General features: G+C 47.3%; 3 protein-coding genes across 9 annotated transcripts in view; 2 read left to right on the top strand and 1 right to left on the bottom strand.

Annotated features, from left to right (window-relative positions):
* C4H2orf42 (chromosome 4 C2orf42 homolog) overlaps positions 1–7,344 on the bottom strand; it is an 18,774-nt gene extending 11,430 nt beyond the window's left edge. For both annotated transcript variants that reach the window (XM_078593280.1, XM_078593279.1), the window contains exons 1-4: positions 6,642–7,344; positions 3,828–4,170; positions 2,698–2,802; positions 1,660–1,755 (exon numbers count right to left, since the gene is read on the bottom strand). In XM_078593280.1, coding sequence (XP_078449406.1) covers positions 1,660–1,755; positions 2,698–2,802; positions 3,828–4,170; positions 6,642–7,226 — 1,129 coding nt within the window. In that variant the 5' untranslated portion in view covers positions 7,227–7,344. The remainder of the gene's footprint in view (positions 1–1,659; positions 1,756–2,697; positions 2,803–3,827; positions 4,171–6,641) is intronic.
* A 24,366-nt stretch (positions 7,345–31,710) lies between these two features.
* Positions 31,711–113,016, top strand: LOC144717705 (nucleolysin TIAR-like). 5 transcript variants are annotated; one of them, XM_078593275.1, is made up of 14 exons: positions 31,711–31,865; positions 47,273–47,369; positions 51,935–51,958; positions 53,483–53,581; positions 62,150–62,204; positions 64,068–64,100; positions 96,678–96,765; positions 103,298–103,373; positions 103,873–103,981; positions 105,113–105,205; positions 107,340–107,424; positions 108,559–108,682; positions 110,793–110,947; positions 112,318–113,016. In XM_078593275.1, the coding sequence occupies exons 1-14, from the start codon at positions 31,837–31,839 to the stop codon at positions 112,475–112,477; spliced, it is 1,227 nt and encodes a 408-aa protein (XP_078449401.1). In that variant the 5' UTR covers positions 31,711–31,836; the 3' UTR covers positions 112,478–113,016. The 5 variants fall into 5 exon arrangements, with proteins under 5 accessions (XP_078449401.1, XP_078449400.1, XP_078449403.1 ...); XM_078593274.1 differs by having other exon boundaries at positions 110,790–110,947; XM_078593277.1 differs by lacking the exon at positions 64,068–64,100.
* Positions 113,017–144,077: 31,061 nt separating this feature from the next.
* LOC144717704 (uncharacterized) overlaps positions 144,078–144,179 on the top strand; it is a 12,558-nt gene continuing 12,456 nt past the window's right edge. For both annotated transcript variants that reach the window (XM_078593272.1, XM_078593271.1), the window contains exon 1: positions 144,078–144,179. This exon is cut by the window's right edge and continues 313 nt beyond it. The gene's annotated coding sequence lies outside the window, so the exon portion shown is untranslated.

Raw genomic sequence — 144,179 nt, 5'->3', positions numbered from 1 at the left:
ATTAATAAAAGTAAAATAAAAATAAAATAATATAATACAATACATAAAGTACATAGAGCACATTAAACACCAATTTACGGATAATCACATACCGAAGCCCCGACAAATACACGATTAGAAATACGCGTATTTCGTGCACATACTGCATGGCTGCAAAACCACAAGCATGTGTCAAGTTGAGGTGATTCAGACTCGAACAAGTGCAGGACATAGGGCGGAACTCATCTCTCGTTTACAGCTGTGGAAACTCAACATTCCCACGGCACGAGTGTGAAACTACGTGTACATAACAGGAACAAAAACGCACAGACGTATGTACAAACACATACACACACATAGATATGACAGTAACAGCCCAGTTAGTACCTTAAACATATCTTATTTCCAGTTTAAAAATCCCAATTACAATGGATGTCAGGTTCATATATATATGTGATGCTATACAGCATAGGTGGGACAAAGTCATTGTTATGCAAGTCCAAGTCGAGTCGCAAGTCATCAAATTCATGACTCGAGTCTGACTCGAGTCCAAGTCACATGACTCGAGTCCACATCTCATAGGTGGGACAAAGTCATTGTTATGCAAGTCCAAGTCGAGTCGCAAGTCATCAAATTCATGACTCGAGTCTGACTCGAGTCCAAGTCACATGACTCGAGTCCACACCTCTGCTATACAGTGTCAATATGTTTGTTCACCTTAGCCTACAGTTATTCGCCGATAATGCCACGCGATATTCTCGTCGAGTTTGAAATGGAAAAATCTAGAAATGTCTTGGCTTAAAGTGTCTTAGCTTTGAAGTACCCCTTCAAACCCAGGAGAACAGCAGAGACATTGCAGCAGCAGTCATCTCTTTACCAAAGCTCTTATACCTTTGATCAATTTAAGAAAAAACGTGTTCCGTCTGACAGACCTGTCAACCCCTTATCAGTGCCCTATCTTATAACAGACCAATTCAGACCTTATTGGTCACGCCGTTGCCCTTATAAATCGCAACGTTCATCCTACAGACAAACACAAACATATAAACAGAAACATTGTTAGCCCGTATTGAAACGGCTGTAGGCCATATGGACCTGAAAACTCAATCTCCCTGTACAAGAATACAGGTAACAGCTCTGCTCTTATCAATTAAAACTGTGATGGTGCCGTTTGTTTTTGATGGCCATTTGATGTTTCGGTTCTTTGGGCCTGTACTCAGAAACTGTGTTCATAAAAAAAAAAACTTTAAGATTCAAAAAATATATTTTATTTTAGTTTTACCAGGCAAGGCCTACTGAGCTATGTAACTCTTTTTGAGAGTGACCTGGCCATTACAAATGACAGCTCAGCAAAGTGGCTTATCATCACGTGGACATTTATAGCAGACAAATACTCTAAAGTCTAAACGCGTGATGTTGATTCTCAGTGTGGAGGGAAACACCGGAGGACCCGGGGAAAAACTCCACTCGACGACGGAGAGAGAGAGACACGCAAACTCCAAATATACAGCAGCAGGCGTCAGTTGTCGGGATCGAACCCACGACCTCCTGTATCCCGGGCGAGATAGTTAACATCTCGCCACCGTGGTGCCCAGAGGTGGGAACCCCCCGAGCTCGGCCCGCCCCCCACCCTGCCACCAAGGCTGACGGCGACGTCAAGCCCTCCTGCGTGCGTTACACCTTGCCGGTTGCCACTGGGCGATCCGGGTCGCTTCTTGCCCCCTGGCGTCCTCTCCAGTGACCCTCTGTCCGGGTCCTGGCCCAGCTGCTGCCATGCTGACACAGAGGGAGGAAGGCAGAGAGAGAGAGAGAGGAAAGCGGCGGTGCGTTCGCACCCGGCATGGCGCCACCTCACGCGCCCCGCCAAGCACGAGGCGTCCACGCGCTATGACGACGTCAGTACCTACCTGCGGGCACTCGACGGAATTTTTCCCAAACGATTGTTGGATGGCCGTCAAAGGGCTTTTGTCAAAGTTTAATGTATTAGGTATAGCCCTGTGAGCCATGCGGCCCTTGAGTCGGGTGCAACCGCAACAAACTAAATATGAACACAGAACATCTTAATGCGACGACGTGAGCATAGTTGACCACGCTGGCCAGCGTGGGTGGTGGTTTAGGTTTCACTGACCACTGGTAGCAATGCGAGAATCAGCTGTATTGAACATTTGTTTTACAAACTACCAACATATAACAAACATACTAACAATTAGATGTTTTAAAAGACGAATTAACATAAAAACCACTATACCTGGATTGTTATAGACGATGAAAAAAGCATTTATTGTGATTAATAAATGAGAAAAACTCACACGTTTGCCAGTGTACATTCATGAGTGTTTACTCGCGTCTTCCGCTGCCTGCTAAGTGAGATCCTTTCGAATCCTCACGTACGAGAATTATAAGCCGGGCCAACAACAGCCTCACCCACGGTGAAAGCAAAGAGCGGCATCACTGCGGAGTTCGTTGCTGTGGCTGCAGTGGCTGCATGTGTCTTGCATCCCACTGGGACTTTTGCACACAGCGTTGGTGTACGGTGATTTTTTTCTGCAATATTTTGCCGTTTTTTCTTGGATTTTCTGTTTTCACTTAGTCACATATTCACTTTAAGATGTTTTCTTGTTCATGTTTTTGTTTTTTGTTTGTTGCGGTTGCACCCGATCCAAGAGCCGAATGGCTCACAGGGCTATACCTAATACATGAACTTGAACTTGAACTCACCGGCCTCTTCCTTCCGCCTCTTCTTGGCGCCTCGAACGGGGCACAGTTCGCTCGTGGGCGTCAGCACTTTCACGTTGCTGTCGCCCAGCTGCGTCTCAAACATGGCTGTGTAACAAACACAAAAGCAACAACAACCGCCGGTCGCCACGGATACGTAATAATTTCACTGGTCAACACACTTTTTCTGGCATAAGGTATTCCAACGGTTTTAATGTAATTTTGGGGTGCTGATTCCAAATCTGGCATCAGTTTTTGTCTATCACATCAGGTTTTTGAGATATCAAATATTGCATTTTCAAAAAAAACTGCAGAAGAAAAATATTAAATAAATGTGGATATCTACATAAAATTATATTATAAACACACTATCCTAAACATACAGCACCATATTTTAACACTAAAGCAGTTACTGACTCGCAACAACTTGTAATCATAAGTGACAGAGTTAATTTCAGGTAAAATCAATGAAAATGGGGTATGCCGATAGCATAAAAATGAGATGTGATAGAGCAAATCTGAGATCAGATTTGGAATCAGCACCCTGAAATTAGTCTAAAACAGCTGCAAAAGTCCAGGCCAAAAAAAACTTTTTTTTGTTGACCAGCTTCATCAGGCGATTTGCTAGAATTGTGAAGAAGTCTTCCTGGTTCAGTCTTAAATAGAGCAATGGTGATGTCATCACCGTGAGCCTATCAGGTGCGAAGACCAGAGGGGGGTTAATGTGGTAATATAAATTACAGTGGATCGTGTTAATTTGAGAATATGCAGTGCCTATTATCGGTTGGATTAGTAACAACATGCAGTGGATTACTTATCTGTTTAGTTTGCTGTGTTTTATACTGGAGACAAGACTTTTGGCTCGCAATCGAACAATGGTGGGCACAGCATCGCGTACTTTCAGATGCGCTTCTGTGGCCGTCTGGAACGCTCTTCCTTCCAATAGTATGAAGCCACTGGCAGCTATGCACTTTAAAATCATCTAGATTGAAAACGTATTTCTTTAGAGCTGCTTTTGTGTTTAGCTTGTTGTCCTTCCGCCGCAATTAACGCGGTTGGCTACGTACCCTGCGAAAGAAGTGCAACATACATACAGACGGTGGGGGGTGCGGGGGGAGGCCGCGGGCCCTTACGGTTGGCGCCGAGGTTGATGTATGCGTCAAGCTCCTGCGAGAGCTTGGGGTCGCTGGCGAAGGCACACACGCACGCGTAGAAGTGCACGCACAGCGCGCCGGGGTCGGTGCCCACCAGGCTGCGGCAGTGCCGCTTGCCCGGGCGGCACGCGCAGTGGAACCAGGGCTCGGGCGGACCCTTGGGGCGCGCGCGGGGGCTGAAGGTGCAGTGCAGCAGCCCCAGTGGGTGTCGAGGGCCCGGCTTGCACTTCACCACCATGGAGGAGCGCGTGACGCGCTGCACCAGCGGCCCCGCCGTCTCCGTGGCCAGGAGCCAGATGGCCTGCTTCACCTCGCTCGGCACCTGCGCACACGCGCACGCACGCGCAACCGAGTAAGCCGCCGCACGCACCTTTAATATCGCCGCCTTTCTTCATGGTGAAAAGAGGAATGGCCTTACCCATTCCAGCAATAATCTAGGAGATGTTAACCCTTGCCCGTTCCGAGACGTCTGCAAGTTGCATGGTGGGTGCTGTCCCGTTCACCGCCGAATCTCGGAGCGCGGAAGCGGGTCGGCGTTCATTTTACTTCGAGAGGCGTAGTCGCGCCGTTGTTTTTAAAGACACTGTACTCACCGCAGAGAACTGTAGCAACACGACCGCACTCTACGATAGCTGACACCAAACTGTGCCACACGCCCTCCCGCATGGCCTTTTAAGTCCGTAATCGGAATTTGGAATCAGAAGAAAAACCGATGATGTACGTGAACGTCATCACAATGGGGAAAGGGTTAAGATGGTCAAATACCAAATAAGACACCTATTGCAAGGCATCAAGTCTGCATTAACCCCACATGCTTATGGTAAAACATGCAAACAAACATTCCTTGCTAACATATGCCTTGTCCTTGAAACTGCGTGGCCTACATTAGAGACAGCCTCCTTTATGGCTGTATCTCACATTGAATGCTCAGACGTCCGCAGGGAAAATATTCACCGAAAATAAGACCACGGGCTATCAGCCAACGAGGCACTCCCACTGACAACGGACTCAACCCCCCCCCCCACGCACACGCGTCTGAAATCCCGCAGCCACTACTGGAACACAGTCCAAACCCTATGCACCAATGACAGCCCTACCTCTCAGTGGCGAAACTCCTGGTTGACTGCAAACGTCGCCAATCGCAAGGGACCTGGTAACTGACCCTGAGCGATGAGGTCCCAGGGTTCGACCTTCCATGGAAAACTTGGGACAACACCTCGACCGCCCGAGAACAGGGCCAGGGAAGAAGACGCTACCCACTTGCTCCACACAAGTGGAGCGTGAGGAGCGTCCCAAACTGCGACTGTGGCCACCACCCAAGTCGGAGGATGGCCCCAAGCACCGAACTCCTGGCCCTGAGAGATCCTTTCCCGGTGGCATCACGACCACTCACTCTGCCTCACCTCGACATCAAAGCTATAAACTGTTGCCCCAGCAATACGAAAAAGAAGACCGGTGTTAGACCAGAGAATGCCAAAAGGCGGACATCACAAAGGCAATATCAAAGCATTAAGGGCTCGGGGTTGAATAGTCTTGCAGATAATTTTCTAACTTTTTAGTTTCTTGCACAGATAAAGATTATTTATGTTAGTCGTGTTTATTTTTATACGTATACTGTATATTTCTCTATTACTGTGCGATGTTGTTATCTTTCACTGTTTCATTTTTCTTACCATTTTCATTGTTCTCTTGCCCCAAATTTTTTTCCGTTATCTTCTCATGTTTTGTTCCTTTATCTCTTTCCAGTTTTCTCAAAACATTTTTTTCTAATATCTGAAGTTTGTAGTTTGTAAATGTTGTGGTCACCGTCCAACTTTTTCTCTCAACCCCCATGTTTGCGACTCTCTCTGTGTTCACCCATTGGTGTGAACTGTGGCTATGGGTGGTCAGAGTGAGTGAGATGGATCGGCGGATGAGGGTTCATGAGTAGTGGAGGCTAGCACTGGTAATGAAACACGAAGAAAAATTAAACGTTGCATAAGTGTTTGTGCTGTTTAGGAATCGTTTAAATATTAATATTTAAACTGCAAATGTCAACAATGAAACGGCGCGGAATTAAGTATTTACTATTTGCGGGAAGTTATGAAAACAATTAAAAAACCTTTCAATGTTTAATCAATATTTACCAGTTATGGCTGCTTGCATTACATTGGATAATGAGGCATTCGCCATTATAAAACTCCACTGGAAACCACCGTTTCAAATACTTATGAAGTGGAATCATAAGCCGGGGAGTGAAAACCTTGGAGGGACTTGTTTATTATAACATCTCGACTGCAATCCTCAGCTCTGTACGAATTAATTTTCTTTTATTTACCGCATCCACCCTCTGAACTTGGTGAGACCTCATGGAGTGGAAAGTCAACTCTGTGAGTCGTTGTTCACTCTGCGAGAGATGAGGCTGAGACTACTGTACTGTATTAACTTGCAAACCTTGGGCTATGCAGATGGGGTAATTTTATGTCTGTCTCCTAAATTCTTAGTCGACTGATAATTGTAACCCTCAGCTGCGAGCGGTCAAAATTAAACACGTTAGGTTTTTTGGTAAAGCCATGAATAAATATATACGAGACCATCAAACTAATTACACTGACATACACCAGTTTTAAACTAAGACGGCGGTCAGATGTAAAACCCATCTGCTTTGTGGGATGCTCAGAGCTCCGAAAGACCGGGCAGCAGCTCCCCCTAAGCCACGCGTGCCCCTTCCCTCCGGCCAGACTTTTGACGGGCGGCGTGAGACCTCGTTCCGCGCGGCCCTTGCGTCACAATGCCGAGCGCGGGGCGCCAAACCTGCAGCGAGTTCAGCACCGAGTTCTTGAGCGAGAGCGGCACCGCCTGGTCCTGGCAGCTCTGCGCCGTCTGCACGTGCGTGCAGCGCGCCATTGCCGCCGCCCCCGCGTCTCCGCCACCGGCGTGCTGCAGGAGGATGCTGTCCGACGGCCGCTTCTGGCAGTGCGGCAGGTGGCAGCGGGGGACCCCCGCCACCACGGCGCCCAGCAAGAGGTCGTCGTGCACGGCCGACGGCGCGAACCCCGCGGCCTCCCCGGCCGCGCCGCACTCGTCGTCTGGCGCCGGCAGCTCCACGAAGCCACGCAGGTCGGGCCCCCGGTCGCGCGCGCGCACCGAGAACAGGGGGCCGTCGGCGGCGGCGGCGGCCCCGCCGGCCATCACGCGCACCGCGTCGGCGGCCTGGCGGCGCGAGCCGTCGCGGAAGACGGCGCCGCACGTCTTGTTCTTGCAGCTGAGGCCCCGCGTGCCGTTGAAGGTGCCGCACTTGGGGCAGCGCTTGACCCCGCGCAGCGTGGGGCGGCCCAGGTCCGAGAGGAAGGCGGCCGGCGCCGCCGCCACCGCCTTCAACTGCTCCACCACGTCCATGGGCGGCCCAACGCCGGCTGCCCCAACCACCGCCACGTGCCGGCCGGCCTACTCACAGACGCACGCCACCACACAGTCACGTCGCGAGGTCTCTCACTGCACAGCGGACGAGCAAACGTCCTTCATTTTTACCAGCAGTAAGTTCGCGGATGTTATATCTAGTTTTCAACAGGAGAACTGGATAATTGTCGTTTACTTCCAATTCAGATTTGGGTTTCATTTTATTTGGAATATAAACTATGACAATCCAATGCAATAATATATTCTTGAGGATGTTACAACACCTACCCAGATGTATATATGTTGAACTTATTTTTCACAGTACGTAGCCAACCGTGCTAATCGGAGGTGCGGGGAAGGACAACAACCTAAACACAAAAAGCAGTTCTAAAGGAATTAGTTGGCGACGTATGAGACTGTGCTTTCGGTAATTCCCCTGAAGCATTGGTGGACTGCTGTGAGATTAAGGACAATTAAATCAGTGGAAACTGGCTCAGTGGCGAGCACAATGACCGATGGGTTATATTATTAAAGCACCCTGTTGCGTTGTATAATGTTTCCAACAAATGAGAAAACGCATCCTATTGAGCTTTCACATTACTTTAATAAAGCAATCCAGTCATCCGTTTAACCAAAGTTCATGGCTCTAATGCGAGCCAATCTCAAAACAAGACATTTCGGCCAGTTTTGCGTTACCGTTACTTAATGATTAGAAACACCGATTAGCTAAATGCGTATTAATTGGCTGATAACATCAAAATATATATGTATAGGGGTTGGCAGACCTTAGGCAATTTTAAATTCAGTCCAAATTACTTGAAAAGACTTAAGAACTGACGAAACAGTCTGGAGAAGTGTAATAATTCAGTGAAGTTATCCAAGACTGTCAACTGAAATATCTTCCAACAAGTGAAACATACTGACCTTAAGGACAGGAAAATTAACAACTCATATAAGACCTTGTCACTTTAAAGATCACGAATTTACATCCTTCCTTTTCGTAAAAACGAACTACATTAAGTCGCAGATGTAAATGTGAAAATTGAACCGAGGCATGAATAGAAACCCAACCAACAGACTTGACCAGTGAGCGTGCACGGCCATAAGCAACAAACACCGTGTAATTTGACCCTTAGAATTAGTTGTGGGAACAGCTGCTCCAGTTGCATAAGTGGCTTCATGGGCCTAGCTCCCGTAGTCCACACTGGGACCGTACCCAAAGAATACACGCCGCATAATGTTTTGGCGTTCACAGGTGATGAAATACAATCACTCACGCATGGTCGCGACCACTCAATATAATTTAATATCAAGGTCTAATACGCTAAGTGAATACATTACAAAGCGATGCGACTTCTACATGTTTCACCAAAATCTGTCCCTTTGATTGCACTAAGACATATCCTACAGTTAGATGTCTTCCGGTTGCCAAACGAATAGATGATAAGGTCGCACTCCATTACACACAAAGTGCTTGCCACAAGTCAACCACAATACCTCGCTGATCTCGTCAAGGAGCATAAACCACCATCATGTGACCTCTGGTCATCCTCACAGCAGCAGCTTTTGGCTAACCATCGAACAAAGATGGTTACGCTTTTAGATGCGATTCTGCGACCGTCTGGAATGCTCTTCCTTCCGATATTAGGAAGCCACTGGGGCTACGCACACTTTTAAACCATCGATATTGAAACATTCTTTCTTGAGAACTGGCTTTTTCGGGTTAGTTTGTTTCCTTCCCCCGCACCTCCGATTAATGTGGTTGGCTACGTATGGTGCGAAAGAAGTTCAACATACATGTGTAAACTTCGTGGAACAGAGATGGTGGCTCTTCGGCTCTATCGCTCGTATATATTATTTTATGTTTTCCAATAACAAGGGCCAGCTTCTACTCAAGCGGTCGACAAACAGCCATGCGCTCGTTTATTTCACATATATTGCAACTGAGAAACTAATACTGACATTGTTTATATACAGTGAAAAAAAATCATGTATAACAGACGTCAGAGCCCATTAAGATGATTTTGCAAAAGGACCAGTAAAGCAGTATCCACATTGGGATTTGGAGATGGTACACAACAGACTACACTTGATTATTATTTAATCTTGCAGGATCTATCGCGAGTCACTTGGAATAGCACAGCACACTCTGGTAATTTGCTGGAGACATTTCAACCTGTAGAAATGAAACCACATATTCCGTGCATCCTGGACAAGTGCAAAGCCTGCTTACAAAATCTATCCATGTGTAGTGAGCGACTTCCGGGACACGTCGAGTAGAAGGCTTCTTGTTTATTAAGAGCACACGGGGCGATGTATTACATAATGCAGCTACACACAGGCGATCCTAACACATAGCCCATCTCCGACATACGCTACGCTAGCTGTCCGACTAGCGTAGCGACGGAGAGGGTCTTGCAGAAGAACAGCCACGTGGTCGGAGAGGAATAGATGACGATGAGCAGCGACACAGCCAGGACCCAGGTCACGCAACAGCACCCGAACTTCTGGTTCGACCCCCCTTATATGCACCCCGGCGTGGCCAAGCCCCGCCTCTGGCCACGCCCCCTTCCAGAACCTTCAAGCAGGTTCCCGGAGCCTCTGGACTAACTCCGCCTTTCACCTTTACCCCAGATATGCCCCCCTTATAATAAGGCGTTATGTAATACTCCCATAACCACAATTACCCCCACAAATGTCACCCTGTTATACATCACCCCCCCCCCCCCCCCGTGGTTAAAAGATAGCCATCCCGGCTAATAATAATAACGAAATGCACGTGAGGCAGGAGAAGAGTTCTGCCATAACTAGAATCAACGTAACAATATGTATTCTCAGGTTTTTTCGGTAAAGTCACGTAGGTAAAAACATTAAAATTAATGAAAGTAAAATAAAACAAAACAAAAATAAAATTCACGACGTTTCGGAGGCAACACAAGTCTCCGTCATCAGGTGGGACCGTCACAGCCGAATTAGCTGCATCAAGTGAAGCAATGATTCAAGATGTAATCCCTTATAAGCAAGTTGAAGGGAGGTGGAGAGGGGGGGGGGAGAGCTTATCAGGCTGTGGTAGCCAATGAATGGAAACGTATCGGGAGGGAGGAGGAGCGGTGATCAAAGACTGCACGCAGTGCTCAACACAATGAATGGAGACGTGTCGGGACGGAGGGCGAGCGGCGATCAAAGACTGCACGCAGTGCTCAACACAATGAATGGAGACGCGCCGGGACGGAGGGCGAGCGGTGATCAAAGACATCACGTAGTGCTCAACACAATGAATGGAAACGTGGCGAGCGGTGATCAAAGAACAATGAAGAGATTACTGTTAAACACTGTGGATGTTAACACTCGGTGAAGTAAATTAAAATAGTGCCTGTCAGATAAGATGGTCCAAAAAGTGTAATTAAGTCTTTTTTGCGTGGTTAATAACATCTTTCCAGTGATTACTGAGTTTGTACCCATCATCACGGTTGAAATTATGTCTGTGTTTGTATATTTGTATGGCTTCGTGTACAAACCTTTGATGGTAGCCCGGAGGTTTGCAGGTTCTCTGCAGGTTCTCTGCACACACACCAACCCACCCACCCCTCCAATGATCCAATTCAACCCTCCCACCCCACCTCCTCCTCCACATGGGTTCCACACAGCAGGAGGGGGCTTGGGTGTGCGTGCGTGCGAGTCTGTGACGTGTCTAGAGGTCGACCGAAATTGGTTTCGGTTTCGGCGCCGAAAGTTGGCAAATGGCCTCTTTCGGCATAGTTTCTGTTTCGGCCGAAACCAAAAAGTAAACTTTCGGTTTACTTTCAGTTTCAGCCGAAAGTAAATTTTTTACTTTCGGTTTCGACCGAAAGTAAATTTTTTTACTTTCGGTTTACTTTCGGGTTTCGGCTGAAAGTAATTTTTTTACTTTCGGTTTTGGCCGAAACCAGAAATTCAGTTTTGGTCGACCTCTAATTCGTAAGCTGTGGGCGGCACAATACAATCCTTCTGACGCACGCTCAAATGGCATCTCCCCCGGCTCGTCAGACACAACTGACACTGGCCGTACACAATTTGGAGATGAGGTGTCAGTCCGAGTAGGAATATAAGGCTTCAACCGCAACGGATGTACAAACCAACGGCGACAGCCAACTCATATACGCATGCACTGCAGTCGTTTGACTTCCATCACTTCCACAGGACCCTGCCATGGCCGATACATTTTAGGGGATGTTCCCACTTACGGGCAATGCAACCACGCTCGATCCCCCACAGCCCAATGCCACTCCTGATTCTTTTGCCCCGAATTTTGTTCGTTGGGCACCTGTGCTTTGGCGGTGTTTAATTTCGCCGCTTCTCGAGCTGCCGAGACACATTCGAAAGTAATTTCCAAAGGCGCAGGCAATTTAGATTTTCCCTTTTTCTCAGACAAACCCAATTAAATCTCCATGGGAGGTTAACTCTGCCTCCCGTACATGAGAAAAAAGGCGAAAATCCAGTGGAAGTGTGGGGAGCCGTTCTGTACGCGGCCAACACTCCTGGAATATGCAGATCCCAATCAATTTGGGCTGCACTGACTGCCTGACAGAGCATAGATGCCAGGGTTCTATGCAGCCGTTCTACCATCCTGTCCGTCTGGGGATGGTACGGGGATGTACGAATCTTTTTAGTGCCTAGCACATCGCAAAATTCTCGTAGCAGCTTAGAGGAAAAATTCCGCCGCTGATCCGTGAGAAGCAAGGTGTAAAACACTATCCCCCGGCGCGACCTCCTCGGCGGGCTCCACTCCCCCAAGCGCTGCTATGACAGCCGAGGGCATTGCCGCTGGAGGTTTACAACGACCCGTGCCCGACGCGCACGCACAACTATTGCCTTGAGGCAAGCGAGAAAACGCATCAGCGTTACAATGCCGAATTCCTTTACGGTACATCACTCGGAACGAGTACTCCTGGAGAATCTCCAGCCAACGCGAGAGCTCCCTGGAGGGCTGGTCTACTTTGAGGGAGTACTGAAGGGCTGCATGATCTGAGCAAACCACAAATTCCCTGCCGTAAAAATAAGGCCTATACTGTTGTATAAAAGTAGACCATGGCCAACAGTTCCCTACGGGTGACACAGTAACGCTGGTCAGTCGTAGACAAGACGCGGCTACCATACGCAACCACTTTTTCCACACCATTCTTAACCTGGGAAAGGACGAGACCTATACCCATGTCGCTAGCGTCTGTGTCAAGAACAAAGGGCAGGAATAAATCAGGGTAATCGAGTGGGGACGCATCAGCCAAGCGTTCACGAAGAGCCATAAATGCAGCCTCTTCCTCCGACCCCCACTTGAACCTCTGGTTCTTAGCCGTTAAGGCGTGTAGTGGTTTAGCCACTGTAGCAAATTGTGGCACAAATCTACGATAATACGACGCAAACATAACAAAACTTCGGACCTCCCCCACATATTTGGGGGTCGGCCAGTCCCGCACACACGCCATTTTCCTGGAGTCCATGGCTACCCCGTTCACGCTGACAATGTGGCCTAAGTATCGCATGGAGTTTTGCAGCAAATGACATTTAGCAGGCTTAAATATCAGATTAGCCGATCGCATCCGAACAAGAACAGCTCGCAGTCGCTGGAGGTGTTCTTCAAAAGTTCGGCTAAACACAATGATGTCATCTAAATAGATGAAGCAGGAGTCACTGCAGGCCAACCAAAACGAGTTCCATCAACCACTGAAAAGTGGCCGGTGCCGAGTGCAATCCCATCGGAAGGCAGTTATATTGGAAAAGTCCCTGGAGCGTACGGAACGCGGTTTTAGGTCTCGACGACTCATCAAGGGGAAGTTGCCAAAACCCTGTTAACAAGCCGAGAGTATAGAAAAAAACGCGCGCCAGACAATGCGTCCAGGAAATCGTCCATACGTGGGAGCGGGTATGCATCGGCCACCGAGATTTTGTTAAATTTCCGAAAGTCCACGCAAATTCTAAGACTGCTATCATGTTTCTTAACGAGCATAATGGGCGCTCCCCAAGGGCTGGTAGCGGACTCAGCCAATACGGGTTCTGACGAATAGGCCCGGCCTCTCCTGTATCAATGCGATGTTGCAACAGGGAGGTACGGCCAACATCGAACTTGTTTTTACTAAACACATCCGAAAACTCACGCAGCAGTGATCGTAAGTCCCCCTGCTATGCTGGAGACAATTGCGGGTTCTCATGACACAACACCTCCACCCAAGTATCGTCCTCTGCAACATTATTTTCCACTGCGCCAATAATCTCGTCGCCCGCAACACCATCACCTTTGTGAAACGCGGCTGTTGCATCAGCCAACACCGTCCCGACCTGAACCACAGCCGTCTCCGGGCCCGCATTGAGAACCTGCAAGAACGGCTCCTGGTTGAGGTGGACGACTGTCTGTGCGCCAACCAGCGCCAATTTCCGAGTCACCGCATTCGAGGGAGTCAACAAGACACCCGATTCAGGATTCACTACCTGTGACGGCTTGCGATAGCGCAGCGGCACCAACATCTGCGATCCTGGTGGGATTTGCACCGAGTCCTTGACAAGAGCCTGGACCATAACATTAGCAACCATACTCCTGTGTGGGGACCGCAAACAGTTTGCGGCCCAACAGCATCTCCACACAGCTTTGATCAATGAGGATCTTAAGGGGCATTTTCCTAAAAAAAATCGGTGCCCAGAAGGCAGGGCACCACTAGCATCCTCAAGATTAGCACCGGCCCAACAATTGCAATCTCGCCAATCTCAACGCGGGCCTCTATTTGCCTTATAATCCCCCTACTACCACCATTTGCCGCAACGTTCACTACCGGCCTAATAAACCGGTCCCTGATCGGTAACAGGTCAAAAATCACGTCGGAAATAATGGTAGTGGAAGCACCAGTATCAATTAACACCCACACCTCAATTCCTTAAATAGAACCCGACACTGCCGAGGCCCCTGCAGTGGCCGCAATGACCCGACGTGCTAACTTCCTCTACTGTGTCCCCGAGATAGGCCACCCCTGTGTAACTAAGCCTTGCTGCCCGGCGGCAACATGAGCGCGATGCGAGGTGGAGATGACTTCCGTAAGCCTAGGTGCATGAGTTTGGAATACAGCTGAGTGTCGGATGTGTCGCGAATCGCCTGTTGGGGTTGGGATGCAGCCGTCGATGGAGCCGGGGGCACCGGAGACGTCGTCGGGGCTTGACGCAGTCTCGGACATCCCCGCGTAAAATGCCCTGGCTGGCCGCAGCGGAAGCAGGTAAGTGCGGCCCTCCATAGCAGGCGATCCTCCTCCTCGCGCGGCCTCCAGTCCCGTGACTGCTGCGGCACCTCTCCCCATTTGCGACTCCACGTTGAGACCGCGGCTGCGACGTCCCCCTCCACCGGCAGGTCCACAGCAGGCTGAATCGCGACGTTCCGTGGTGACCACTCAACCGATTCGCCATCGCGGCCAGCGGCGCAAGTTCTCGTGGGCCTGCAGACATCGGGCGGCCCATCGGGACGTTTGCTCGTTCTCGTCAATGACTGGCAAAACGACCCCCATTTCACGTGCTTGTCTCAACATCCTTTCCATCACCAGAGAGTCGAGGGCCTTCGGGTCTACCGCGGGTTACGCCGCCTCTCCCAGTGCCAACAACGCGCTGCGGTAGGCGAGGGGTGTCTCGGCCTCCCCTCGCCTCCGCTGCAAAAACATCTTACGGGTGTCGGAAGGTGGTTCGTATACTTCGGACATCTCGGCGTATGCTCCTTGGAGTGTCATCTTATTCCAGGCGGGATTGGCCTGGAAAACAGCGAGGATGTCGTCAAACATTGTTGGCAGAGCTCTCAGCACCTCTTCCTTGGTCCAGTTCACTGACCGGTAAGCCACCTCGAAGCGCCAGATGAAGGCGCTCCAGTCGTCTCCTGCCGCGACGAATTCCCTGACAGGAGGCAGTCGGCGGGTTCGTTCAGTCCCTCTTCCAGCGTCGACAGCAGCAGGCGTCGCATCTGGCGAATCACGCCCATGTCCTAAAATGGCGGCCCCTGACCGCGCTTCTCCTGCGCTGCACATAATGGCGGCCTCTGGCCGCGTGGTCTCTGCGGCGCGCGTAATGGCGGCGGTTCCGCTCGCGGACGTTCCCGCCCGTGATTCGTTCTCCGGCGGTCGGTCTTCTCCCCCCGGGGAGGTCCGTGCAGTCAGCCCCGCCATTGTGATTGCCATCAGGAGCTCCACCATCTGCGAGACCGTCGCTCTCAGGAGCTCGCTCCGACACCATGGGCCATCCAATGTCGGGCTGCTGCCGCGGAAAATCTGTCGCCTGTCCCGCTGTCTCCAGCGCCGCCAATTCCCCCGCCGCAGCTTCGGTAACCGGGACCACAGTTCCCGGGGCTGTTAAGAGGTCCAGTGTCTCATCCTCGTCATCATCAGAAGAACCACCAGTGGGTTCTGCTTCTTTGGTACTTTGACATATTTTTATTTTCTTTTTATTCTTTATTCTGTCCTCCGATGAGAAAATAAAAAAAACATTTCCACCACTTCTGACTCCAAATGTAGTGTGCGACTTCCACGACACGTCGAGTAGAAGGCTTTTTGTTTATTAAGACCACACGGGGGCGATATATTACGTAACGCAGCTACACATAGGTAGCTACACATAGGCGATCCTAACACATAGCCCATCTCCGACATACGCTACGCTAGCTGTCCGATGAGCACAGCGATGGAGAGGGTCTTGCAGAAGAACAACCAAGTCGTCGGAGACGAAGAGATGACGACGAGCAGCGACGCAGCCAGGACCCAGGTCCCGCAACAGCACCCGAACCTCTGGTTCGACCCTCCTGATATGTGCCCCGGTGCGGCCAAGCCCCGCCTTTGGCCACGCCCCCTTCCAGAACCTTCGAGCAGGTTCCCAGAGCCTCTGGACTAACTCCGCTTTTCACCATTACCTCAGATACGCCCCCCTTATAATAAGGTGTTACGTAATACTCCCATGACCGCAATTAGCCATTCAGGCCGACAGATGTCATCCTGTCATTACACATGTTTAGCGCTCAAGATGCTTTGCTGGAGAAGTGAGCGCTAATCGAATCAGCGCGAAAATGTGTCATTACACCATTGTATATACATGGGGATGCATTGAAGACGGCGCTATTTCTTACATATTAGCAATAAATAAGGGCTTTGTTGGGGTATCGGTAATAGTTCTAGTAATTAACACAGACGGTAAACATTTTATAAATACATATATATTTTTAATCATAGAATCAGCCGTATGTGCTGTACGCACGAGTAGCGTTTCCCTGTATTCCTCCTACATGGCAGCGGTGGGAGACGAGGCTATGCGCAGTTGCTGCCGAGATGATTTAAACACTTGCGAGCGGCGTTACTGTAACAAATCGAATATGAAAACTTTGATCGCAACCACCAATCGCGATGATCGACTCGCGGGTGACTGGGGTGCTGATTGGCTCAGTGAGCGAGTCGCTCCCATTGGCTGAGCGAATTGTAAACGAGGACAGAGGTTGCGTGTCTTTGGCGCTGCCTTGGCTGCTATAAATGTCCACATGATGATAAGCCACTTCGCTGAGCTATCGTTTGTGGCCAGGTTGCTTCTGAAAACGAGCTTTGTAGCTCCGTGGGTCTTACCTGCTAAAATGAAAAAAAATTTGTTTTTCAAAGCAGTTTGCTAGTTTTTAATATTTTAAGTATTCAGAAACATGCGTTCAGAGAATTTGGCTGCTATACGTTTCCACATAATCCACTTCATTGAGCCATAATTTGTGATAGCCAGGTCACTTCTGAAAAAGACCTATATAACTCAGTGGGGCCTCACCTGGTAAAATAAAAATAGTGTTAGTGTTCTCACTCGTAAGCGAATTGTATATTTTTGGATATTCTTAATTTATTTTCGTTAAACTTTTCTCCATGAGAAAGAGCGCGATAACGAATCGGCGTTCTACGGGGTCGCGCTAATTGGGCTGTGTATTGTAACTTTAAAAGATGGCTTGGTGGTAATGAACGAGTAACTAGAATCCTCTACATTTCGAAGCTTGCTCCCCTCTTTTCTCTCCGCCTGATGAAGACTGCTTGTGTTGCGATCGAAACGTCGTGGGTTTTTTGCTTTAATTATTTTTAATTTATTTTTTATTTTATTTTACAAGTTTTATTTTTATTGTGATTTTTTTGCTTTTATTATTTTCAATGTATTATTTGTATTTTTTATTATTATAAAAAAAATTGGTTTCTATCTACGTGACTTTACCGAAAGAACCAAGAATATGAATTCCTGCAGTCACTAAAGTTTTAAGCCAAAATAAAATCCTCTACTTCGATTATCATTTTGCATGAGGGGTTCTGCGAGTGTCTCAACCACCGATGAAATCTCTGCTCATCGACGCTTCAGATATTGCCCACTTGGCCGACGCGGGCTGTGTTGTGCACTCATCTGGCCTTTCCGTTTATTCCAACATGGGGTGGGTGGACCCGTTTAACAAAACCGCAAGGAATATTAATAATACATGTAATAAGGCCCGAACGTTGGCTTGGTCCTCCCATCACGTATTTCACTTGACATTATACCGCGCACATAACGGATACAGCCTAGTGTCCGACCAAAAACTCCTAATTGTGGCCGTATTACTTTAGACAGCAGCGGGACAACAGGACAACTGCATACCCGCTTTTGTGTTTTAGTTTTTTGTCCTTCCCAGCGGGTTACGTACGGTGAGAAAAAAGTTCCACATACATACCAGTTTAATTCTTGTAAGGAATTATCGTGCAGTCGAGCCATCATCGACTCTACTGCTGCCTTGTACCTCGGGGGCTGTGGGCAAGCCGTGCCCAATTACCGTGGGGGTAGGTTGGCACCCTGCCTATGGGCGACTATAACCCAATTATAACATTTTCTGTTAATGATGAAAAACTCAGGAGACAGACAAGTGCATGCAGGCTTGCAAACTGGACCCACGGGCATGAGCGGATACATCTCTTGCTTCCAGGTGACAAGGCAGCAGTGGACAAAGCATGACCCTCAAGAGTCCCATCTCAGAAGCTCTGGTATGGCGTTCGATAGCCGGTTGCTTAAAACGCCTTGGGGGGACATTTTCCCTGAGTGTGTAGTGTAAATTCGTACAGTTTTGGGGGAGAAATTTTATCCAAAGTCCTGACCCGATGATCCCATTAAAATGGACAGGCAGGAGAGAGATCAAATGGAGGCACCGTGTGTGTAACCGTACACACTGCACACGCATGACCCCCAGGCACTGCTCGTGTGACTTCTGACCTTACGATAATAGGTTTTCCCCTTTTTTCTGGCAACAAAACAGGTGTTAAGATGTTAAAACACCAAACTGAAACCTTTAACAAGGAATCATGTCTGCATTAACCACAATACCTGTGGTCAGAATGCAAACAAAAACATACTCTGAAAATATATGCATTGTCCCTAAAAACTGATTGGTCCACACCAGAGACAGCTTTCTTTTGAGCCTTGTCTCAAACGGTGTTAGACCAGAGGACGCCAAAAAGCGTACAGCCCAAAGACAATGCACTATCAGAGTAATGAGGGCTCGGGGTGAGCATCTACATCATGGGACCTCCTTTGCCAGTACCAAAATATGAAAATAGGTTTTTCCCATTTTTTCTGACAACAAAACAGGTGTTAAGATGTTAAAACACCAAACTGAAACCTTTCACAAGGAATCATCTCTGCATTAACCACAATGCTTGTGCAGGTTGAGACCTGACAAGTGACACCGTGTCAACTGCGTTGATGTGTCGGTAGCTCGGTGCACGGTGACCCCAGATGACGCCGTCATTAGGTGACCCATTGACGGGGAACTCTGCCAGACCCGGCAGCGCGGGGGGGGGGGCAGCATCGACCACTGCTGTGGAGCGGCTCGGTTAGAGTTGCCGCGAGGAGGCGAAGGAAAACGACGAGCCCGGTGATAATGAACACACAGAGACACACGCACAGACACACACACAGACACACACACAGAAACACACAGACACACACACAGAGACACACACACAGAGACACACACACACACAGACACACAGACAGACACACGCGCACAGACACACACGCACAGACACACGCACAGACACACGCACAAAGACAAAGATCCCCCGTATAGCCTTAACAGACTGTAGGGGCAAGTGTTGTTAGCGAGCAGCACCTAAAAAGGCCGGTAAGGCACACGAGGGGGTGGGTGGCCAATATCACGCCCGGCCGCCTTTGTCTCCCCATTGGCGATGTTTACACATCGCACCAGGTACTCGTTTGAGGCTGAGTCTACCTAGGTGAGGCCCAGGACCGGTTCAGATAATCGTCGCTGGTGTTGGCCGTGAGCGGGAATCGAACCCGGATCGCCGGGTTCGTAGCGCAGCGTAGTGCTGACCGCTACACTACCGCTCCCCACATACACACAGAGACACACACACTGACACGCACAGACACACACACATACACACACAGACACGCACACATACACACAGACACGCACATACACACACAGACACACACACTGACATGCACATACACACACAGACACACACACTGACACACACATACACACACCGACACACACTGACACACACACTGACACACACAGACACACACAGACGCACACAGACACACACACAGACACACACACAGGACACAACAACCGCCATTCGCCACTAAGTGGCGGTGACGTCACCACGACGCTTGTGCCAGGCCATGTGCACCTTGAGGCCACGTGAAGTGTCGAACGCCCGCTGGCAGGAGGTCACGGGGCAGACCCAGGTGCCACGGGTCGACTGACCGAGATGACTGGCTGATGCACCACCTGTGCCCCCTACTGTACCAACTTGCTGTGCTTTAGCCACCCGGCGCTCCGCTCGTTGTTGTGAGCGTCGCTCCTCCGCCCTCCGTTGTTGTTGGAGGGCGACTGCCTCCAACTGCCCAGTAGCGTCCTTCATGAGCCTCCTCCACTGAGGCCGATCTTGACACCGCTGGTACCAGTCATCGGCAAGTCCACTCAGCTCCACGTTCTCATGTACCACATCACTCCATCTCTTCTCTAGCCCGTGCCGCGCCCGTTTAGCCCCCTCAATCCGGCCGAACAAAAGCTGTTTAGGCATGCGGTGGCTGGGCATGCGGGCTACATGACCCAGCCAACGCAGCCTTGCCTGCCGGAGGAGCTCACTGATGGGACTTTGCCCAGATCTTTCAAGGACTTGTGAGCTCCTCACACAATCCAGCCTGGTTAAACCCAGGATGGATCGTAGGCAGGCCAGCCTAAATGTTTCCAACCGGCGAAGATGCTCCACTAGGGGGGTCCACGTTTCGCAAGCGTAGAGAAGGGAGGGAATGACCGTGGCCGAGAAGACCTGAAGCTTCGTGCGGAGCGACAGACCAGGTAGCTTCCACACAGCGTTACGCAACCGATGAAAAGATATTGCCGCTCGACTGATTCGGAGTGAGACCTCTGCTGATAAACTGGAGCCGGTCATAAGCACACTGCCCAGGTATGGGAAACTCTCCACTCTCTCCACAACTGCCCCATCACCAATTGGGAGTTGTGGGGGTGGAGTGTCCGATGGTACAAAATACCCAGGCAGGTGCTTAGTTTTGGTGGGGCTGATGGTAAGGCCCCACCTCTTAGTGGCACGCTCCAGTCTCAGCAGCAGCGTCTCCAACTCCTCTTCTGAATGAGCAGCTATTACCAAATCATCGGCATACATAACGTGGTTGACCAATAGGGAGCCATCCCTTGATCGCACCCGGGCGTCGATCAGCCTCCCATTATATCTGTACCAAATGGAAATTCCCCCGGTACAGCTATTGAAGGCTTCACGAACTACGCAGTCGAAATAGATGTTAAATAATGTGGGAGCCAGAGGACATCCCTGTCGCACCCCAAGGTGTACAGGGAAAGGCTCCGACTCCCGGCCACGTAGTTTTACCCGGGCCCGCTCACCATCATGAAGGTCCTTAATGATCGTGAGCAGAGGGTCAGGGACTCTGAAAGCACGAAGAACAACCCAGAGCCCAGTCCTACTGATGGTATCATAGGCCTTGACCAGGTCAATAAAGCAGAGATGTAGGTCTTTTTGGAATTCCCTACACCTCTGCTGTAGCAGACGGACAGAAAATATGGCATCTGTGCAGGACCAACCTTTCCTGAAACCACATTGGGGCTCCGCAAGCCTCTCCTCAGCGTGCCTAGCAAGGCGATGTTGAATAATCCTTGCCAGGACCTTACCCGGCACACTGAGGAGTGAGATGCCCCTGTAGTTGTTACAGTCGGTACGGTCCCCCTTCTTAAAGAGGGGGACCACCAGGGCATCCTTCCAGTCCTGCGGAACCCGTCCAGTGGTCCAGACTGTTGTTATGATGTCATATAGGGCAGTCTGTGCACAAACGCCACCCTCCCTCAGCATTTCGCTTGGGAGATCATCTCTGCCCGGTGCCTTCCCTGGTCTCAGACTCCGGATCGCCCTCAGTACTTCCTCAACAGCTGGCACCTCAGCCAGCCACTCACAGGGGGTGACCTCTTCCAATATTTGAGGCACCGCAACCTCAGCAGGGTTATCCCCACTTTGTGCCATGATGTTTTCCTGGCTGAGAGATTTTCCCTCCCCCAGGACCTCACAGAAATGCTCAGCAAATCTGCAAACCTGTTCCTTATCTTCTTTTTTCTCTCTCTCTGACTACTTGTGCTCTCTGCCTGTGTCCTCTCTTTGGAATGTTCACACTTAAATTCTAACATAGCAATCTTTGAAATACGTAATCAACCAGGCTATGCGTTAATTGTGTGTTGACCGACCCTCTGTGTTGTATTACATTACATTTCGATATTTTACTAGGTTATTTAATTTTAGTGTGTCCTTCTCCTGATTTTCAGGCTTGCTTGCCGTGTCATCGCACTTGCAGCACCACGTTTTGTTGTCCACTCATTGATATGCTAATTTTTTCTCTAACCCCCCTCCCTCTCTCGGCGTCCGCACTCCTCCGTCTATTTAAGGCCACCCCACAGAGACGACCACCTCTCTCTGTTACCTGTGTTGCTCTCTCTATGTATCTTGGTGATATATGTCTGCTAATATGTCTGTCTATAGTTTTCTGGTTAGATTTTATGTCGCTATTTCATTATACCTGATGATGATTGCTTGTGTTGCAATCGAAACGTCGTATTCTATTATTTAATTTAATTTATTATTTTATCTTTAGACGTGACTTAACCGAAAGAAACAAATAATAACTGTTCCTGGGGGTCGGATATTGGATCACCGTTTTTTCCTCTAATGATGGAAATAGGTGTGGTGCTGCAGGTTACTTTTTTGATGGAGTTAAATAGTGATTTGTGATCGCGGGCCACTGAGGCAGACTCCATCTCCTCAGCAACCCGCGACCACCACCCATCCTTACAGCGCCTTACGGCTCTCCGAACCTCCGAGCGAAGGCTGCAGTAAACCTCCTCATTCTCTGACGTGGGATGCTGTAGGCGATGAGAGTGGGCCTGTCGCTTTTTCTCAATTAACCTGAACACCTCCTCTGTCAGCCAGGGTTTCTGGGGAGGTCTGGACCGCGTGCCCAAAGCAGCCATTGCAGCTGCATGAGTCACAGTCTTAAACCTCGCCCATTTACCCTCGACATCAGGTGGAGTGGGGGACGATGCCAACCCCAGCTGCAAGCGATGATGAAATTCTCGCTTGCAACTTTCATCAGCTAACTGAGACCAGGCCACTTTTGGTTGGAATGGGATCCTGGGTGTACACCCACCACCGGAGTGGAAGAATGGCAGGCGCATCTTACAGATGACTAGTCGATGGTCAGAGGGCAGATCAGCTCCATGGTAGGTCCTGGTGTCAAGGACATGGGCTCGCATCCGCTGGTCCGTCACTATGTAGTCCAGCAGATGTTCTTGCTTGGACCCGGCATGTATCCATGATGTTGTGTGGATGCACCGATGCTGGAAGAGCGTGTTGGTAATTACAAGCCCATGGGCTGCACAAGAATCTAGCAGAATCCTACCGTTATTATTGAGCTGATCTGGCCCATGCCTTCCAATCACTCCAGACCAGGTGTCAGCATCATGACCAACTCGGGCATTGAAGTCACCCAACAAGATGACTCTGTCCCGAGTGGCCACTTTAGCCAGCACCTGTGACAGGAGGTCATAGAAAGCGTCTGACTCATCGGCTTTGCCTGCATCCCTCCACGGATGTTCGTCTTCGGTGGGGGCATAAGTAACCACGACCACCATTCCTCGCCTCTGATTGATGGGAAGGCGAGCCCAAAGTATCCTGGGGCTTACAGGAACACACACACACAGACACACACACAGACACGCACATACACACACAGACACACACACTGACACACACAAACACTCAACGCGGACTCCGCCCACACCTCATTCCACCTCCTCCCCGCCCCTCGGGAACCGTGCGCGCGACTGCCCCCCCCCTTCCCACGCCCACCCCCCCACTTCAGACCCCCCCCCCCACTTCAGACCCCCCCCATCCCCGTACGCGCGCGCGCGACTTACGGCGCTGGGAGTCGCGGGGGCCGCGGCCTCGCGCAGCTGGCGGAGAGGTCGCCCCGCCCCTCAGCCCCACCCCCCACTCCCCGCCCCTCAGCCCCCACACCTCCCCCTTTCCGCGCCTCCCCCCCCCTCGCGCGCCCCCTTCCCCCGCCCGCGCGCGCGGCTTCGACTCCAGTGCGCGCGCGCACCGCTCACGTGACTCGAGCAGCCGGAAGCGGCGCGCGCGCGTTCGCGTGGGGCGAGAGGCGGAGGGGGGCGGTGGGGGGGGTGCCCCCAGTATGGCCCGCCCACTCGCGCGCGCGCGCTCTCTCATACCAAAGGGGGGGGGGGGGATGGGGGCGGGGGGGTGATGGGGGCGGTGGGGGGGGTGCCCCCAGTATCGCCCGCCCACTCGCGCGCGCTCTCATACCAAAGGGGGGGGGGGGGTGATGAGAGTCGCTCTCCACGTGATTCCCGGTCTCTCCACGTGGACACAGACTCAGAGTGTGGATTTATACCGGAGGAATCCGATGAGCTATAAAGCTCTTTTTATTTCACAGATGACCGGTCAGTCGGGGCGGGTCAGAACGTTACGACTCCAGTACCTCCCTGCCGCTCCGTGGTCACCATTGAAGCTGCCAAACGTCGTGGGTTTTGCCAGGACAAGGTCACAGTGGTCTCAGAGAGGCGGTCATTCCGGTGTCTTCCAGAAGCTTTTTGTGAAAATCTGGATTGTATCTCCAGATTCAAATGCTCATTTTATATGGCCAATGAAGAGCAACCATTATGCGTTCAGTTCTCTACCTGATTTAACCATTCAATGGCTTTTTCTGAGAGTTGGTGAATATCAGATACACCGCTTTCAATTTAATACTTGGGGCAGTGCGAAGTTATAATACAATCCATGGTTTGGTGTTAGTGGCTGCACTGGCACACTAAACTCTTGATGCTGGGAGGAGGGGGGGGCAACCTGGGGCCAACGTTAGAAAGAGCGAAGACATTTACTTGTGTGGGTGGGATTAGCGATTAAGTGGACGTGGCTATCCAAGGAGAAGTGGGGCTGGCAAAGTTAGGGGGAGGAACGTCCAGGTAGCCGTGTGTCTAGGTTGAGCCTCCCAGAAATTCTTCAAGTTATGGCCATGTTGTGAAAACACCAAACGCATAAGATCCATGGGTTTGATCTTCCACGAAGCTCATGGTCCACCCTAAACCGAATCCACTGCACAAACCATGGAAGACAGATACGGAACCCTGATGCACAAATGGAAAATTAAAAACTCTCCAGTGGCGTGCAACTGTGGTCATCCAGAACAGTATAAGAAAATAACGACGCAATGCTTGATCCACAAATACGAAGGAGACATCCCAGCGATGATACATTCCGCTGCTCCTGATGTGGTTGTCTCTGGGCTTGACCACCTGAATGTGAGATTGTAGATATTGCTCTGCATCTACATCAGCAGCCGTACGGAATAAATATGGACGTGTATAATGACGTTGGCATCTAAGCGGTCTTCTGCCTGTGCATTGCACAAATGAAACGGTGCAACGAATAAAAATACAAATCAAAATATGAATAAAAAAACAATGATAGTGTGACCTGCATTATTGTTGATGTAGTGGCGTAACACGCGCAGGGTTGCAAACAGCAGTTACATTGTGTAGGGGGTTGCAGACAGTGAGGTCAGCTAAGGATAAGCAGGCCTGGGTGACAGCAGACAGAGAGACGCCAGCAATTATGGAAAGAAGCAGTGATTGGCGGCTGCAAATGCAAACGCGGAGTCGGCGCCACGGAGGTGAGAGATAGTGGCGATAAGGGGGAGAACACATGCGTGAGGCTGGGGAGGACGCCGGCTTAATGAGGGCCATCTGAGGGCACTTAATGAGGAGGGGGATAAAAGAGGAACGTGTGAGGCTGAGGGGTTGAGTTGGTTGGAATGAAGACAAGAGTGAATTCAAGAGAAGTCCGAGACCCCGCTCTCCACACCTCGTCCACTCCAGCGGTGTTGGCTGATCCCCCGCTGGAGGCACGGGCGAGGTTGGAGGCGAGAGGGTGATAAGGCTAGCAGTAGAGAAGCTCGCAGAGTTTATAGTAAGCTAGCGGAGTGTATAGTGAGAGGCTGACAGTGGAGAAGCTGGCAGAGGGGAACAATAGCAGGCTAGCGGAGCAAGAGAGAGCAAGCGGAGCGTAGCAGACGAGCAGTAAAATAGGAGACGCGTGGTGTTGAACGCGAGGAGTTCTGTATGAATAAAGTGACACAGGAGAAAAGAAGAAGTTGTCCGTGTTAAATAACACCACTACATTTACATAAACATTCTGCAAGCGTATAATTACAGATTTTTAACCGACAATAGATTTCAGTGGTATTGAACGTACAAAAATAATGTTAGACAAAAATCACATCTGCCATTTAAAGTCACCAATAACATAGTGTTAAACATTGAGAGAACGTGCTAATGAAATTAAATTCCTTAAAAATGTTTTTTTATCAGATGGTCTGATTGGAAAGCGGCCCAGATTCAAAGAGTATGAGACCTCCTGGCAGATAATGGCTACATTGACACATTCCAATCTATTAGATCCAGATATAACCCCCCAAATTCTCAGTTTTATAAATACCTCCAGATTCGGGTTGTGATCACCAGAACCAGAGGAAGAGAACTGATAGCACCCCCTCATGCAGTAATAAAATGGCTCCAGTCAGATAAAGAGAGATACAAACTCTCTGAGGCGTACCGGCTTCTGCTCTCAGGGACAAATCGTGGACGACCTCTGACCCTAGCACTATGGGAGCAAATAGTGAATCGGCCAATCCCCAAAAAGACATGGACCCAGATTAGGAATTCCACCCCCCAAGGGGTCAGATCCCTCCCCCTAATACACGATTACAAACATGCGTTCTGGTCATGTCCGACTATTACTGAGTTGTATGAACATTTCATGGGGGTATTCAATAAGATTAACAATACATTGGGGATGTAAATGTATAGTGCTGGCCCGGGAGGGCCGTGGCGTGCGATGTACTTACGTCGCGGACAGCACCGTGTTGGTTGCTGTGTGAGGCAGGCTCTAGCATAGCACGGCGTGCGATGCACTGTCATCGCGTACACCCCATAGGTGGGTGTAATACCAGCCCTAGCGGGGTTTGGTGAGTGCTGGGATAGCGCGGGCACCACGCATGGCGTGTAGTGCGGGCTCCCACAAGGGGGAGCAGGAGAGTGTCAGCCCAGGGACAGGGTTGCCCCGGGCCATGGCACTCTGGTTGACCCCGTAGGCACTTAATCCGGAGTGTCCACAGAGAGGGCCCCAGGTGGGGGGGGGGGGGGCTAGGGGGTGATCACGTGTCCAGGGAGAGCTCTTGAGAGGGATCGAGAGGGAGCTAGAACGCTCGCAAAGGTGGGCGGGGCCAAGGGCGGAGCCGGCCCCGACCCAGGGGGATATAAGGTGGGTCCCTGAGAGGGACCGGGGTCGCTTCGTTCTACAAGCTGGAAGCTCTACATTCTACGTTCTATATCTGAAGAGGCACCAACACGTGGCCGGGAATTCGAGTGAGGGTCTGACCCTTTATAGCTGTAACGCCTATGTATACAGCTGTGTGGTCACCACCGTAGGCTGTATCTGGTAAAGGGGCAGTTACCCCTTTGTATATACGTGTGTTGCAAGAATAACGTCTGCGACTCAGGTGGACTCAGTATACATCTGTAAAAAGTAATGTGGAAACTACCCTATGGGGGGCTTAAGATAAGTGGCACTGACTCGAGAACAGAACATGTTGTTAAGGACTTTCAATATAGCAGCAACAAAACCCACATTGAGTACGTGGAAGAATCACGAACCCCCCCTCCCATCCTCAATGGCTGTATTCATTAGGCCAAATCTCAGCACTGGAGCATCTGAGCTATAAACTCAGAGACAAGGAAGAAGACGACAGCACGTACATGGGGTCCATTCCTAAACCTTAGACCAGTCTTAAATATCTGAGCCCAGAATGGCAATGACCTGGCCACCCACCCCCTCCCCCCAAAAAAATATCCCTTCCACCCCTCCCCCCGCCTGCTCTGATGAGTCCAGTGTGCCTGATACCGTCGATGCAACTGGTAATGTCAGGATGTTGCACTGTATGATGCGAGGGAGGATGTGGAATAAACGCTATGTTATTTAGCAAAAATATGTTTTCTGAAAAACTGACAGTGCATGACGCTGCAGTGTCCCATCGTTTCAAATGGGTGAATTCACCACCACGAACATGAACCGGAGGCCAAGCTTGAAGGCACAACAGTGCCACATTTAAAATATCACGAAACGTGAGGGAGCAGTCACTGCTATGAAAAAATATATCTCTGCCCCTCACTTGGCTCTCACGTCACAACATGCGCGCATCTAATGACGAGGCCTCTACGATGCGCCACTAACGAGTGCTGAGCGAGCGCGGTGTGGGCGTGTGTCAAGTTGAGAGGCTTGGAGCAAAAGACCCGGAGACATGCACAACGGCGTGGAGAGATGTGTGGAATAGGCAAAGCATACATAGAGCAGAAGGGATGCAGAGAGACACGGTGTGTGAGATGTTTGCAGCGAGGGAATCTGAGATAGACAATGCACACAGTTCTAACAATAACTGTTTTCGTCCCCTGATGAAGCTGAGGTCAAGGTTTTACTCTGATGTTTTTATTTTTTCAATTGGGTTTTTTAGATGGTTTTATAGGCTGCATCCTGGTTGGGGTGGTGCCGCACACACATCGGTTGACATGTCACGCACAGCTGGCTGGTTTGGCTTCCCTTCTTGCTGTGCATGCCACTACGATCATATATGTTAACCCAGTAATAGGCACAATGGTGTAGCCCTGGCGAGGCTGTTAGACAACAATTCACAAAACAGCAACAGCCTGTACAGCTGCCCAAAGGTAATACCCGGCCACCAGACTCTGAAATAATAACATACAATCTAGATTTGAAGTTTTCGTGACTGCAGGGATCCATACGCACGCGTCTCTGGAGCCGCAGGTTTGCCGAGCCCTGGCCGAGTACAAAAGTATAATGTGTTGGTGAACGAGCTTTGAGGTCCAATATATTAAAGACCGATTAAATCGTGGCGTTAATGACCGCGCACACGCGCGTTACTTGGAGCGGTAACGTGGGCCCGCGGTCGTAAGTTTTGCCACTCGTTGCAGGGGTTCCACGGTTTGAATCCGGTGGGCCGCACCGGTTAATAATGCAGGTACATTAACCATGCAATACTACGGCGCTGTCTTCTTCAGGGTGGACGTTCAAGGTCCCGTTGTCGTTTGACGAGAGCAAGCCGTTGTGCGCTGGTGTCATCCAAATGTTTATACTTGGCCGCACGTTACCCAATCGGGATTACACGTACTCTTAGGTTATTTCGGTAAAGTCACGTAGGTATAAAAGAAAATAAATTAAATCACGACGTTTCGGGCGCAACACAAGCGTCCGTAAGCAGGTGGACAACCACATAACATACAATAGCCAGACCCATCTTTTTGGATGCTGAGCTGAGAGCATCCGTCAACCCGGGATGACTCCAGCGTGGAATTATCATCCAATCCTGCAGATTCTTTCTTGTGCCTCCGTGTCTGAAGTCTGGTCCACCCTGAAGAGTACCATCGGAGAGCCCGAACCACGACCAGATGAATCTCATTTCCCACTGATGGCAGCTCCCTCTAATTCAATTACTGCATTTGGTCATTATTCACTCAGATTACTTCTGTTCAGGAGATTCAGTGAATACTTCCCCACAGGGCCCCAAATATCACAGTTACAACCCTCGTGTGGGCAGCTGCCATGATAAATCTGTAAGTCGTCCTGGGAAATTAAAACACCTGGTTTGTGTCAGTTACACAATAATACACCACTCACGAGGAAGCTCCAATGGGTATTTAGTCTACTCTTCCACGCTGACCACGTGTCGTAGAAGAGGTGTGCGTAGCCAGACTTTACTAATTTATTCTGCTGAGTGAACAGAGTTTTGGGGGATTTAAGAATATTTTCCCATTATTTAAACTGCTGCCCGGGGAGATGGAATCGAATCTGCACTTTGCATGTCTAGTGCGCTATTACACAACGCAAGCTCCCTTCGTTTCTTAGTTAAAAAATAAAATATTGTTTACTGCTAGGCATTTCTATATGTGCAGCAAACCAGTAACCAGGTTTTCCTGTTTTTTACTTTCAGTTACCAGAAATGTATATTTTTACATTGCTAATGAAGACAGTGTATTTTGTAATTATTGTATTGCATGTATGTGTACGAACAACCTTTAACTCGTGGCACACAACAGGAAGGGGAGTTGGGTCAAGAATGTAATGTATGGAAAAGAAAAAGGAATGGGAAAAGAAAGATACAAGGGAATGAATAATAAATAAGAGGAAAGGGATGGTAAAGGAATGGAAAAATTGAACCAAATGGTCGGGAAAGATGAGGCCCTTGGATTTTGTACGGAGCAGCATTTGTTTTCACAGGGGGCGGGGAGAGGGGAGGGATTGAAAGTGGGGGGTGGTCACATAGCAGTCACGTGATTCACGGAAGGCTTGAGCTCATTTAGACATGCAGTATAGATGTTCAACCATTTAGCATACGCTTCGATGCGTATTGACGTTCGAATCCCACATTATGACATTTAAAATGATGGAGATGAAGGTGTGGATGTCCTAGTCGAAAAGTACTTCTCAGCTATTCAAGCACAATTGTTAACCCTACTGGTAGGTTGTCGAGTTTGTAATTTTTTTAGCGCATAACGATTTTCAAAGGAAAAATTGCATCAAACGTAAATTTATAAAGCAGAACGATTCGGTTGAAAATCGGTACGTGGTCGACGCGTTTAAAATATGCGTCCTAAAGTGTTATGGCTGGCGTGCGACTCGAAATGGATAAAGCTTCTTCTGGCAGCTTGTCCCACTAAAGAACAAGCTGCCAAAAGCGGGTCCCCTCGGCTAAACAATAAACTTCTGAGACATTGCTCAAAGTTATGGGTGCAAATAAATATTGTAACGATATTATGTTATTGATTTGCATTGCCTCTTTAACTACAAAGCAGAAGTACCTGTCGGAATGCAAAACCCTTGAGGGAAAAGACAATAACTGCATTGCGCTCGTGCAGAATAGTTTGTTTTAACCCCCCCAGCCCACATGCGTTCAATATACACTGTAGCACAACAATTTGGGAGGGAGACGATCGGAGTGAATTCCAGTGGAGCCGTGTGAGAGAAGCGAGGGCAGTCTGCAATGTGGTGGCTTTGCAGTGCTTAATGTGCGAGGAAGGTCTTTGCCTGAAACGTCGTCCGTCTCCTTTTCTGGGAATTGTTGTTGACGCCCCATTTCCGAAACTCCCCTCCCTGACTATGCTCAAAGCGCTTTTGAGTTAAACGTCGTTGTATGATGACGTTCAATTCAGCCATTAAAAGGTCTCAAGCAACCGGTGAGGCGCTTTATGGGCCAGAATTCGATCAATAGGCTGGCGCGAATAGATAATCGATATTTGTTGACGGTGACAATCGCGTCGGACGGTGGGGAGTGAATGACGAAAATTTGGCCGGAAAACCACCACGTGGCCTGACCCATAAACAAACACGGACATGACACGTGGTTTGCGAGGGGGGGGGCAATGAGAGAGCCCCGCCCCCTTCCCCCGCGCTGCCACGACGTCATCCGGGCAGTGCAGCCGCGCGCTGCGCATGCGTGAAGTGACGGTGGTGGAGGCGATGGGAGGTGTGCGGTGCGATGACGTCAGAGGAAACGCGTGTAACAGGGCGGGGGGGGGGCGGAGCTGGCCACGTGTTGGCAGGTCGGGGATCACGTGGCGTGGAGGGCGGGGCTTTGTAGTGGGCGTGGTTTTGCAAGAGTCATGGGGGGGAAGAGGAGGGAGGGGGGATAACCAAAAGCGAGGGGAGGGGCTCCACGCCTCCCCCCGCTCCGCCATCTTTTACCCGAGCGCGCGCGCTCCCATTGTCTTCACCCGCAGCGCCAGCCCCGCCCCTACATCCACAACCCCGCCCCCTTTAGCCCCGCCCCCTCGTCCCTTCTACTCCCTCCAGCAGCCCCGCCCCTCGGCCTAGCGTCTCGCGCTCGCCCTGCCCCTCGCCTGAGCCCGGGACGCGGCGGAGAGAGACACGGCAGGCGTGGTGGGGCCATGGAGGACGACGGGCAGCCCAAGACGCTGTGAGTGGCGAGGCGGAGTGTGGATACGGCGAGGGGGTTAAGGGATGTAGGCGACGTGGAGAGGGACTGGCGAGGAGACGCGAGGGAGCTGGGGCGAGGCGAGGTGAGCCGAGGCCCAGGGCCTGGCTCACCGCGCAGGCCGGCCTGGCTAATGTTGCCATTGTTGTGTTCCTTTGTTGTCGTTTCCTCAGGAATTATCATTATTGTTACGTTTGTAGTCGCGAATGGAGTAGCGATGTTTAAAAAGAACGGGACGTGCCTCCTGCGCCGACGGCGACCGCGTGATTTTGTTGATTATTTTTGACGCGGGGCGCGAGCGCGCGGAAGCTCCCCTCCATTCCACAATCACGGGGGGGGGGGCATGGGCTGAGAGGGGATGGGATGGTGGTGTTCGGGAGATGTTGGGGTGTTTCAGGACGGGATATGTGTTTCCGTGAGGTGGTGGGATGATGTTTTGAGTGTGAGGATGGGATAGGTGTTTGCGCGAGGAGATGGAATGATGTTTTGAGTGTGAGGATGGGGATGGTGTTTGAGTATTGGGGGGGCGAGTGGTGTTCGCGAGAGAGGATGGAATTGTGTGAGTGGAAGGGTGGGATGTTGGTGATTGAGAGGATTGTGCTTAAGGATATGATTGTGGTGGTGGTGTTGAGAGGGGATTGGTTGGGTAATGTTTGAGTGAGAGGATCGATGGTGTTTTAAGTGGGAGGATGGAGTTTTGGGACTGGGATGGTGTCACCATATTCTTGCCTCGCATTCAGACCCAAATCTGGCAACAGAGACTTGATGGACCCTCACCTGCGTGTGGATGAAGTTGTGTGTGCCCCTGAGTGAGGAGTGCGTGTTGGAGAATTCCCACTTGGCCCACTACACATTGATATCGCTGCAGCACTTCATCTGCAACAATCAACTAAATATAAAGCCGTCCTGGGGTGTGTGGGCACCACCAATTGCAATAATTAGGCGTCTCAGCCAGCCTTCGAGCATGTCAGTGTTTACGAATAAAACAGCAAAATCTATCGTGACAGTCTCAATTTAAGAATCTCGCATTTAATCCGTACGAATTTACTTAGACACCATCCAGTACTGACGTGAGTGCCCTCCAGTTTCCCTGTGCATGTAATATTTCACGATCAATTTCGCCTCGTTATGGGCATCGCAATAAGTCAATTGATGTTTAATTTACAAAGCAAATGGCAAGGACACGTGGATTTTGCAGTGGCCAGTTGTTCCACTGCGTGTGTTGGGAGAGTGCGAGAGGACCGTGCTGCCATTGTGCTGCTAGACACGTCTGCATTTTCCAGCAGAATGGAACAAAATGCAATGAGTGTGTCTTTATACACTGCCTGAGGAGCATTTTAGTCATTTCCTTTAGCGAAGTGTTTCTCAAATTTATTTGTTTTATTGCATTGTGATTTCACCTAACTTTCAAGACCTCTAAATATCAGCACGTGTCAAAAATATATTTGAAATTAGGACGTGTCATGTGTACGTTTAAATTGCCATTGTATATGCGTAGTGTGGGGATGTTTAGATGCATGAATGAGAAGCGTCATTGTAGCAGTTTGACCCAGAGTGGCAGAGAGTGTAGTAATAACTACGGGGTGTTTAAGGAAGACTGCTGCTACTGTATGCCAGGCTCTTGTGAAAGTGACGTCTTCACCCCAGCTCGGCTGAGGGTGGTTCAGTCCAGCACAGCTTTTGCACTCTGCTGCCGTGTCTCTTGGAAAAGGGAGACTTCTTCATGAGCAAGAGGCACAGCACGGCCTTTAATGCAAGAAGTATGGGACTGCAGGCAAATGGGAGTTTCTGTGCTGACCCAGCAACATCGTTCACAAGCGATGTCTGTTGTGCACAGCATGTGTATTTTGGGCCCGCTTCAGAACATTGTGTTGCGTTGTGTGCAGCTCAACTGTTTTGAACTTGTTTTGCGCCAAGGTTGACCGACTTCAAAGAGGGGGGGGTCATAGCAGTGATAAGTGGTGGATCGGTGAATCTATGAATCGATACATCGGTACTAAGACGTACAGCAATGGCTAAAAGAGCATGTTCAAGGTTTAATGTTGTTTAGATTTTTTGGGTCGTGTAGTGTCGTGTCTGCCTCCCGTTCGGATATGCCTGGGTTATGGAAGTTCGTATATGGATTGTGTTATATGTTCGGGGTGGTGGGTTGATTGGTCACGCACTGCATTTTTATTAAAAGGATAGCAAATGCAAGTAACCATTTGCATGTCTCTTGGCTCAACTTGAATGGCATGTTTTTATATTTGTTAACTTATTAGCAGTCTTGTACACTGCCGATTAGTTAGCTTGCAAATATAAGCTCGTAGCCCAGCTGCCCAGCATTGAGCATTATTGGCAGGCCTGCATGGGCGTCTGATTGCCTGGCTTTCACATGCGGCTAATTGGCTATGAGTTTTGTATTTGTGCTTGATCCACATCATGCGTGTTAGGCCAGTGAAGGAATGCAGGGCCTGGACATACATGTCAAATTCAACCTGGCTTTGCTTTGCTCCTTAAGGTTTTCCTTTTCCACCAAAATGTCCGAAGGAGGGAATGGTTATTACAAGGATTTTAAAATGCTCACGCACTCTCCCAGTTGCTGCTCTTCACTTCCTCGTTCCCCGCACAGACTCGTCCATGCTGTGTTGGAGCAAGAGGAGACATCACGTATTTATGGCCAAACATAACTAGGCATAATTCACAGTCAGCTTTCTAACAAGTGCTGTAGCTTCTATAACATGCTTGCTGTTAATGCTGTAGACATTTAATACTACATTTTATTGCATCGATATTATTTTAAAGATAAATGGTGAAAACGTGGGTATTTCCATTAGTTTTCTCAGATTAAGGTGCGATCAACGCTAATGCAGCACAGTGATTAGAATATTAAGTGCCCAACTAGGCAATTACTGTAGACTGTTTGATCGCCGCGATGAGAATTCATATGGAAGCAGTAATCGCTACGAATGTTTGGTTAAAGGGCACGCTGTAGTGGTTATGTGAATTTAAATTTTTTATTTGATTTTCTGGTTGTGAAATATTTCCATTGCAGTCTGTAGTTGTCATGGTTTTCCAAAAGTTCTTTACTCCAGTGCAAGGTCTAAATCATTATTTTCTAGCTTTAAAATGTGAAATATTTCACTCGCTTGTTTTGTTGCATTTGTCGTCTAGAGGAAATGTGGTTCCTGACTTTTGTTAGCCAAAGCACACACCGTTATTTGAGACCAGTTGAGAGATTTGAGGACATGTGTAATTTTGTCAATAGCCAGGAGAACTTAAAGGACCCATAATTATTTTGCCCTACAATAAGATTCTGTTCAGCTTTGGGTTCTGCCACCAACACACAATGGTCCACTTGACTGAAGTTAGACAATCACAGTCAACAAGCATGTGTGGGAACTGTGCCCTGAACTGTGGGCACAGTGACCCATAGGTGTGTAACGATGGACCAATAAAAATTGATTACTTTAATTATGATACATGCATTGTATGTATGTTGAACTTCTTTCGCACTCTACGTAGCCAACCGTGGTCATTGGAGGTGTGGGGTAAGGACAACGAACTTAATATAAAAATGAATTTTTTTGTATATGAAAGTTGCATGCAAATGATTGACTAGTGTACATTTTTGCTGATGAAAAAAACACAAGACAATCGTAGATTACACAAATGGTAAGACAAAATATATGAGATGGACATTTCGAATGAGATGGTATATAACAAAAGCAACAGAATAAGCAAGATGTACAGAACAATGCAGAAGACAGTGTGTTTGCCATAGAATAGGTACAAGGGATATTCAAATAAATAAACTACAAACGGGATGGCACAATTGAGGCAAATGCAAATGAGGCAGATGAAGCATATGTGAATACTAGGGGTCGTCAGTTTAACACATAGAAGGCTTTCGTGACCAATATCCATAATACTGTATAGGTTTTTTTTGGGGTTAGATTGCGTAAATATAATGTGTCATTAAACCTGCCACCACCCGACACAGCCAATTAGTGAGGTTTGTCACGTAAACAGAACGTGCCAATTCGTTCCTAGTACAGCACACTGGTGTGTTGGTGAGAAAATATACAACATTTACAATCTGAGTACGACGTTTTGCCAGTAATTATAACTAGCATCTTCAGGTGAAGAGCCAAGATCTGGCTGTCTACCTGATTATGCTAGATGGCCGTCTCACTGATGATGCAGATGGTAAATGGTGTGGCTTTGCTCTCCACCGGTGTGCTGTACTAGTAACAAATTGGCTTGTTCTGTTTACGTGAAAAACCTTATTAATTGGTTGTCGGGTGGTGGCGGGTTTAACAAGCATTATATTTACGCGATTTAACCCAAAAACCTGTATTATGAATACTAGGGTTGCCGCGATACAGGAAAAGTCCAGCTCGTTGAACTTATTGCGGGGTGGGGCCCTAGTCCGGCTAGCCGTGATTTAAATAAAAATCTTAAGTAAAAACAAATACGCGCGTATGTGCCTTACATGTATGCTGTACATATGTACGATACAATATATGTTTATATGTAGTACGGTACATACATTTGTGTGTGTAGTCTACGTGTGTGTTAGTGTACAAATCAAAAAGTAAAAAGAACATGCGTTTATATTTGCTGTACAATCATTTGCATGGCAGTCTCTCACCACTAACATAATGCCATAAGTACATTTAATACACTTTAACTATTTGATACAATATAGACACCATAACGTGTTCTCGCGCATCATGCGTATTACCAATTATATTCCAAAGTATATGAAACTAAATTATTTAACCTGTTTTTTTCTTATTACCAGGTAAGACCCACTGAACTATTTAGATTATTTTCAGAAGCAACCCGGCCACAAATGATAGCCCAACGAAGTGGATCATGTGGAAATATATAGCAGCCAAATACTATTAAGAACAAGTTTATAAATGTATGTAAAATAATCTGTATTTTTTGTTATTTTTTTGCTCTTTCGTGTACATTTCAAATGGGGGGTTTTTAATAGCAGCACTGGTCAGGCCAAGCGCGAAATACGGCTAGCTCAGTGTCAGTTTATTTGGTATAGCCCTGTGAGCCATTCGGCTCTTGAATCGGGTGCAACCGCGACAAACAAAAACATGAACAAGAAAACATCTTCAAGTGACTACGTGACTATGTGCAAACAGAAAATCCAAGAAAAGACAGTAAAATATTGCAGAAAAAGCACCCAAAAATCTCAGTGGGATGCAAGTCAAACAACAAGCACAAGACAACTTAGATTAAGGCCATCAGTTTTAACTCCGTACTACAACAAACAAACATGGCCAAACCAAAACACTTTTCGAAATCACCAAAATAAAGCCATAAAAGCAATGTAACAGTGATCATAGGAACTGTGAGTCCACCCGGCTGCAGTTTTACTATCATCATGATATATCGTTACGATTTAAAATCCACGATTTTTGTATTGTTTTGCTAAATACCCCACTGTGAATAGTGTAAATTTTTTATATATATTGCTTTGTGACTTTGTGGAACCGCAGTATTAGTTTATCACTATCATGTGACTTATTTTTTAGAAAATAGGCAAATACCCGCCTTTTGTCATCTGGTTTAACACCGTTTTGAGACTAGGCTGTCTCTGGTGTGGACCAATCGGGTTCTAAAACAATGCATATATTATTATCAGAGTACGTTTTTTGTTTGCATTCTGACCACAAGTATTGTGGTTAATGCAGACATGATTCCTTGTAAAAGGTTTCAGTTTGGTGTTTTAACATCTTAACACCTGTTTTGTTGCCAGATAAAAGGGGAAAATTTATTCTCAGGCAATTCCCGTTAAATGAATGCTTTGTGAAACGCTTTATAGACAACGATGGCTTCGATTTAAAGCTTTCGTGACTGCAGGGATTCATCTTCTTGGTTCTTTCGGTAAAGTCACGTAGAAGGAAAATAATAAAATAATAAAAATAAAACATAATAAAATAATTCTCACGACGTTTCGGCCACAACGCAAGCAGCCGTCTTCAGGTGGAGAACAGGTCTGTCAAGTAGACAGTCTCTCTGTCTACTGTCAAGTAGACTCTGTCTACTTGACAGACTCTGTCTACTTGACAGACCTGTTCTCCACCTGAAGACGGCTGCTTGCGTTGTGGCCGAAATGTCGTGAGAATTATTTTATTATGTTTTATTGTTATTATTTTATTATTTTCCTTCTACGTGACTTTACCGAAAGAACCAAGAAGATGAACGATGGCTTGTTGGCTTCATGGCTTTTTTTGTCAGCATGTGTGATGGACGCATGTTGTCTCATCCGCTGTAAGATAATGGGTTTGTTATTGATTAATATGCTTTGTGTTGAACATTCAGTGCAATATAGTACCATGTTTAACAAATTATGAGTATTTAATGTGTAAGGTGGAATATATTAAATGTTTAATATTAAATAAAGCTTTCCTTAATTTATGATCAAATGTTTATTCACTACTCGCATAGATTATTCATGCGATATGACATATCTGAGCCTTATTGATTGTAAAGTTACAATGTTTTAGAAGAATTATGTTGAGTGAACTCCAATCAAAGAGCTTTTGAGTTTATTGTTATTCATACTTGAAATATATTAAAGCAAAACAACGAGAATTAATGTTAAATACCATTACCAAGTTAGGAAACCCGATATTTTGATCATATGAAAACTAATATTGTTTTCAGTGATACTGCAGCAAAGTCTAGATAATACGATTTCGACAGTAAAACTGAGATAATTCAAACAAAATAAAATACATTGCAAGCGACACAAACAATACAAATGAGATGATTCAAACAAAACACAAATAAAAAGTAAATTATTGACATTAATCATAACACCAAATTGTGACTGTTTATCAATACCCTGTGGAGGTGGTTAGTTTTTTCACGTCTTCTGCCCAAGTGGCAGGCTCGCTATCATCAAGCCTATCAAGTTGCCGAATGAGTCCATGCTTTTTCCCAACCGCAAAGCATTATTGCAGCTCTTGATGTTATGTGTTATCTGTTTGCTCAGATTCTAGAAATGCACTTAGAATAGTTATTGTATCCTCTTGTAATGTTTTGTTGATTGTATTACACAAATTATGCCTACTGGCAGTGTATCACACAATTCATACTGACTTGCAATTTGGGGACGAACAAGCCAGTCAAGCATTGTAAAATGCTCTTGGATTAGCGCCAGTGAAAGCCCAAACATACGTTTTTACCAGATTAGTCCGGCATTTTGGCCTTTTAAGCAAACCGCTGTGGATCACTGCCACAAAGAAAATATACGGTTCACAATCCACCCATGTGGTGAAGGCCTCCATTTTCTGAAATGGGGATGTAGTCGCGTTGATGATTTGAGCATGGAGCCACCGTGTACATGTACAGCCCTTTGTCAATCCTCTGTGGTCGAGGGCCTCCCCCACGTTGTGCGGGTTGTGGGGGTTATTTGACCAAATTCCACAATTCTTGCTGTCGCCTGATGAGTGGTTGTAATTACCGGAGAAACGTCCTACTCAAATTGTAAATGTTGTGGATTTACTCTCCAACACAACGGTGTGCAGAACTAGTAATTAATTGGCATGTTTTGTTTACTTGACGAACCTTGCAAATTGGGTGTGTCGGATGGTGGCGGGTTTAATGATACATTTACATGGATATAACCCTAAAAAAACTCTATCCAAATTTCTGGTCGGTGTGGGTTGGTCAAGGCAAGGGTATATAGGTACGGGTCCATAGAAGTATCGTGCAACAATTGATTTTACTGCACTGGAATTTGCTAGGGAGAACCACAACTGATTTTTCCAGTGCACATTTCATTATAATTACCTGAACTGGCTCCCAGTAACTGCCACATGTTTTTATATTTGAACTCGCCTTTTGCCCCTCCAAGGACGGGTGTATTTCAGTAAATAACAAACTTTCAAGCGAAAAGCAGACCGCGACGTGGTATTCATTGCATCAATTCGTGTGAAATTTGTAAGGGCGCGGTGACACAGACTTGCTACAGATTATAATCCCTTGTTCATCATGACGTCATTTTTATTTCTATGTCTCAATAGCGGTATGGAGATCTCGTGACGTGAGGGTTCTGCCTTTGTAGTGAGGGTTGCAAGTTGCCTTTAAGGGGTGGGGAGGAAGTGCCTCGCCCCCCCATGTGGAGTGACGTCACCCACTAATGAATCTTTTTTTTGTGGGGGGTGTCCATTTGGAAGACGTCACCTTTTAATGATTTTTAATGAGGGGGGGGGTGTTACATGTGGAGTGATGTCACCCAACCATGCTTATTAATGAGGCGGGGGGGGGTCCATGTGGAGGACGTCACCTGTTCATGAGTATTAATGAGGGGGGCTGGCCGACGTGGAGTAACGTAACGCGCGTGACACACAGACATTCTTGGCTCATAGTAGTCACTGAGGAATGCGTTTTTCTAGTGGCAAATGACAATAAAACAATGGTTTCATCATCAAGAGGATTAAAGCCTCCTTACATCAGTGAATCAGGTATGTTATGCTTCATTAATTACTGCTTAATATCAGACTGTACACTTAGAAATATTCCATCATACATAATATAATACTTGAAATTGGTGAACTGTACAGTTTGTGTAATGAATTGTCGGTATTTTGAAAGTTTCATATAGTCCTATTGAGGTATTGTATTAACACAATATAATTGTACTCTGAAAAATAGGTGGTGCTTTTGGACAAAACGAAAACTTAATTTCAACTTCATCAAAATTCAAACACCAGCTGTTTAACGCTTTTGCCAAATGTGCATAGCCAGTTTATAGAAATTGCTACAATTGTAGAGTCGAATGAGGGAAGTTGCTTACTAACATTAAAACAATTATAAAAATTGTAATACATTCTCATCTATTCACAAGTGGCAAAACTCTTTGCGTATGAGTTATGCAGTTCCCTTGATAGCTCAAACCGGATGCCATATTCATCACCTTTTAAACATTTGATTTGGCTGTCGTGATGATTTCTTTACACAGACTAGCTAGTGTGTCAGACGGCTCATGTGGCAGAAAACTCCATTGTTCACAGGCCTGATGGCATTCGATACGTAAATGTTTTGCGAGGATGGTTGTGATATTTGAATTGCTCCGACGGTGACTTGAGAGGGGTAATTCTTGCTGTCGACCATCAGAAGTCCCTCGGCAAGTCTCATGTTAAACCCCAAGCAAGCAAGCCTGGAGGCTGACAATGCTGGATGTGCTGATAAGAGTGGCAGGTGTGCAGGCCAATTGGCACCAAAAAGGTTTTGCGTGCGAGAAGGCCCTACCAGGGTGTAAACTGAGGAGGTGAATGTGAAAAAGTAAACACATGTACTGTGACAAAGAAACAATGGCGAGCCGCTTGTTGTGTCATCAAACGAAAATGTGTTTCACTTTCCCGAGTCGCCTTCATCGTTGGTAGAATTGTTCTTCAAATTCTTTAGTGAAAATTGTATTGTCATTCAAGAACCCAGAATTACAAAGTGGATTTTAAAAAAGAAAAAAAACCCCAGCAAATAACGTGTAACAAATTAGGGGTTGAAGAGGCGTCCGGGTTTGCTGCCCTACCGGGGTAGGGGTCACGAAGGGGGAGGGGGGTGGAACAATGTAACCAAACAGAACCAGAAGTAAAATAACATAAACGCGATGTCCAAGTTCGTCATTCTTGTTTTCTCCCAGGACTGCTTTCACACTGTGATAGCGCAAGGCTTTTACAAAAGCGTGATGTTTCGCAGATGAGTTGTCAGTTGTAGTTTATATCTATTCATGTTCATCTTTTGGGATTCGCTATTGAGATTAAACTCGTTTGTGAGCCAATGTTTTAAGCATAAATTTGTTATCTCCAGTGAGTTAAAATGAACGAACACGCACTTCCAAAATAGTCCACAACTGCTCTGGAGAACATCACCGTCTTGCTGTGATGACATGAGCTTGTCCTGGGGAATGTTCCCAGATGTTCTGATGCATGCTTGCCATGGTGCTGACTTAAATGCTTCAGGTCTAGTCAGTTGAGGTGAGCGAGGAATATGAACTGGATTGACTACGAGTCATTGCATTATGCCTTGTATGAGCGTTTATTAACCAGTATTCCAATACGATTGTGCAATGCTGTAGGGTGTAAAATTTTTTTAACTCGTCGCTGTTGCATGTATGCTATAGGGGGAGAATTTTGTACGAGGCATTTGTTTCCCTTGGCTCGGCTGCCACCAACACTGTGGTGCATCAGCTTTGGCCAGACTTGCATCACGTTGGTCAATTCAAAAACAAGGCAAGTGGACAGGCCGGTGCACCGAGGGGGAGGCTCTTCTCCCAATAAAAACAAATATATACAAACAAATACAGTAAAACCTTGGATTGCGAGCATAATTCGTTACGGAAACGTGTTTGTAATCCAAAGCACTCGTATATCAAAGCTTTCATATATCAGTTGTGATCACGTGACGCTCGGCAGACAAAGCGTATACTGTATGTACTACAGTACTCGTATTGCAAGACCTCGCTCGTTTATGAAATTAATATTTAAATTTAAAAAATTGCTTGTCTTGCAAAACACTCGCAGACCAAATTACTCGCAATCCAACGTTTTACTGTATATACAAATATATACCTCCCCTTGGACCTTGAAACCGCCTCGTGAACATTGAGTTCCTATCTTTTATAGATGTGGCAGGTAGTGTATACTCGTTGAAAAGTGTGGAGGAAAAGCAAAGGGGGGAGGTGCAGAGGTGGCACAAGACAGCGTCGTCATCACAAACCACCACCTGCTCATTAATATTAATGAGCACGTTGGCTCGTTACTAAAGGGGCGGAGCACAAGGCGGTGACGTCATTCGTGTTCATTGTAGAGGGGCTGTACATTTTTTGCTTTTAAGGCAGTGTTATCGACGAGCGTGAGGTTTTTTTTGCATGCTTGTGCACCACTCCCAACGCAGCACCAAATAATTCACTCCTGTGATGCTTCCGATTCAGTTATGATTATTGCACCAGCAGATGGAGTTTAACGATAACTGCCACTGCCTTATGCAGCGTCTGCTCCCTCCCCCCAACCCAATCCCCCTGCCTTCCCTGTACACTTTTCAATTAATGTACACTATCTGCTTCATCTACACAGCATAGGCCTCTCGATGTTATGTTAACAGCCCTGTCAATTCACTGCTGGATAAAGGTCTCTTGATATCATGTCAGAATCATAATAGTTATTTATACAGGAGGAATCCGATGAGCTATGATGCTCTTTTTCACAGATGTCCAGCACGTTTTTTCACAGATGTTGGTCATGGGGGCCTCTTTGACATGCTTCACCATGCTGGTCAGTGCGGGTTGGTGAACAATGGGAGCTCAAGGTGCTCTCTGATGTCGCATAGCTCTGACTGGAAGTTAACTAAGGTTGCAGGTTCATAGAGAGCAGTGTGCATGCCCCAGTGCTGCCTTGTACAATGAAGCAACACAAATACAGATGTTGTGAATGTGTACCGTCATTTTGGTAGTTCCAAGAAGAAGCCTCAGGATTTTGCTTGAGCTCAACATTACAGAAACGGAACTAGGCCTCGTATAGAAGCATTTTTGTTGTCGTAAAAACATTTAAAGAACGCTTTGAACCATTGAATATTTAGTAAAAAAAACCCAGAAATATACTTATGAGAATACAATTCCCGATGCCTTAATTGTCAGCTGAAATGGCATTGGGGCCTTATTGAGCACACTGCTAATTATCTTGTCAATGCTGTACAAAGTGCTGAAGCATTAAAATTATTATTTTAATGTTACGGACTGTCAGACACCCACTGTTATTATAATTGCTTTCCCCCCCATTCTGTGAACGAGCTTACAAGTAGGTTTTCATGACTGGGTTAATTTATGTATCCAACTCACTGCAGATCAAAAAAAAAATATGTGCACTATCGGTGATATTTAAGTGAAATTAAGTGTTTTTAAAATAATCAAAACATTGAATCTTTATCGATTCAAACCTTCCATAAATTTTGCTGTGGGATTTTTTTACCTCAATTGTTGAGAAAAATATCAACAAATTAATTAGCATCATACTTTGAAGCGGTGGCATGGGCCAGCCAGTAGCACGTTCACCGCTTGTGTCAAAGGTTCACAGTTCGAATCCAGTGGCCTCCCTGGTTATTACTGCGGGTGTATTAACAATAAAAATCGTCTGCTTCGCAGTGGACGTTGAAGATTTCTGTGATGTCATTTGCAAGAATAGAAAGGTCATTTTCTTGGTTCTTTCGGTAAAGTCACTTAGAAGGGAAGTAATAAAATAATAAAAATAAAACATAATAAAACAAAACAATATTATTTTTATTATTTTATTACTTCCCTTCTACGTGACTTTACCGAAAGAACCAAGAAGATGAATCCCTGCAGTCACGAAAGCTTTAAATAGAAAGGTCATTGTATGCCAGAGTTAGAAAAAATGCCAGCCAAATGACTCGATTGAAATTATTCGACTCTAACCATCGCCCCATACTGCGAAAACATGCTAGGACCTTCCTGTAAACGAGTCATGAGACACCGGTGAGGCTTTCCTCCAAACAAGCGTAGTGATAAGTATAATCGTTGCGTTAGTGTGTGGCTAACCAATATCATTGCACAGATACCTATTGCTTTATTTTTATTTCTCTTGAATGCACTAATTTGCTTATCCTGCCACCTGGGTCAGTTGGTTAAGTTTAAGCTAATTTTAAGTTAAATAACCAAACATTTGATACGAACGTGAATTATTTACAGTTGTATGTGTAGGTGGCTAATCTGTGCTGTGGATTAACCATGCCAGCCACACTTGCATTACCAAACACCTAACAAATGATGTAAGATATGTTAATATCAAGGTGCATATGCTTATATGGTGAAGCAGGTTAGTCATAGTCAATTCATTTAACTAAATGTTCAATTATGTTATAATAATGTTATGTTCAATGAATGCAAATACATTTTTATTTTGAGGTGATGTGATTGCCTAAATGTCTTTCCAAGCTGGACTTGGCTTAGAGCAGTCAGCTCGGTTGAACCTATTTTCATCTCTCAACTTCAATATATGTTGTAATCTAACAGTACATTATAATGTATGCAAATACATTAACTTATACGCATCACGCCACCTTTTTATGGCAGTCACCTGATGCTCGTTGCATGTACCAGCGAAATGTCCTACCAAATGATTAACTGTTATGGATTGCTCCGCAACATACATGCTGTGTTGAAGCAGTCAGGTTTCCCTCACTTTATGCGGGTTCGGTTTGTGCGGTTTTGCGTATCTATGGCTGACATTTCCACCTAATCCACCTAATCACGATATACGGTTTTAATTCGCTCGTATGCGGATATTGTGTGTACTGTGTGCACTACTCAGCAGGCAGCTGTCCCGTGCGGTTTTGCTTTGTGCGCCCCTTTTTGCGCCCTTTTCTTAGAACGCATCTCCCGCATAAAGCGAGGAAAACCTAGAGTACATTGGCACGTTTTTTCACGTGACGGCTTTATTTGGCTGTGTTGGGTGGAGGGGGGGGTGCATGACACACATTGGCATATTACGCACGTGATCTGACCCAAAAGTAAAAAAAAAATCTGTATCTTTGTAGTTTTCACGCCTTCCAATGTGGTCACGTGGATTTTTCTCCGGGTTCTCCATTTTTTCCCTCCACATTTAGAATCATGCCTTTAGAGTATTTGTCTGCAATACATTTTCACGTGATAAGCCACTTTGTTGAGCTATCGTTTGTGGGCAGGTCGCTTCTGAAAAAGAGCTACATAGCTCAGTAGGCCTTAGCTTGTAAAACTATTTTACTTGCTATGAAGCTATAAGTTGGCGTTATTGAAGGGCAGTGGTAACTAGGATATATCTGCTGTTTTCAAAATGCCTTAATAGCCCAGAGGTTGCCTCCCTCACTGGCAAGTCATTTTGCGCCGAGTCGAAGATTCCCCCTCATTGCTGCCCAGTTGTTTCTCTGGGGGTTTACCTGAAATGTTTGCTGCCTCTTGTAAAGCAGATGATGAAGACCTTTTGACTTGCAAGAGTATTCCATTATACGTACTGTGAATCCACTGCTGGATGAGGGAATCCCCACATCGTGCGGGTCACAGGGGTTGAGTACACTTCACCATGCATAGACGTGAGGGGCAATACCAACATGACAGTCCAAACGAGACAGACAATACAAATGAGACAACCTATACAAATAAGACAATACAAAATAGTACTTACTAGACAAACTAAAGAGAGACGCATTGCAAGCAATGCAAAGGGGATGAAACAAATGGTACAGAAACTCAAATGAGAATGAGACAATGCAAACAAGACAATCCAAATTAGACATACACATTACGTGCAAGTTACATAGTCCGCACAACTTGTTCATTACAAACGGGATGGCACAAATGCAACCAATAAAGAATGCTCTTTATTGAATCAAAATCGCAACCCCACATCGTGCGAGTTTATGAAATCGCTGGGGGTGAACTCATACGTGCTTGAGTGGTGCTTTGGCAAGCTACATGCCCATGAATGCAGCCCCTGTGCCTGGCCCTACCGAAGTGTTTGCCTGGCTGTGTGTGTGTCACCAGACATGCACAAGGCAGCATTATCTAACCAGCGGGATAGCACCTGCACTTGAGGTTTTGCTGTTGGATGCAGTAATTGTGCATTTGACATTTTCCAATGTATGCGGGAAATGTGTGTCCATATTTTGTGTCCATTGTAGTTGTTTGGCATTAAAATACTTTCATAGTTCTCTAACACCGTCATATAAACTGGCCTTGTCTAAGAAAAATGTCATGTACACTGGTTTTTCAACATTTGTCATGTAGAGAATAATTGCTAACGATGTTTTCTACGTGAAAATGTCCTCGTAAAACAGGTAAACACACCTTCCATGCCTTTATAGGCTGTAGGGGGCAACTGTGGCTCAGCAGTCTGCTCAGTCCAGCACGGTAAATAAGGGGCCCAGCGTGAGTTGTGTGCGAGGCCTCGGATTCTGTATCCATGGTCTCTCTACTTTGTGGAGAATAGTGGTGCAATGGTTTGTGTGCACTCTGCTCTATAATCCCAGCGACATGGGTTTGATTGCTGGACATGCACCTGTCCTTGTCTTAAGAACCCCCCCCCCCCATGTCATGGGGCAGCCAGGGCCAGTTCTCTTATCTCTCACCACTGATGTTAGCTGTGGTAGGGAATCGAACTCGAACATACCGATTCATTGCCAAGTGCCCCCAACTACTGTGCCTCTCCTGTCATCAAATCTACGTGAATGTTTGGTAAACTCACGTTTTTAGATTGTCATAGACCAAACATGAGAATGTTTCCACGCTTGAATTGTCCTATTTAATTGTTCGTGCCTTGGTGGTCCAGATGTGATGGTGGTGGTGGGGGGGGGGATTAAACCCGTGTTGTGCTCTGTGTCGGATGCAGGTACGTGGGGAATCTCTCCCGACAGGTGACGGAGGCTCTCATTTTGCAGCTGTTTGGTCAGATCGGCCCATGTAAAAGCTGCAAAATGATCACAGAGGTGAACCAACACTCTTACTGTTACTCACCAGTCTCACCGCTCACCACAGTCTCAGCCACTTGAGCGTGAATTGTTTCCGTGTATTTGCATCTTGATCTTACTTCCATAATAGAGGTTTTTGGGTTGGATCGCGTAAATATATAAATGTGTCGTTCAAACCTGCCACCACCCGACACAGTCAACTAGTAAGGGTTGTCACGTAAACAGAACGTGGCCAATTCGTCACTAGTACAGCACACCGGTGTTTTGGAGAGCCAAGCCACAACATTTACAATCTGAGTATGACGTTTCGCCAGTAATTACAACTAGCTTCATCTTACGGTTTGAGAACTCACCAGTCTATAATACACTTTTATACATCTTACACGTCCAATGTCACGGTCACACGAATATGAGAATAAGTAACCCACATTTTTCTCGCGTAACAATGCACAAGGCTTCTTTGAAAACCTTAATTTGATTAACTGACATGGAATACATAATAATTAACATTTGTAAGGGGCATTTCATCCGTAGATCCCAACGCCCCACCGTATATGGAAAGCAGGAAATTAACATAACCAGGGTAAATGGACAGAACTAGGGGGTGAAGGCCAATTTAAAGAGGTGAGACAGATTAGATTCATATAAACCGGCACAAAAGACGAAACGTAGAGCATATTGCCCATGATTTATGAATTATATAAAATGATAATGCATTTTTTAACTGTATATCTCACTTTTACTGCTTTGAAAATGCACAAATTAAAACCAATCCTTTATGGAACCTTCCACTCTGCATAGCCTCTTCACATTGGAGAAAGACTGAAACGTTACACTTTCGGTGTCTACACGTTGCCCGTCTAACTAAACGTTTGTGTACACCTCTACCATAGTGTGTGGTTTGATTCAATTGTTACATAATATACAATGTGTGTTCCTTGTATTTCTATAATTAATATGTTATACAGCAAATTGCATTAGATGCAAAGGAAAATCTGACAGAGTTCCATGACATCAAACTCTTTTTCCTTAAAAATGTAGTTTTATGTCAGGGTAGAGACATCACGTGGTACAGACGTGAATCATATTTATAGTAAACTTGAGAATCGATGTAATTCAATGGATTGTTACACCTCCACCCGCTGGCTTAGTGCCTAGGATGAAGCATTGGCTGCATGTGCCACTGCATTGTTTATTTTGAAGTAAAATTCATCCGAGTAAAAAAAGCCAATGGGAAATCAAGCTGTCTGAAACACGAACCACAAGAACCACAAAAAACAGATAATGGGAAATAATAGGAATGAGAAATTATAAAAATGGCACAACTCTGGAAATCCGCGAGGAAATGAGGGTATAATTCGCAGGCGACAAAAGGAGAGCGATTTCATATTAAAACAAAAAGATGCGAGCATCACACGAGTAAAAAAGATGTCGATGATTTTTGTGTTGTCACCTTCTGTCACTTGTTGTTCTGTGCCGGTATGTGACTTAAGTGTTGTTGTTCTGTGTGACTTAAGTGTGGTGTTCGAAAAACAAAAGTTCTTGCAAGGAGAAAACATGAAACTTGCATTAGAGCTGCTTCGTGTTTTGTTTTATTGGGCAGTTAAAGCGGTGTAGCATGTTGTCAGGATTCTCACATAGTTCAAATAAACATGAGTCACTTTTGTTTGTCACGACTGGTGATCAAACCGCTTTTAAGGGAGAGATTCACAGCTGAAATGAATGTTCAAAGAAACATTGCCATCCCAAAAAAACAAGAATCATGTAGCGATCACTGCTATAAACAATGTCAAAACCAGCACTTGTAATGGAGAGTCCACTGAGAGTAGGATAATTTTTTTTATTATCAAAAAACATCTGAAACCACAAAGTATGGTGAAGAATAGCAGATATATGAGAAGGCATTAAATTGCCAAACAAAAGATAACATGCACAGAACTTTGTAAAACCGTCAGGAAATGAATACTATAAATCAGAGAACACAACACAAGTTATTAAAAATGTAAACACAAATGCTTACATCAAAGCAGTAAAAAGAAGTTTGTGTTTTGTTAGTCTCACAAATGACAGCCATAAGAGACCCGAGATTGAACCGTGATGCATGACAGCGACAGAAACGTAAAACGAGTGGTGGAATTTTATGCAGGTCTCTTGCAAAATGAATTATCATCGACAGGTACCACGGAAAATGTTTTTGCTTGATGATGATGCTCCAGATGTAACGCCTGTATAAGTAACCACCACTGTCTTTTGTAGTATAACAAGTTATAGTTCCTGGACCGGTTCAAGGGTAAATAAGTCATTATTTGCATTGCATGGAGGGTTGCCAATTCCAGCCATTGTGTTTATTATTGCATTCATGTAAACGGATGCTTAGCGCATGTGCACCCATCTGCCATGGTTCAGTTGAAAAGGCTGCAAACGCCCCTCGAAATACATCATCCTCTTATCTGCGAGCTCGTTTCCCAGAAGAGTCATTGCTCATAGATCCACACGGATTCACAGGTAATGTAGAGTATTGATAGTGTAGTGTACTCCCCACTGTGGTAACAAAGCACATGCACTGCATTGCTGCTCCAACTTTTATATACAGTAAATCCCTGTTGCGGAAAACCCGACTTACGGAAATCTGACTTTATGGAAATGCTCCCATAAATCATGGAAAAAAATCTGTATGCGGAAATGTTTGCGTTAGGTAAGCGCAAATAATGCAGCGCGGTGAGGTTGTGGATGAATACCGTGGATAAAGTACATGTTCCATTCGTCTAATTATGGGTAGTGTTAGGATAGATATTCGATGAAAGAATCATAGGAAGTGCAGAGCATGTATTGCGAAACGATACAGGAAGCGATAGAAAACGGACGACGGTGCGATGCAGTACTGAGAGAATACGGTAGGGGAGGCACAACTATTTCGGATCGTTCTCGGGTACCTAACGCTTCCATAACCCGGGGACTGCCTGTGTATAACACAGTTCAGGGTGAGTTGTGATATATGCTTTACAGAACCTAAATGTGGAACAAAATATCACGGTTAAAAATCACATCACATCGCCTGGTGTTTCATTTGTTAAGAGGGGTGTGACTCAGCCTCATGTTGTCCAATGAGAGCGAGGAAGAACAATTTTCTTGAGTCCCTTGGCGCCGCGGTGGCGAGATGTTAACTCCCTGGTATGCGGGAGGTCGTGGGTTCGATCCCGACCCTGACGCCTGCATATTTGGAATTTACATGTTTTCCCTCAACCTTTGGAAACGTGTTTAGAGTTTGGCTGCTGTAAATTTCCATGTGATAAGCCACTTCGTTGAGTTATCATTTGTGGCCAGGTCGCTTCAGGAAAAATACTTTTTAGCTTAGCGGGCCTTACCTGGTAAAATAAAATATAGTTTATCTTGCTCGGGTCATGATAAATACAGCGACATTTTGTCCTGAGTATGGTGCCCAGACAAGGGTTAGAGCTCACGCGTCTGTATTCATGAGGAGGCTGCTCCCCAGCTTGATGTCACATCACTAATCCAAAATGACAGGCTCTCACCAGTGCGTGGAGCCTAAGGGACCCATGAGAGTATAAGAAGACATCATTGTAGTGCACTTACTCAATCGTAACACGCTGAATGTCAGTGCATTGCCCAATGTTCTTCGCTAGGGGGTGATACAGCATCACAATCTTAAGTTAAGCTTTCCAGTCGAATGAGGCTTGTGAAAATATTACTCGATTATGCAAGTTGTGAGTTCAAATGCTAGACGGGTGTCTACGCAACCCATCATAAGTCAGATGATAAAATGAGTGCCCTTGTGGGAATTCAACGGTAATTGCGATTGGAGAATTTAGTTCTTGCCATACGATAGTGCAAAGACGTTATAGAAAGCCAGACATTTTGGGGCAACTGCTGTAATTCCTGTACCCACAAACCGCCCTCCCTATACTCCATCCCTATTCACCATATGTTTAGCTACCCTAATTGTACCACTGATAACCGTTGTAAAGCACCTTGGATAAAAGGGCTATATATAAATATAAATAAAAACAGCAGTATATTTTCCTCGGGCTGATATTAAACGCAGCACTAATAGGTGCTCATTGCATTCTGAGAGAAAGTAGGCAAGGCCCAGGATGGGTTCAGATTCCAACTCCGAAAGGTAATTCATGGCCAGGAATCAATCATAGGGTTAGCATCATAGCAATGTTTTTGAACTGCAAAGACTACGAAAAATTGGCCATGTATGTTTTGCAGGTGCCTACATAATGCAGCCGGCATAAATGAAACTTAGCACTTACATTAATTCACCTTGCTCTGTCAACAATTATAAGCAAGGACTGCCGCTGTGCTCTTCCGTGTTCCCCACTGAGTTTCTTCACAGAAAAGGGGCTTAATTATGGTTCCTCTGGAATGCTTGTTTTTGTGTTTTTAAGTTGTAAAAAAATGTATCAAGAAAGGGTTGTAATTGTAAACACAAGTGTGGTGTTCAAAGTGTGCGATGGTATCCACCCCTCATGAGCAAGTGGCATCATTTGCACCATTGGTATGCGGCTGTATTTAATCACTGTTCTCTCTTTTTTGCATGCACTTGGACAACGTTCAAGGTAAAATCAAAGGAAAATAAATTAGTAAGTATTGGTTCTTTGTGTTACCCTTTTGTTGCCATCTTGCTTTCTCAAGTGCATCCATGTTACCACTCTGTAAACAATGATAAGATTACAAAGTTTCACCCACAAGCTGCACTCGGATATTTTTTAAGTGCTTGGCATAGGATTAGAACATGTTTTGTAAGCATTCCCCCCCCCCAATTATATTCCAATTAGGTGTGATGAGCTTCTTAACACGAGAATGAGCAATGCTCATTTGAAAGCAACAAACAGTGCACCACCCTGTGTCAGAGAAAACACCCCTGGAAGACCATGCCACAACTGCTTGTGATAGACCGCTTTGGCCACAGTTGTAGCAAAACTTGTCTATGCCCTGCAAATAGTGTTCTTCAGATCTCGATCCTAGCGATTATTTGTAAGTTTTAGAGCAGAAGTAAGTCAGATGAAGTGGAAAAAATTAACTTGATGTAATGGGATGTTTGCTTGGCCAGTGGTGACTGAGCTGAGACCATCTGCTCACCACACTTGAGACACCATTTTAATATCAGGTTGGCTGCATGGATTTGAACTCGCAGTGCCAGCTCAGTATTGTGGAGGGCGGCGGGTGGGGGGAGTTTGGCAGCTCTGAATGTGGTTATGTTGGTCAAGCACACACGTGTGGTGTTAAGTCCACAGTATGTGTGCCACCCTCCCACATGCCGGTGTGACGACTGCATAGCAGCTTTCCCGTCAGTTCTGAGCTCGAATGGCTTTGCCATGTGCATTGCGGGGGTACGGAGTGGCAGCAGGCAGGCGGATCAGTTGGGTGTGCCAATGCTCGTCCGTGCTCCCACCGGTGGCCAAAGCCATGCCTCCTTCAGCAGCAGTGCTGCTGGCTGTGTTGACTGGTAATTATGTAGACTGCGCTTTGCAGTTGGAAAAACAGTCATTAGCTTTTGGTTTATGTCAGAAAACACTTGGAAAGATGTGAATTTGCATCGTGAGTGTTAGTTACACAATGTAACACATTAAAAGATGCCAGTTAACCACATTTCAACAGTGCACATGCTCACAAATATGTTGAAAGCTGTATAACTGCACGCTGTATTTGCGAACGCTCGAGTAATTGCACAAATCTATATTAATGCAATGTGTAAAAATTGAGTTTTAGTCAACCAAGCAGATTTTTTTATTAATTGAAAGAATCTTATTTTGTGCTTTAAATGTGGCTGCATGTTAAACAGTTGATTTTTTTATGCATTTACCTATAGTTTTACATCTGTAGCACACCGTTTCCCTCGTTTAGCCATCTTCTTTACAGTGTCAATATGCACTTGTATGTATGTTGAACTTTTTTTGCACCGTACGTAGCCAACCATGCTAATTGGAGGTGCGGGAATGCAGAGATGCACTGGACTGTATCTCTGCATTCTGAGACCCGTGATGCCAAACGGAGCTGTTATGATGTGCGGCGGTGAGACCTGCGGCTGACCCGGGAGCTTGGCGAGGAGCTTCGAGCCTTGCCCTGTGCGCACGCGTGCCCCTTCCTGTGGTGTGCGAGTGTAGCAGGCGAGCAGTGACCCCTACTGCTTCGTGGAGTTCTACGAGCACAGGCACGCCGCGGCTGCACTCGCCGCCATGAACGGCCGTAAGATTCTCGGCAAGGTGAGCTCTTGAATAAACGGCTCTCTGTTGCCTCTTCTTTTTTCCCCACTTTACAACTGAGATTGACACCCAAGGCCATACCGAGCCAGCCGGGCACTGTTAAGGAGAGACACCAGGTTGTTTTTCCACCACAACGTGACCCATGCTGCTCCATGCTGCTGACTTCGCACTCATTGAACGTGTAACGTCAGTGGTTGTATTTCACAAGCATAAAAAAGAGAAGGGCATGGTGTGGCCTAAGAGACCTTGAGTTTGTGTGGAACAACAGACCAGGCAGCTTCCACACGACTGATTAAAAAAGAGTGCTAAAGCCACCCCATTACTCATAGAGTTGGGGTGGTGGAATTTTTGAGACAGCATGCAAGCGGATTTTGTGTTTTTATAGTGGTTTATACTCATGTCCCGCCGCTTCATAGCAAGCTCCAGGTTCAGCAACAGTCTCTTGACTTTTGCCCATGCACACATGGAGGGACCCCACACCACCCAGCCCAGCTTTTCAGAGCTCCTCATTCCGTAAAGGCCCATTAGTCTATCTCTTCTCTCCTTTTTCTCTCCTCTGCCTCGTTGTGCTTCTGTTGTGTCTTCCTCCTGTCTCTGGCTCTAGGTCTGTATTGGTCTCACTCTCTCCCCTTGTCTCTGTTGATGCTCCCTTGTGTGCTGCGGTGAGGGGGGTTGTGCTGCGTAGGTTTGTGTCTCCAGGCAACAGCTGGCTCACGCCGTCCCGCAAACGCACAGATTTTTGTTTACCATGATGGTTACATGGTTGCTGCAGCTCTTAAGTCCTAAAAAATCTCAACGTTATTATCCTGCTTCGGTTTATGTAGCAATATATATTCCGTGGGATCTTGAAATGTGAATCACCGCCAATTACTGACCGGATTCTAACCAAATATTTCGCGTACCCCTATTCAAACTTCACTCTCCTTAACATATTTGCTAACCGTAACCGTTTTCTTGAATTGCAAGTTAGAGCTATAATGGTATACCATTTTCATGCCATAATATATCTGAAAGAAGTTGTGCTGTCTGGCTCACGGTGGTGATGTCACCGCGCACCTCTGTGTGATAACGTCACGCGCATCCCACAGCTGACGTCACACCTCCAACCGACCCACCCCGGCCGTGTATCCCATGAAAATTCGTGGGCAGTGCTATTTAAAACATAAAAACGTTTATACATCGACAATAATAATTCCACACGACTGTCTGGATGAGCGTGTACATGAATTCAGAAGCGGCAAGTGTACACGGTTGAAAAGTGTCATTGTTGGGAACGCAAGTATATAACTAGAAGTTTCCTTGTCATACAAGCTGAAAAGGAGGCAGGGCCTGCTCGGCCACATCGCATCACATTACCCTCGCGTCTTCTGTGAACCAAATCCTGCCAATCACTTTGCTCCCATGCGTATTGATCACTTAGAAATGTACAAGCAATTGCCAGTGTGGCCAGGAGTATCAAAGAATAGTTTTATGAATCTACTGCATGTCTTTGGTAGAAGCAGTTTGTGTTGCGTAATCTTTTCATACACGGGCAACGAAATGACATTTAATCTCGGTGACATTTGGCCCATATCTTTAAGTATGTAATGGAGTTTCACATTGTGTTTTTCGGCAGCAGCTTTGAGAGAAAAATGATACGTTTCAATATTTCATTGGTGACCGTTCATCACTGATGGCTACATTTCTCCCTTTTAAGCTGGAGGAAGTCCTTTTGAATATTGTTGAGTTGCTATTTTTTTTCTGTGCTTTTGGCCTACACTTTGACCTTTTGATGTATGTATAACAGAGATGAAGGGAAAACAATTGTGATCACTCAGGTTGCCATGATCAAGTCTAGTGTGGCACGAGATTTGTTTTTACTATAATCTTTGCAAAATGTTTCAGCGTCTTAATTTTCATGCAAAATCCGTTTCCTTGTTTGTCACTTAAAAAAACACACACACACATCCTTTCAGCAACATGAATTACACAAACAGTGAGTTTATCTGCACATATGGGTATTGGCCAATTAGTTTTAGATTAATGAGCTCCAACTGCTCCGTAACAGATGCGGCGATGATTCGGCTCTGTCGGGTCACACGTGCATAAAATTTCAAGTATTGACTGTTGGGGGTGGGGGGAGGGGACATGCTCGGGATGTCTGCAGGCATTGAGGCCATTTAATCTCCCACATCCTTGGGTCAATTGAGCTGAGCTTGGCTTTCCTAGAAGACCCATCAAGCTTAGCCCAATATGTTTAATTAAACGTTTGGTTGACGGTACGTGGCTGAAGACCCTTTGACTTGCATTTTAACCTGGATTTGAGGTGACTGGACAAATGAGCAGTCATCTGCCCAACTGCAATGTCAAAGTCCCGAGTTGGCTGTAATAGTAATTTGAACCCATTCCATACAATATATACTCATTGAGAAACATTGATTTTTACACGTGTTATTCGACGTATGTATACTGAGCCTAAAATCATTATTCATCAATAAATCTCGATTTAAAGCTTTCGTGACTGCAGGGATTCATCTTCTTGGTTCTTTCGGTAAAGTCACGTAGAAGGGAAATAATAAAAATTAAACATAAAATAAAAATAAAATAAAAAGTAAAATAACAAAAATTAGGTGTTATTTTTATTATTTTATTATTTCCCTTCTACGTGACTTTACCGAAAGAACCAAGAACATCAATAAATCGTTGCATTGTTACACAATGAACAGCCATTGGTCTATCACCACAGTTTGTCAGGTTTCATTTGTTGAGACGGCAATCACGAGGCCAAACAATTTCCTCATTACCATGTTTACACAGGAATAGCTCATCGAGTTTCATTACTTTATTCAGCAGGGTCCTGCCAAGTTTCCACAGTAGGGGGGGCGGCGGCAATGATTGTTATTTATAATCCAAAACTTGAGTAATTTTCGGGTAATATTTCAAATTTGGATCGGGACACCCGCACACAATGGCCTAGCCTTGCGAACGACGTCTGCTATGAAGCTGCATTCAACCTGTGGACCTCTGCAAGAAGCGGTGAACGTGCGGCCACCAGGCCATGTCACTACACTGGGCATTGTACAAGTTTTGGACTCTTGACTTGAACTAGCTGCTTTTGTTGCATTACTGTTGTCGTATGTGAGAGGGTCTTATCAATGTTTATTCTATTTAGTTTAATTGATTCTCGCAAGCTCGTGTATAGGGGTTTTCTTACATCAATTATAAGACTTCCACCAGTGGTCACCAGTTTCTTGGATTCGTCCAGCAGTACAGGCTCTTTCAAGCAATATGAGTCGTGAAACAGAAATATACCACTCGGACACTCAGTACACTACAACCCTGAGTATTTAGTAGATCAAAGCATCAACTGGTGTCATAAACATGTCAACTTGCATCATTATTCTTCTACAGTATATATGGAAAATACGTGACCGACCGACGCAACCGTACGAACCGATATATGATGAAGAAAAATATGAATGTCTAGGTGTATAATCAGCTAACGTGTGAGCCCTCTAAAGTGTACTCCCATCTTTTTAGTGATGTGATTAAGTGATGTTATAATTTGAAAACATCTGTTACAAGGCAACCGCTAGATGCTCCCTCCATGAGCGAGCACCAATACCTCCTCCTCACAGGGTGAGGTTAAGGCAGCAGTCTCTCGGTCTCTCGCCACCCTTGGCTTGCAATAACTCAAACAGTCTGCAGCTGGCCATGCCTCCGCATGTACCGTCTCAAGGTTGCCAGCAAGGATGCAGTTCACTCCTTCAGTGTGTGCTACACTGGAGCCCTAATCGCTGATGAGACTCGCAGTCAACCGCTGGTCGTGCCCATGTTCACGTACGGCAGGTGCCCGTCACTCCAGCTGGCAGAGCCCCCTCATTGTCTCCGGTGTTGGGCACAAAGGTTTCTGCACTATCCTCAGAACTTTCACCTCTAAGGTGATAAGTCGGACAAGGTATGCCTTGTATCAGACTCACAAATCAAAGACTAATATAGTATGCACTTATGCAATACTTAACATGTGCCCACATATATGTGTTGCCCTCCTTAGTAGATATATCAAAACCAACCCAACAGCAACTACAGATGCAAACTCTATTATTTAGCCTTAACAAAATAGGGAATGCACTGGCATTAGAACAAAAACTTTTACTCTCTAACAGTATATGTAAAATATCGGAAAACCAGACGGTCCTCTACCAGTCTGTAAAAAGAAAGTCTGTGTACCTCACAACAGACCGAACAATATATCCAGAAACAATAATTATACCGGTAATATATCAGAACAGTTATCTTTTTACCAGTGGGTCCTCTTCGTGTAGTAGCCCCTGGGATTCATGCCCTTCGCATAGACTGACTTCGGAACGCTGAGTTCAGTATTAAATGGAAATTTCCAGTCTTGAAATCACGCCCCTTCTCATAAATATGAATAACCGTTAATGCAACCAGACCATGGGACGATATAGAATCTAAGTCTTTAGACTAGGAGTTCGGATGGTATATCCATGTATGGTGTATGCTGCTTTTTGCAAGGACCAACATTTCAACTAACTTATGTCGGACAAAGAGCCTATGTCCTGTGAAAGGTCTCAGGTGCGATATCACTTATATATTTCTGGGCAGGAGAATGAAAGCCTCCCTTCCTAGACCATAACTCTGCTGATAGGAATTAAGGTCCTGTTTTAATGAGCACAAACGCATAAAGAGCAACTTCAAGACACTTGTAATGAACTATTATCTATTTAACTCGTGGGAAGTACCCGGCGTTGCCCGGGGGAAAAATATATTTCAAAACTTTTCGTAAAAACATAACATACATACATACACAAATACGAAGCTATTGTGAAAGCCAGGCGTTCCGTTTGTCTGTCCATTTGTCTGTCAACAAAATTATAAGAGGCTTGCAGAAGTCCAAAAAGTTTTAGAAAGTGGGGGATAAATAGTTGACCTAAAAGTTTTGAAAATTGTCGACCCCCCCCCCCCCCGCAAAAAATATTTTTACCCCCACGTAGGCAAAAATACCTCCACACCCTACATACAGTAGAGTGAGTATTGTCTAGTGACTCCATAGGAGTATCTATTGACTCTATAGTAATATCTGCTGACTCTGTAGTTGTATCTACTGACTGTACAGTAGTATATACTGAGCCCAGTAGTAGCTACTGACTGTGTAGTATCTACTGGCCCTACAGTTGTATCTACCGACTGTATAGCAATGACTAACTTTATAGTATCTGCTGACTCTATAGTACTATCCACTGACTAAAGTAGTAACTACTAACTCTGTAACAGTATCTACTGACTCTATAGTAGTATCTGCTGACTATAGCAGTATCAGCTGACTTGATAGCAGTACCTACTGACTATAGTTGTTTCTATTGACTCTGCAGCAGAATATACTGACTAGTGGAATCTACTGACTAGTATTATCTACGGACTATAGTAATATCTACCGACTCTACGGGAGTATCTACCGACAATATTCTGCACGTCACCTTTTGTGTTGGTGTGGTGGCTTCAGCATTATGGGCTGCGATAGCCTCTTGTGCATGATTGATCGCAATTCCATTTCATACCAATTTTGCAATGCAGGGAATGTTAAACAGTGCATTCGTTGGATGCAGGACCCAGCAGTATTACATGTTTAAAAAATGTAATGCTTTCGACAAATAGTTTTACTTTTAAATGTAAGGAGTCTTAGACCAAAGTTGTATGCCTTGGTACCAGATATAATCTGCTTACAACCACACTTTATTGCCGTTTCAGAAACCGCTTGTACATCGATTACAGATTCGGATGTATTGATCCGGCTCAATTTTATTCTGGTTTTATCGGCCAACGGGGGATAGGGATTTTCATTATGCATAATTTCAATACATTTTCTCAGTCGTTCTGTCTGAACCTTCGTTATTTGTATTGATTCCAGTAGAAATGTCACATGGATGTTTTTTCGTCTATCTACCTGTTTGTGCTGACCTCCTGTGCTCAACCTTATTAGTTAATTGCTACTTGATATTGAGTTTGCCTTCACAAGCTCTGAATTGATTGTTGTTGGTGCTTAAATTGAACTCTTAATTCCTGATGCGATAAAGCTGCTAACCTTTACCATTAACCCGACTTGATAATAGAACGCACCGTCGGTAATGCAAACAGATCAGAAGTGTTTCACCATTACACCCAGCACTGGCCACCTATTGACATAAAATCTCACACGTATGTTGGTCTGCACGATCGTTGCTAAACGCCCAGATACTCCTTGCAAGATGATTATATGAAGATTCATGGAAAGGTCTGATCATTCAAAGACTTAATGCAGACTAGCTTTTCTACCCAGATTCGCCCGAGACTTGGATTGTCTTGGATTAATACACGACCTACGTGGAGGGTGGGGGGGGATGCGTGACGTCAGCAGGCGCACTGCGTGACGCTTCAGCATGCGGGTGACATCACAGATGTGACGTCACCGCTCACTTGCCATGCAAAATATATCCATTATTGCGCCCCCCCCCCCCCCAAAATACAAAAGTCTATTTTTAGACTTTTTGCATTGTTTACAGTCTGGAAGCTACTCACATGCCAATTTGCACGTTTGTTGCATGTCGGGAAGTATGCTAAACATTTCTAATTTCCCTTTTTTACATTTGATCTGTTCAATGTAAATTGCTCGAAGGTTCTGGGGATTATTGCTGTGGATTATTTATTTACAAGAACCAGTAATATCCATGCAAGTCTGAAACAAAACATTGAGGAGGAGATACGCATTTAATTGGTTTTTCGTATCAACAACACACTTAACTTGTGTTTAGTTTGTCGTCCTTCCCCCGCACCTCCAATGAGCACGGTTGGCTACGTACGGTGTGAAAGAAGTTCTACATACAACTAGATGAACTTAACTGTCAGATTTAATCGAAGCTTGCGCTTTTGATAGAAAAGACAACTGTAATCGGCCAATACTTTCCTACAGCTCGGCAATCTGCAAAACCCAAATAATTTAAGCACACATCTCCGATTCGCGCGGTTAGCCACATGCGGTGCGAAAGAAGTTTGACACATAAAGAAGGAGTGACAGTCGCACCTCTGGGGGCCATCGCCTGCAGAGCTATCGCACTCTGCTAAACGTCCTCTTAGCAGTGGCACTTAATTGCGCGAGATTCTATTCTATTTCGGATTCATATAGCCCCCTTTTCAGGGATGCCTGATACTTGACAGCACACGAATTGCTTTTGTAATTCTCCGCCAACCATGTTTGGGCATTGGCAGGAGTGGAAACCGTTCAGGCGTGGCACGCTTAATGAGCGAGATACATTCCGCAATAAAATCCTTGGGAATTGAAAAGTCGTTAAACGATTGTCGCTTTCCCATTGACTCCCATGTTAAAAGCTGAGATACGTTTCAGCCCCAAAAATCCCCACTCTGGAACAGATTTTTTAAGGTGAGAAATACAAATTATAATTATAAAATAAAGTAATTAAGCATCAAATGTAATACCACGTATTAAGAACGACAGTGCTTTGCAGGTGCCTGGGATTTATGTTATTTGAAGGGTAGGTGTTCGTGGGTGGAGGGAGCGGCAGAGGCCATGTAGGACCGCTGATTCAAATATTGCTCGTCACTGATGTTAGCTGTAGCTGGGAATTGAAGCAGGGTTTCTGAGTTAGTTTAACACGTAGGCTTTCGTGACCAATATCATCCATAATAGAGGTTTTTTTTGGGGTTAGATAGCTTAAATATATGAATGTGTCTTCAAACCCGTTGCATAGTTCATAGCCACAATGCTGGGTTGCGAAATGGAGCACTACTCCCTATCCTCGGCGTCTGCAATTAATTAGCACCGCCACCCACCCCTGGGCACTCCCCTCCCCAAACCTGCCCACCCATCCCTCCACCCTCCCCTCCACCCTCCCCTCAACCACCCCTCCTCGACCCATCCACCCACCCTTCCCCTCACCCACCCATTACAATGCTACCCCCCCCTCCCCCGCGACGGAACACGCAGACAGACGACACAACTGGTAAACGAACAGCTGCGTCCCACGCTCCCTGCCGCCATGGGACGCAGATTGAGAGGTTCCTGCTCGCTAAGTGAACATTTTGCTACTTTTGGGAACAAACTGGTATAAATTTCAATTGCTCGTTATTATGAATTATTGTTAAAAGAACGCTCGTTAAGCAACACACGCCTGAAAAAAAACTTGTACATTAGCTCCGCATTGAACTTGCACACTTTTGACCTTTGCAGCAGTTTATAATAATTAGTTATAATTTTCACCCATTGATAGTCCATTGCTGGATGAATGCTTCCCCATGTCACCATCAGTCATTGGGGTTGTTTGACTGTACTTCTCCATGCTGGTCAGTGAGGTCTGGTGAAGGCATGGGGAAGGCTAAGCCAACAACTGTCTTAGGGATCACTCGCAACTGACATCCATTTCCAAGAATGTAACTCGGGTTGCCAGGTTGAGAGCACAGTGCTCTAACCACTGCTCCACCACACTCGCAACTGAAAGTGTTCCCAAGTGCCTGAGCCTGTCCCCCACATTTGACCTGCATGTTTAATCCCAACGTTGTATTTTTTGTGCCTTACAGGAAGTGAAAGTGAATTGGGCCACAACACCCAGCAGCCTGAAGAAGGACACAAGCAGTGAGTGCATGTCATTACGTTCCCCCCCCTCCCCACACTGCACCACCGCCGCCTACTACACGGGGCCTGCTCGCCCGTAGAGCTGGCAGCCACAGCCAGACACAGGCCCCCCTCCCTGGCTTCTGCTCTGAGTTTAGAGAGAGAAAGAGAGACCAATGCTGCCATCTTGAGTGAGGTGTCGTCTTCCCTGTTGACCGGTGATAATAACTGCGTGTGTTGCACACAAACTCCTCTTGTCATGTTCGTTAAAGCCGCACGTTACTACCAAGGCCTTCGTATCAATCATAAAATAAAAACTAGATTGTTAAATGCAGTGTTCGCCCAACTGTTAGACTATTTTGAAGATGTATTGGACTGACCATGATGACTATCTAGTAATGTTATCACAATTTTATCATTAAACTAACTTCCATTTAATTTGGTAAAAAGACATTTTACTAAGCAAAGCCTCATTAGATGTTCTAGACTAACATTAGCCCTGCTCTGGTAGTGAGCCCAGTTCCATTTGCACATACCAATGAGGAAGCCAATTCCCTGAGAATACCCTCATGCAAAAATATCTTACTCTGCCTGGTCTCATCAGAATCCGTATTCTGATTCGCCATCTACAGGCACCTTGTTGCCCAGTAGGTGAGTATCCAATGTGCAGAATTCTTCTTCCATCTGTCAGTGGTCCACTAAGCCCCACTCCTATAAGTTTCTCAATTGCCGTTGCGCGCCAGTGCACCTGGCAAAATTTAATGTATCTAAGCTTATTTATGCAGAGTGCCTGCGGTATTGCATATGTTTAGACAAGGCTCTACCAACACTTAATTTACAATTGTTAAAATATGGAAGGCATTGACCATGAGTGGCACGTTGATTTTCATCTGCCTGTAGTCGGCGCACGCCTTATGGAAATAAATCAACAAGATGTCACATGTCTGCCATGCATATACCAAAGCCCAAAAAAAACCCCATACAATAATTTGGCTGAACATACCATCGTGGGTAGCAGTGGCTCCCTGTGTAGCTTGTGCACATGAATGGCAGGAATGGCCTTGGCACTTACGTGGGATGGGCCAGGATTAGCAGTTCCGCTCGTGCTAGCGGGTGCCTTAGTTGTTGGCTACCTCGCTTAAGGTGGCACCGTTAGGCTTGGCATTGGTGAGTCTCGTTGGGTGGCACTGCCTCTGTAATTGCTGCCAGTGGGGTGCTTGTGTCCCTGTTAGTAATGTCGCGCGGTTAAACATATCTTACGCAAAGCATTATTTTTTTCATTCACTTAATTTGCCCTTAAAACTATTGTTTATACATTTTTTTTAACGAATATCATTATAAATTAACATTTTTACTATACATGTTAAAATGTGTGTTACATATGCCGTATTTATATACCCAAGTACTTGTATGCATATATGCCTGTGCATCTGTTGGCACATATGTATATAAATACGTTAATGAATTGCATAGCACTGCTGCAAAAAAACACAATGCCGTCACTTTGTTCCCGTCTGATAAAGAATTCCCTCGGCGGCATCTCGGATGTCAATTCGCCCGATTGGCCACCTTTTGAGGCATGGGCGCACGAAACTTGATTGCCCGGTGATGTCCAGTGACCGCCCCCCCCCCCCCCCCCGAGTGCCCCACAGTGTAGAGCCAATTGTAATGGTCCCCTCATCGCTGTGTGTTTTTGCAGCGGCTGCTGCTGCTGCTAGCAGTGCAATCGGCGATGTGCGCGGCTACAGCTTTGTCCAGATTGTGTTGCGGTTGCGTCGCGCGGATTTAACAGTTTTAAGCGCGCCAAATTCATGGGAACGTGGCAGTGCTGGTTGTTTATCCTAGAGTTCCATAATAGTAAAGAGTTTCATCTTTTTAAAACAGGCCCATCTACCAACTTTGGAACACGCCAGTTAGGTAGGTACACCCTTAGTATTGCTCCATTTACATACTTTTGTATTTTTATTCTTAATGATATTGCCTATATTGTCAAGGCACCATTGAATTTTTTGTGTAAGTTTAATACAGTGTGTAATTTTTCATTGTACTTTTTATGTTTCACAAAAATGTGTTAAAGGACAAAAAATGTTTAAAAATTGCTGTCTTGTTAGGGAACATGGATATAAGCGAAATTGCACTGCTAACGCATTTTCCCCCCACAATATGATGCCAATTGATAATGTGTAAATGTGTTTTCCTCTACAAATTGAATATTTTTTTAAAAAATGTGAAATTGGAACGTAGTAGGCAGCTGCATAAGGCCACGCGCCTTCAACCTGTTGCAAAAGGTGAGCGGAACCTAATTTTATACTTTTTTTTATCAACGGACAGCAATGTTTTATTGACTTTCTCTGCTTCTCCTAATACTTGCCCCATCTACCCCCCTCCCCCCCTTTTGTCACCCTAACCATGGAGCTAGACTTAGACTAAGAAGGCCACGGTGTCTAAAGGCTTGCAACTGCGTACGCAGACCCAAGTGGCTTTCGTGTTTAGTTCAACGTGTTTATGCATCACGCACGTTGCTGGAGGATAACGGGGTGGGGTGTGCAGTGTGGTTGGCTGAATGAATTGTGCTTTAAAAATGGGACTGGAAGCAATTTAGAACTTTAGGCTGACCTTTGATGGTCTCTATGGATACAGAACAGAATTAGAGGACCACACGTTGGATGTAACAAAAATGTAATACTGTCAATTATGGTTTCGATACCTTGAAGCCGAAGTGCTGTTTCGCATGTACAATAGCGTTAAACAATTACGCGGGTCTTCCTGCTCAAACGAGCTTTGACGAGTGCCCATATCACCTGGTGGCTCTCAACCATTTCAATTACAGGAGACGCTCTTCAAATGACAAAACACTGTTGGATTAAACGGTACTTTCTACATGAAGTAAAACAAATCAGTGTGAAGAGCGAGGACATGGCAATGCTTATGATCAGCTGATGAACCTGGGTCAGTGGTGGAAATTCCACATTCCTGCAGTGGAGGACAGACTGTATATTCGGTGGATACTTTTGAAGTCCCGTTGAGTGTTAGATACTTACTCTTCAGAGATAATGCATGAAAACACAACGAGCACAATTTTCAATTACATTTGTATGTTTTTTGTTTAAATAACCGAACCTAGGGGTAGGAAACCTTTTCCTTTCCAAGGGTTGAATCGGACTTTAAAATCTATTTGGCGGCCCAGACATTGACGTCCAATAATAACGCAAAAAATAATGTGCGTGTTGACTGATTATAAAGTGACAGAAGTGACCGAGTGCGGCGCTAAAATTAGAAACTGTTGCCACGTAGAAAATATTTCCCTCAAGTTTCCGATGAGTGCAGCTAAGTTGCTTTCATTGATGGATGAACATTGTTTGCAGGGCATTTTGACGGGGTAGGCCTCATGATGTATGTATGTTGTATGTTTGTGGAACTTATTTCGCACCCTACGGAGCCAACTGTGCAGGACAGAGATGTCCCACCCCTGATTTAAACAAATTTTCGACTCCACTCGTACTATGCACAATGTATATTCACAAAAGTAAAAAAAAATATGTACAATATTTAACAATGGACATTTACAAATGTGGTACATAATACCTTGGCCACTGCCACGATAATGTGGAATTTCCACTTCAATGGATGCCCTGGAGTGGTTTTCTTTTGGTGTTTGATTCGGCCCATGTAGAAATTTCATATACACAGACATCCCACCATGGTGGACAAAATGAATATCATTTTGTGCCGAGTCCAGATTGGTTGTTCTATAGATGTCCTGGCCCTGCCATGGGCATGTACATTATCCACTTGGGGCCTATGGCTGCCAAAGGGGATCAGCATTGCTCATGAGAGCATGTAGAATCCTTCACTTTTGTTCAGGTTGGTGAACTGTGATCCGAGTTTAACACCTTACAATAGTGGCTAGTGATATATAAATCTGGTTCCCCTCCCGCCACCACCAACATACACTGACCAGCATGGTGAAGTTATGGTCAAACAATCCACAGAACTGTCATGGTGTAGGGAGGCCTTAATCCAACAAGTAGATTGACAAATGACTGTAAATGATAAGATAGTTTCTTAAAATAGTTTGATTTTTTTTTGTCCAATATTGAATTGACAGCAGGCTGTAAATTTATATTTTCACGGACATCTATCTGTCATTATACGACAACTCAATATACGTAATTTCGCGATAACGTAATTTGTAAGGTAGTAAATCAATTTGGTATACTTTATGTTAACTTAGCATTTACGGAATTTTAATTCTATAAATAAGATTTTTTATTTGGGAGGGAAAAAAAATCTAACAATGTCCTAACGTGCATTTCATGGCTTACGCTATTCACACTGTACCGGTTTCCCGCAATCTTGGTGCAGCCCCGAGCTTGGCGCGTTTTGCTTTCACCCCTTTGTGTTGACCACGCCTCATACTGTACTGTGCAGGATTTCATCCTTTTTCAACGTTCTTCAGTAAAAGTAAGTTCAAGATGTCTGGAAAGAGCGCCATTCAGTGCAAATGATAGCAGATGTGCAAACAAGAGACGGTGAAGCAATAATCTTAGATGAGTTCATAATCATCACCATCATCACCAGTCTCATCATCATCATCATCCGCACCTCCAGTTAGCATGGTTGGCTACGTACCGTGCGAAAGAAGTTCAACATACATAGTACTGCAGAGGATTTTTATTTTGCAACTTATTTTGAGTATAAAAATGTCCTGAAATATTATTTTTGTTAAATATGTTCTTTAAAAAGGTTTGCTGCATTCTTGATTGCAATTTTATTACGTCTTTGGGCCGAACTTTTGTCCGTTAGGAATGCATCTCCGATAAAATTATGGAAGTCAATGGGAAAATATACAGAATTTGGACGGACAGCCTTTGAGGAACGTATTTGTTCCATATATTGAGGGGTGCCCATATGATACGTTTCCATTACATTTTAGCACGCTATTACAAGTCTTACATAGAACAATTTATTCAACTATGATATGAAGCCGTTCGCTGTCATATTATTAACTATTTCGCAGAAATAGAACTTTATAACATAGATCATTATGTAAGTGATTAATGGGATTTAAAAAAAATAATAAATGAATAGACCGGCCCCATGTATCGTGTCTGGTGGGCTATGACATTGAATTTTACAAGATGGCAGCACAGCCGACAGACGGTAGCTTTACTTTTATGAGACAGGCAAGATTACAGCGTGTACTGGCGCAGTATAATATTAGCTCTGTAACACTCGGGCTGTCTCGTCTCAGAGTACAAAGCAAACCCGTAGCATTCTCGCATGTCACATGCAAACCAGATGTGCGGCATAGCGGAGTTTAGGTTTCGGAATTACGTCTGGCAATTGGTTCGCATTAGTTCACATTTGTACGGAGCTCTCGTAAGATGTTTGAAAGTGAAATTGCCACAATTGTGCATGTTAAAATGAGTAACGGATGCACCCATGACACATTGTGCTGCGGATAAATGCCACTGGCCCGAAACGTTGCCAATTATTTACTTTTCCTTTTAAGGGCGCAGGAAATGAGACTGGGACGTTTTTTTCCCTCACTTTATTGGATGAAAAAAATGACGCTGCAACACGGTTTGGTGGCGGCGGCGGAGTAGTCGACCGAGTGCACGCGTGCGGTTGGTTACTGCCCGGCGATCGTCTCCCCGCGTTTCATGCACAGCTCAGTAGTCCATGATGCTTGCACAATTATTTGTCCACGTTAATTCAGGCAGTCCCTTAAACAATGACTTAGTAAATGTTGCGGGCGCAGCCATTCAATGAATGGCCCGTAAGCCCATTGGCTGATGTTTTAATTGGCAGTGGTCCAAACTATAGTGGCTTCTTGTATGACTCCCTATTTTGCTCCCAGTGCCTGTTGTGAACATTTTGGAAGCCTGCCAAGTGCCTAGTTGTGTGTCTGTGTTTTTTTTATGCTTTGGGTTGAAGCTGCACTCGCTGATCATTGCAGTATTGTTCAGTGTAGTGCCATTTGCTTTGGCTTGGGAGGGATTGTTGTGTGGCCAATCAGGATTGCTGCCATTGCTCGAAAGCATTTGCAAGCGAGTTGTGTGGTCATATGTTGCCTTGCCTCTATTCCCAATGCAGGAATGTTCAATTCCTGGTGGGACAAATGTTTGCGCCTGCTGTTTGTATTATAATGTTGGAGTAATGTCTTTCATTGTATTTCCAATTTTTTTGGTATCCGGAACAGACGTTATTTAATTAATTAATTTGTGTGATTTTATTATAATTGAATTAACCACAGTGGTCTATACCAGCCATTATGGGTCAGTCACATGGTCGAGTGGCAGCTCTTTTGCCACTAGTTGTGGAGGGTCACGGTTCGAGTCCAGGCCGACTAGGTTAGTTGTGCACGAGTATTAACTGTGTAGTAGGTTCGAATTAGGTGCACACACACGCAGCTTGGAGGCAACACTATTTATTAAACGGTAAGTAATATAACACTGTACATAAGGTGGTGAGCACCTTCCTCAACTCACTAATACTCTGGAACACGACACAGACTGGACCAGGCAGGCAACGGCCTGCCTGGCCCAGGACGACGACTCGGGACTTGACGACCGATGATGTCTTCACTTTGGAGTACAGTACAACAGCCTCGCTCTGCGTTCACACCACGCTTATATCTGCTTTGGCGTGGCTGGCTCCGCCCAGGCGTGGCTGGCTCTCTCCAGGCCACGCCTCCCTTCCCAGGACACGCCTCACTTCCCCCACCTCTGGGAAGGTCGGATCCCTCCAGCACGTGACCCCCCAGGCACCCCCTTGGGCCCCCAGCCCTCGTACGGGCCAACACAGTAGTGACCGTTCTGTCACTACAACTGTAAGCACCGTCTGCTTCGCAGCGGACGTAAAAAATGCAGTGACTTTTCTTTTTATAAATGCTCGCAACTTACTTGATTGGGAAATACTGAAGCAACACCCCCCCATCCACTACTGACAGCAGTCTAATGCCCATTCGCAGGCCGGTGAAGCGTGTACACCTTGTGCTGCAAACGGTCAGCTGTCATTGGGTGTTCCCTTCTTCAGACTGCTGCAGGGCATTGAAACGGTTGGGATGAGATGTGTGATGTAATGCGCTTTGAGTTGCCGAGGCATTTAATCACCCTTTAAATGCAAATCCTTATCCTTACCACTTTCTTATGAAAGAGTTTTCCCAAAAGAGGTTGACAAAGCCTAAGGAAGGTGATACAAATGGACAGCTAGTGTTCATTTTACTTGAATCTGCATATTTACATGTCACTCAGTACTATCTTGAAAATAAATGTGCATCCACCCGAGCTGCTGGTTTTTGGATCCTTGGCCATTGCCCAGAAATTTCTGCTGTGGCATTATCACAAAATGGCACTTAGTTGCAGGCGTCTGTCTTCACGAGCGTTCGTTCTGCGAGAATTCGCTTTAACGAGCAGCTTGAATTTAGACCAACATGTTCGCAATACGAGCAAATGTTCGCGTAATGAGCGGAGGAGGCCCATTGATCAAATGCGTTTCGTGGCGGCAGGAGGCGCACAGCGGCCCGCAGCTGTTTACCAGCTGTGCGCGTGTGAGGGGGGGGGGGCCTCATGGTGGCACTGTTGTGGGGGGGGAGTGATGTGGGGAGAGGGGTATGGGGGGGCGCTAGTTAAATGAAGACGCTGAGGACAGGAGTCTGCAAGCACTGTGGTTCTTCATGTGGTAAGTGTTACATTTTATGTTTTATTTCTTTATTTTAAAATTGCAATTTGTATTTCTTGCGTGAAAAAGTTGTTCAAGAGTGGAACATTTTGGGTCTGAAACATAACTTGGCGTTTTACATGGGAGAAGTAAATGAGAAAACGAAGTTTGTTTGACGAACTTTCGCCTAACAACCAATTTTCGCGGAATATCTTGCTTGTTAAGCAGGGTGGCTGTACTGTGAATTATGCCTTACATTAAATTACTTTACTCTGCCATTCTGAAGAGGTAAGATCTTGTGTGGCAAATGTCTCTACAGGTGCCATCAATTGTCTCAACAAACTGGACCTAAATATCTAAATAAATGTTTGATGTTTTTTCTACGTTCAGCCACACGAGAATGATCGTCATAACCTAAATAAAATTTGCAAAAAAAATTCTGAAGCAAAAGTAACAACAAAAAATCCCCCACATTAGTGCCTGAGATAAAGGATGACGTGAATCCAAGTTGATGCTCTCTCCTGATTAATTACAAACTTAATTGTTCATGCTTTTATTATTGTCTCCAAAATATAGGCTTTTTTCATGCTTATGTATATGCAGTTCATCAATTTTACTTCTTCAATGTGGTCAACTGTATTTTAAGTGTATCTGCAAGAATGCACAGTCCTTGGTTAAAATGCATCCCAATGGTATTGGTCCATCCTGGTAGTGGCATAAGGCTCACACACACGTATTAAATGTTATGGATAGTACCTTCAGGGTGCATTTCTATAACTGTTGATTTAATTGACTGATTTTCTTAGATTCTCTGTTGAGGATCGATCTCAGAGTTAGTTCCTCTGCTTTTAAAAGCGTTGTATTTTTTCAAACAGCGAAACTGAATACAATTTACTCTTGCACTTTTCCTTTGTGCAAATTGCCTGTTAATTGCAGGAAAAAACAACTCTTGCGCACAGATTGTAAGTGTTGGTAGGTGAAAGTGCCTTTTGTAAGTTGGCATTCATTAAAATAATGTGCAAGAGTTAACAGTGGTGCACTCGCCGCTAGCACCGGCACAAGTGTTCGTGTACGAGCCGTATGGGCTGATTGACCATACTTCACCATGCTCCTTTGCACAGGTTGGTGAAGGTGGAGAGAGGGCATTGGACATGGGCGTTTGAAAGTACAGTGGGGTTGAGACAGTGGCTTTGCTGCATTGCCCTCTGCTTTCACCTACAACATTGTCATGATTTCTGGCTCGAACCGGTATCCATTCAGTTTACTGGTCAGAGAGTACGGGGATTTCCCAATTTGCATGGGAGCGGCGTGTGTGCTTCGTGTCAGGGGGGGCCTTTAAAATAAATTTCTCTTGCGAGCGCCTCCCCACATGAATGTGTGTGGTCAATGATGTCCTCGTCGTATATAACACTTAACGATAATGATTGTAATTGCGACGAATATAATTATAGTAAAAGCAGGCAATACGTCTAATCTATCTTTCCACATAAATAATAAAAGTATTTATTTCACAATCCATCAACCGCATGTGTCATTTGGTCTTCCAAGACCCACATTGACCACATGGTCAACAAGATTAAAACCTAAATTGGATTTCTATACAGAAACATGCAGTATTCCACCTCGACTCCATCTGATTATAGTTGCAGCCACTATCCTGTCTACGTTTGATTATTGTGATGACACCTTCTACAGGACTCAATCATTGAAATCTGTACATTCACTTATCTCTCCCCCCCCACCACCTTGGATCTGGATATCCAGAGAGACCACCACTGGGCTGTCTTTCAAGTTTCATTTATTAGGTAGAGCCCTGTGAGCCATGCGGCTCTTGAGTCGGGTGCAACCGCAACCAACAAAACATGAACAGAGAACATCTTAAAGTGCCGACGCGCAACAGAAACATCCTGGGATAAACCAGCTAAAGTCTTCCACTGGGCTGTCTTCATCCTCAAGTTCCTCTTAAACCAGTGGTTCTTATCCTTTACTGAAGCCTTGCGCCCCTTTGGGTCTCAATCATAATTTAGTTTTTATAATGTTAATAAATACACAGGGGTTTAATGAAACAAAGTAGTTGTACTTACGTGCCCGTGCTTAATTTGTGTTTCGATGTCTCGCACCCCTAGAAAAAAAGTATTTGCATTTTGCTGCTGCACGTTTCTGAAATACTCTTTCTTCTCATGCAGTTTGATTCCCATCACTCCCCCCTCTTTTTACGGCCCTGTTAGGCCAAAACACAGCTTACTTGCACCGAACTTTTTCTGGTGCCTCTTGCTCTCGTGTTCTATACTTGCACTGTTTTATTTATTGTCGAGTGATTTGTTCATTAATGACCCGCGTATGCGTTCTCTGCGATATTGATGTTTGTTTTTGTTTTGATGTTTCTACTGTGATCATGCGCCACGGATCTCCCTTGTAAAATAGCTGGGAAACTGCCTTAGAATCAGACTATTTGTCCTGGAGAAATCCGATGAGCTATGAAGCTCTTTTTCACATTTCCAGTAGGGGCTAGTCAGAAACGGTATCATCCATGTAAAAAATAAAATTAACTTACACCAAACTCCACCTGCAAGTGCATAAGTTCAGCAGCATTAATTCAAGGCACGAAAACTCCAGTGTCAGTCTTGAATGTTCACCACGTTGGTGAGAGCACAGGTTGGTGTGTTTACTTGTCTTACACCAACGCTGCTTCAAAATGGTGCATTCCCGGAAGACCGTGCGGCTGATTGGTTGTGTAAGAAATTATTTTTTGTTGAAATGTGCTGACATGGATATATGAAGGAGATGTATTGTCTGCTTATTTATTTTAGTTAATTTGTAGCAGTTCTATATAGAGCAAGAGAGAATTAAGTTGTTAAACCCCATTTGTCGCTTTTCTCCTGGCAGTGACAGTCCATCATCTTGAATGACTACAAATTGTAATTACGGAAACCTGTTCTTTCTGATACGGCCCTGGTGAGCTTTTTCCTGCACAATACAGGACCCTCCTGAAAGAGTCTTGAGGGTTTCTCTGGATCAATGACACTTATGTCTTCATTGGCCTGTATAGTTTTTATATATGTAATGGGTTCAACTGAGTCGCAGACGTAGACTTTGGAGGCAACACATTTGTTTAGTTCCAACACACGGGCTAACTTCCCCTTAACAGAATAACAACCTAAGGTGGTGACCACCCGGCCAACTACACTAGTTACCACGTAACTGTTACTACAGACCCGGGGCTACAACATCTGCCTGGGTCCACGTGCTGGAAGACTTGTTGAACGGAGATCGTAGACCAAGGGTTTCTTTCCCGGGATGAACAACCCTGGTCCCTCTCGGGACCCGGCTTATATTCTCTGTGACGTCGCCGGCTCCGGCCTTGGCCACGCCCACCTTCCAGAATCCTCGGGAAGGATCTGGGTCCCAATCACGTGACCCCCCCCCCAGCCCCCTCTTGGGGCTCCTCTGTCAACTTAACCGGTCACGTGTCCTCCCGGGTCAACCAGAGTGCCATGGCCTCACACAACCTTTATCCTTCGGTCGGCACCCACACACCCTGTCCTGTCGGGCCGGCACTGCACTTCCAGCCTGGTGCCATCCAGCGCTATTATCCAGCGCACACCGTGTCCCTCTAGGGCCGGTACTGCACCCACAGCATGGTGACATCCAGCGATGTCACTACATCTATGTAGAAACACTTGGGGAGATCTTCATCCAGCCATAGATTGATCTTTACTGATGGAATGTTGGGAAAGGTAGTATTCGATTGCTATAACCACATAACCCTAAATGTTCCCAAGCTCATCCGATCGTGGAAGCTCAGCAGAGTTGGGCCTGGCACCATGGTGGCAAGATGTTAACTCACTTGTCTAGTATGCAGGAGGTCTTGGATTCGACCCCGACGCCTGTATATTTGTTGTTTGCGTGTTCTCCCCACGGCCGCGTGGTTTTCCTCCAGGTCCTCCGTTTTTTCCCCTCCACATATCGAATCAAGATGCGCTTGGAGTATTTGGCTGCTATACATTTCCACGTGATAATCCACTTTGTTCAGCTATCATTTGTGGCCAGGTTGCTTCTGAAAATTAGCTATGTATATAGCTCAGTCGGCTTTATCTGTTAAAATTTTTTTTTTATAGATTTAGTACTAGCCGTTACCATTTGTTGTAGCAATGGGGCTAGCAGTTGGCCAGGAGATGGCAGGGTTTTGTATCACGCCCTCCTCCGCATGAGTTTTCTCTAGTGCTTGGGTTTCCTCCCACATGAAGCCGAACACAAATTATTTGTATTGACCAGACATTCCGATGCAGGACCCTCCTCTAAACTGTTGTGACTCAGCGAGGCTCTTCTGGGTAAAATCATGTTGACATGCGCTAAAACCAGACTGTATGACTGTAGTTGTTTATTGTGATACTGGCTAGACACGATTAGTCAACATCGTTGATCAGACATTAACTTTATTAATTTAGCACTGGACAACATGGCTCCCTGAAATAATCTAAGGTTGGATACAATTTTGTACAATGTTATGAAAACATTCATAAAGTGTACGTTTAGCTTGCATAGCGTGCAATGTACTGGAGTACTATTCGGACAAAACTGTAATGGGTGGGATATTTAATACAAACCATGGCCGATAGATCTAACATGTCTGAACATAATTCATGGGCAGATAAAACAAAACTGATTTGAAAAACATTGGTCGGTGTTCATTCCTGATCCGGCTCACCTGTCTGTTGCACGTGGTGTGATTTTTTCTCAAAAGTATCTTGTGGCTTGAAGGTCCTTAACTATTTCAATGTTGTGTGAATGGCCATTTCAATTTGGGTATCGCTGGACCAACCTTTACGCCGGCTTAAAATGGGGTGCCACGGTGGCGAGATGTTAACTACCTCGCCTCGTATACAGGAGATCGTGCGTTCGATCCCTGGCACCTGCTGTATATTTGGAGTCTACGTGTCTCTCCTCCCCCGTGGTCGCGTGGCTTTTTCTCCGGATTGCGTGGATCTTCCCTCCGCGTTTTAGAGTATTTGGCTGCTATATATTCCCACACGATAAGCCACTTCGTTGAGCTAGCATTTGTGATCGCCAGGTCGCTTCTGAAAAAAAAAAGTTCCGTAGCTCAGTGGGGCTTTACCTGATAGAATCAAATAGTTTTTTTGTTTAAAAGAGTTGAGTGAAAACCCACCGTTAGATTTACAACCACCTCCCCCCCACTCTGTTGCTACGAACAAAGCGAACGAATTCACCGCATGCCCGCCGCTCCATACAAATGGAATGCTTAGGCGAGACTAAAATGGCGTGGTGTTTTTTTTTAACGTTGCACTGAGAACGAAACGAAACTACACAGACGTGTGGACTGGAAGTTTGCCAGCATCTGCCGCTGAAGTAACCACGGCGTCGTGTGCTCTTTCTTCAAGCAGTTGCGTTCCCGTCTTCTGGGAGTTGTGTGTACGCGTCAAAGAGTGGTCGTGGGTTTTCGGTGCGCTAATGAGGACAATATTCGTAGACTTTTTTGCGTTTGTTCTGCCAAGTAGTGGTCGCATAACTTGACGGAATGGTGGAGAGCGGTGCGTTTTGGGCAAAGCAGCTCGTGATTGGTGTCTTTTGTAAAAAAGAAATGTTTGACGAATCCACTCATTAATCTGGTGACAAATTTCTAATCGGCTTATTAAAACAACCGCGTTTTGAGCATATTCAACTCTCCGTGTAAACAACAAATACATTTAGACATTAATTATGGGATATTCTTCAACAAAGTTTCTGTTCGGCAGTGTTATTCAAACACGCACAGAATGTGTTTAGCATTGTTACAGCACAGAACCCTAGATTTCGTCTAAATTAAAACAACGGGACACAAAACGTCGCAGCTTAATTAAGATTTGCGATGACTTGGAACGCGAGGGTGAGAAAGAAATAAGGGAAAAAGTGTGGAAAACGCCATTTACTCTGGAGGGGAGGCTCTAGGAGGCATTGGTGTGTGTGTATGTTGGTTACACACACCAGGGGTGTAGCTGTGTGTATGTTGGTTACACACACACTTCAGGGTGAAGCGGTGTGTGTGTATGTTGGTTACACACACCAGGAGTGTAGCGATGTGTGTGCGTATGTTGATTACACACACACACCAGCGGTGTAGCGATGTGTGTGTGTGTATGTTGGTTACACACACACCAGGAGTGTAGCGATGTGTGTGTGTATGTTGATTACACACACCAGGGGTGTAGCGATGTGTGTGTGTATGTTGATTAGACACACACACCAGGGGTGTAGCGATGTGTGTGTATGTTGGCTACACACACTGCTGAAGTGTCTGCGTGGAGGAAAATCGTCTTTTTGCCCAGCAGTTTCTTGCTGTGCTTGTCCCACCAGATGACTGACGCTTGTGTTGCGCCCGGGAACGTCGTGATTTAATTTAGTTTCTACCTACGCGACTTACATCACCAAAGAGTTGTATAGTCGGTGCTGCTTCGCCGACACCACTTGCCCCAGCAGCCTCTTGAGGCGGCAGGAGGCGATCTCTGTGTGGTGGTCGTCACTGATGTCATTGACGAACCTCGGGGTTTTTTGTTCGCTTTCCACCCACGGGGGTGCGGGGGGGGATGGGGGGCGGGTGGGGATAGTGGGGCGGGTGGGGAGGGGGGGATGGTGGCCGGGGGGGGCGGGGGAAATGGGGGGCGAGGGGGGCGGGGCTCCCAACAAACTCCCCGCCGCTTCCTGTTCCGCACAAGATGGCCGGGCCCAGTGTAGCGAGCCGCTAACTCCTCATCATCTTTATCATCATCCTCCTGCAGCCGTGAAACTGTGTAAACTGCGTGGCCGCCGCTGCAGCTGCTGCGTCTTGAGAGCCAGCGTGTGAACACTTCCTGTGTGTTGGGGGGGGGGTATTTGAAGCCTTGTTGGGGGAATGTCGAAGCGACCAAGTAGGTAACCCCCCACCCCCTCTCTCTCTCTCCCCCTCTTCATCTCTCTCCCCTCTTCGTCTCTCTCCCCTCTTCGTCTCTCTCCCATGGCTCTTTCTCTGCCTCGTTCGCTCGCTCGCGTTCCCTCCGCAGCGCTCTCGCTATTGTGTCTGTGACGAGTGTGTGTGTCCCGCGTGTCTGTGTGTGTGTGACGGGTGACTGTGTGTGTGTGACGGGTGTCTGTGTGTGTGACGGGTGACTGTGTGTGAGAGAGAGTGGGAGAGCCGGCGTTGGAGCACCTGTGTGTGTGTGTCTGTGTGATGTGTGTGTGTGTCTATGTATGAGTGGGTCAGCGGTAGCGTGTCTGTGATGTGTGTGTGTGTTTATGAGAGTGTCTGTGTGTGTGAGTCTGTGTGTGTGACGCGTGTCTGTGTGTGTTTATGAGAGTGTGTGTGATGTGTGTGTGTGATGCGTGTGTGTCTCTGTGTGACGCGTGTCTGTGTGATGTGTGTGTCTGTGTGTGATGTGCGTCTGTGTGTGTGTCTGTGTGTGTGACGCGTGTCTGTGTGTGTTTATGAGAGTGTCTGTGTGATGCGTGTGTGTGTCTGTGTTTGACGCGTGTCTGTGTGTGTTTATGAGAGTGGTGTGTGTGTCTGTGTGACGCGTGTCTGTGTGATGTGTGTGTCTGTGTAAGAGTGGGTCAGCAGTAGCGTGTCTGTGTGTGTGACGCGTGTCTGTGTGTTTATGAGAGTGGTGTGATGTGTGTGTCTGTGTGTGTTTATGAGAGTGTCTGTGTGTGAGTCTGTGTGATGTGTGTGTGTGTGAGTCTGTGTGATGTGTGTGTCTGTGTGTGTGTCTGTGTGTGTGACGCGTGTCTGTGTGTGTTTATTAGAGTGGTGTGTGTGTGTGGGGGGGAGAGTGTTTGCGTGGCTGTATTTGTGTCTGTGTGGGAGCGGTGGTGTCGTGGTTAGCGAGCGCTGCGCGACGAACCCCGGCGACCCGGATTCGTACTGGGCCTCCCCTAGATCGACTAAGCCTTAAATGAGTGCGGGGTGAGGGAGAGACAAAGGCGGTCGGGCGTGGTGCTGGCCACCCCCTCGTGTGCCGTGCCGGCCTTCATAGGTGCGACTTGCTAACAGCACTTGTGCCCCTACAGTCTTACAGGCGATACACGGGGGATGTGACGGGTTCGTCACGAGGAACCGGTGTAGCCCTGTCAACGCGGACACACACAGACCGAGCAAAGATCCACGACAAATTGTATAAAAGATCCGGTGCGGCTGTTGTCTGTGGCGGTGGTGGTGGTTGGACGGTGGGGGTCGTCTTGGAAGGGAGAAGCTCACGGCGGACTAAAGTGACTCGATTCGTATCTCGCGTTTGTCAGCGAGAGGTGTGTTGTGTACCTTGACGTGTGTGGCAGTCTGTGGCCGTACTGTACACAGGTGTGCAAGTATTTAGGGTGGGGACCGTGCCTGCTGATGGGTGGTGCACTCACCTATTGTGTGCCGACTGGTTGGTCGGCCTCGGGAGTGAACCGCTTGCCCCTGGGCAGCAGTAGCAGGAAACCGAACAAATGGTATCTATCCAGACCCCCCCACCACCCCCCCTCTTCTTGCTGCGCATTTTGCAATAGCGGCCGTGCTGCTGGTGTTGAGGCGCTTGGCGCGTAAAACCCTCGATGCGTTCATGTTTGGCACGGTGACTTGCAATCAAGAGGCTTAGCTGCGCGTTAAGGAATCGTCCCCGTGTGCTTCGCGTGCTTCCCTTGTGAGAAGACGGTGGGTTTAGTGTGTGCGAGCGAGCGAGCGCGCATGTGCTTGTTGTTGGCTTGCGGTGTGTGCGAACGAGGAGCAGCAGTCCCCCCTGGCAAGTGGGGAGCGGTGGTGTAGCGCTCTGCGCTGCGAAGCTGACGAGTTCGATTCACGCTCACGGCCAACACCGGTGACGATTATCTTAACCGGTCCTGCGCCTCCCCTAGGTCGACTCAGCCTGAAATGAGTACCTGGTGCGGTGTGTTCGTAAACGTCGCCACTCGGGAGACAAAGGCGGGCGGGCGTGGTGCTGGCCACCCACCCCCTCGTGTACTGTGCCGGCCTTCATAGGTGCTCGCTAACAGCACTGACCCCAACATTCTGTTCAGGCTACATGCGGGGGTCTTTGTCTTTGCAGTCCCTGGCATGGGAGGGAGGGGGAGGATTAACAAGCGGCCACTTTTTTAACAGTGGGGCAGTTGCCATTTGTTACAGTACATGCCGGGAAAAGTTGGTGTATAACCCAGGCCTGCATCGCCCGCAGGTAAAACCAGCCCTCAAACGAGCACCAGCACCTCGCGCAGTCGTACATCCGCATGAGGGGGGATGGAGGCGGCTGGCTGGCTGGCTCGCTCTTGATGCCTGATGTGACACACACGGCCATTCCGTGCCATGTGTTGTGCACGAGTCTGCCAGAAAAATGCTAATTAGACTTGTGTGTGATGAAACATAGGTTTTTAAATGGATTGAAAGTGCTTGCCCTGATCAATTATTACTTTACTCCCCTCCTCACCCCCCCCCCAGATTTTTTCAGGTGAATGTGCATGTTAGTTGGCATGTGGCATCACTTGGTAGCAGAGGTTGGCACGCTGGCTATTGAAGCAGTAGATTGTAAAGTGCGACCTTTGGCTGGCAATGTTTCAGAGCATCAAAGTGAGTGGCCTTTACAGAGCGTGTAACAATTGTGTGCGAGTAGTCCGCTATCTATTATTGTTAAGACAAAACAGGAACATATGGGGAGAGTTCTGGACAGCAGCTCTTGATGGTCGTTAGACTTATCTTTTACAATGGCTAAACATGTTGGAAGAGATGAGAGTAGTCGCACTTAACCCACCACACACACTCTGACGATCGGCTGTGGCGTTACCCATTTATACTGCTGGGTGGACAGAGGTGGAGGGGCTTAATACACTTCCATATTTTTAAGTGCCATCAATTAAAAACCGGGCGACTTGGATAGCAAGTCCAATGTGCTCACGATTAAACCGTGACTGCATCATAGTCTTTAAAAGCTTTCATCGTTAAATGTTATTTGCACAACCATTTCAGCGACATTATTGTAGTTTGTTAATTACTGTCTATAACGCCGAATCAGCGTGACATGTCACTGAATTGTGCTGCTGCATACGCTGAGGCTGCTCGAGGATTATCGATTATCTCATTGCACACAAAACGCACGCGGAACAAGAGCTGGCAGACAGCACATCATGGCCGCACTCCTAGATTTAAATCGGTCTCCTGCAGTTCTTCACTTGCTATGGATTTTTCACGCATGAGCTTCCACTTTAAAAAATAAGATGTTCTGGTGGGCCAAAAAAGAAAATATCGGAGCAAAATGTGATTCTATTACAATTATTACTTTATGGATTTGTTTGGTGCTGTGTTGGTTTTTGGGTTGTCTACCTTTTTTGTACGGTGTCAGCCCTGGTATGTACAGTGTAACAAAGATTACGTTAAAATGCCTGTAGCCATGGGGTCCTGAAACCTGGAAATGCACGAACATTGGGTTTCATATGATTTCCATCTTTGTTACAAACTCATGGGGTTTTTTTAATTCCGTACAATATATTTTTTCGTGATATACACAGTTGTGTAAAAATAAAATAAATTATCACGTTACCGTCAGAGAGGCTCGCGACTAGCCCCACTTTCCCATCGAGTGGGCGGTTCGATTTTGACATCCATCCGATAATTTCTATTGAAGTGCTGTCTGACTTAAAGTTTACTCTCGAGATAACATTTCTCAGAGTCAGGTGACTGTATGGTGGTCGGTAGGTAAGTAAAAACAAGTAAAGGCTAAGCCCTGCAATTTCTTGCTCACGCCACTGTTTGCAAAATGGCCTCTACCAGAAGGAAGTCTGCTAGAGAGACCCCCCCAGAGTGTGTTGGCCTTCACTTCCGTGCGAGTCAGACTTGAGAGTTACAGTATCTCTACTTTACCCCTGCCACACGCGACATGCCAATGTCCTGCCACACAAGACCTGCGAGTCCGCTCGCTGATATACACATTTCTACTGTTGGTGGGCAGAGGCGCGTGTGTTTTAATACACTCGTCCATTGTTTTAAATTGCCACACCGAGAGATCAAATCGAACTGGTGACCTGCGGGGGGGGGGATGCAAGTACAATGTTCTTACCATGACGCCGTGGCAACATGACCACCGGTATGATGGTATTTCGGCTTAGAGCTCTAATTTTGCAATGTAAAAAAAATATTACCTTACCAGAAAACGAGATGAGCTGGTCTGGCTTGGCCGAATACAGAATGTGTATTATAAACGAGCACAGGCAGCCGGGCGTGTCTGGGGGGGGCCTGAGTAGCAAAGGGAAAATAAATCTAAAAATTGTGTAAACTACGACTTTTCCTAACTGTGATTCCATACGGGAAATCACGTAAGTTCCGAGAGAACGTATGGGTGGTCAAAACCACCCTTAAGACCGCCTTAATAGACTTGTCCTCTCCCCCCCCCATAGCCTTAACAGACTGTTGGGGCAAGTGCTGTTTGTGAACACCTATGAAGGCCGGCACGGCACACGAGGGGATGGGTAGCCAGCACCACGCCCGACCACCCTTGTCTTCCCAGTGATGATGTTTACACACTGTACCAGGTACTAATTTGAGGCTGAGTCGACCTAGGAGAGGCCCAGGACCGGTTTGGATAATCGTCACTGGTGTTGGCACGTGAGCGGGAATGGAACTCAGTTCGCCCGGTTTGTGTGCAGCGTGCTAACCACCACACTACCGCTCCCCACACAGACACGATCACAAATACACATACAGAAACACACGACATAGCCACACTCCCAAACACACACAAACACGTGCACAAAATCGCGTACAAATGCTCTCCCCAAACATGCTCTCATAAATACAACGATCCCGCATGTCGCCTCTTCACAGACCGTTAGCAAGCACCTATTAAGGCACATGATCGATACATTAATACATGCAAACACACAGACATTCCCATGTGAAGTAACAGTTGTATACATTTACTCTCACACACTTGAACAAATTACGTAAAAAAGAAACTTGGGGGCCATGTTGCATAAGGACTTCAGGATGGCCATGTTGCGTGGGGATTGTCTCCCTGGCAGTTGATTGGTGTAATGGGAGTGATGACGCAATAATACTGGTAGGAACCTCCTGGTTACACCAGCCTACAGGGGATTATTGTGTCCGTCCGTGGTGCATCCAAAAATGTGAGGGGAGTGTGGGGAGGGGCCTGGGAAGGGCTGAATGGGGAGGGTGGGGCTGGGTGGGGGGTGGGGCTGGGTGGGGAGGGGCTGGTCACCCCGTGGTGCCCTTATAAAACTCAACGTTTAGCCTACTCACGCCGGCTTGTGCCCGCCCTCACAGTCGGCCATATTTGCGGAATACACCACGCCGCCGTTGACCCTGGCAATTGACCGAACAACCCAATGTTCCTACCAGCTCCCTTTGCAGGAATGTGTTACTCTGTGTTTCGATGTACGCAGTATCGGATCCTACGACAATCGCTGCCTGGCGGATTTTGCACGCATTTTCTTTGCCTGGGCCCCTGGTTACTGCTTGCTTGACAAGGCAGCCCAGGAAGAGCTGGGCTCGCCTCTACTCTGTTTTAAATTTTCTGTTGCACCTTTGCGAACAGTGGTTACTTATTAAAGTGCACACACCACTGCGAGGCCTTTAATACCAAATATTGCGTGTGCATATGGAGTGTTTTTGGGTGGTCATTGCATTATATTTCAATTCTTAGTTTGTGGCGCCACCAACCATTTTGGAGTTCAAGGCTGAGGGAATCCAGCCTTCGACTTAATTTCACATTGCCCCTTGGCCACAAAGGTTCTACCGCTTTGAAACAAACAATATTAATCTGTCACTGCAAACAACTTTGCAGTGGGAATCGGGTACTAAAGGGCAATACTTTAGACCTGGCAACATCGCTTATGGCTAATTTTAGCAGGCCCATTCATCTCTTGTCTTTCAAGTCGTTAACTTACAGTCAATGCATACATTCCTAGCACGATTAAAGTTCCATGTCAACTAAATTCATGGCTCAACAAAAGTGCAATGAAGTAGTAGACCAAGGCTATCCAATTATTTAAGTAATCAATTACCCCTGATTTCTCTGTTCGATTACTCAATCGGAAAACATGTTAATAGTTGGAAAAATAAAGTCTCTCTTCCCACGTGAGCTCAATGGGAGGTGATGTCAACGGATTCTGCAATGCTTGGGGGAGTGGCTTCTAAGGGGTTTCCTGCCTTCAGGAGGTAAGATGTCAGGGCCGCCAGCAGAACAATGTTGCGGGCAACTATTTTAATCGACCACAAAAACAAGTAATTGATTACAATTGTCACTTGGCTTCAGTGGTGCGATCGGCTATTTGTCTGGGCTGTTTTTGCAAGAGTCCCTGTTTAGCCCCTTGGTATGGAAGGCTTCCACACCCCTGTTGTAGTTGATGCAAGTTCGGACGAGGGCTCACAAAGCGTGTATTCCTCAACAGTTTGATCTGGCAAAGGAGGAGATGCCTGTCTTGCATGTGCTAATTTGTGTTGAGATTCAAAGCTTTGTGGTCCTCAGAAATTAGCTGACCATTTTGTACCGCCTTATTGTCTATATAGGAGAATTGTCTGCAGTTGTTAGGTTACACGTATATCTTTGGTTTTCAAAATCGTTTTTTATCTTTGAATGTTTGTGCATCTTTACGGGATTGTCTTAGTGGTATGTAAAATTCCACATTTGGACAGTGATATATATATTTTATATTTTCCACATTTATGGCTCTGGTTGGTTTATGATAAATTTGATGACGACTTCATCGTGGCTCTGTTAAAACAACTTTACATTAAAACGAGGCGGCTGTGGTGGGTGTAATAATACACACATGTTTAATGTTTTTTTCAATTATCTAGTTGACGGATTGTGTGTGAGAAACGGCAGAATATATTTCTTCATAATTGGCCTGTGATGTTTGTGAGCAGCTGATGTGTTAAAGGAAAGGGAATTGGCTCGTCTGTGTGCGAATCTGCTCAGTTTTCCTTTTTGTGGTGTGTTTACTGAGACAGCGGCTATGGATAAGTTGTTTTTTTACTTTTGAAAAGTAAATTAGAAGGCGAGTCATCTCTCTACCGGTTGGGTGTGTTGCAATTTCTTGCGTTCTCCCTGACGACCCACTTCGTTGAGCTATCATTTGTGGCCAGGTCGCTTCTGAAAAAGAAGGGAAGAGCCGTGGTCTTTACCTGGTATAATAAACAGTTTCGTTTTAGTTCACCTACATTTTAGTGATTTGTTTTCCTTTCCTATACTTTTTCTATCGTTTTTGTACTAATTGGCCATGTCGGGTGGTGGCGGGTTTAACGTTTTTATATGGATAATATTGGTTGCGAAAGCCTACGTGTTCAATTGTTTGTTGTAACTTTCTTACCTGTCCCTACTGGACATCTGTGAAAAAAATATTCAAACAGTTTAATCGGATTCATCCAGGATAAATGAAGATTATTATTCTGAGTCCACCATAATCTTTTTGGCTTCAAGTTGTCATTGAGCTCTTCCCCCCCTCCTCCTCCGGCCGTGAGCGTGTGATGTTGGAAACTTCCCTGTCGTCATCGGATAGGTTGTGCTGCTTTTGTAGGTGCATCGGCCTCTATAGATTCCAATGGAACGATCCTTTTATTAGTCAAGCTATCGCCCTGTCTCGTTCCTTAAATGCAAACATGTTTGACGTTACCATGTGTTTGCTTCCTCTTTGGTCATTTTATGCTTTTCATAATTTCACAATGACTCCTTAAAACTCTTTACTGTTGTTCTCAAACATGCTCTCACACTTAAGAACGCATCTCACCATTTTTCCTTTTTCGTTTTTGAATTCTCTCCCTCGTTTTTGTTGTTGTGTTTTTGAATTTCATTATGTAGTGAAAAGCTCACGTCTTTCCTTTACTTTGCATTTCCTCAACAGGTGACTGGATAGTTCAGTACTCATTGTGCTGAACGAGTTTATGTGTACAGTATTTTAGAGTTCAGTTCCCACGGATATCCGGGCAATTCACAAAGTGGGCCATCTAAAACTATAATGTCAACTATTTTTAGTTTACCAAGTAAGCCCAACTGAGTTATATGGCTCTTTTTCAGAAGCGTCCCTGGCCTAATCCACTTCGTTGATAGCTCAACGAAGTGGATTATGATAGCTCAAGGAAGTGGATTATCACGTGGAAATGTATTGCCGCCAAATACTCTGATCGCATTTTTCTAAATGTGGAGGGAAAAACCGGTGGAGCTGGAGAAAAATCCACGCAACCATGGGGAGAACATGCAAACTCTAAATATACAGCAGGCGTCAAGATCGAACCCACGACCTCCTGTATACCAGGCGAGGTAATTAACATCTCGCCACCCTGGCGCCCAGAGTTATATGAACTTGATCTCATACATGATAGTTTTGCTTCACCCAAATTTGTAAAGTTTTTCAAGCATATTGAAGATGTGAAAAACTGCTCCCTACATACGGGCACCTTTGACCAGGTCACCCAGATTACACCCGATCTTGTTGGCTCTCGTAAGTTAAGCAGGATCTTGAGCCTGGATAAGTGCTTGGATATGGGCGACCGTCATGCTTAAAAGAGGTGTTGTAAGCTCCTGCAGGGCTACGTTGTCGGCAGAGGGCAGTGCAGGGAAATCTGCTATGCTCCCAACGACTGCACTTGCCTGCCTTATTAACAAACCCGCAGTATTGCCATAAAACCCACGCGACCCGTGTGTACTGGAGAGGGCCTCGCCCAGGATTGGGTCTCCATGCGGAAAGTACAAACTCTCTGGCGAGCCGGATTAATGGGGTGAGTCCTCATCCACCGAGCTGACAAGTCCGATGGGCCACAATTTTCAATCAAAAGCACTCTAAAATCAGCAGGAATACTCATATATAGTACTTGTGTAGGTGTTTATTACGTACACACACACGTGTCCTACTCTATACAGTATGTGGGTGTATATATGTAATATTTACATACATGAGCACGTGTGTTCGCGTGCAGACAATGTAGACACGGTATGTGTGCTGCACAGTGCTGTATTCATACCCCCAGTTTGTGGCTCTCCTCCCCCTCTCCAATTGCCCCCCCCCCCTACCCCCACCATCCTCCACAAGTAAATGTAATACTCTTTAAATACAGGGCATATTTTATGCATTCTACACACTATTATGCATTCAAGTGCATTTTGATATCTTTCATATGAATGGAGAATTTTACAATGGGACACGTCGTGTTTTGGCGATCAATGCTCCGTGGCTTCCTTAGATGCTGACCGGGGAAATGAAGCGCCTCCCGCAACCTGTCTCAGTGCAGGGGCCGGTCGATGTGATAAGTTCCACGCTCTGGGACTCGGGGGCCACAGTCGCACTTGGAGGTCACATCCCTCGTCGTTCGCTCGTGAAGCCGGGGGGCCCACTGCGTCATGCCCCCCCCCCACCGTGTCCTGTCCCTCCGTGTGGAGTCTGTTGAGTGTTGTCTGCTGTCTTGGATGGAGGTCAAAACCAGTGACCTCTGCTGTTGGGACAGGTTGTTTCTTCATGATGCACGTGATTCCTTCCGTCTGGATAGTGGGTCTTGTTTATGTACAATATATTACGTAACAATCCAAAGTGTGTATATATACGTACATTCTGTTATGTTTACAACGTTTTGCTTTTCATTTACATTTTAGATGTTTTTTTTAATTAGCCGACCTGCGACAAAAGGTTAAACCCTGCTTGATGAAGTCCGGCTGCATAATGATGCTGTATGACCTATCGCCAGGTTGAAGTCTTTTGTTTATTTGATTGTCCTCAAGTTATTTTAAGACCATATCTCACGAGACATTGTGTACAAGCATCCTAATTCCCTCGCCAGGCATGTGCACGCTCGCTTCAACACAAGTTGAACACCCTCGCGATTGATTTAACAGCCACACCTATAGAACACATGAACGGATGTCACAGCTGGTAATTCTCATGAGAATTTAAACAACTGTGGCAATCCAGCGGTATGTTGTTTAACACTATGATGATTGGCGCATGAAGCATTTGACATGCCTAAAAATATGCTCAAGAGTTGAAAGCGACACGTTTATCCAGATTCTATTGCATCTTTCATCATTTGTGTATTAAATTCAAAGATAAACAATACCACTGTTGCATTTCATGTGAACAAATGTTAGTGCAGTACTTTAATCTCCAAACTCGTAATCTTTCGCCGTGTTTGATGCATCCGTTTGCATTCCCTTGATATTCATAATATGGAATGAATGTGCAGCATTGGGGATATGTTTTTGGTACATCATAGCCCAATCGTTTTAATTCCCAAATATTCTGGAAGTGTAATGTCTGTCACCTCTACAAACAAACAAAAGCCGCCTCATTTCCCGCGCGTTGGGTGTTAAGCCTCACCTGGTGTGCTGTGTGTATTTCAGTTCATTTTTGCTCATGACAAGATCGAAATGGAATAGAAGTAACGTTGAAATGCAATTATATACGGGAAAAAATAATAGGCTTTACAATTTCTGGCAAGAATACAGGTGTTAAGATATTCAAACACCAAATAGACACTTATTGCAAGCCATCATGTCCGCATTAACCACACATACAAAAATATGCAAATAAATATGCTCTGATAATAGATGGGCATTGTCTTTGAAACTGATTGGCCTACACCAGAGACAGCCTTCTTCATGAGCTTGTCTCACCAGTGTCGGACCAGAGAACGCCAAAATGCGAACAGCACGAAGGCAATGCAAATTCCAAGGCATTAATAGCTCGGTTTGGAGCAGTTCTATCTATGGGACCTTTTTAGCCAGGATCAAGATGATGAAAAAAATAACAGGCAAAAAGGGTCCCGTAGACGCAATCATATAGTGGTTACAATGTATGTTGAACTTCTTTCACACCGTAAGTAGCTGGCCGTGCTAATCGGAGGTGCAAAGTCAATATGCAGACAATAAAACAAAATGCAGACAATACAAAAGAATCGGCATGCAGACAATCATCTACGTACCATGCACGCCGCCCACTGGTTTGAGCGGGGGGCAAGTCTTGTGAAGCGCGCGGCACGTTGCTGTGCGAGTTGCGTTACGTGACACCCAAAGACGGGGAAAACGCCAGCGTGTCCACGGTCACTGCGGAGGCTTGGAACCTCTCGTGCTGGGTGAAGTTGCAACACCTATCCCTAAAGGCACATCATCTGGCAGGGGCAGACGACGTGGTTGCGGATGCGATTAATTCGAGGGTGGCTCGATCCGGGGAGGGAGGGTGGAATGGGATCCAACAACTTGAGTTGGACCTCTCTGTGTCGAAGACCATTCGTCAGTTGCCACGGTTCTGCACGGGTTCTCGCTGTCTAGCGTCCCGTCGCGACAGATACGTCAACGATCCCCTGGACTGGGTGAGGCCTGTACGCGTTCCCTCCTTGGTCCGTCCTGCCGAGGGTGCTGCTGATTGCCCCATGTTGGGCCAGGCAGCACTGGATCTCGGATATTCTGCAACAGAGAATGGGCCCCTCATGGCTTCTCCCGGTTCAGGAGGATCTACTGTGCCAAGACGACGATGCCCGTCCCCCCACATGCCGTTAAATGGATGAGGTAGGTGAACCTGGGCCTTTCAGACCCAGGTGCAGAGTGTCCTCTTGAAATCAAGGGAGACCCTTCATTGGCAAGGTTAACACCAGTCACTGGAGGGGGCGATCTCCAGCCGGCATGTCCAAACGAGTCCAAGATCCCCTGCCGTGCGGGTTACTCGCTCTCACCACTCATCTCCAGGCGGATTTTGAGAGTGGCGGGTCGACAGGATCCATAAAGGTACGCCTGTCTGCTATTTCTTCCTTTCACGAACACATTCTTGGAGTCCTGGTGGGTATCCTCAGCAGTGCTGTCGAGGTTCCTGAAGGCCGTGGCTCTGCAGAGGCCTAGACGGTCAGCGTCGGTGGCTCACTGGGACCTTCGATTGGTTAGAAACAAAAAAGGTTTCTAATCTTTAAAAAAGTGTTTTTTCTCTTCGCCATATCGGTCAGAAGGGTGTGTGAACTTGCAGGCCTTGTTGGTTCATACCCCCTTCGTTAGACTTTGAGTTGTGCTGATGATTCCTCTGCAGTTTTTGGTCAAGGTGGCTTTAAGCTTCCACTTGCAGCGAGAGCTCCATTTACTGATCTTGTATCCAGCTCCATTTGCTTTGGACAGACAACGGGCTTTCCACACCTTGGATGTGGCGAGGGCTTTTTGAAGTTCTATCTCCAGTAGACAGCGGGCTGGCGAAGTTCACAACAGCGGTTCGTCCTGTATGGGGACACGGACAGGGGAAACGGGGGGGGGGGCGGGGGGGTTATGTGGCCTCAAAAATCAGAATTTCCATGTGGATAAGGTAGTGCATTAGGCACTGCCCTACGCACTTGGCAAGAAAGGGGAGACACCCAATGGGTTTGAGAACCCATTCCACCAGAACGGTGGCGACATCATGGGCCAGGGTATCCAACGTGCCCCGTTGAAAGTCATTTGTAAGGCGTCGACTTGGAAGTAGCCGTGCACGTTTGTCAGACTGGACACCTTGGCTTCGCAGGACGCCTCCTTTGCGAGAGCCGTTCTGTCTGCTGCTGCTGTATTTGGGCCGTGATCTTACCTCCAACAGGTACCGGCTCTCGTATGATTGCTCAATGTTTCGAATAACGTTGAACCAGTGGGTGGCGGCATGGTACGTAGAGAAAATAAGGTTTTGTACTACGTTGGTAAGAACTTGTTTGTCTCGTCCATGCCTGCTGCCGACTTGTATCCCATCCATTCTTCCTCTTTGTTATAATTGGGAACGTTTTTTTCCGGGTTGATTTATTGATGAATGAGTAACTGACACGTGTTGATTCAGTTCGTGTCCTTATCTGCTTTTCAGTGTTCTTACACTTTCACGTGGGGGAGTCTTCACTGCTCGTGTTCTGTTCAGTGTCAGACTTCTCCTCCCCCCTCCTCTTCACATAGCCTCGGTTGTGTCCGTGGAAAGATGGTGTTAGGTTATTTATGTGTCCCTCTACCATGCGTGGGGGCTTTGCTATTGAGTCATGAGGCTCATGGATGGAGGGTGGGGAAGTGTGATGATGTCAGGGGTGGGCACTGGGTGCCTGCCTCCAAAGTTATATCTACAGTATGTTCCATGGCCCAAAGGGAATTGCTAAATGTTAAGAATAACATTGATGACAGAAATTTTTACCAAGTCACAAAACCTAATTATCTCTGGATTCAGTGTGGAATTGTAGTAAATAACTTTCCACATTAGTTTCATAGCTTCTACCTATTAGAAATTTAAGGTTTTCATAAACTGAATGGGGAGCAGTTTCCCTCCGATTGCATTTGTTAATAATTTCTTTTCCTGTCGCTAATTCCTTCCAATTGACATGCATGATGGGAATTGGTAGCTCTAATAATTCGCCACGGGTGGGAAATGCTTTAATTGCAGTTGCCGTGTCTCTTACGCGCTAGATTTTCACAGAAACGTTAAATTTGTTTGAATCCCGCAAATGAAACTTCATCGCCCTCGTTGCTGTGCGCCATATGCTCGTGGTTCTTCGAAATTTGCAGCCGGCTGAGCGTGTGAGGCTACTCACCGCGGAGCCACGCTGGGTTGTACGTGCCGGCGCTCGCAAGCTACTTGTGCCATGCTCGGAGTGGGCAAAACCGAAACCACAGAAACCAATTGATCAGTGATGTGAACTGGGCGTGCCAGGTTTCGGGTTCGTCTTAGCACCCGGCCAACAGCTATTCGGGATACGTGGTTTGTATAGTTGAGGAAGCCTTCAGTATCGGGACGTATCTCGCTTTAAGAGCATCCTTTTCGCATAACGAGCAAATGTTCTCGTAGCGAGCGGAGATCGATCGATGGAATGCGGTCTGCGGCGGCAGGGAGGTGGGTGGGGAAGGGGTGGGCGTGGGCGTGGGGGGAGGTGTGGTGGGGGGGCTGGGTGGCACGCTGAGTACAGGCGGAACCTGCAAGCACTGTGTGGTTCTTCATGTGTGGTAAGTGTTACGTTTCATATTTTATTCCTCTTTTTTTAATTGTAATTTTATTTGTTATGTGAAAAAGGTTGTTAAGGAGTGGACCATTTTTAGTTTCAAACCTAATTCTGCTTTTAACATGGGAGTCAATGGGACAACGATGATCGTTTAACCAGTTTTCGCTTAACGAGCAATTTTCGCGGAACATATCTTGTTCGTTTAGTGCTGGAAAACCTGTATTATAAATATAACAGTTTTTTTCTCAGTTTAATTCTCATCCTTTGTGTGACAGGAAATAAATAAGGAAGTTGAAAAGTGTCAAATAAGATTATGCATCTTATATTTTTTCTCCCCATGGGGGGATGGTATATATTCATTCCGATTATGTGCATCTCCATCCCCAGTGTCCTTCATGCATTATCTACAAACAGTGATGTTTATTTTAAATGGAAGCTCTTGACCTCTCATTGTGACGTGCAAAATGTTTAATTACTCGCGTATTATTTTAACAAGCTTATGATTATAAAAAAAACATCGCATTTTAGGCTCTAGAAAAAAGTAAAGTCTTTTGCGACGCATTGTCACAATGGCTATTAGCCAGGCAGAAAGCCAGCACATACTCATGCTAAACACACGTGTGAATAAAAAAAATAGTAACACTTGTACTCCTAATTATATTTTAAAAAATAGATACAAAATAATGACCTTCAACCAGTGGTGTTTAAGAACTGTGGGTCACCACACGTTTTCATGGCGCACCATAGCATGCTTATCGTTCTTACGCTTCATTATAATTGCTAAAGGCTACCGGCAGCCAAACGCAACTTACTGAAGATCCAAACCGTACCGAGATACATACGTCCCATGCTGTCCTGCCAGCTGACTTCTTTCCCTCGGCAATTCCTGCTGGGAATTCCTACCAGAGACTGGAGATTATGACAGAAACAAAAGCGGCACTGTAATCAATTGTCATTCTCATCTTTCTTCATCTTTATTGTCAGACAATCTGTCCGTTGTTGGACTGGAATTGGTTGGCTGACTTTCATGTGTAATCTTCTTAGAGGCAGGTGTCACAGAGAATTGGAAATCACCCATTCGGTAACAGAAAGAATCAGATTATCCCACACCTGCAGATAAGAGGCCTTCCACTGTATGTAAGCTATCCTCAGATGTAGCCAGACGAATTTACATGCAGTATTGTATTATGTAGGATTATTTGAAATGTGTGCAGGAAGATTCATTTAAATGTCTATAAGTCAAGAGCCGAACTAAGGCATGTTTATAGTTATTAGGGTTCATCGGACACTCAGGACTCGGTGATAAACATTTAGGCAACTTGTTGAGAACTGCCATAGCAGTTGCAGAAACATTGTGTGTCGCTGTGGTTGGCTGCCTTGTTAAAATGTGTTTTGTAGAAACAGATGCCGTCCGTGATGCAGCCGTAGCTGTTTTGTCACTCTGCTGTAATGGGTCGGCAACCTCTTTAAAGAACGCCTCCTACAATTGCACTTTGTAGATCAGAACCGCAGCACTCTTTTCCTGTAGTCTCGCCACACTTGACCAAATGTAGCTGCCAGGGATATTCGTTGTTGAAAAGCGCATGACATTTTCCGCAACGGAAACATACTGTGCTCTTGTTTGCCGCGTAATTAATCTCGTTTCTTCAACCAATACTTCACCATGTTGGTTAATGTGGATTGCTGACGTCTGGTAGTCCTGACCTGATGAAAAAAAAACCTGAAATTAAGACGGTGATCTGTTTATTGTCAAAATTAAGTACTTAATATTGTAATCAAGAATTTTAAATAATTATACGAAACTATGTTCAACGTTTGTAATACATGAACCAAACAAAAACAGCTCTTAACCAAATTTCGATTTAAAGCTTTCGTGACTGCAGGGATTAATCTTCTTGGTTCTTTCGGTAAAGTCACGTAGAATGGAAGTAATAAAATAATAAAAATAAAACTTTATTATGTTTTATTTTTATTAATAAAAATGAAACATAATTTTTTTATTATTAATAAAAAAGAAACATAATTTTATTATGTTTTATTTACTTTTATTAATAAAAATAAAACATAATATTATTATGTTTTATATTTATTACTTTATTATTTCCATTCTACGTGACTTTACCGAAAGAACCAAGAAGAAAAAAGCTCTTATCCATTTTACTGGCTGAAGGTCTAAGCATGCCCAGTCAGTCATGGTGATTGTTTGACCAAAGTTCGGCACCCTTCGGTGTGAGTTGGGGGCGGAGGGCCCAGAGCCGGTTCCGAAATCACTCTGTGATCTAATGTTAGCTGTAGCCATTAATCAGCCTCGTGTGGCATTGTGCCAGTACCAGTGCGTCACAAGTTTTATGTCATTTGTATGACAAACATGCTTTGACATGCCTCGTGTTTGTACGAAATGTTACAGAAAAATCTTTGGCTGCATACGTTTTTTTTAGCTCAAGTTGTTAAAATCTCTTGACGTGCCTCTAATTATAATTTCATTCGAAACGGGGATCGTTTTTAAACTCTTTCTGCTTGTCTTCATTGTCGGTCCTATAAAGATTGCCTCCTGCATTGTTGTTTTAATAATCTCTTAAGGCTTTTCTGACTTCACAATCTTTACGTTAATATTTATAGAGCTATTCTTGGTTATTTCGGTAAAGTCACGTAGAAGGGAAATAATAAAATAATAAAAATAAAACAATAAAATTCTCACGACGTTTCGATTGCAACACTATCTTCCGTTCCAAGTGTGGCGTCGGCGTGTTTTGTTCAGAGACTCGCTGTGTGTGGGATGAGCCATACGGGGTGACTTGGGTGCGGAGTTAGCACTGTATGCCGAGTGGTATGTGTGGTGAGAGTGGTTCATGCAGTGGTGGTGCATTCTCTCTGGTGAGCAGTTTGCGCGAGTGTTGTATGGGGTGACCAGTCAGTGCAGTGAGTGGTTTGTGCGAGCAGTATATATGGTGAGCAGTCTTGGAGGAGGGTGGTGAGTGGTATAGGGATGAGCAGTCTGGAGGGTTGAGTGGTTTGGATGAGTGGTGCATGTGGTGGAGCATTTTATGTTTAACAAGTGGTTTTTGCTGAGTGGTGTGTGAGCAGTCTATTTTTAATGGCCATGTTTTAAGCTGAGATATGACCCAAGCCTTTGTGCAATTTTGTATTTCATTTAGCACTTATCCGGTGTACATTGATCCTTGGTTTCCACACAGTGCTGACCTCAAGCCTGCCCAGAACGATGTTGTGTCTCCTGGAGAACTTGCCCCTGCCTTCATCCCCCACACAACTCTGGTGTACTAATTGACCCAGGCAGAGCAAATCTCTTTCGGGTTGGAGTTTCGGCAATCTTTGCCTTAAAATTCTGCTTTTAAAATTAAATTTGAAACTTTACGTTAATTCAATTATTTTTATGATTTTATGTATATGTGTATTTTTTTCTCTTTGCCCTTGATTAGTGTAAAGTTAAAAAATAAAACTGACTTGGCATATTTATTGAACAAGGCAGTAACTTCACTGCCCACCTTACGAAAAGTCGCAATGTCCCGTGACGGCATTACTCCGCAGGAATCAGTTCGTGCGAGTTCTCTTGGCGCTTTGCTTTGTTTTGATGCTACAACTCCTATTGCAGACTCGCAGATTCACGCCGACCGCGAGCCACCATCATACATTAAAAAACGGAACGGTCATGGAAGTGATGTTGTGACCCACTAACAACGTTCAGGGCATTCAGGATTATTCGGTGTCATTTCCCCTCCCTCCCCACACCCTCTGCACTACCTAAAACCCCCCACTAGTATTGACAGGGCCCCCTACTGTGACGCGACAAACAGGAAGTTGTTCTCATTAGAACCTAATACCCACACACTTGTTCAATTGGTGCATCGTGTCATTAAACGCTGTAGCTTGCATAGGGGAGAGCGGTGGCGCAGTAGGTTAGTTCTTCCTCCCCCCCCCTTAACCAACCCATACTGACCATGGTGAGGAAGTATGGATTTTATAAGTCAACCCTCATGCCTGGCATGGTATGGAGAGGCCTTTGTCTCAGTGGTTTGACAGATCATTACCAAACCCTCTCCCTCTTTCATCGCATTTGTCTCTGCTTGGGTGCTTTAGTAAGTGGTTTTGGGGTGTCAGACCAGTTAGTGCTTTCATTAGACATTTGCTGGAAACAAAAATGAAACTTCAAGCCCAACTGCCTTGGTTGTGTAGTAATCCACAACCTTATTAATGCGTTTGCCATGTAGGGGCAGACATTGACCAATAAACAATATTTTGTATGCAATTGTACGTGTAAAAAAATGTTGTATACGTTTTCAATACTAGTGTTAGTTGCTATGGGCAAGTATTATGCTTGACTATACTTGACCATGCTGGTCAGCGCGATTTGATGAAGGGATCACCAAGAACTGGTTTCGATATTGCTCGCCATCGACATTAACAGTGCTTGGGAATCAATCTCCGGTCGCCGGGTTCATAAATGGATTGCTCTAACCACTGTGCAACCACTTAACTGCCACGTACTTAAGCGCTTAGAAACTACAATCTTGTAAACAAACACCTTAGCAACTTTACTTACTGTTTGTTGCCATTCCATAACAGGACAAGCGTGTAGACCCTTTGTCCTTAAGCTTGCGCATGTCAAGTTTATGAAATGGCTACTTTACATCAGGCAGCAGATGAGGCCAGTTCCATTTAAAAATCATTATAACTTGCCGGCCTTGAGTTGTCGAGTCCGACAAGCTGGATCGCTGATGGGGGAGGTTGACAGTACTAAATCGAAACTATTCAACTTTGTTTTATTTCGCCAGATAAGGTCCACTGAGATATACGGCTCTTTTTCAGAAGTGACCTGGCCACAATTGATAGCCCAACGAAGTGGCTTATCTGGAAATCTATAGCAGCCAAATGCTCCAAATGCATGTTGATTCTTAATGTGGAGTGAAAAACCAGAGGACCCAAAGAAATCTCCCCCGACCACGGGGAGACTATGCAAACTCCAAATATATCGGCTTTGAAACCACGACTTCCTGTATACCAGGCAAGGGAGTTAACATCTAACCCCCCTGCTCGCAGTGCGACATTCACTAATTACTGCTTGTCTCGTGTGCACAGCGTGCAGCAGCGGATTAATTGGCACTAGAAATCTTGTCCGTGTTGGGGTCACCAAGTGTGGAGTTGAGAAGTGCTGTACCTACATGGTTACAGATGACTGAGACAAAACGTTCTCCCTGCATTCTTGGGTACTTATTGTTCTATCGGCTGTGCAGGACATGAGAACTAAATTAACTGTTCTCCCTAGATTTGAATTAAGTAGGATTGAGGCACTAATTGGTTCTGTCAATAATGTTAGTAGCAAACGGAGTATTGCCCCGATATGCGTACCAGCTGACTGACCGGCGCTTTAAAATATTGATGAGGTTTCTTAAGCAGCCTTTGCATTCTTGGCTGATTGTGAATGTGGCATGCGGTTTAGGCTTTTTTTCATCATCTCCTCTGTCTCAATTTCCACCAAATGCGAAAAGAATCTTGACAATTTTAATCGGTTGAGAGGGAGGGAGGCCAAATATTCTTACCAACTCTGCTTGTGCTGGTTTGCGACCGGTGCAGCATAAGCCACTGGGCCATGACTTCTTCCCCCCCCCCCTCGCTGACACTGCGACGTTTGCACGCCACTGTAAGACTTCCTGGGGGAGAGGCAAAGCGGCAAGGAGGTGGAGGCCGCAAACCGCTACCCTCGGTGACGCAGGAGCGCCGTGCGAACGGGGGGATTTCTCACACCTGAGCTTTTGCAGGCTTCTGCTTTGTCCTCCCTCCCCCCACCGTCTCCCTGTGCACCCGTTCCACCAGCAGCAGCGGGGGATGAGAGATGAAATGATGTTGAGGTACGTTTGCCCTTGTTTTTTTTGTTTGTTCCTTCCTACCGGGTGTGATGTTTGCAGATCACTATCACGTGTTTGTGGGAGACCTGAGCCCAGAGATCTCCACCGATGATCTCCGGGCGGCCTTCGCTCCCTTCGGTAAAATCTCGTAAGTGCCGCAAAGACGATGACGATGACGACGACGAGAGCTTGCGCCGGATGCGCGGCGTGCCGTTACTGCCGAGGGAAATTTGAATTCATTTGACATCTTCTCACTTTGTCTGTTCGGTCGGCACAGAAATGTTGAAGTTGCTCGTATAGACATGAATGCAGTGTAAACCTTTTTTTTATTACTGTATATATTATAAATTTTTGATATTTTTGTAATTAAGGCTGCAGGCTTAGTGCAAAGTAACCACAAGCTTAACGAATCGATTTTTACAAAGACATTATGCGGTGATCCTAAAAGTCACTGAGCACTGTGATTTAGCGTTGGCACTCTGGGGCAGTCATTGCCGGAGTATCAATGCAGTTTGTCCTTGGAAGCAACCCCTCCTGTACTTGGCATGGGCAGCTTCAGTTGTCAGGACCATTCGTTCATGTCCTATCGAGTCAATGAGGTGTGAATAATGTTTATGGTGCATTTAAGTGAATGTTTCTCGTACGTAATGAACCCTGATTAGGTCGGTGTGTGTGGATGGGGCGGGGGGAGCTGTATGGACGAACACTGAGCTTTCATTAGTTTCCCTACCTAATCCAGGTTGGCGGCAGGTGTCTCGGTCTATTCAGCATTTACGCCTGAAATCCATTTAGCAAAATGCTTTTGCTTGGTTGCAGAACGGCTCTGTTCTTCAGCGGATGTGTAGAAAACCAGTCCGTACCCCCACATTTAGAGAATCTGAATATTTATTTATACTGGAAGACTCCGTTGAGCTATAAAACTATTTTGCGCAGATGCTCAGTCGAGGCAGGTCAGAACTTCACGACAACAAACAATATAAAAACACGATAGGAGTGTAAAGGATAGGAAAGGTAAACCATTTTTTTTTTTATCTTACCATGTAAAGTCGACTGAGGTATTAACTTATTTTTTAGACGCAGCCTGGCCACAATAATAGCTCAACAAAGTGGCTTATCACGTGGAAATTTATAGCAGCAAAATAAGCTTAAGCCATTACTCGTTAAGACTCGACTGCCGGCCACAGGGATCCATTACCCAGCCTTCGCCGCCGTGATCATGTAGATTATTCTCCGGGAGCCTCTGGTTTTTCCCTCCATATTTTAAGTAACATGCATTTGGAGTACTTGGTTACCGCTGTACATTTTCGCGCTACGATGAGCCCACTTCCTTGAGCTGCTATCGTTCACGATGGCCAGCTCGCTTCTGATAAAGAGCTACGCAGCTCAGTGGGGCCTTACCTGGTCAAATAAATGAATAGAAAGTTTGGTCAGTGCCGCTCGGTGAAGGCGGGTTGCCTGCCCCGGGACCGCTGTCAGATCCTACTCGCCACTGACATCAACCACGACCGGAAACCTAATTTACGTCACCGAGTTTTGTGGCGCAGTGCACGGGAACTAACGCGTCACGCCTGCGCCCTTCACCCAACCACAGCTTCAAAGTGGAGGCCTCTCCTGGCACAACAAACCTCTCCGGCAATGGGCACGTCTGTCGCCATGGCAATAATGGCTGGACGCCACCACAACGCCACTGGTGGCAGTGCACGAAGGGCACACCGGGTGGAGCGCTAACATTATTCGTTTGAGATGAAAGTGTCGGCTGCTCTGTTCTTGAAAGCTGCAAAGTGGAAAGGTGCTCTTCAGACAAAAAAATATATATACTACTAAGCAATACAGCATTGATTTTGTCCACAGTGATTGGCTGCTGCTGAGGGCGCAGTAAAATCCGTCTAGTTGAGCACTGATGGCTATTTGCAACATTTTGGCCCAGCATTTGTCAATGTCATACTCCCTGGCTGTAGCCCTGAAAGGCTTAATTAATGGACAATTAAAAGCTCAAGATTATTATTGGCTAAAAATAATCAGCCTCTGACACGATATTACAGTTTGCCTCATTTCCTCCGGCTGTGACTTATTAATCAACCCTGAGAGCATATCAATTATTGCCTTTTGTGCAGTTAATAATAAATTGGCTCTATCTTCAGAGGAAAAAAATTATTCTTGCCAAGGCTGACGATGATAGCACCAGATAAAGATGCATGCACTGCGCACAACGCGTTTGTGCCATGCCAGGTAGAGGAGGACCTTTCATCTATCGAGCGAAATTGTTCAAATTCTGTCACTTATTCCTGCAGTCACGAAAGCTTTGAATCTAGTTCTGTCACTTGGCCAGTCAGGTTTGAAAGAGAATGGGGGTTACCGGCGATTAATCCCATTGCGAAATTCTCCTAATGGTTTTCTGTTGTGACCTCAATTTTTGCTCATCTTGCCATTGGTAAGGGTAAAGGCAATATGGGAGTAGAATTAATGAAAAACAATTATGCGGTGAATGTATAACTATACAAATGAGATGCTAATTGTACTTTAATAATTAGAACCCTTTGGGTGTTCTCCACGTGTTATTGAGAATGGGTTTTCTCTGAGTCAGCAATTTAATCTCCAGTTTCCCGTTCATTTCTATGGGGAATTCCAAAGCTTCCCCCGGCAGCTGTTTAGTGGACATTAAAGACCATGTGGCATCATTCACAGGCGTTGGTTATTGTGTATCATCTCAAGTGGTCTCTCAATTTGCTTAATGGGATTTAGTCAATGACTTAGTTTATTGGCAATTTTAAAAGACGTATGAAATGTAACATTGAGGACAATTGGCTTACGGTTTATTACATGTTAACATATAGTTTGGAAGTGCTAGATAATTTCGTGGACCTTAAGTTGAAACCTGGGTTATTATTCAAAATAAATCCTAATTTGAATAAAAGACACTTTCAATATTTTAGTTATTTTTTTAGGGATAGAAAAAAGCATTAACACACTTCTTCAAAGCTCTTGTCGACCTCGTGGTATTTACTTCAGTTGGCATATAATCTCCGGCAGGCCCAGGTTCTCTTATTCGTTTTCGGATGCGAGTGAATAGCCAGCATGGACTTGATTTTTTTTTACCAAACCAAATGTAAATGCAAGGAGTTATCTGGCCAACATGTTATTCCTTTAATTAACTATTTATATCATGGGACCTCCTTTGCCAGTACCAAAATATGAGAATAGGTTTTCCCCTTTTTACGCCTTTTGGCGTCCTCTGGTCTAACACCGTTTTGAGACTAGGCTCAAAAGAAAGCTGTCTCTAGTGTGGACCAATCAGTTTCAAGGACAATGCATATATTATCAGAGTGTTTTTTGTTTGCATTCTGACTACAAGCATTGTGGTTAATGCAGACATGATTCCTTGTAAAAGGTTTCAGTTTGGTGTTTTAACATCTTAACACCTGTTTTGTTGCCAGAAAAAAGGGGAAAACCTATTCTCATAACTATTGACACTTTAACTCCAGGATGTTTTTCTGTGTCTCTGAAACCCTGCCTGCATCATCTGCCCCACAATCTGATGAATCTTTAAGAACTCATTAATAGTTACTCTGGATTGGAGCAGGTGGGGGGGGGGGGGTATTTATGCAAATTCTTATGGTAACTAAAGGATGGATTAATAAAAAAAATTCTCGAGCTACTAGTGACTAGGGTTTGGGTAATACCAGGAACTGGGCTACCTATAATCATTCTCTGTCTACACTTGGTCCAGCTGCTTCTTACAATGGTGATCAGGTGATCCTATTTATTAAACCTGAAGTGATCCCTGGCTCCAAAGCACCCCTGTAAAACCCCCTCTTTCAGTTAAACTCAATGCCATTAACCCAACTGTTCACAATCAACTTGTCCAATATAAAAGCATGCCAACAAACTCTCTTAAATGACATTTGAAACAGCCTTCCATAATAAAGTTATCTTTCAAATTCATGGGAAACTATTTTGGCTTTGTATCATGTCCTCTAAAATTTTGATTTCCTTTCAAAGATAATCTTCAGAATATCCTATTAAAAATACTTGCAAAAATTATTCAATACATGAACTTACAAATTGGGAAGATAACTTGAACCCCCTGCATTTGAGCATAGAACACCTGCCATGGCCATATTTCTTAACCTGTTTTAAAACTTAATAGGCATCCAAACAGAGAAAAAGACTGCTTCAGAGAGGTGAACTTTTTCAGGAAATGAGACATGGCCATTAGCTTGACAAAATAAATCAATAAAATCGGCCAAGCATTTCAGATGGCTTAGTATACAAAGCCATTCAAACTGCCAAATTGTCTTACTTTATGAAGGTAATTGATTTAGATTTGTTTTACTTTAGTCGCTATATTAAAAATATATTTAAAACAAAACCTCGGCAAGGCTGGCTATCAAACAGGGATGTCATAGGTGAGCGTTACATTTTTTGGGCATGAGGTTCACACTCTGAAGTGGGGAATTCCTGAGCCAACGCTGACCTTTTTGTCATCATTTCCTTTGCTCAGAAGTAAAATTTTGTACCCTTGACTACCTTGTGTGACCCCTATTATTTCAAATCTTTTGAGTCCATGGAGAGTAGAAAATGCCCCACCCCCACCGGAACTTAGCCAATCCCGATGGCACTGCAGCACGGTTCCATTGCAGATCCTTTTGGGAATATTGAACTTGTCATTTACATTAAGGACAATGCCCAGTGATTGAATATTTACTTGCGTGCATCCTTAACAATGGATATCTATTCCCCACTCAATTTGGCTTACGTGATAAACTCAAGGGCCACAATGCATGTGAATACAAGGTGGTCCTTAACACAACGTGATGAATCAGTCCTTAATGAGCCGGCTGCTGCGCCACAAGTTGACAGCCCCTGCGATAGACTGTTGTAGGTTTAAACATAAAAGCAATGGACGAATTAAAGCTTTCAAACCGTGCACATTGCAATCACCAGCCACCTTGTTCGCGCGTGTTCTGAGCCAAAGGACGTATGCTCACCAACACGGTGGTGTGCATCCACAGCATGAAGTGGAGACAGCCCCCCCCCCCCCAGTCGTATATTCGTCATTGGCAGCGCAATTGAGGTGGGGGGGGGCGTTTGGTTCCACGGATATTGGCAGCTCAAATGATGAGGACACACGAGTGGCACTTGCAGTCTCTCTTATACCCAGGAGAATTGTGGTGGGTAGAGAAGGGGGGGGACAAGGCTTTCGGCCTTATCATGAAGCTGACACGTGTGGGTTTTTAACGTCGTCGTTTCGAGCGTATGTTGTTGGCGTTAGTGGCTCGGAATAGTGGGCATAGCTGATTTGAAGCAGCCATCGTAGGCAGAATGCAGCCTCTGTCCCCGTATGCCCCCAATTACATTCGTGTACGTTGGCCTCCTTCATTCGGGTCTCCAGCCAGAGTGACAGTTTTCACACTCTTCATCATTTACCTTTTTTGCCAGGGGTCTTTTATGGTTAACCTGTATAAGTATTTTGAGCACATTATGTAAAATACAAATCGTTAATTAAAACAGTGTAATTTCTTTTTTTCAAGAAACGTGTCGCGTAAATATACGTAAATTCAATTATTTTGCTGTGCGGTCTTCGCAAAGTGTTAACGATGTGCCACGATCGAACTTGATGCAGCTTTGCACGATTGACAGTACTATGTTTGCTACGTCACTTTGTAATTATTGCCTGTCACCTTTTTGAGTGTCGGTTTGCTTGGTTTTTTTGTCTCTTGTATTGTATTTTTTGATAAATAATTTTGATAGTCCTCATGCACTCATTCTGAAAAACATTTCGATTTCTTTTTTTAATTTTACAGCTGTCCACACCCCCCAAAAGCACAAGGGTAGAGAGAGAGAGTCGAACTTGATGCAGATTTGCACGATTGACAGTACTATGTTTGCTACGTCACTTTGTAATTATTGCCTGTCACCTTTTTGAGTGTCGGTTTGCTTGGTTTTTTTGTCTCTTGTATTGTATTTTTTGATAAATAATTTTGATAGTCCTCATGCACTCATTCTGAAAAACATTTCGATTTCTTTTTTTAATTTTACAGCTGTCCACACCCCCCAAAAGCACAAGGGTAGAGAGAGAGAGTGGGCCCTCCCGGGAAAATAAGAATTGTTAACAGGCGATGTATGCCTTTTAATTCCTCTCTATTATTTTAACTGTTCACACCGCTCAACACATCGTGGAACCTACTTGCTGTCCAACCGCTCAGCTTGCTCTGGTGCAGAGCTTGTTGAAATGAGGACACCTTAATGATTACCAGAATTTATTGCGCATGCCTTAATGATATCAACTCTTTACATTTTTGGCTTTCATTTGAGATGATATCTTGGCATTAAGCAGGTTCCGCTGTATGTTTTTTTGTATCTATACACATTTATCTTAATCTATACACGTACGTCATAATGGTGGTAGATGTCATAGTAGTTATAATCTTTAATAAAGTGAGAGCGCATGTCTCGTTAACTTGCAACACATTCATTGTGACATGCAAGCTTAATTAGAACCGACTTGTACATTATTGTACTTGTGCATGACTTACACTGGATTCTTAGTCGCATTGTTAAACGTTGGGTGCTTTGAGCGAGTAATGTGTGGGGCTGTATGCATCTGTGTGTTGGCCTTTGGGCAGCGCTTGCGACGTATGCGGTGTGCCTGAACATGCTGCTTTTTTGTTTCTTTTCAGCGACGCACGAGTAGTAAAAGACTTGGCCACTGGCAAATCTAAAGGATATGGTTTTGTCTCTTTCTTCCAGAAACTGGTAAGTCAAAACGCGGGCGGACTGCGGACAGTGCAGAGGTGACGTCCCTAGTTTTTCTTAAAACTAATTTTTTTATGTTTTAATTGTTACTCTACACGTAGGGTTGTTAAATTTCCAAATGATTTTTAAATATATTTTTTTCCTCTCTATTGAAGCAGTTGTGTGCCTGTGACTTGATTTAAAGGCTCATGTTTTGCTTTTGTTAATGTTTTTGTTTGTTTACAATTCTTTTGAGATGTGATCACCGTGCAGTAGAAACGCTGCTAACTGTGTGCGCTTGCCTGTTTGCCGTAGTGTAAACCCATGATTCAATATTTTTCTTTCGTCTGCCTTCCCCGACGTTGAGTGCCGGCGCTGCGTTTAAAGCATGCATTGTGGTGAACCGTGGGAGATGAGCCGCTGCGGCACGGCGGTGACGCACCGTATAACTGTATGTGCGTTTGTTTTGCCCGCCCGCGCACGCGCGCCCTCTTTCGCCGCACGCGTGCCCTACAAAAAGGACGCGGAGAACGCCATACAGCAGATGGGGGGCCAGTGGCTGGGAGGCCGGCAAATCCGGACCAACTGGGCCACTCGCAAGCCCCCCGCTCCGAAAGGCTCCCAGGACAGTGAGTTGCTACCACCCCCGCCCTCGTCGTAACCTCTCCCCTGTCAGAACGCCAGCAGTCGCAGTCTCACGAAGGGCTTAGCCACTGCTCGCCTCCAGTTTTGGCAAATAATAATGATGATGAAACATTGCATCACGCCACCAGCCATCCGGTTGTGCTGCTGCTGTTTGCTGCTGTTCACAAAAGTGTCCGGCACAGGGCGTTACTGGCTTCCCAGCATCGTGCCCAGCAAACGGGACACTTAACACTTTTAACTGAGTGATGAGTGAAGCGGTACCACTGAATAGGATGCCAGAGGAGAATAATTGTTGTGTTATTAGTTGATGCCACCCATCCAAAACCACCGGTGGCTTTATAGGTAATCAGCGGGGTGGCTTGTATTCATGTGCATTCCAGAACAAAATGTCAAAATGCTTGATTGTATTTTAGTCACCCTGACTAATTGTAGTTGGTTTGAACTCCCATATAAATATGCTTGTCCATATCGTTTATGTATATACAAAAAACAGGTGACTATGAAAAATGAAGTACTCTCAACAGATGCGTGTGGACATGTGGTTAAGTTTCAACTTGTGTTCATTTTCTTAAAGCTTTATATCCATCCCGTGTGAGCACTACCTTTTTACACGTCTTTACTGTGAGTTTTGTTTCTTCTTTGGAAAGCATCATGGAGTGATATATGCAGATGTAACCTGACGCTTGTCTCAGGCCCTCAATGAAGTCTTGCCTTTTGAAAATAAAACCACTCAACAGATTTCTACCAATTGTGGACCATACATTACAAAGCTGGGGCACCGCGGTGGTGAGATGTTATCTCCCTCGCCTGGTATGCAGGAGGTCATCGGTTCTATCCTGACCCTGATGCCTGTATATTTGGAGTTTGCATATTCTCCTAGTGGTCACGTGGATTTTTCTCCAGGTCCTCCGGTTTTTCCCTCCACATTTAGAAAACATGCGTTTGAAGTATTTAGCTGCTTTATGTGTGTCCAAGTTGCTTTTAGAAAAGAGCTAATAACTCCATTGGGCTTTACCTGGTAAAATTAAATATTTGCGTTTATATTGTAACTTTATGCCTCGGTGTTGACCGCCCATGCCACTAAGCAAATGGCTGTCCGTGTTTCCCATTTGCAGACCCCAAGCACCTGTCATTCGAAGAGGTTCTCAATCAGTCAAGCCCCACAAACTGTACCGTCTACTGTGGAGGCATCACCCAAGGACTCACAGGTGAGGCCAAGTGACCACCGTGACGACCGTGTGCACTGGATCAGTGACTCGCATTGGGAAATAACCAGGGGTCGGCAACCTGCAGCTCCAGATCCGCATGCGCCTGCTCTTCTTCAAGGACCGCTTCGTGACGTTGTTTAGTCAGGATCCACTGTATCGTATTCACCGCGTGCATTGCAGCTCTTGACATATTGAGGGCTTTTTTTTTTGCTGAATTCGAAACAAATTATTATTTGTTTTGGTTGCCGACAATCCCTGGGTAAAAAAAAATCACGATACCCTGACACTCCTGAGGAGGCTTTAGTCTGGGTGTTCGATTAAGTGTGAGAAAATAAAACTTTGAGATTTCTTACAATCAGAGAATTAAATTAAAACGTTTGCTGGAAGAGCTAAAAGAACAGGATGATAATCATATTTTTGAAGGACTTAAAATATTTCAAACAACTAAAATTATTTACTCGTTTTCGGGAAAAAAACACTATACAATGGATAACTTAAAATTGTACATTAATATTCTTATTTAGGATAAATAGTTTCATATACAAAATAGTATATCATTTGTCAATACAGGAATAGAATTACTAGTACTTGGAAATGTTTTGTTCTGTTTAAAAAGTGAGCTAATGTACCAGTCATGAACTATGGGCCACAAACTTGGTCTATGATAGAAAGTTTACCAAAGAGCAAGAGAGAGGAGGATTCTGAAAATATAAGGGCAGGGATTATAAGACGAATGAAGATGTTGGAATTAAAACGACGATCACCCATGTAATAGCAAAGTAAATAAACACAAATGGAGCGGAGCATCTCGTCTTGCTAGGGCGTCAGATGGGAACATTTTCATAACGTGCTGGAAGACAATGGAGGGAAGGAGAACAAGAGGTAGAAGCTGAGATGGTGGGACGAGGTTTGACTATGTGTGGGGAGGCGTGCAGTGGATGCAGGTGGTAAGGGATGGTGAAGGAGGGGAGAGAAGAGAGGCCTTTGCCCAGAGTTGTGCCAATTTATACTTCTGTACTTTAAATATATTTATGAGAAACTGGCTTAACTTGTCTCTGTCTTGCTTTTATATCGATTTTTTTTGCATAATTTTTTTATGTCATTTGCTGACCCGCCTCCCTTACTGGACATCTGTGAAAAATAACTTGATATAGCTCATCAGATTCCTCCAGTCTAAATAAAGATTCTGATTCTGAACTGTAATAATGTTAGTTTGATGTGGTCTTTGGTGATCTGTACCCCAGAATTCTTAACCTTTTCCTCTTTGAGTTGCTAAACACTCAAACAATATCACGGAGATCTTCATTGTACCTTAAACCGACGTTCAACCAGTGGCACTAAATCCTATAAATTCTGCCCGACGCCCACATCCGTGACGATGACGGAGAGAGACGATGCCCAATCAGCTACGCCATCGCCTTTATTTTGTGGCAAACATTTTTTTTTTAAACGCTTCGTTCTATTTCAAACAAAAAATTATCAACGGTTTATTGGCAGATGCTCTAGTTTCAAGACAAATCTCCCAAGGGCTCAGGAATACATGCATGAAAAGGAGCACGTGGTTTCAGTTGCGAAGGGCTTGGGGCAGGGGGTGAATAAAGTGGCGATGGAGCTTCTTGCGTGAGATTCCCACCTGCAGGGCAGCAAAGATGTGTGTGTGTCTGTAGGCGGAACAGAAGATGCTCCTGTGGTCCATCTCTATGCAATTAAACCGATCATTTGGCAATACTGCATTGGCAGTGGTGCACAATTCCATACAGCCTCTAAAGGCAGTGTTATTGACATGTCTTGGGTATTAATGTATGGAATCAAGTGTTATTTTTACGAAAATGTATTTTTTTATTTGTTGGTTACTTCCAGGTTTTGAAACGCTCAAAAAACTCTATTAAACCAAACATATACGAACTCCCGGGTGATATTTATTGATATTTATTGATATTTACGTGGCTCAGTGAGGCTTTGCTGTTCTGGCGAATGGCCTCAAATCTTACACTGCGTTTAGTATTGACTGGAAGTGCGCTCATATGGCCACAGGGATAACAGCGTAGTGTCAGTGGAGTGAGTTGTATTCTTCGATGCTCATGCTTGACGATGTTGCCCTCTCATGGATCCATTTCTTTCTGCCCAACCACAGAGCAACTCATGCGTCAGACCTTCCTGCTCTTCGGTCAGATCTTGGAGATCCGGGTGTTCCCGGACAAAGGATACTCTTTTATACGGTTGGTGCACATAAAGACAAAGATCCCCCATGTAGCCTTAACACACTGTTGGGGCAAGTGCTGTTAGCGAGGAACACCTATGAAGGCCGGCACGGCACACGAGGTGGTGGGCAGCCAGCAGCACGCCCGGCCGCCTTGGTCTCCCTCGTGGCGATGTTCACACAACGCACCGGGTACTCATTTAAGGCTGAGTCAACCTAGCGGAGGCCCAGGACCAGTTCAGATAATCGCCACTAGTGTTTGGCTAGGTTCCTAGCGCAACGCGCTAACCGCTACACAACCACTCACCGTTACGGTTGGTGCACACACACGTGTGGTACCGTCGTCACGTGCACTGTGTGTGCTCACTCGACCATGCAAACACCCACACACCCAGCTGTGCGTACACCTCTCGACTGGATTGAGGCCATCATCTGGCTGCAAATAACGCAACGTCCCCTGGTGTCTGGCTGCGATGGAACACACAGAATTTCGGAAGCTTTAGCTATATACTCTCGCTCACATTAGCCTCTTCTGTCGCTGAAGCCAAAGTTAAATTGTGCGTTTTTTTTTTGCGTGATATTACGAGCAATAATGTTGTCCGTGTTGCTGCTCGGGTACACATTGGGGAACACTTGGGACGTGAAATCGTGTCAGATCTGCAACGCATAACTTTGTTTGAACAGCAAATGAAATTTGATCTTGTTGGCTCAAGCAACCCACACTCCAATTGGCTGGTTGGGGTTATGTAGTCAGCAAGACAACTTACGGCTTTATCCAGCATGGCTGGTTTTGTATGGACATGGCTGGTGTGTATTGCATAGGAAAGCTGAATAACTGTTTCTTATTGTCACTTTACGTTCTAAAATGCTTAGCCGTTTATTTCACAGCACAAAGCAGGCACCTTCCTTGTCTATAATCACTGCAGGCTGCGTGGCCCAATCAAAGATATGGAGGTTGGCGGTTAGGGCTTCTCTTTGCGTACTTTTTAATTTGCAAATCCTTTGGTCGTCTTTGAGTTTATGGAGATGGGTAACATGGGACAGTTGCAGCAAACACATTTTATGAATCTGTTGGCCGAAGCACTTTTTTTTATTTACTTTTAGAAACCTTTGGCTTGAACGGATATATATCTGTATGTTTCTTGCGCTACAGGTTTGCCACACACGAGAGTGCCGCCCACGCCATCGTGTCGGTCAACGGCAGCACCATCGAGGGCTTCAGTGTCAAGTGCTTCTGGGGGAAGGAGGCGTCGGACCCTGTGAATCAGTTTCAGCAGGTACCGGCATTTGCCTTATCAGAGCTCCAGGCATTATCATGTCTTCACTCAACTACAATGTAATGGGTTAGGGTTTATTGTAAAATAAACTCTTTTTTATTTTACCTAGGAAAGGCCCACTTGGCTATGTCACTCTTTTTCAGAAGTGACCCGGCCACAAATGATAGCCCAACAAAAAGTGGCTTATGTGGAAATTTATAGCAGCCACATACTCGAAACGCATGTTTCTAAGTACGGAGGGAAAAACCGGAGGACCTGGAGAAAAATCCACACGACTACGGGGGAGAGAAACATGCAAACTCCAAATATGCAGGCGTCAGGGTCGGGATCGAACCCATATCCTCCTGTATACCAGGCGAGGTAGTTAACATCTCGCCACTGCAGCGCCCCAGTTTAGTCACCCTGACTAATTGAAGTCACTTTCAGCTCCACTGTGTTCTTTTAATTGTACAGAATAGTTCAAATCCTGGTGGGAAGTCGGTTGAGCATTGGCACTCATTTGGGTGTATGTTACCATTCTTATTGTTAGGTATACTGGGGGGGGGAGGGGGGACCTGTTTTGTGGCATAGTTGGCTATCCATGGTGCGAAAGAAGTTCTACATAAATGCAAGGAGCCAATTCCCACAGCAGGGTATTGAGCCTGTGCGGCTGAGATGAACACTCAGGCTCCGACCCATGATTAAACCAGGTTGTGTGTCACGGGTTTAATCTCTTAGCCTGCGCATTCCGCAATGGTCTCACGCACGACAAGACAAAGCTGTGTGTGGTGTTTTACTCAATCGAGCCTCATTCCATGCCCGAGAGAGCGAGTGGATCAATGCTCTCCCACTCAGTGTCGGGTGCCTGCTGCTGAGAAGCGCCATCTTGTGGTTGGTGGTGAGCGACGCCGCTTGAAACTCGAGACGTTCTGCCTATTGCGTCTCTCCCATTTGTTACCAATTGCCATTTCTCTTTGCCGTCTGGATGGAGACTGGATTGGCCACTGTGTTATTTTATTTGTACGGGACAGTTGGATTTTTGGGTTTTTAAGTGAACATTTCTGTGTTGCCATTATATCATTGAGTCAAAATCCCGGTTAGAAGTCAATTCGGGCCTTCTCTTCCCGTAGTTCTATAAAAATGAATACCACTTTATGGGAAGTCACAAGTGGTTGTCATATGGTATGACTTTTCCACACTATAGGAATGTAGAATTTCCAGTGGTGGTACTATTTTTGTTATGCGTCGCATTAGGTGAATACCATTATCAATGTCATTAGTTACAAATTGAACAGTCATTTGCTGGGCCTGGGCACAGGTATAAAAACGGGCCCCATTGGCCTGCGATGGAAAGTGGCCCGACTTTGGCCCACATTAACAGGTTGCTGTCGGCAGCCCAGACAGCTGTGGATGCACGGAAGCACCACGGCCCCCCACATACATGCATACACAGCGCATCCAGGCCAAGTGTGAGATGTTGAAAAGTCTCTTTTTTGTGAGACCAAGGAGAGACTCTCGCCCGCTCATCGTTTGCGTGAACCATACAGCCGCACATTGATCCCAAAACGGTTTGCTCCGTCTTCCAGCCGATCCCAAAGCAGGCTATTGTACTTGTACCTCGTTTCTCTTAATGGATTTTTTTTAATGTGTGTGTGCATATTAATTATCACGATCCATTGGCAGATAGCTCATAGGTGTTCACTGCAGTTGTTTCCACTTTCCTTTCTGTCTTGTGCCAATATGCTCAAGTAGTAATACATCTTTCTGGCACCAATCTCCTCTCTTGTCATCAAGACATTACCTGTGAGGTCTTCCTCTCTTTCCGGTTCCGTTCATTTTTCCGAACGACACACATTAAATGTTCCTGTTGTTGTGCATCCTACATATGTGTCCAAATAGTGTCAGTTTACTTTCCATCATTGACTGCATCAGGTCTTCTATGTGCAACCTTTTTCTTGCATCTACGTTGGTCACCCTTTGCGTCCAGTTTAGATTCTGTATCCTTCTCTGGCAATACATTTCCAGTGCCATTATTATACGTAAAAACGCGCGTGTATACTCGGCACACGCGCACAGACACTCGCGCGTGTTTCTCCCTGACAACGCGCCGTGCCTTCGTCTCGCTCAGCAGTTCAGCCAGGTGGGCTACACGCAGCAGCCGTGGACCCAGTGGGGGCCCTGGTATGGAGGGAGCCAGCAGTACCAGCAGTTCATCAACAACGGCTGGCAGGTCCCACAGTACAGCATGTACGGCCAGGCCTGGAACCAGCAGGGCTACAGCTTAGAGTAAGTACCCATCCACATCCACACTCGCGCACTGCGTCCACGTTCCATAAGTCATGAGGATCTTGATTTTTTTAAATTCACTTATTATCCTTGGCAGCTGTGACGAATCTCAAGATTCTAGTAAACAAAAAAATGTTTCTAGTATGTACGTACGTTGAACTTCTTTCGCACCGTACGTAGCCAACCACACAAATCGCGGAGATTGTGGAGGCTACATCGCTATCATCACGGCACCGTGGCGAATGTAATTGCCACGAAGGGCTACTTCAGTCACAGGTTCGTTGTAGTCGGCATTGAGGTGGTGGCTCAAAGGGCTCGCGTTGCTACCGCAGAACCCCTGTACCAAGTGGCACATCTCACAGTGGGCGAATGAGCTGGAAGTAGCATCACCCTTATTGCCTTATCTCTTACACATCGCTACAAGACTTATTTCATTGGTTTTTTTAAACAGTTTGCTGAGCACAGGTCCCAAGGTCCCACACTTCCAAGTGGGCAGCAACAAACAGTGTCGTTATCCAAGTTGTAATCGATGAGCGGCTAGCACGTCTCTTGAATTGAGCGAGGTTATTCTGAAAACTTGAGAAGAAGAGAAAAGAGACGATGGGAGGGAATTCCCAAGTGGAGGGAGCCGTGTGAGAGGAGAAGTAGAAAGAGAAGTGTTGCCCCTGCAGTGTGTGGTGAGTGAACCCAATGTGGCGTGAGATGAGAGTCCTCAACATTGATGGAGGAAGGAATGAATGAAGTTCACGAGTACAGTAACCGTGGTAATAGCGATGGATAGAAGAGTGCCAAGGAGGTTTTGACGGACCTCTGGTGAGCGAGTGGCTGACGTGAATTGGTGAATCGGTGAGTTGCACACTGCGTGGATTAGGACCTTCGCTTATTGGCGCCCCTGTCCGTCCCGGAGGGGAGGTTGGGCACGTCCTCCGTGGGTGCCGACACCGACCACGCTACGCGGTGCTTACTTCAGTGCGCGCAGGCAGCAGATGGTGGTGGTGCTGGTGGTGAGTGTGTGTATCAGTGGCTGGGTTTTTCAGGGAAGCGGTAGCCTAGCGGTTAGCGCGCCGCACTCCGAACCCGGCGACCTTAGCTCGATTCTCGCTCGCGGTCAACACAAGTGACGATGAACTGAATCAGTCCTGGGCCTCCCCTAGGTCAACTCTGCCTCAAATGAGTACCTGGTGCGGTGTGTAAACGTCGCCACTCGGGGAGACAAAGGCGGCCGGTCGTGTTGTTGGCCACCCCCACCCCCTCGTGTGCCGTGCTGGCCTTCGTAGGCGCTACTCGCAAATGGCACTTACCCCAACAGTCTGTTAAGGCTACACGTGGGGGATCTTTGTGTTAACGGGCTCTTTGTTCGCTTGGTGCAGGCAGACGCAGCCGGCGGCCGCAGCCGCGGCGGCCGCAGGCTGGATGAGCAGCGCCGCGGGCAACTCCTTCACCTACAGGACCCAGCCTTCTCAGGGCCAGAGCGCCAGCCTCATCCCCAGCCCAGCCACCTTCAGCATGGCAGGCTTCCAGAACCAGTAACGGCGGTGGCGGCGGCGGCGGTGGCAAGGGGACGTGACCACCGGAGCGAGGAGAGACACGGCACTCGGTTGATCCAGCAACGCGGCAGGGGGGCCGGCGGCACGCCCGGCTCGTCGTCGCCCGCGCGGGCACCGTCCTCGGCACTGTCTGCCCACGCGCGGGCGCAACTCCCCACGCGCGCTCCCACGGCGGGCACGGGCACATTCGCGGGTTAGGGAAACGTGTGACCCCCCCCCCAACCCACCCACCTCCCTTCACCGCTTTCCCCTTCTCCCCCCCCCGGCCTCTCGTGTGAATCCCCAGGATGTGATGAGATAACCCTTTGCCCCTGGTAGAATGGTAAATGAATACGCCTTCTAGTGTCACTCTAAAAGTTCCACCAAAGAGTGAGTAATGCGCAACAGTGTATCGATTTCGGCTCCCTTGACCATGAAAATATATCACGCTGAGTTTTTATTTTGTTTTTGTTTTTTTCATGTTTAAACACTCCATGAAAGTCATTCAGAGCCCAAATAAATGCGTTTGCCAACCTGACAAAACAACTCGTTTTGAGACTCGTCAGCCATGTAAAAACACGTGGAAAGGCCCAATATTAATTTGAAAACTTAATTGATGATTCCTTGACCTAATGATGCTTCTTTGTCAGTCTATGGATTTCTGTAGTCTTATGCAGTGAGCTTCCAGCTGCATTGACCCATTCAGCACGCATGCCAGGATTTCTGGCCAGTTGCACTGTATTAAACGGTCTTAAATGCATAAGGCCATCAAAAGGTAATTACCTCCACGAATACAGAAATGCAATTGGTAGCAACTATTGGAATCACTATCAACTGTAACAAAAGTTTTTTAATGGATACTCAATTGCTTTGTTGCAGCTGCACATCAAATTGTGTAAAAGAATATATCTCTAACGCTGCCGCGTTGTTTAATTTACACCGTCGTGGGCCCCATTGCCCAGCAACGATGTTGCCGCGTGCCCAAAGTGAGGAAGCGAAGCACTACGTCAAGATTTTTCTCCTCAACGACTTTCACTCAAACGTTCCTAAAACGTGCGACCGAGCGACCGCCTTTCGTTTGACCATCGTCCCCTCCACTGATGTACAGTGGCACACGGCCCCTAACTCACCTCCTCGTCAGGGCCTTGGTCACCGACGGCAGAGCAAGGCAAAACCGCGGGCGGTGTGCGAGGGTAGCTTTGCGAGTTGCTGAGGCTGCGTGAGGAGTAGGGACAGGGTGACGACCCTCGTCCTGAAAGAGCCATTTAACACTGGGATGCAAACATCGCCTAGGCTGCACAAACCACGTTTCAATGCATCCCGCCAGTAGCTTCCATCTGTGCATCTGTGTCCTCCGCAGACCGATGCAAACCTCATTGTGCTTCAGGAAAACACGACCGGTGGCCTCATCGTCATTCTCGTGCATCTCGGTTGGTGTTATGATTTTTTTCTGGGGAGTGGGGGCCTCGCCAGTGATGTCAAACAAGCGGTAACAAATACAAAGGCGGGCCTTGTTCCCAATCGTGGCCCCGCAGAAGGTGTGTAGTTAAAGTCGTGGTGCACCGACACACAGCTGGCCTGACGGGTGTCCGCGAGTATTTCTTGCAGGGGTGGCCAAAACCTCCCGAGCTTGAGAGCCGCATTCCAAAACCTTCACAGGAGGACGGCCTGTTGGCCCATGCAGAGCCGGTACCCTCGCACCGATTGACTGGCATTTTTTTAAAATATAGAAATCTGCAGGAGCACCCCAGAAGTATTTGTGTTTGGCTCCTCTGCCCGGGAGTGGGGGTGGGCGCGAGGTTCCGCAGATCTTTTTTTTGCCCCCGTTTCAAATAAAAGTTGAGATGAAGACAGGAGTCTAAAACTATCTGCGCTTGAAACTGCCCGTGCACCTCGCGAGCCGCCGGTTTGGCCGCCCCTGCCCCCCCCCCCCAGCACGTCGTGCACGTGTGGCTGGTATCATTTACGTGGCCTCCTGCCCCGAGCATCTTTTATAACGCTGGCTGTCGAAACCTACGTGTTGAGTACACGTATGTGCGTTCGTAATGTTGCGTTTGCTTTAATTGTAAACATCGCAAAGCAAATGAGGCTCCCCCGCCCAATTTTTATCCAATAAATATTTGCCTCTTTGTTTTCATAAAATCATTTTGGCAAATTGACGAAGCCATAGCGTAGTAATATGTTGAAGTGTTTTGTAAACATTGCTATCTGGGTGGGTTATTTAATACAAGACTCCCGGCTTTTGTATGTACACGCTTCAGGAACAGTCAAAAACTATTCAAAGTACGATTTCAAATATTGCACGAACCTATTGGCTTATGAGATCCCATATTTATATACGAATTGTATAATACAATAAGCTCATTATTGTTATATTGTTATTATTTAACAATATACGATTGTCAGTTTAAGATTTTCTTTTTAAATTTATGGTTGCGCCTTTTGGTGTAAAAAAAAAACGTATGGACTCTATGAGGAAATATTGCTGTCGATAGAACACAATAAAACCCATCTAAATAACTCAACTACTCAACTCCTCCCAATCGCGTGCACCCTTCGGAGGGGAGATGCCTCCTAACACCACCAATTGTGTATCTCCATTTGTAGGCCATTTCTTTGCGCCATTGGCTGCCCCCCCACCCACCCCCGCCCGCCCTCCTCCTCCCATGATAGCGAAGAGTGGGGGTGCTGCTGGGTTTTTGTATGGGAGTGTGGGGGGGGGTTGCCCTTTGCTTACTGGTCGCTCGAGTTGTAGATCGACTCTTGCGAGCTCTTCCTGCTTTGTCCGCCGGACAGCTCGGACTCGCCTGAAGGGTGGCAACCGTCCTCTCTCGCGTGGGTCACAGAATGCCCCACGGTATTTTTCCCCCGCCGTGGAGCCCCCCCCCGGTCGCTACTTATACCCAACCCGACTCTTGCTTTTCACGCGCCCGTCTGTTCCGGGCTCGCAAACGGCTACTGCTAGAGATGATCGGTCTTCGACGTCGGCCGGTGCTCTAGCGTCGTCTTAACTCAAATTGTCCGTTTTAAGATCGCTAATTGTGACCTAAAAAAAAACATTGTAAACGGAACGGGCTGGACGGTGCCGTTATATCACCCGAAAATCGTTTCCACGTCGCGGCCATTCAAACCGACGAGGCGCGGTGGCGTATCCCAAAATTGAGCCAATTCTGGGTCTCCATCCCCCCCAAAGGGCCCAGAGGGGATGGACTGTCCGCTTGTAAAAAAATTGCAGTGCGTCTTGGGTAATTGGTGAACAGCGCTGGGACGGCTGGGAGGTTGAGCTCTGCTGGACTGGATGAAGTGAGAGGGGTCACGAGAGAGGGGGCGGGGACGACCCCTCCTCGTGAGCCTCCCGAGTGCCACGTCTCCACCCCTCCACCCCACCCCCACGTGGGTGCAGTGCTTCCGAATTAATAATTAAGGAGCCGGGGCGAGGCTCGCGCCGGCCCTTGATCGATCGCGCCACTTAAATGACAATGGAGCTGGCTTTAAACAAACAAAAAGACACAACTTGAGATGCCGAAACGTGGCAACTGTTTGCGTTGTTTTTTTGCGGGTATTTTTTTTGTAATCTTTAAATTTAAACTTTTTACGTTTACAATGTGACACAAAAATGTGCGATTTTTTTTTCCGCATCAAAATGTGTCCCCCTCCCCCCTCCGCTCTTCTGACACCGGTGCGACCTCTGCATTGCGTTCATATATACACATTACGTCACGGCCTGAGTGAAAGTGTTGAGCATATGTTTTGCGTACATTGTGCAAAGTATACGCAGCACAAGTATATAACGTGCCGTCGCTTGTTGCTGGATTTGGGAAGCATTGTTCAGTTTTCTTCTGTACAGATGTCGTGCACACTTGATTTAGCAGACTACATATATGATAACTAAAAATGTAATAAAAGTTTAACGGTGGGAATTTTTGAAAGGGGAAGGATCGGTCGGACCTTGTAAAAAATACACAAAAAATTACCGTGGGTGGGTGGGTTGCATACAACATACGATCATAGTAGCTGAGAACTCGCTTTTTTGTAGGATAGTCGTAGATGAATGGCAGGCGGTTTAAATATACTTTTTGTTGGACTGAGTGGCGAATTTTATCTTTGAGCTAAAGATGAAAGAGGGAGAGAACGGCTTTGGGGGGTGGGCGAAGATGGAGAGAGGGGGGGGTGTCCCCCTCACGTCGCCAAGTCGCTGAACGAGGCGCGTTCCGTGCTGTCGAGAGAATATTAATACTTTTTTTTATTCAGTTAGCCCAATCTTTTAAAAGTGTACGCTTGTCAACGTGTGTGATATGCTGTAACAAACAACAAAAACACCCCGACTCGTCCAAAAACAAACAAAAACCGCGATTACAATGTTGGACTTGTGATGAAACCTGTTGCGTCAAAACCGAGTCGTTATCCCCCCCCCATGCAAAGAGTGGCGATGAAGCCCCCTTCTCGGTCGGCCTCGTTGGAGCGTTTCCCCACGTGGGCTCTCACCGTCACGGCGTGGCCTCCTCGACTCTGTGCCACTGAAGGTTCAAGTGGCCAGTCTCGGACCAACCAAATCACGGTGGTTTTGTTGTCGGATCGTGCCCGTTCCCCCTCGTCCCAGCACAGTCTGTGTGTGTGTGCTACTATGTTACAGGCGCTGTGTGTGTGTTGCTACGTACAGAGTGACGGGCGCTGTGGAGGGATCACAGTGTCGCAAGACCAAATGAATACAATGCGGATGTTTTTCTTTGTTGTGCACCGGAGGGCGCTTTTGTATTGAGGGGGGCTGCCCCTTGCACCCGCGCGCTTTCTCCAGCAGAGCTCGACTTAAACAGTGCATCTGTGTCGCTTGCACATTATCAGTTTCTTTTCTTCAATGCACCCAACAACAAAAAGGGGGTTCAACCCACTTGAATTTTTCGTCAATAATATTGCTTTTACCGTCACCGTGCTCGAGTGCAAATTGACACGAGTTTAGCCAAACTTTAAACACGTTTTAGCGTGTTTAATTTCCTCTGCAGCCTTACCCCACTCACCTGCCCCTTTCCAATCTGTCCCAGCTAAATCACTGGATCCACGGAGCCCATCTAGTCAACGACATGTGACCTATTCGGACCTATTGGGGCAAATGGAGCATTGGAAAATAAATGGAAATCTAAGCAATTACGTGCAAAGTAACTTGAGGAATATCCATTGTCTGCCTTAATTAAAAACAAGTTTTTTGTTACGTAGAATACATTCGTCCTTGCCACAAGAAAACTAGCGGGCCCATGTTGTAACGAGCATTGATTGTATCGTAGCAGCGCGTTCCCTTTTAAACGGTGCTCCACTGTTATCTCGGTTGCATTCGATCGGTTGACGTGAAACATTCGAACCTCAGAGGCGCCACGGTGGCAAAATGTTAACTACCTCGCCTGGTATACAAGAGGTCGAGCGATCGATCCTGACCGCCTGCTGTATATGTGGAGTTGGCATGTCCTCCCCGTGGTGGCGTGGATTCTTCCCCTCCACATTTAGAATCAACATCACGCGTTTAGAGTTTGGCTGCTGTAAATTTCCACGTGATGATAGGTCACCAGTTCGTTCAGCTCGGTCTCTAATTGAAAAGAGCTGTATACCTCCCAGGGCCTTACCTATGGTTTAAATAGTAGTTTAGTTTGTTTCTCTGTACCGCGAGCCATATTAAACGGAGACATTTAAAATACGAGGGTGAGTTTCCAGCGACGTTCCTCGCGCGAGTTGCACTGTTTAACTTCACCTCTGCACCCTGAAAAATGTGAGGCCCGCTTTCACACGTGGTTACAAAGTTACAAAGTTCGGGAGGTTGGGGGCGGGCGGGGATAGGATTTTTTTTTGTGTTATTTATTATGACCTCTAAGGTACAGCGGTGGTTGGAAAAACGGTAAAACTTCGATGTCGTTGCCCCCCCCCCCCCATTCGCGGAACGGCCGCCGTCTTCCGCTTGAGGGGCTTCCTCAGTTGCGAGGCGGGGGGGTGGTGAACGCGTCGGGGGGGAGCTCTGTCCATCACACACACGCAGCAGACACGCATTGAGGCTTTCGCGACCAATGTTATTCGTAATAAAGGGGGGGGGGAGGTGGCGTTAGATCGCGTAAGCGTCGATGTGTCGTTAACCCGCCGCCACCCGAAGGCAGCCGATTAGTGAGGCCTGTCACGTGAACAAAACGTGCCGATTAGTTGCTGCGTTACTCTTCTGGCAAAGTCGCCCCATGGTGCTGGATGGAATTGCCAGCGAAACGTCACAGTACTCGAATTGTCAATGCGGATGTATTCTCCCAACGCACCGGTGTGCTGTACAAGTAAACATTGGCACCTTTTGTTCACGTGACCAACCTTGACTAATTAGCTGTGTCGGGTGGTGGCGGGTCAACGACACATTTCTGCTTACGCGATTTAACTCCAAAAAACACTTTTATTACGCGGCAGTAACTCCCGCTCGTGCGATTGAGGCGCAGTTTGTTTGGCAGGTGGCCTCGTTAGCAGGCGCCCCTCCCCCATCCAACGTGTGACTTTCATACTATTGGCGTTTAAAAATAAACGGGTGTCTTGCCATCCTAACGAGGGGGGGGGATTATAATTGTTTTGGTACAGGCAGAACATTCTTTTCCACCGTTGTCGTTGACATTACCCATGTAACTAAAACATTTGCATCCCTTTGTTCATCCACTGCTGGGTGAAGCCCCCCCCCCCACACACCGTGCCGGATATAGGGTTTTGTTAACCACGGTCTTTTGGAGCGTTTGAAGGGTGGGCCCAGGACCTTGTTCAGATATCGCTCGCCATTGGTGGCATCTACGGCCAGGAATCTAACTTCAGTGGTCGTTGTTGATAGCGCTGGGCATAAACCACCGCTTCGCCACAGCTGGAAGATCCGTGTAATTAATGTCGTGTGGGTAATGGCCCTTCTTAATAACATCATAGTTCGACTTGGATATTTGGAGAGAATTTTACAGCGCGTGGCCTAGATTGCTGTGAAATTTGAAAGAAAAGAAAATGAATTGGTGGAGGAATAGTTTTACATTCGTGCATATTAAACGTTTTGAAGTAATAGTAAAATGCATTTTAAGGCTTCAAATGTAATAAAATATAAACCCAACTCAAATTTGTAACGCACGGGGTGGTGTGTTAGCGACACGAGTCGTCCCGACGTCTTGTGTGTGAATGCATGCGGCTCTGGGTGAAGTCTTCGTCAGCTTTTGCGTAATCACAACCCACAGCCAGCACCACCGTCCCTGGAGTCGTAGATTTATTTTCAGACCTTTTTGGAGATCGTGCCCGCGTGTAGGGTAGAAAGAAAAAAGCTGTGCCCGCCAAACATAAGGAGACGTAACTCGAGGCTGACGGATGACCGGTATAAACCCCAGGCAGTGATTTTGCTTATTTTTACTGCGAATTACAAATCTATGGCCCACACCCGGGCACCGCGTGTTGGGTGGGGGGGGGGTCATCGATGCCCGGTGCTGATGGCGCTGCTCTCAACTCAAGCGGTGACCTAACGGCGGCAGGGGGTTGTTCCAATTTTTTCGCTCGAGTGGCAAATGTTCACGAAGCGCATGATTTCTGGAAAATGTTGTAGTCGGGTAAATGATGACATGCGTCGTCGTTCGTGTGGGTGATGCGTTTCACACGAACTCGGAGAGCGAGAGAGAGATGACCTGCAGCTCGTGCTTTGGGTCCACACTTAACCCGAGCTACTGCCCACTCGCCGAGTCGTGAATTTCACTGCGGATTGTTGGCAAGGGTCACAGATTGTTTTTTTTGGGAACTGACACACATGGCCTCATTGCGACCGCCTCGTCTCCATTGGAAATGTCTCGCACCTCTCTCCAACCCCCTATCTCCACTCCCACACCCACCCTTTGCTCCCTGGCTGGATATTTTGGTTGCATTGTTTGTGTTTCTCGGGAGGATGACAGCTCTGATTTTAATTAGACCTGCCCCGACAGCCGGAGTCCGCCCCCCGTGGTGGATTGTTTATCAAGCGTCCCCAAGTTGTGGTTTGCCGGGGTTATAAGCCGGCATGGAAAGTCACTCGTTGAGATGCATGTTGAGTGGCTGGTTGGTTGCGATGGGTTTCGCTGAATTCGTGAACTTTCAGAACGAAAACCGCCCAGGGTCGCGCACGGCTCTTTGGTGACAGGTGGCGGCGCGTACGTACGGCGCAGTTCTTGTGTGAGATGGTGTTGGCAGTGTCTTGACAAATTCACATTTTATTTTTTACCGATTCTCTGTGGACACCCAAAACGCCACCATGGGGATTTGGGCGTCCACAGACGAGCGCGCGCCGAGGGTAACTTTGACGCGAACTCGGCGTTGGGCTCTGCTTTGAGTCGCCTCCTCAGGGCGGAAAGGAGAGCCACGGGCGGGGCGTAGAGCGTGGGGGGATCATGGAACCAGGGAACCTGTGCTGGGCTGCACGCGAGAGAGGCAGCAGCAGTCGCAGTGGCAGCAGCAGCAGCGACTGAACGCAAACCTCGCAGATTCACAGCCACGTCGCGTCGCGCGGCCCCTGCTGTCCACAGCGACGCGAGCGCTTCCTCGTCACTCAGATGCTTCCCTCTCTTTCTCGGCAGCTTCCGCGGATTTGTGTTTGTTTTGTTTTCACGACGACGACAGTTGAAGTGGAAAGTGACCTTTTTGAACGGAACTCGTCCGTCGCGCAATTTTCGTTCTGGTTGAGGCTGCTGCTGCTGCTGCCGCGTGGGTTGAGCCGCTCACTCTGCTGGGAGAAGCCGAAGCTGCCGCTTTCCGGGCAGACCCCAAACCCCGTGGGATGGCTGCGCTCGCTTCGAACGACGGTGCGCGTTTGTCGAACGGGCGTCTTAGCGATCACGGTGAGATGGCGCTTGGAGACCTCCAGAGCCGGCCCATGATGACGACGGCGAGGAGGACGGTGATTTCGCGTCCATGCGCACGAATTGATCCTTGCTCCTCGTGTCACGGAGCCGGGAGACACTCGGTGCCCTGTGTGGGCTTGTTCATGAGGAGCGGCGGCGGCGGTCAAAGTGTGTTGGCAACTTACAAATGAAATTAATCGCACGAACTCAAATGTGTTAGGCTTATTTTCAAGCCCCGTCTTTATGAACTGATGTCGATATATTTCGCAGCGCATTCACGTTCAGTGTGATGGTGGTGAATGATGAAATGCGAGTGATGTGTGCGCGAGTCTCTCCAACCGATTAATATCCCTTCCTCATAGCTCCCGTGTCCACCGCTTGTACCCCGTGCGTGCGATATGCTGTATGTGTGTGTGTATATATACTGTATATGTCTGCTACTCGCGTATGCAGTATATATCGGCCCGTGTACATGCAGCCCTGGCAAAAACAAAATAACCACGGTGTTTGCGTAACGCGTTTTAGAACGTTGATGTAGATGGAAACAACAACGATGACGATCATGTGAAACTCATGATTCTGATTTCCACACTGGAGTACAAACATCCGTCGAATCATCAGAGTAAGCCTTAAATGTAAATGTTACTTACGTTGTTCGTGTAACGTGTGACTGACTGTCTTTGCAAATCGCCCTCCCGCATTTCACGACTCTTCTACCGATTGGCGGTCCTCGTTCCGTTGTGGGGCGAAACAGCTTCTGGACGGGTGCGGGGTTTTGTTTTTCCCCTCTCTCCCTTTTTACGTTCCAATTGTGTACATTGTAAATCCATCTTAAGTGACACCTCCGCCTGCTTATATTGTTTTTTATAGTGCGTCCACACAGATTTGAGAGAGAGAGAGAGAGCGCGCGCGAGAGAGAGAGTAGATGTGAGCCTGCTGCTGTGATGTAGAATTTTAGATTTTAGAGAAACACGGTCGTGCCTGCGGGCGGGGGGGGGTGTCTGCGATGAGTGGAGGAGACTGCCGAGTGCCGTGGGGCAGTTTCGAGGCTTGCTGCGTTCGTGGGATGAGACGTGGGTCGTGCGTGTCTGCTCGGATGAAAAGTTGAAGTGTACATAAGACCTTGCCAAACCTTTATTTGTCACGACATTTTTAAACGTAAACAAACACACAAGAACTGTCTGCACTTTAGTGCTAAGAAGAAATACAAAACACAGAAAGATGTGTCACGCATAGATGCAGGGAATCGAATTTGTGTGGTTATCGTTTGTAATGGCCAGCAGTCGTTTAAAAGAGGATGCCGTTTTTTTTAGATTTAAATTGGTGGCTCAAAAGATTATTGTATCATTGAAAATGTCTCGGCATCCTGTGGTTCAAATTAAACAAAAATGCAGGGAATTTTAAGTCAGCCCCTCACTTCTACTCTTGTGATAACTGAAAATTGGTTTTCCGTTGACTTTCATGTAATGCAACCAATTTTTAGTCTGAAATAGCAAGTGAATAAAGAATACTTTTGAAAAAAAAATACGTCCGGTGTGTGATGATCTTCGCATGCGTTTGACGCTGATTTCGTTTGCCTCTGGAATTCCAGTCAATGGAACTCGCATTCTCACCCCCTTGGGATCCCAAGTGGGACACGTCGAGGCAGGAGGTGTGTCCACGACACGTACTGTCACTTGTTTCCACTTTCCCTCTGACTTGTGCCAATATGCTCAAGGAGTGCACATCATAGTCGTGTATTGTGGTGTATAGCGAAGTGTATACTGTAGTGTAAAAAAGTGTCGTGTCGTGCGTCATTATCACAATCCATGGGGCAGATAGCCCCGTAGGTGTCCATTGCACATTTCGTCACTTGTTGTTTTCACTTTCCCTGCGTCTTGTAGTGCCAATATTCTCAAGTAGTGGCCCACGTCTTTCTGGCACAATCTCGTCGTCATCGTCAAGCCATTCAAGGGTTACACAGCGCAGCAACGTGCAACAGTCGAGTGCCACATTACATTAACAGCTCGAAGAAGAAGAATACCGTACGTCGTGTCTCACGCAGTGTCTAGAACACGGCATGCGTGGGTCTTTATCAGAGCAACAAGGCAAGTTGTGTAACTAAAGAAAATGTCATCGTTCTAAAGCATTGACAGCGACACGTTAAATGAATCCCCTCGTTCCGTGACAGCTGTTCTCTTACCCCAAACTGAAACATTTTACAAGGAATCATGTCTGCATCAACAACAATACTTGGAGTCAGAATGCAAACAAACAACATACTCCGATAATATATGCATTGTCTTTGAAACTGATTGGTCCACACCAGAGACAGCTTTCTTTCGAACGGTGTTAGACCAGAGGACGCCAAAAGGCGCTCAGCACAAAGACAATGCCACACTATCAGAGTAACTGGTGTGGCCAAGCAGTTTCAAAGACACTGCATATATTATCAGAGTATGTGTTTTATTCACATTCTGACCACAAGTATTGTGGTTAATGCAGACATGATTCCTTATAAAAGGTTTCAGTTTGGTGTTTTAACATCTCAACACAGCTGTTTTGTTGCCAGAAACAAGGGGAAAATCTATTCTCATGTTTTGGTACTGGCAAAGGAGGTCCCATGAGATAGTTCAGATCCTACGCCGTTTAACCCAGGGGTCGATAACCTGCGGCTCTTTTTAAGGACTGCAGTGAAATTCACAGAAAAGGCTCCTCAAGTTAGTTTGGTAGCCGGCCCCCTGACCGTGGAAATTCAGTTTACTATGGAAGTTAAATTTACCGTGGAAGTCCAGTTTACCATGGAAGTTAAATTTACCGTGGAAGTCCAGTTTATCATGGATGTCCAGTTTACCCTGGAAGTAAAGTTTACCATGGATGTCCAGTTTACCACGGAAGTTTAGTTTACAATGGAAGTTCAGTTTACCAAAGAATTTGAAATTAATGGCTCTTCTTGTTATTTTGGTTTCCAACCCCTGGTTTAACCTCTCCTATGGATTCTTCTTTGTATTTTCTAAATGATGATTATTATTGCTCCGTTTCCAAAGTGGCTGCCGAGACTGGCGTTTCACTGCCGTGCTGAATTTGTCTAAAGTGGGACACCAGCCTCAACGCTCTGCGCCACTCACTGCTACGCCAAACTTGATCCATCTACCCGCTGCTTCAAAGGCGAGACAATGAAACTTCGCTTTGCGCAGCCACTCGCATTATTTCAGCCACTTTCGTTGTTCATGGTCCAGTGCAGCTTCAGTCTGACCGCAAGAAACAAGGCGCCTTTGGGCTTGAACTCGACCTCTCTACGACCCGCCCCCCCATGTCGCAGAGAGAGAGAGGCGCCTTGTCCGTACGATCGGCAGTTCTACAGCATCGACTCGCGCAAGCCTGGGCTGCCGATGAGACCCCGGTGCCAAAACCCGGGTCGGAGTTTGCTTGTCTTGAAACAATGCTGCTGAAATTATGGGGGCTCGGGTGGAGGCTCGGGTGGGGGCTCGGGTGGGGGGTCGGGTGGGGGCTCGGGTGTCCCTGAGCATGCCGCCCCGCTCCGAGTCGAGCGACGCGGCCCGAGTGAGACGCAGTGAGTCACACCGCCACCCGCAGAGTCACACCGCCACCCCCACTCACGCTGTGACTCACCGCCACCCGCACTCACGGCGTGACTCACCCCACCGCTGCTGTTGCGTGGTGGTGGTGGCGGTGGTCGTGCGTGCGAGCTCCAAACGTGAAGCCCCGGTTACGTCATCGTTGGCTTGAAAATCAGTTGCGTCTTTGATAGGCAGACAGACACACGGACAGACACAGACAGACACACAGACAGACAAACAGACAGACACAGACACACACACGGAGAGACACAGACAGACACACAGACAGACACACGGACAGATACACAGACACAGGACAGACACACACACAGACAGACACACAGACACACACACGGGCAGACACACAGACAGACAGACACGGACAGACACACAGACAGACACGGACAGACACACAGACAGACATACACACACGGAGAGACAGAGACATACAGACACACACACACACACAGACACACGTAGAGACACACACGGAGGGACACAGACAGACAGACACACACGGACAGACACACGGAGACACACGTAGAGACACACACGGAGAGACACAGACAGACACAGACACACACGGACAGACACACGGAGAGACACACGGACAGACACACACAGACACACGTAGAGACACACAGCTCCTAGCGCCAGCACTGAAGCAACACCCTTCACCAGGCCTGACGAGGAGGTTCATCTTCACTCCGCGCTCACGTGCGGTGCCATCCTCCGACGAGTGGACACCGCGTCTGTGGATGTTGTCTCGTGGACCTTCTGGCGTGCGTACGACGTTCAAGTCGTCAGTCTACGAGGTCGTTCAACAGTCTGTTCAGGCTATACGGGGGATCTTTGTCTTAGTGCAATCATTTGGCGATTCTCATGCATATGTAGTGGTGGTGTTGACGCGCGCCGACAGTGATAGATCACGGGGCGGCGCGGGGTGCGTGGTTGTGCGCGCTGACACAAGGTTGGAAATAGGATCGTGGGCAGCGCGCAGTGATTGGTCAACTGGGGTGGGTGCTCTCAGCGACGTCCGCATGAAGGACTATAAAGGAGGACGCGCGAGAGCACTCGGGGAGTTGATAACCAGTTGAAGATCGAAGACGGAGTTGAAGAGGTAGGGCCCTGAGACCCCTAGTCCCGCTGTCCTTGTAAGGGCCGGGACCCTGTGTGGCTCGGAGGCGAGACTGTGGGACCCGTGGTCTGACGTCCATGTGGGACGAGGCTATGGGACCCAGAGTCGAGACGGACACCCCAGCCGGGTGGGTTCCGAGAAGCTACGGGGCGTAAGAGCCCGTGTGGGTGTAGCCAGGGGAACCCCGTGGGTTAAGGCTGCAGTTAGCCACCCGTGTAATATAAGTTGGTGTTAATAAAGAGTGTGCTACCCGTAAGGTCGTCTCCCGCCAAGTTACTACATTACAACTGGCGTCAGAAGTAAACCTGTCTTCAAAAGGATGGATACTAGGAAGACTGCCCGTACCCACGAGCGAGATCGGGAAGACGACGGCGTACCGGAGCCACAAGCCTCGGAAGGCGAGGACGAAGAGATGCCGCTGATGCAGCACTTCGCGGCGATGGCCGACGCTCCGCTCGCCTCCGACACCGGCCTCCAGGATGCACACTCCCGCCTGGCGGAGTTGCTGCTCGCCGCCGCTTCAATTTTGGCAGAAATCACCGCTTCAGGAGGCGGGAGGACGACTACGAGGTTGGAGGAGGGAGCGCGGCCGGAGGGATCCCGCCAGAACGCGCTCCGCGCCGAAAGTTTTGAAATTGGCGCCATCTTTGAGGGTCCCCCATCGATTGGCGGGAAGCGTGGACACCACGTGGTCGGGGACCTCCACTCTACACGGCCCGCGTCATCGGCACGCGCCAAAACTCTCCACCATGCGCCTGCCGATGGAGCCGACATTTTCGTCAACCACAGCGGCGCGCGGGAAAAGCATTCATCGGAGGACGACGACCAGGTCTTCCAACAAAGACTGCCCGCGCTGACGGCGTTCAAGGCGGACGGGGGCGACTGGGGGGCCTTCCAACGAAGGTTCCTCGCACATCAAGAGATGTCGGGGTGGTTCGACACCACTGCCCTACGCGCGCTGCCGGCGACGCTCGACGACGACGCACTTGCGGCCTTCACATCCGCCCCAAGGTCGTCCCGCTCAACGCTCCAGGCCGCGCTACATCTCATGGCTAAGGTGTTCGGACCGCCCTCGACCTGTCGCCACCAGTTCTACGAACGGCGTAAGATGGATGGAGAAACTACGCTCGCCTATCGCACGTCGCTGCTCGCCCTGGCGGACGCCGCTTTTCCCCGCATGGACAAGGAGGGGAAGGACGCCATGGTGACAGAGCAGCTGCTGGCGTTGGCTCACGACCTGGGAGTCCCCATCAATACGGCGGACCAAATGGACATCTGCTCCCTGGGGGTTGCTACAAGTATCCACGCACACGAGGTCCTCAAGCGCAAGCGGACGGTCGTCTGTGCATCGGCGGGGATCGCGACACCTGCCGCGACGGTCGCCGAGCCTCAGACTGCTACAGTTCGGGAGGAGGCCTTCACCGTGTCGAGACTGGGGGAGTGGAGATCGGGAGGTCGTTCGCCCATACGATCGTCCCGCAAGCTGGAGCAACCGAAACCTACGACGTCCCTCGTCATGTGATACAACTGCGGCCTTCGGGGTCACGTCGCGTCCGGGTGCCGGGCTCCGCGTCAGCGCGCCACGGGACCACGTCCGGACGACGACCAAGGCCCCAAGTCGTCCCAGCTAACCCCGGCAAGTTGCGGCACCCCACACGTTCGGTCCACATACACGGCACACTCGGGTCGCCGCTTCGCGGTGGGGGGACCGCGTATGGGTACCGGGGATTCGGTTCGGCGAGGGGGGTTCGTACACGGCCCGGGAGCAGTCAAATGGTCCGAGTTGGCCCACAGGATAGTGGCTGCGTCAGCCGGGTCGTCCGTAGTAACGGGTTTTATTGACGGGGTTGAGGTCCGGGTGCTGGTGGACACGGGTGCGTAGGCCACTATCATTTCGGACCTTATTTATAACATCCTCCCCGTCCAATGTCGACCCCTTCTTCCGGTGGACGTACCGTTTTACGCGGCGAACGGGGGATCTTTGGGAATCATCGGACAGATTCGGGCGACTATTTGTATTGGTGATATCAAATTGGCGGGTCCTATTTTTGTGTCATCATCTCTGGCAGTTCCTTGTTTACTGGGTACGGACTTTCTGGCTAAAATGCCCATTAAAATTCTCGTCGATCAGGCCTGCATTGAGCTTCCATCGGGTCGGCGGGTTGCATTTTTAACGAGTCCTACCAAAATACGCACGGTTTGTGCAACGGTTCAGGCGCTGGCAACTCAGACTGTGCGGGTGCCCCCGGGATCGCAAATGTTGGTACCCCTTCGATTACGAAAACCCCTCGGGGTGGATGCGGCGGAACAAGGTGTTCTGTTGGGGCCGTCAAACAGAGCTGTTGGGGGCCTCGACTTAGCGGTAGCTCAGACCATGGTGCGGGCGGACAGGGATCTGTTCGTTATGGTTCTAAATACGGGGTCGCGGCCAGCTGTAATTACACAGGGCACGGTGCTGGCTCACGCGGCGCCGCTACCCGTCGATGAACAGCTCATTGCACATGCGGATTCTAGCCTCGATACGCATCCTCCATTGGAGGAGGGGACAGAATGGTTGGACTCGTTGTGTGCTGGGTCTAGTAACTTGTCTAGTGTGCAGTTGGGAGCGTTGAGGGGCCTGCTACTCAAATTCGCTGACGTGTTTAGCAGACACAAGTACGATATTGGCTGCACGGACCTGTTGCACCACCACATAGCGACGGGTGATGCGGCCCCTATTCAGCAGAATCCCTTTCGGCTCAGCCCAGCTGAGAAGGAGCATGTGCAGTCGGCTGTTAATGACATGTTGGCTGCCGACATCATTTCGCCCTCTTCCAGTCCGTGGGGTGCTCCCATCGTCCTTGTTAAAAAACAGGACGGGTCCTTGCGGTTTTGTGTGGATTTCCGCCGCCTAAATAAAATCTCCATGGCCGACGCCTATCTACTCCCCAGGATGGATGAGTCGCTGGATGCCTTGGCGGGAGCACAGTTTTTTTCGACGCTTGACCTGCTTTCGGGATTTTGGCAATTGCCCCTCGATGAGGAATCGAAACCAAAGACCGCTTTCCAGACACCAGGAGGCCTATTTGAATTCAATCGATTGCCCATGGGCTTACATTCCGCTCCCGCCACGTTCCAGAGGCTCATGGAATTGGTTTTGTCAGGACTCCAATGGGACACCTGTTTGATTTACCTTGATGATATCATCGTCTTCAGCCGGACTTTCGAGGAGCACCTCCAACGATTGAGAGGGGTGTTCCTCAGGATGCGTTCCGCTAAATTAAAATTTAAACCGGCTAAATGTCACCTGCTTCGGGAATCGGTCAGGTACTTGGGGCATATCGATGGCCGTTCAGGGATCTCTACAGACCCTGCTAAGACGCACTGCGTCAGCTCATGGCCAACGCCAACCTCAGTCACTGAAGTCCGCAGCTTCATAGGATTCGCCTCCTACTACCGCCGTTTTGTCAAACATTTTGCCACCATAGCCAGGCCCCTACACGCTTTGACGGCTAAAGGGGTAAGGTTTCACTGGGGGCCGGAAGAGGAGGCTGCGTTCTGCTCCCTTCGGGACGCCTTGGTGCGGGCTCCTCCCTTGTGTTACCCCGATTTCACGCAACCGTTCCTGCTTGACACGGATGCCAGTAACACGGGTATCGGGGGAGTGCTCTCACAGGTGGTCGGGGGGGTCGAACGGGTGGTCACCTACGGTAGCAGAGTTTTGTCACCTGCGGAACAACGCTACTGTGTGACACGTCGTGAATTGCTAGCGATCGTTTTTTTTATACAGCAATTCAGGCCGTATCTCTACGGCCGTCATTTTACCGTTCGTACGGACCACGCGGCTCTCCAATACGCAATGCGGGTGGCGCAACCCTCCGGCCAATTGTCCCGATGGCTGGAGGTCCTCCAAGACTACCAATTCACGACGATTTACCGTAAGGGATTGCGGCACTCGAATGCGGATGCCTTGTCGCGATTGTCGCCTCGCTTGGAATGCGCATGTCTTCTGGGATTGGCGCGGTGTAAACCCCCTGTCGCCGTCCCCGCGGAAGTTTTGCTCGCCGCCACTGACGCTCCGGGGGTCGACGCGCCCGCCGCTCCCACGGGCGGGGACTCGTTACTCGTGTTGCCTCTTATCGAGTGGGGCCGTCTCCAAATGGCCGACAGCTCCCTACTCACGTTGCGTCGGAAGGCAGACGCTCCCGGGGGGGGGGAGACACGGGTCGGTTCCTGGGTGGTCAGACAGGGCCTCCTGATGAAGTGGGACAATATGTCCCGGCGTCATACGCTCGTTGTGCCATCTGCTATGCGGGGTAGGGTCGTTCTGGCTGCCCACGAACGACTCATGCATTTGGGATTTCATAAAACGCTCGCCCTACTCCAACGGGACTATTATTGGCCGGGTATGGGCAGCGACGTGGCAAACATCCTCAAGGGATGTGTGGGGTGCGCTCAAAGAAAACCGCCACCAATAGCGGCTAATCCACCGCTACAATCCATTCAAGTTTCGCGCACGAACGAACTGGTTGCGCTCGACACCTAGGGGTAACAAGTACCTGCTGGTTGGCGTAGAATACTTCATCCGATGGCCCATGGCGTGGCCACTCGCCAACCAGTCGGCTGCGGCAGTGGCGGATGCCTTTGTCCAGGGCTATGTTTTGGACAAAGGCGCCCCCGAACGCTTGCTGACGGACCAAGGAAAGAATTTTTCGAGCGTTTTGTTGCGCGAGGTGTGCGACCTGTTGGGTACGAAGAAAGTGCGTACCTCCCCGTACCACCCGCAGACTGATGGAATGGTTGAACGTCTAAACAGGACGATTACTTCTATGCTGTGCCAACAGGTCTGCAACGATCAGGTTGATTGGGACTTACAGGTACCTGGGGTACTCGCGGCCTATCGAATGGCCCCCCATGCGGCCACGGGGTTTTCCCCATTTTTTCTCATGTATGGGCGGGAGGCTGATCCGGCCATGGATGTCCAACTGGGGATTTCCCAGCCACGTGCGAAATCTAAATTGGCCGACCACATCAAATTTAATATCGCCAAACTGGCTGAAGCGCGAGAGGCTGCGAGGTTGAATTCAAGGTCTCGCCAGATCGCTAACGAAAGATTGCATGCACGAAAGGTGTATACGCACGATTGGAAACCAGGCGATAAGGCCTGGCTGCACTGCCCACATGCACCGTTGGCTACGTCCCCTAAATTGTTGAGACCATGGAGGGGACCGGTGGAAATCGTGCGTATTGCGCGACCCCAGAATATCCAGATTAAATGGCAAAAACGCCGTTGGTACGTACACCCCTCCCGGCTGAAACCCTTCGCGGCACCACATGGCCTCCCTTTGTGCCGTAACGACCGAGCGTGTGATGTGGCCGTCGACTCGGGGAGGGATGTGTCGCAGTCTGATCCTCACGTGTCTCCACCTGACCCACTCCCAGGTGTCTCGGACCTGACGGCTGTTGACCGTCGTGAACCGGAACCCCAAGGCACGCGCGGATCTCCGATGCCTGCCCCGTGCCTTCCTGGACTGCCGCCGCCACCGGACGGTCAACCGCGTCTGGTGCCGGACGACGGACCGGCCAGGCGGACTCGTGCTAAGACACGACACTTTTCATGAAAAAAATAAAAAAAGAGGGGGGGCCCGAGGTTGCAGCTCGTCGCCGCGTTCCCCTTCTGCCCGGTATAATGTCCCGTTCAAGGGGCGCTCGGAAATGAAGGGACGCTGCACGAGTCATTTTTTTTGCATACACATTTATTGTTGTCGCTCGCCGGGTTGTACATATTGTTCTTGTTGTTGCGGTGGCATGTTCTGATTCTTGCGGATGGCGGAGTTCTTGTTGTGTTGTGTTGTTGTGATTGTTGCTTGTGTTACGGGGCACACACGGGGGGGGGGGGGGGTTATACAATTTTTTTTATAGCAGCCGGGTCGGCTGCGAGCTATGTGGTAGGGGGTGATGTAGTGGTGGTGTTGACGCGCGCCGACAGTGATAGATCACGGGGCGGCGCGGGGTGTGTGGTTGTGCGCGCTGACACAAGGTGGGAAATAGGATCGTGGGCAGCGCGCAGTGATTGGTCAACTGGGGTGGGTGCTCTCAGCGACGTCCGCATGAAGGACTATAAAGGGGGACGCGCGGGAGCACTCCGGGAGTTGATAACCAGTTGAAGATCGAAGACGGAGTTGAAGAGGTAGGGCCCTGAGACCCCTAGTCCCGCTGTCCTTGTAAGGGCCGGGACCCTGTGTGGCTCGGAGGCGAGACTGTGGAACCCGTGGTCTGACGTCCATGTGGGACGAGGCTGTGGGACCCAGAGTCGAGACGGACACCCCAGCCGGGTGGGTTCCGAGAAGCTACGGGGCGTAAGAGCCCGTGTGGGTGTAGCCAGGGGAACCCCGTGGGTTAAGGCTGCAGTTAGCCACCCGTGTAATATAAGTTGGTGTTAATAAAGAGTGTGCTACCCGTAAGGTCGTCTCCCGCCAAGTTACTACATTACACATATATACACGGTGCTTCAAAATTGTTTTAACGCTTATATGGGAATATCGTTCTTAATGAAAAACATGGATAATATAAGGTGTTTCAAAGGGATGGAGCCGATTTGAAATCGCTATATCTTTGAAATTGGGTCCATCGTTTTGAAACACCCTGTACACTGTGGCATGATAACAAATGTCACGTTAACAGCTTCAAATAGTCTCCCACTTGTTCGCCGTCGTCGTCAACGCTTGGCCTGGAGTCTTATCCAGGTGGTCTCCAGAGCTCGGAGGCGGCACATTTCTCGTGGCATCGTTACAAATTCTCAGAAGTGTTCACATTGTTTTGAAGCACCCCCTGTACATTCATTTAGCCAGAGCCGTCCCGAGGGTACTAAACGAATCGGGGCGACCTCCTGGGTTAAACGGCGCAAGATCTGAACTAGCAGGAGCTATTGCAACCGGGATTTGTAAGGAATTTTTTTTAGCTTCAAAAAGACTTTCACGACCGTTTTGCAATCGTGATTTTTTTGGTTTAGGTCCTGTGAACAATGTGTCGTAAACCCTCCTCCACCCGACTGGCCAATTGATCGTGTCACGTGGACATCTACCGGACATCTGTGATAAAGAGGCGGACAGCTCTTCAAATTCCTTCAGTATAAATCAAGATCGTGATTCTGAATGAGTAAGAGGGGGGGGCAGGAGCCACGCGCTTCGACGACGTCACAGTGCCAGATGTAGCACTTCGGGGGGGGGCACCACGTGGTGTGGGTTGCCCCGCCCCCCCGCCTGTGGACGACTCTGCCTGTAGCTGCGTGCTGTGTAGACAGAGATTTGCTATTCTGAGCCTCTTCGCCTGTCGCCTCTGACTCTCCTCTTTCCCAGTCCCTAGCTTCTCATTTCCCTCTTTTCAGCTGCCAACTATTCCACTAAAGTGTCCCAGTTATTATTATAGTTATAGAACGGTAATTAAGTTACAGCCTTAAAAATGCGTCTACTTTATTTGTGCTTTGATTACCTTTCCTATAATTTGGCACTCCTGGTTTTTTTAGCATTTCTTTAACTGTTGTAACTTCTCTGACCCAGCCCGTGCTGGACATCTGTGAAAAAGAGCTGCATAAGCTCACCGGATTTCTCCAGGATAAAGCAACGATTCTGGTTCCGATTTGTCCCAATTTTTGCGAATATGGATTCTGCGATCGCTTGAACCACCCGGGAGACGAGGACTCACACTCGGACTTTATTGCGTCGGCTGCTCAGCCCCCCCCCCCCCACTGAGCTCTGGCTGCTCTGGCACAACGAGGAGCGACCACATCCCGGGACCGTCGACCGCAGGTCACAGGGGGCATTGCAGGTTAGAGGGAACCTACAAACTTGCCCCAGCAGCAACAACAACAACAAACTATTCACTCGAAACCCACACCGAAGCGTGCCGCAATCACGACCGCTGCATTCACGACACAGTGAAACAAACAAAACAAAATCTAAAATTCAATTTAATGCCAACCGTGAATAGTTCACTGAATCTCAAGGAGTGCGAATCGCCAGCCTTTCTCATTTGCGAACCCAAGGCTCCCAGCATTTCCACCTTGGGTGGGGGTGGGGATGGGAGGACGAGGTGGTTGGGGGTGGTTGTGGTTGGGCTCTAATCGTGACAGCTGTCCCGGCGCCTGGCAGTGTTCAAGGGCTCGCGCGGCTATTTCTGGGCCCGCCTGGATGACACCGGGACCCCAGAGGATTGTAGAGGGGCCGAGAAACTCGCGGGCAGAGGTAGCACTGCAGTGCGTGTGTGTGTGTGCGTGTGTGTGCGTGTGTGTGTGCGTGTGTGTGCGTGTGTGCGCGTGTGTGCGTGTGTGTGCGTGTGTGCGTGTGTGTGTGTGCGCGTGTTGTGTGTGCGTGTGTGTGTGCGTGTGTGTGTGCGCGTGTGTGTGTGTGCCCTGGTGGCCCCCCTCTTTAAGAAGGGGGACCGCACATACTGTAACAACTACAGGGGCATCTCACTCCTCAGTGTGCCGGGAAAGGTCCTGGCAAGGATTATTCAACATCGCCTTGCTAGGCACGCTGAGGAGAGGCTTGCGGAGCCCCAATGCGGTTTCAGGAAAGGGCGATCCTGCACAGATGCCATATTATCTTTCCGTCTGCTACAGAAGAAGTGTAGGGAATTCCAACAAGACCTACATCTCTGCTTTATTGACCTGGTCAAGGCCTATGATACCATCAGTAGGCCTGGGCTCTGGGTTGTTCTTCGTGCTTTCGGAGTTCCTGACTCTGCTTACGATCATTAAGGACCTTCATGATGGTGAGCGGGCCTGAATACCACTACGTGGGCGGGAGTCGGAGCCATTCCCTGTTCACCTTGGGGTGCGACAGGGATGTCATCTGGCTCCCTCATTATTTAACATCTATTTCGACCGCGTAGTTCGTGAAGCCTTCGATAGCTGTACCGAAGGAATTTCCATCTGGTACAGATACAATGGGAGGCTGATCGATGCTTGGGTGCGGTCAAGGGATGGCTCCCTATTGCTCAACCATGTTATGTATGCCGATGATCGGGTAATTGCTGCCCACTCAGAGGAGGAGTTGGAGGCGCTGCTGCTGAACCTGGAGCTTGCCACTAAGAGGTGGGGCCTTACCATCAGCCCCACCAAAACTCAGCACCTGCATGGGTATTTTGTACCATTGGACACTACACCCCCACAACTCCCAATTGGTGATGGGGTAGTGGAGAGTTTTCCATACCTGGGCAGTGTGCTCATGGCCGGCTCCGGTTTGACAGCAGAGGTCTCACTCCGAATCAGTCGAGCGGGATAATCTTTTCATCAGTTGCATCACGCTGTGTGGAGGCTACCTAGTCTGTCGCTCCGCACGAAGCTTCAAGTCTTCTCGGCCACAGTCATGTTCTCCCTTGTCTACGCTTGCAAAACATGGATCCCCCTAATGGACCATTTTCGCCGGTTAGAAACATTTAGGCTGGCCTGCCTGCAATCCATCCTGGGTTTAACCAGGCTGGATTGTGTGAGGCGCTCACAAATCTTTGAAAGATCTGGGCAAAGTCACATCGGTGAGCTCCTCCGGCAGGCAAGCCCTCATGCCCAGCCACCGCATGCCTAAACAGCTTTTGTTCGGCCGGATAGAGTGGGCTAAACGGGCACGGCACGGGCTAGAGAAGAGATGGAGTGATGTGGTACAGGAAGACGTGGAGCTGAGTGGACTTGCCGATGACTGGTGCCAGCGGTGTCAATATCGGCCTCTGTGGAGGAGGCTCGTGAAGGCAGTTGGAGGCAGTCGCCCTCTAACAACAACGGAGGGCGGAGAAGCGACGTTAACAACAAGCGGAGCGCCGGGTGGATAAAGCACAGCAAGTTGGCACAGTAGGGGGCACAGGTAGTGCATCAGCCAGTCGTCTCAGTCAGTCGACCCGTGGCACCTGGGTCTGCCCCGTGACCTCCTGCCAGCGGGCGGTCGACACTTCACGTGGCCTCAACGTACACATGGCTTGGCACAAACGCCGTGGTGACGTCACCGCCACTTAGTGGCGAATGGCGGTTGTTGTTGTGTGTGTGCGTGGGGAGCGGTAGTGTACCGGTTAGCGCGACACTGCGCTACGAACCCGGCGCCCCAAGTTCGATTCCCGCACACGGCCAACATCAGTGACGATTTTGTGAACCGGTCCTGGTCCTCCCCTAGATCGACTCTGCCTCAAATTAGAATCTCGTGCTATGTGCAAACATCACCACTGGGGAGACAAAGGCGGCCGGGCGTGGTGTTGGCCACCCACCCCCTCGTGTGCCGTGCCGGCCTTCATAGGTGCTCGCTAACAACACTTGCCCCAACAGTATGTTAAGGCTACACGGGGGATCTTTGTCTCTGTGTGCTATGAATAGGCTCTGCCCCAGCGTGTCGTAGTCGGTGCTTCGTGGACGCGGAGTGCACAACGTGGAGATTGGTGCAGTGGGGACGTGGAGCAGCAGCAGCAGGAGGAAGGTTGCCACCTATACGGGGGGTTTGACTCGCACGGTCCGGGTGGCAGAGGTGTTTCATCGGCGAGGATTGGTCACTCGTACGATCAGTGTGGCCGGGTGGCGAGATGTTAACTACCTCGCCTGGTATGCAGGAGGTCGTGGTTTCGATCCCGACCCTGATGCCTGCTGCTGTATATGTGTAGTTTGAGTGTGTCTCTCTCTCTCCCCGTGGTCGCGTGGATTTTTCTCCGGTTCCGCCGGTTTTTCTCTCCACATTTAGAATCAACGTCACGCGTTTAGAGTATTTGGCTGCTAGAAATGTCCACGCTGCGACAAGCCACTTCGTTGCGCTATCATTTTTTACGTCCAGGTCGCCTCTGAAACATAGCTACATAGGTGAGTGGGGCCTTACCTGGTAAAACAAAAATAATAAAAAAAATGTCCCTACGGCAAGCGTCTTCTATCAACCACCCTTCTTCACACGAGCGCTTGGTTGATGTCTGAGAGTGGGTGGGCAACCACAATAACAAGAGGTCGAAAAAACCCAGAAATATTTCGAGAGCCGCAATGGCACAAGAAGACGAATCCTCAATGAATAACGTCAACCCAGACGTTTTGTAACCCGCCGTCTTAAGAACAGCGCGCACACACAGTAATTGGTAACGTGTCATCACAAATCATTGTTGGGTTTTTGGACGTTCGCCGTTTATCTAATGGGAGGTGCGGGGGAAGGACGCTGGACTATGGGTCTCTGTGTGAGTCTCTCTCTGGGTGAGTCTCTGTGTAAGTTTATTGACGTAAAATTTCTTTCGCGCCGTACGTAGCCGTTCATTTAAATCTAGATGGAAAACGAATTTCTTTAGAGATGATTTTTGTGTTTAGTTTGTGTGTCCTTACCCCGCTCCTCTGATTAAGTTACGGTTGGTTATGTACGGTGAGAAAGAAGTTCAGCGTGCATACGTAGCCAACCGTGCTAAGGGGAGATACCGGGGGAAGGACAACGAACTAAACACAAAAAGCAGTTCTAAAGACATTCATTTTTAATTTACCTAACACCCCGACTCGAACTACATTTACGTATATCCACTGTCGAACCACTCTCTGGATTGTAGATAAGTAGACCTCCGTCCCTGTGTATCCGCACACAAATAGGATGCATTTCAATTCATCGACCAATTCGGCTTTCTCGACCAATATTGTCCAGCAACCTTCGTTTAGGCAACCAAACTTTGACCGACTCCTCTTGCGCCGTCTCATCGGCAATGCCAGGGCTCGTCACTGGTGAGCTATTGAAGCTCGTTTCCACAGATGAGTAGGGGCGGGTCAGATCGTTACAACTACAAACAATACAAAAAACACCATCGATGTGCAAAGTATAGGAGAGGTAAATAAATCACTTAAAAATTATACAAATTAAACTTTTTTATTGTCTTACCAGGTAAAGCCCACGGTGGTTTTAACTTCTTTTACAGAAGCCACCTGGCCACAAATGACAGCTCAACGAATTGGCTTATCGCGTGGGAATATATCGCAGCAAAATAATCTGAATCCATTTTTATACGCACGTTGATTCTAAACGTGGAGGGAAAAAAATCCACACGACCACGGGTAGAGAGAGAGACACGCAAACTCCAAATACGAGGCGAGGAAGCCAACATGACACCACCGTGGCGCCCCTTAAATAAATAAAGTAAAAAATATTTTTAAAAATGTTGGTCAGCAAAACCAGGATATGCCGATGGACTGCACACTTGTTTGATTGTGAAGACACAGGACGGAGGTTCGGATTACGCACGCCGTTACCCACAGTGCTCGACAAGAACGCCCAATGAGGTAATGAACATATTCAAAAATAGAATTCCCCCACCGCTTCCACAATGACATTCACACACCACCACACAACAACAACAAGACTGTCCACAGCAGTGGTCGCTATGGAATGGCGATAACTCGAACGGTCGTGGCAGTCACGACGTCCTCCACCCGACGTCTCACGCGGTTCACGGTGCCGGGCAGCACGGTGGGCTGCGTACGGTGCGAAAGAAGTTCTACGTACATACATCAACCACCGTCACCATCATGACTACTGCTGCTGCTGCTGTGGCCCTCACACCGCCTGTGAAGCGAGTCCCGAAGCGTCAACCACCACCAGCGCTGCGCCATGCCCTCGTTGACACACAAAGACAAAGATCCCCCGTAAAGCCCTCAACAGGCTGTGGGGGCAAGTGCTGTTAGCGATCAGCACCTGTGAAGGCCGGCACTGTGGCACACGAGGGGGTGGGTGGCCAGCACCACGCCGGACCGCCTTTGTCTCCCCAGCGGCGATGTTTACACACCGCACCAGTTACTCATTTGAGGCTGAGTTGACCAAGGGGAGGCCCAGGACCGGTTCAGATAATCGTCACTGGTTTTGGCCGTGAGCACACACACACGTGAGCACACATACACGTGAACACAACAACAACAACCGCCATTCGCCACTAACGACGCTTGTGCCAGGCCATGTGCACCTTGAGGCCACGTGAAGTGTCGAACGCCCGCTGGCAGGAGGTCACGGGGCAGACCCAGCAGGTGCCACGGGTCGACTGACTGAGATGACCGAGATGACTGGCTGATGCACACACACGTGAGCGCACACACACACACACGTGAGCACACGCACACACACGTGCTTAGGATGGCACATAGGTGCCAAGACAAGCGTGAGCGTGGCGTGCATCTGGAGCGCGGTGGCGATGATCGAGGAACAGCGCCGTGTCCCGCTCGCCGCCTCCACCATCAAGGGCGAGGACTCCACGTGCCGTGCCGTCCTCACGACAACAACAAAAGTCCCCTCCCCCCCCCACCGCTGTCAGCAAGCAGCACCTGTGAGAAGGCGGCACTCGCGCATGTATGTATGTTGAACTTCTTTCGCACCGTACGTAGCCAACCGCGCTAATCGGAGGTGCGGAGAAAGGACAACAAGCTAAAACACAAACAATATGTACGTTGAACGTCTTTCAAAGAAGGGGGGGGAGGATCACCACGCCCGGTCGTCTTTGTCTCCCCGGCGGCGATGTTTACACACGCGCACCATGGTACTCATTTGAGGCTGAGTCGACCTAGGGGAGGCCAAGGACCGGTTCAGATAACCGTCGCTGGTGGTGTTGGTGGCCGTGGGCGGGAATGGAAGTCGTTGCACCACGACTCCGCACGGCCAACATCTGCGAACGCATCGCGAGAGGATCACCCAACAACGCAACTCGTCCAGAGCGGCACTGTGGCCTTAAAAGGCGGGGGGGGGGGGAAAGAAGAGATGTAATAGACGACGTTTCGGGCAATGATCCTTCTTCACAGCACAGAGGCTAGAGAGGGAGTGACTGTCTCACACTACCGGTCACCCGCCACCTCGATGACTTACGTGCTGTGAAGAAACCCCATTGCCCGAAACGTCGCCGATTATATACCCGTTACTTTGAAGCCACAGTGTGGTTTGTTGTTGTTTGTGCTTGGGTCCGATTGGCATCAACAAATGGTTGGGCGTGATCTCCTCTAAATCTTCCTTCAAAATAAATCCTGAAGCAGGAGATTAGATTGGGCGCCGCAGTAGCGAGATGTTAACTACCTCGCCTGGTGTACAGGAGGTCGTGGGTTTAATCCCGACCCTGACACCTGCTGCTGTATATTTGGAGTTTGCGTGTCTCTCTCGTCATCATCACGGTGGCTAGGATATGTTAACTACCTCGCCTGGTGTGCAGGAGGTCGTGGGTTCAATCCCGACCCTGACACCTGCTGCTGTATATTTGAAGTTTGCGTGTCTCTCTCTCTGTGTGACCGCGTGCATTTTTCTCCGAGTCCTCCGGGTTTTTCCCTCCACATTTAGAATCAACATCGCGCGTTTAGACTATTTGGCTGCTACTATACATTTCCACATGATAAGCCACTTCGTTGAGCTATCATTTGTGGCCAGGTCGCTTCTAAAAAGGAGCTACACAGCTCAGTGGGCCTTACCTGGTAAAATAAAAAATGTCCATAAGAGATCTTTGGGTTAGATCGCGTAAATATAAAAGTGTCGTTAAACCCGCCACCAACCAACACAGCCAATTAGTAAAGTTTGTCACGTAAACAGAACATGCCAATTCGTGACTAGTTCAGCACAGCGGTGTGTTGGAGAGTAAACCCACAACATTTACAATTCAAGTACCGTGACGTTTCGCCGGTGATTGCAACCAGCATCATATGGCGACAGCTAGAGTTGTGGAGAAACCCTCCTGTTTCGGTCTTTTAAAAAGGGATAAATGTGATGTCGTCACTTGTGAGACAATCAGGTTATTCATAGGGTAATCAACAACCTCTATTATGGATAATATTGGTCACGGAAGCCTACGTGTTAAACCAGCACAAAAATCTAGTTTGTTTTTTATAGTTTTAGTTTCGTTCTGCTGGATACAGCAGTCGCATTTATCAATGTGATTTGTAACTGATCACTCCCGTGCACGTATCGATAGTTGAATGTTCACGTGCCGTTGTATTGATGGACGACTGCTGCTGTGTGGTGTTGTCTGGTGTGGTGTGGGACTGTTGTTTGTTGTTTTTGTGGCTGCCTTGCCCAATCTTGATAAATCGCACTTACACAATTAACTTGTTTATTATTTGGTGATCTGCATACCATGTTCTCTATTTCTCACCCCTGTAGTTTTTATTTTGCACTGTATTGTGTTTGCTGTTGTAACTTCGCTGACCCCGTGCCCCCCTTACTGGACATCTGTGTAGATGAAAAATAACTTCAATGTCTCATCGGATTCCTACTCCTGCACTCTAAATAAAGATTCAGATTCACGCGGCCACATAGGCTCAACGTGGGGCCCAGGGGAGGGGGGAGGAAGGGATTCGAGCCGGGCAGAGCCCTCACGACTGAGCCATCTCCACGGAGCCACGGACAATGATCCTTCACCGCCCGTGACTCTCTCCACAAGCGAGTGCGTTGGGGGTGGGGGCCCACTCTGACCCTGCCACTGTGACCAGAGGTCGGAAAACCTTTCAAACAAGAACGAGAAGTGACAATTTTGTTTTGAATCAAAATATTTCGAGAGCCGCATCACAACACAAACATCGCAGTGGGTAGGACGAACACACACACACACACTCTGACTTAAACAAAATAGTTGATGGAATAAACTGCGTGGATTTCGGGAGTTTTCTCCCCCCGTTACTGTTGTTATTCTTTTAACAAAACCATCGCTTGTTAACCCCTTATCAGTGCACCCCGACCTTATTACAAACCGATTCAGACCTGATTGGTCGCCCCGTGCCCCTTATGAATATCAACGCTCATCCAGAAAAGTCCCATCACAAGCGAGAAATAGATTTTTTGTTTACTCTTTGGTTCTTTCGGTAACCTCACGTAGTTAGAAATAAAATAACGACGTGACTTTACCGAAATAACCAAAGAGTATGGATTCCTGCAGTCACGAAAGCTTCAAATCAAGATATTTTTTGTTTGTTTGCCAGAATTCAAACGGCTGTACGCCGTATGGACCTGAAAACTAAATTTCCCTGTGCAATAACACAGAGTATGATGGTGTAGTGTATAGTGTAGGGTAGATTCGTGCATAGTATAGTGTATAGTAGTGTAGTGTATAGTGTATAGTAGTGTAGTGTATAGTGTACCGTATAGTGTGTAATAGTGTATAGTGTAGTGCAGGACTTCGGAGACGATTATTGGGGAGGGACCGACTTTTATTAACACACACGATCTCGACCACACACACTCGATACTCGCTCGCCTGAACACAACACTTGCCGTCTCGCATCATGGGCGCTAACCAAGGTAGCTGGCAGGCTGTAACCATCAAGCAGCGTGGCCTCGCTCCGCCCTGGCCACCGCCCCCCTTCTCGAACCCACCAGCACGTTCCAGGGGCTTCCAGATGGACCTCTCGATGACCACTGCCCCCCAGTTCTTCCACGCTGCCGACACACACAGCCGTGTTTACTGTCGCTCACTGGCGTGCGTGCTGTGTGTACACCACAGTAGCACAAGTAGCTACATGTGCTACGGGCCCCGCACATTCATGGGCCCCGCGCTAAATGCTTTCAAGCTATCAATTCCGGTTCGGTGGTTCTGCACTTGCTCTATTACTATAGTACTACACCGCCGTCGACTTTTATGAACGACTGGGTGTTTAAGGTCTGGGTGTTTAAGGTCAGCGATGTGTCGTATTAGCTGGCTGTATAACAAATGAAAAAATACTTTACTATGCAAGTAAAATGTATGTGTTTAAATATTTATTTTATTTATTTATAAAAACAACAAATGCTACAGGCCCCGCAATAGCTTAATCCGGCACTGTCTATTGGAACAACAAAAAACACGGTCCGATTTACGACGGCGTTCCCCAGGAACGCACGCGGCGTCGTAACAAGCGGGGACCGCGTGCGCTCGCCGCGCTTCAGAAGTTTAAGAGTCATGGAAAGAACCGAGTGGACTCAATCCAGGGGGCTTGTTTCAAAAGGCGGGCTGCCCGCAAGGGGTCAGGCCAAGAGGCAGCAGCAGCAGCCCACAGAGCGCCCAGGGAACGAGAGAGGTCACAACACGGTGGAGATGGAGCGATGAGATCGGATCGTGTACAGGGGATGGACGGACTGATGACGGCTCGAGGGAGGCCTTCAGCTCAGCAGTGGATAGAGCAAAGGGGCCGTCCATAAATAATGTCACGCGATTTTGGACGATTTTTGACCCCCCCTCCCTTCGTCACACGGCGTCACAAAAAGTCAGACCCCCCCCCTCAAATATGACGTCACGAAGCTCTGCCCCCCCCCCCTCCAAAAAAATTAAACTTGCTTCAAATCGCTTTAAACTATTGTCATTGTAGTGCGTATTTAATGTGGCGCTGCACTCTGATGTTGTAGGTAATGTAAGAGAAAACATTTATTAAAAAGTATATTTAATTAAGTAGAACATCGTCACAAATGTCTGACCCCCCCCCCCCCCTAGGTGCGTGACGTCATTTATGGACGGCCCCATAGGCCACGGTTGATGATGATGGTGGTAGTGAAGGGGCTATCGTGGGGAGCGGTGGCGCAGTGGTTAGCGCTTCGCTGCGCTACGAAACCCGGCGACCCGAGTTCGATTCGCGCTCACGGCCAACGCCAGTGACGATGATTCTCTGAACCGGTTCTGGTGCCTCCCGGACGGCGTAAACTTCGCCTCTGGGGAGACAAAGGCGGCCGGGGGTGGTGCTCGCCACCCATCCTCCTCCTCGTGTGCCACAGCGCCGGTAGCCTTCGTAGGCGCTGCTGCTCGCTAACAGCACTTGCCCCTACAGCCTGTTGAGGCTATACAGGGGACCTTTGTATCTCTAGAATGGGCTATGGGGACGGTAGGGGCGGGGCGGGGTCGCCGACAGGGGGGCGAGCGGCGCGAGATGGGGGGGGGGATTCGGCGGGGGGGGAGTGACGTAAGGGGGGCGGAGGGGGGGAGTGACGTAATGGGGGCGTGGTTAGCAAAGGGGCGGAGCGTGGTGGGAGGGGAGGCACTAGGCGAGGGGGCGGGGCGATGGGGGGGAGGGGGCCGAGGAGGGGGGCGGGGCTGTGTGGGTTTCTGGCCCCTTCTGGGGGATTCTCCGCCTTATGACGTCACGGGCCGGCGCTGCCCTTTAAAGAGGCCGAGCCGGGGGCGGCCCGCGGGCAGTAGCGGGCAGCGGAGTGGAGCCGAGAAGAGAAGAAAGCAGCAGTAGGAGCAGCAGTAGGAGCAGCACCATCAGCAACTTCATCAGCA

This window comes from Lampetra planeri, chromosome 4 (genome assembly GCF_965212315.1).
Source record: "Lampetra planeri chromosome 4, kcLamPlan1.2.h2, whole genome shotgun sequence".
NCBI lineage: Eukaryota > Metazoa > Chordata > Hyperoartia > Petromyzontiformes > Petromyzontidae > Lampetra > Lampetra planeri.
This window is presented reverse-complemented; position numbering and strand designations above follow the sequence as displayed.

Bases quoted from the DNA above. Each gene is read 5' to 3' on its own strand.
- LOC144717705 (XM_078593274.1), top strand. From the start codon at position 31,837: ATGGAGGACGACGGGCAGCCCAAGACGCT. The intron at 96,766-103,297 runs GTAAGTGCCGCA...GTTTCTTTTCAG, and splicing joins GCTCCCTTCGGTAAAATCTC to CGACGCACGAGTAGTAAAAG. The intron at 103,982-105,112 runs GTGAGTTGCTAC...TCCCATTTGCAG, and splicing joins TCCGAAAGGCTCCCAGGACA to ACCCCAAGCACCTGTCATTC.